Source organism: Vombatus ursinus, unplaced genomic scaffold, assembly GCF_900497805.2.
Source record: "Vombatus ursinus unplaced genomic scaffold, bare-nosed wombat genome assembly UNPS02000580.1, whole genome shotgun sequence".
NCBI classification, from domain to species: Eukaryota; Metazoa; Chordata; class Mammalia; order Diprotodontia; family Vombatidae; genus Vombatus; species Vombatus ursinus.
Window position 1 is genome coordinate 14949861 of NW_020940358.1, and position 133985 is coordinate 15083845.

The 133985-nt window shown below is 41.7% G+C and overlaps 1 protein-coding gene across 4 annotated transcripts; it reads left to right on the plus strand.

Annotated features, from left to right (window-relative positions):
* The first annotated feature begins 30309 nt into the window (after positions 1-30309).
* On the plus strand, positions 30310-120269 carry PMEPA1 (prostate transmembrane protein, androgen induced 1). Of its 4 annotated transcripts, none has more exons than XM_027848678.1 (4): positions 30310-31102; positions 109461-109615; positions 119467-119520; positions 119636-120269. In XM_027848678.1, exons 1-4 carry the CDS (start codon positions 31000-31002, stop codon positions 120182-120184), a joined length of 861 nt encoding a protein of 286 aa, XP_027704479.1. In that variant the 5' UTR covers positions 30310-30999; the 3' UTR covers positions 120185-120269. The 4 variants fall into 4 exon arrangements, with proteins under 4 accessions (XP_027704479.1, XP_027704485.1, XP_027704491.1 ...); XM_027848684.1 differs by having other exon boundaries at positions 30313-31102; positions 119639-120269; XM_027848690.1 differs by lacking the exon at positions 30310-31102 and adding an exon at positions 31407-31989.
* The last annotated feature ends 13716 nt before the right edge of the window (positions 120270-133985 follow it).

The following is a 133985-nucleotide window of genomic DNA, read 5'->3' on the forward strand; positions in this document are numbered from 1 at the left end:
CAGGAAATGGATACATTTATGGAGGGGCCAATAAAATCATGCCTGAATGAGGAGCCGAGGCTTATTTAAATCACACACACACACACACACACATACACACACACAGAGCAAATGGCAAACTAATTGAAAGTTCTCAAATTAATGCTAGTTGATTATAAAAACTTATACAATAATAACTTCCCATGGGACTGATCAGGATCAAAGGTGTAGAATCAAGGTCTTCTAATAAGAAGAAGAATTGACATTTAAAAAAAAATGTTTTTATTGATGTCTTTTTTTAACAACATGCTAGTTTTCTCTAGTGTCCTTCCCTTTGCCCCTCCCAGAAAGTCATCCCATAGAGCAAATAGTATTTTTGAAAGACAAAAAAAGAAAAAGATGAGGAAGAAATCAGTACAATAAATCAATACATTGAAAAAGTCAGAAAACATATCTAACGTACAACGTCTATAAACCTCTTCCCTCTAGGCAGGAGTGGGATGGGCGAGTCCTCTCATACTTTTCATTCCAGTCATGCTTAATCTTTACAACTTTGCTACATTTACTTTTAATTCATGTGCGTGACTGTTCTTTCAATTTTTATTGTTGTACCTATCGTTTTCTTGACATTTGTACAGTATTTTAAGGCCAACAGGAGGCTTTATATAAATTATTGTGTCTGATCCTCACAACAATCCTATGAGCAAGGTAGTAGAGGTATCATTACCTCCATTGGACATGTCTGTGCAGTTGTGTCCTCCAAGCTACTCTGCATTGTCCAGAAAGTATCTGGCTAAGCAATAACCTTGGAATAGCAGGAAAGTTACAGAATAATAGAATGTCAGAGCTGGAAGGAACTTCAGAATGTAGACCATTGGTTTAAAGGGGGCATTTTGTTCTTTAGAGTTGAAACCCAGCATAGAAACAGATGCAAAATGCAGTGAGTTTCTACTATGGTACCTAACCTGATCTCTCCTTGTACCCATAAAGGAAGATTATCTGGGGGCTATATTTTACTGAAGAAGAAATTAAGATCCAGAGAAGAGAAGTTATTTTTTCTAAAGTGATCCTTACAAGGTGCAGCACAGACAGGTCTAGAACCCAAGGCCCCAGATTAAACCACATATTAACCACATATTATTTCTGGAAGATTCCTCAGGACTCTGAGTTCACAAGGAGGGGAAGAAAGGGAGGAAAAGAATGGAAAGGGAAGGGGAGAGAAGGGAAAGGGAGGGGAGAGGTGCAAAGGAAAGGACAAGAGAGGAAGAAAGCCCATCCAAAAATATTTAAGGAAACTCAAAGATAGAGAATTACAGATTTGAAAATAAAATTACATTTGCTCTTAATGATAAAAATGTTTTTTTCTTTTGAAAAAGGAAATCAAAAGAAAATTCAAGAAAGTATTCACCCATATATTATTATATAAAGTTTGCTGTGCCCCACTATTAAGTAGATAGTAATAGCAGCTCACATTTATCTAGAGCTTATGTATTGCTATTACATTTGACAGACAGAGAAATGGAAAATCTGAAGTGATCTGACCACCATCAGTATCACATCCTGTCTGGGAGTGGGGAGGTAGAGAGAGAGAGAGAGAGAGAGAGAGAGAGAGAGAAGGAACAAAGGAATGAAGAAACAAAGGGATGAAGGATGGGAAAGAAAGGAGGGAGAGAGGAAGGATGGATGGATGGAAGGAAGGAAGGAAGGAAGGGGAAAATAAATGTGGACAAATCAACAGATGTTTCTTGACTCTAAGGCTAGTATTTTCACTAATCTGTGCTGCCTCTTAGAGTCAGTGTTGCTAATCAGTCAGTTTAAAAAGGCAGATGGCAAAAATGATGGAGATGTAGATCTGAAGCATGAGAGTTTCTTTTCTTCTGATAACACTTGAGACTCTAAGTTCCTGAACCCCAAGACCTAGTGTTTATATTTATCACCTCTCAAATGCTGCTTCGTATTGGACATCGAGGGAGATGAAGACAGGAAGAGAAGAATGTCTGTTTGTCTTTTTGTCCTATTTCTTCAACCAGACTTGGAGATTCTTGAGGACAGGGACCTCATGATACTTCTCTGTAGACCCTGTATCTAGGACAAGTCCTTGCCCAGACCACAAAGTAGGTGTTCAGTGTTTGCTGACCATGATAATGTTCATAGAATTATAGAACTAGAGGTAGAAAGGACCTTCAGACCATCCAGACCATGGCACGCTATGACTTAAGGGCCAGATCTGGCCAACTGCTGGCCCACTAGCTAAGAATGGTTTTTACAATTTTAAATAAAACAAAACTTTTAAAATGGAAAATTTTTCTTATCTTGCTAGCTTCACAAAAAGTGGTGGGAGTGGGGAGGTACCTGTAGTTTGCTGACCCCTGATTCTAATTCTACACTTTCTCAGCTGAGGAAACTGAGGCCCAGACACTTGGGCAGGGCCACATAGGTAGTAACAACAACAACAACAAACAACAAAAATTGAACTGAGGTCCTCTGAATCCAAATCCAGTGCTCACTGCCTCTTTCACCTTCTCCCTGAAAACTGATAGCTATGTGTGTCTGCTCTACCAACCCCAAGATTTTCTCTTAAACTATTTATAGCATGTCCAAAACCACATTCTGACCTCTCAAGGACCATGTTTCTCTTGACAAGTGCCATGAGGCGTATCTCTGCGTTAGCACTGGGATCCTAGCCAATTTTGGACTCAGTTATTTAATTGTTTTCCTAAGTTTCCTAGGCAAGTTCAGTAGCATATATTGTAATTCTTCACTGGCTTTCCTACATATTCTGATCACAGTTCTATTAAAAAAGCTTGTGAGTTCTTTTCCAGAGGTGAGTACATTTTTATGGAAAGTAGACTTTTGTGCATGTATGTATGTATGTGCACACATGCATTTGAGTGACAGTGGAATGGGGATATTTAATCTAGAGGAGAAGAGAGTTAGGAAGACCTGAAAAGTGTCTTCAAGCCCTTGAACCACTGTCTTGTAGAAGAACAATTAGACTTATTCTGCTGGGTCCCCAAAGACCAAACTAGGAGCAGTAGGTTGAAATTGTAGAGACAAATTCCAATTCAACAGAATGGAAAATCAGAGCTATCCCAAATAGAATAGGTTGTGTTTGGGACTCCCATGAGTCCCTTATGTCTGGAACTCTTCAATTCTTCAAGTCTGGATGACTTTTTGATGGGGAGGTAGAAGAAGGGCATATCTGTACAGGTGTGAGCTGAACTAGATACTCTCTCAAATACCTTTCAACACAGATTCTGAAATTTTTTGACTGTTCTTCCCAAAAGACTCAGAGGGATGGAGCAAGGAGGCATCTTTCCCCCCAAAAAAGAATAGTCCAACAGTTCCAAATTCCCCACACAAAGCTTCAGGCCTCATTGGAAGCAGGGAGAGCAGTGTTCCTATGACTGAAAGACAGTTGTGTTGATTTGTGGGGAACTAGCATACTTTCATTTGTCACCAATATGAATTATGACTGTCTTCCACAAAAGGACAGAACATCTGCGTCCCATCTCACTGGCAATGGTTTCACCATGAGATCCTTGGCTTCTGACCAAAACTGACTGGTTAGATTTCAGGGCTTAAAACAGACTCACAGAATATGAAAGCTAGAAGAGGTCTTTCCACTAGTCTGACTCCCTCATTTTACAAAAAAAAAAAAGGAAATTAAAGCGGAAGAAGGGGAAGGGTTTTACCCAAAAACATATAGCTAGATGGTTTACAGCTGGGAGTAGAACTCAAGTCTCCTGACTTCTGAGACCATTACCACAATGGGCATCGATCGTTACTGAGTTCTTTTCACCTCCTCTCTACCTATTCTCAAGTCTTTTATGAGTCGAATCCTCCTACTGTCTACATTTTCTCTTATCCAAGTGCAAAGAGAAAGAAGATCACATAAGCAATTTTAACACTTTTTTTAGGCTTTTGTCTAAAAAACATAATGTTGTTTCAACATCCATTAATTGTGAGATTGCAGGCAGATCATTTCTTCTCTCTAAGTCTCTGTTTCCTTGGCAGTAAAATGGAGATAATGACATTCTCACTACCTAAAATGAATGGAGTTCATGGGATCGTAGATTTGAAGCTGGAAGAGGTCTTCAAGGACATCTAGTCCAACCTCCTCATTTTACAGGTGAGGGAATTGAGGCCAAGATTAAGTTACTTGCCTAAGGTCACATGTGGTTGTAGAATTTGAAACCAACTTTTCTGACTCCAAATCCATTGTTCTTTCCACTGTACCTAGAGGTGTGCAGGTTAATGTTTAACAACCAGTTCTATGAGAGGAGCAATTTTAATACACTTTCACATTTAATCTGCATTATTAATATTTTCCTATAATTTTCTTAAGTCTAGATAATCAACAAAACAATATCTCAAGCCCTGATCTGTAACATTTGCTGATTTTCCAGGTGCAATGTTCACAATGAAATTTTACCAATCAGCTCTCTCTGGAGCTGGTATGAGCTGGCTCCAGCACATACCCTTCTGTACCATACTGACTCTATTGTTGTGAGGTAGGTAGTATATGTGTTATAGAAATGTTAGCTAATAGAATTTTAAGAAAGGCTTGTTTATTTCCTATTGCATTTGATATTGCTAGAAAGAGATCTCTATTGCTAGAAAGGTATTATGACGGAGTAGAAAGAGGACTAGTCAGAAGAATAGGGGGTCCAAGCCCAGCCCCGCTACTTGTTGGCCATAAGAGTCCTTGGCTTCCTTCAGGGCTAAACTCAGATGCTATTTGGGGGCCGGGATTTCCTTTTTGTCCTTGTGGTCCTAGTACCCAGCACAGTGCCTTGCAAAAAGGAGGTCCTTAATAATTATTTGTTGAATCAGATTACATTGGGTATGGCTTTCAGTAAAACACTTAACACTTAACCTCCTAACCACATCTGAAAGAGGCCTGTAAGTATTAATATCTGTCTTACCTATCACACAGGTTAGCTGTGGGTAATACAATAAGAAGATGCATGCTAAGCTCTTTGTAACCATAAAAGGCTGCACAATTTTCAGTTATTATATCTTAGGAAGGGAACCATAGGGATGCAAACACAGGGCAATGCCAAAGAGTTGACACCAGGAGAGAACATTCTTATTCAAGCATAAATACTTTCTGTAATAGCAATGGGAATGCTGGGGACAACCAGGCAGGAAATTGCTTTGTCTATAAATGTTCTCACGATATGCGTATGCTCTGGAGTCTAGGTCTCTTTTAAAGGCACTTGTGGGCTCTACTGGGAAAGCAGATTATTTTGCAAAACAGTTATCCCAGTGAGGGTGATTTCCAGGATCCAGAAAGTGAAACAGGAATACACATGGTACAATTGCAAGCACATACACAAACACATATATATATATATACACACATGTACTCACGTGTATGCAAGTATGCACAGCTAGGGATATCATGAATCTTGGTCTCTGGTTTCTTTCTCATGTTTTTGATCACTTCATTCTCTAAACCTGGAAGCAGGCTTTGGGTCAGCTTTCCCTTTTGGACCTACACAACTTGATGTCACATGTGGAGAGAGCAACCATTTCAAACTACGTGAGGATCACAGATTCCTGGACTTAGAGAATGTCAGAACAAGAAAAGACCTTAGAAAACAGGATGTCAGAGCTGGAAGGGAACATAAAACATCAGAGTTGGAACAAAACACAGAACAGAGCAGGGTGGGGCGCCATTCTGGTCCAATCCCATTTTTTAACCTTGGATTCGATTCAATTCAACAAGCAATTTTGAAACACCTACTATGTGCTAGGTGCTACAGGCAATCAGTAACCAATCAGCAAGCATTTATGAAGTGTCAACTATACCACAGGCACTGTGATAGGCTCTGGAGATGGAAAGAAAGAAAAAGAAACAGTCCCTGCTGTCAAGGAACAAGTCAAAAGTATTTATTAAGCACCTACTCTGTGCCAGGAGCTGTGCTGAGAGCTGTGAATTCAAAGAAATGCAGAAGACAGTCTCTGCTCTCAAGGAGCTTCAAGTCTAGTGGAGGAAATGACATGCAAACAATTATGTACAAACAAAATATACACAGAGTAAATTGGAAATAAGCAACAAAGGGGAGGCATTATCATTGAAAGGAATTAAGAAAGCCTTCTTAAAGAGGGTGGGACTTGAAGGAAACCAAGGTAGCCAAAGAAAATGCTCAGAATCAAGAAATGGAGAGTGCTGTCCCAGGAATAGCCAGGAGACCAATGTCACTGGATGACAGAGCATTGACAGGGGTGGGAAGGGGAGAGGTGGCTGGGGAAGGACAAAGAGGGGCTGGGGAGGGAGTAAGGTTTAAGAAGACTGGAAAGGTAGGAGGGGGCCAGGTTGAAAGGGGCTTTGAATGCCAAGCAGAGGATTTTCCATTTGATCCTGAAGTTTACTGAATAATAAACACGATGATGTGGGGTGACATGGTCAAGTCTGTACTTCAGGGAGATCAGTTTGACAGCTGAATGGAGAGAGTGGACTGGAGTGGAGAGAGACTTGAGGCAGGGAGACCAACCAGCCAGTATTGCAATAGTCGGGCCAGATGTGATAAGTACCTTGAACCAGAATGGTGACAGTATCAGAGAAGAGAACAGGGAATGAAATGTTGCAAAGGCAAAATTAAGACGTGCTAGAAAAGTAACATCAACAAGCCTTGCCAACAGATTGGATATTGGGTTTGGGGGGTGAGGGTGTGAGGAGTGAATGATGATACCTAAGTTATGAGCCTAGGTTACTAGGAAGATGTTGGTGCCCTCGGTAATATGAAAGATAGGATGCGGGGAGGGCTCATAGGAAAAGGTAATGAACTCCATTTTAGGTCATAGAATGAAATGAAGGTCAGAGAAGGAAAGGAGTTTATCCACTTTCACAGCGCAACATATATAGGCTTCCGTATCTCAACATCAACAATATGCCCAACATAGTATAGGGGAAAACCGATGGTGTTAAGAGTCGGGCGATCTGAATTCAATTAGCTGTTTGACCAAAGGCAAGTCGATTCACCTCTGAGCTTCAGTTCCCTCATTTGTAAAACGGGGCTAATGCTTACCTAGTTATTCTGAAGAACTGTTGCAAGAAAAATGCTTTGTAAGCTTGAGGGGTCAACAGACAAGGGAGCTAGAATATTTTCATTGTGGAACAGACTTAAGTGTCAGGCACAGGAATTTTAACTTTCTCCGAATAAGGATACGTCAGTAACAGGAAGTCACTGGAGAGATTCCAGATAGGAGAGTCTGATATCAGAAAGCAGTGATTAGGTAAATACACAAAATGGACTAGATAGGGGAAAGCCTGGAAACTAAGAGGCAGGTTAGGAAGCAATTTCAAAAATCCAGGCACGAAGTGCAAAGCATATTAGTAAGCAGCTAGCCTGTCTTGAAGACACCCCTTTTCCTGAATCCCAGAAACTTAGCCTGGCTACCCTGCCTGATTTTTTTTCGTTTTTTTTCTTTTCACACCTAGCACTGAGGTTTAAACTCATTACCAGCAGATGGCTAGACGTCCTCAGGGACCCACCCACAGATGTAATTGATTTGTCGTGTCCTCTGTGAACTGAATGACTTGTTTCTTACAGAGCTTTTAGAAATGTATTTTTATTATTGAGGAATGATGTGCTGGGGGATGGTGCCTGTTCCCCAATGTATACAAAGCAGTATATGCTGTATACACCCTGGATAGGTATCCCAATCACATTTTTAATTAAATGTTTAAAATGATACAAAGACCTTTTAAAAAAAAAAAGTGAAGGGGCCCAAATTAGATTTCTAATTGTTTTAACATTAAGATGTGGTACAGCCTGCACCAGGCATGTTGGTTACCTAGGAAACATTGGCCATGTATTAGCGGCACAAAATCTAAAATAAAAGATTTGCAAAAGTGAAGCCACAGGACTTAACTGATGCTGTAACTTATCATTATGAAAATGGGAGGCTCTGGAGAACAGGGAGATTTCTCTTGTCCCTTTTCCTGTCTTGTATTCTTTTTGCTAGCTTGCCAAATCTGATCATTTTACAAGTGGCCAATAGCATGTCACTTAAAAGGAATTAAAAGAGGACAGAGGGGATAAGCAGAGTCCTGGAGAGACCCCGTGAGCTTTGATATGTTTGCACCTAAATCTGCAGCCTCAGAGTCACCCTCTCCCTCACCTCCTACAGCCAGTCAGCCACCAAATCTTTTCCATTCTGCCTCCCCATCTCTCACTTCCATGCCCTCCTCTCCACTCATAAGGGGATCAGCCAAATTCAGGCCTTCAGAGCTTCTCACCTGGACTGCTGCCATAGCTTCCTAATTGGTCTTCCAGCCACCAGTTTCTGTCCTCTCCTGTCCGTTCTCTGCATAGCTGCCAAATGGACACTCCTAAAGCATAGATCTGACCATGTCACTCCCCAGCTCAAAGAAAGAAATGACAGTGGCTCCCTACTGTCTTGAGGATAGAATAAAAAAAATCTCCCATTTGTCATTAAAAGTCCTTCATAACCTGGCCCCAGCCTACCTTTGGAAGCTTAGTGTGCCTTATTCCCCTCCACTGCTGTCCACATCAGCCAAACTGGCCTATTTACTACTCACTATAGATTATATCTTTGCATTCCCAGAATTCCCTCCCTCTTCAGCTCTACCTCTTAGAATACCTCTCTTCCTTTAAACCCAGTTCCAGGGTCACCTATATGAGGTCCTTTATGATTTCCCTGCTTGTTAAGGCCTTCCTTCTCCACCTGCTCTAAATATCACTCTGTCTATAACTCTGTATTTACTTGGGTCTTTTTAGTTTAAAAAAAAAACAAAAACTGGCTCTTCCTAATCTGAAATGAGATGGCAGCCCAGGAGCTACTCACAGCCCAATCTCACTACTGATTAGTATGAACACTTCGACCCATTCTATTTCCAACCTGGGCTGGTTTGTCCCTCTGTGGGCAAGCTGGTACTCACTGCAGCTCAAAATTCCTGAACTGATGTGATCTACCAACTCAGCCTCCCCAGGACCCAAGATAACCCACATGCACCACCATACCCAACTTCTGTATTTGTTGTTGATCAGTTATTTCAGTTGGGTCTGACTCTTTGTAACCCCTTTTGGGGTTTTCTTGGCAAAGATACTGGAGTGGTTTGCCATTTCCTTCTCCAGTCCATTTTATAGATGAGGAAACTGAGGAAAATAGGGTTGAGTGACTTGCCCAGGGTCACACAGCTAGTAAGTGTCTAAGGCTAGATTTGAACTCAGAAAGATGAATCTTCCTTACTCCAGGCCCAGTGCTCTATCTACTGAGCCACCCATTTACTTCATATAAATGTTGTACTTACTTATCTAAAGACCTGCCCCTACAGTCAAATGGAAGATCCTTGAGGAAAGGAATTGTTTGGCAGGTTTTTTTCTTGGTATCCTTAGCAGAGGGCATGGCACATAGTAGGCATTTAATAAATGCTTGCTGAATGAATAAATGAATACAGATGCCCAATTCTCCAAAATAAGAAACCTTTATTGGGGGATTTAGGATACAACAGAGAGGCATTGTGGTAAAACGTAAAGCTTGCTGGACTTGGAGTCAGACTTGGATACTTGCTCTGCCATTTATTAACTGTGTTAAAAATCACTTTCCCTCTCTGGGCCTCAGTTTCGTCAGGGGTGAAATGAGGAGGTTGATTTAGGTGATCTCCCGGTTCTGACATTCTGTCATTATATTGGCATTCAATAAGCAATATGTTATGTATTTTCTCTAACTTTGTATCTCCTCCAGAGCCCTATAATAATAATGATAACTCACATTTGGCTAGCATTTTAAGGTCTGCAAAGTACTTTCCTCAGTGAGCATTTAGTAAATATCTATTGAATTAATTGACAGATAGGAATTGAGGCCTCAAGTCTAGTCCTGGTGATACCACTCAGTAGGTATGTAACTTTGGGCAAGTTCTTTAGTTGGTCTAGGGCTCAGTTTTCTCACATGTCAGGTGAGAACAGTAATAGCTCCTTATATTTATCCAGCTTTTACAACCTGAAAAATAGCTTCCCATATATCATTTACCACCCTGTGAGCTAGGTGGGGCAAAATTATTATCCCATCTTGATGATGAAGAAACTGAGCCTCAGAAAGGGGAAGTGACTGATCAATAGCCACACTGCACTGGAACATGTTTCTTCTGACCCCTTCTCCACTGAGTTTCCTTGCCAACCAACAACCCCTTAAGATATTCAGGTTTTACCATCTTCAAAGCACTTTATCAGACATTTCATTCAATCTCCACAAAACCCTCTTTAATATTAAATGATATCAGATATTATAAGGCACCTGGGATGATAAATAATAAATGTCAATAATTAATATCAATATTATCTGTCCTGCCAACTTCACAGAGTTGTTGGGAGAATGGAATGATGTAATGTATGTGACAGCACTTTGAAAAGCATGAAATGGTTGGACTTGGTCAGGAAGACATAGATTCAAATCCCCTTTGAGGTACTTTCCAGCTGTGTGACTCTGAGCAAGTGACTTCCCCTCTCTGGTCCTCTATTTTCTCATCTATAAAACAAGGGGATTGAATTCAATGGGCTCTAAGTTTCCTCTCATCTTGAAGTCTATGATCCTATGAAAAGAGGACAGTACCACCACATAACCAATTTCACCCCATCAAGGTATTTTATTTTATTTAGATGAGGCAATCAGGGTTAAGTGACTTGCCCAGGGTCACACAGCTAGTAAGCATCAAGCGTCTGAGGTCAGATTTGAACTCAGGTCCTCCTGACTCCAAGGCCAGAGCTCTATCCACTGCACCACCTAGTTGCCCCCCATCATGGTATTTTCATCTCCCAAGCTTCCTAGTATTTAGAGTTGGAACCTCCCATCAAGTCCAACCCCCTCGTTTTGTAGATTAAGAAGTTGAGGTCCAGAGAAAGCTAACGACTTGCCCCGGGTCACACAACAAGGAAGTACCAGAGCTGGAGATTAAACCCATACTTTCTGACTTCAAATCTAATGATCTCTCATCTAAGGCAAGGACATGGAGATAATAAGATGGGGAAATGGAATGAAAATCTTCAAATGCTGTGTCACTATAAGATAGTGTTGTTTATTTGAATTAAGACTGAGAAGCCACTAGAGAAGAAAGGCCAAGCCAGGCAGGGGAGGAGCCCTAAAGATGCGGTGAGGCCATAGAGGAGGCAGAAACTAATAAAGACAGAGTCTCAACCACTGACCTTGGCTTTCCTCATTATGTACCATAACTACTCCCCCCTCCTCTTCAACACTTCTAGAAAAGGGCACATTTCTTCTAAGTCTGAACAAATTTCAAAGAACCCCAAAAGCAACACAAGATGCAACGTATACACTAGGATTTAGGTCGTACTCCTTTAAAAGTCAAGGCTGTTTTCTAACAGAGGTCTAGCCCGATCTCCCCATCAACAGCAGCAGCTTCAGCAGCTAGTGGATCTCAGCAGCTCTTGCCTGCTTTAAACATGGACACGTCACCAAATGGGCAAGAGGGAAATGACTCTATAAACACGGAGTGTCAATGCTATGCTGCAGTCCCAGGAATGCATTCCAGACAGGGCACTTGGGGAGGAGGCAGGGATACATGGCAACTAACCATTTCCCAAATCCCAGATCTTCTTTGAAATGTGAAAGAGGTGAAATAATGGATTGGTAGAAGAGGCTCCAGCTCAGATCCTGCCAACAGAATTCTGACTGTCCTCTTTCCAGTTGTCTGGATGGAGTGACAAATGTGCATGCATGTGTATGTGTGTGTGTTTGTGTGTGTGTGTATACACATATACACTTACATACATACATACATACATACATACAAATATACATGTGTATTATGTACATAGTTGTCAAAATATTTTCTAAAATTCATGTACCTTTTCTGGTCTGTGTAAGAAGCCCGGTTTAGTGAGATTTGGAGTCAGAGCACTTAGGCTCAAATCCTTCCTCTGCCATTTGCTTTCATGTATTCTTGGAAAGTGACTGTCTCACAGCAGAACACAATGGTGGAGTACAGGCAGCAGCTTGGTTGAACTCTCCCAATATTCCCTTCCAAACAACTTTAAATAATGCCTTAAATCAAATTCTGGAGTGGCAGAGACAACAAATGGTAGGGGTAAGACAGTAGAGACAGTAAGGGGTTTGGACAACTGGTCAGAAAGAGATTGTAGGGAACCCTTTGGTGTCCCTGGGTGCAGGACCCTCTTGCATTGTCCATACTCAGTGCCAGGCCAAAGACGAGCACTAGCACTTGCAGCAACAGGATAGGAGAGGATCTGGTCACAGTTCCAGGCCAAGAAGAGCACTAACACTTGCAGCTACAGGGGAGCAAAGTCCCTGCCTGAGTAAAGACCTGACCACAGGCCAGGAGAGCAGTAACCACACCTCTCCTTGGATCATACCACTTTGGAAGTACCAAAAACTTGCAAACCTTCTGGACTAGCTCTAACAACAGCAGCACAAAAAACATGAAACTTGGGATAGAGTCCCCTCCACCCCAAGAGCATATTCCAACTTTAACATTAAGTTAAAAGTTAAGAAATAGGCTGGGAAAATGAGCAAACAACAACAAAAAAGAACCTGACCATAAAAATCTACTTTGGTGGAACAAAACACAAACTCAGAAGACATTGATGTAAAATCAGGTGCAAGCAAAGCCTCACAGGAAAAAAAAAGTATGAATTAGAATCCCTGGAAGAGTTCAAAAAGAATTTTAAAGATCAAATAAGAGAGAGGGGGGTGGGAAGGAGGGGGAGAGAGAGATGGGGGGAAGAGAAGGGGGGGAGAGAGAGAGAGAGAGAGAGAGAGAGAGAGGGGGAGAGAGAGAGAAGAGAGAATTGGGGAAAGAAATGAGAATGATGCAAGAAAATGATAAAAAGAGAATTAACAGCTTGGTAAAAGAGCCTCAAAAAATACTGAATAGCACCTTAAAAAAACAGAATTGGCCAAATGGTAAAAGAAACACAAAAATTCACTGAAGAGAAGAACTACTTAAAGAGAAGAACTGGTCAAATAAAAAAAAAGAGGTACAAAAACACACTAAAGGAACTAATTCCTTAAAAATTACAGTTGGTCAAATGGAAGCTAATCATTCTGAGATCTAAGACACAATAAAATAAAGTCAAAGGAATGAAAAGAATAAAATAAAATTTGAAATACCACATGAGAAGAACAACTGACCTAGAAAATAGGTTGAGGAGAGATAATTTAAGAATTACTAGACTACCTGAAAGCCATGATCAGAAAAGGAGACTAAACATCATATTTTAAGAAATTATGAAGGAAATTTACCCTTATATCCTAGAACAAGAGGGTAAAATAGAAATTGAAAGAATCTACCAATCACTTCCTGAAAGAGATCCCAAATAAAAACTCCCAGGAATTTTATAGGCAAATTCCAAAGCTCCCAGGTCAAGGAGAAAATACTGCAAACAGTCAGAAAGAAACAATTCAAATATCATGGAGCCACAGTCAGGATCACACAAGATTTAGCAGCTTCTACATTAAAGGAGCTGAGGGCTTAGAATATGATATTCCAGAAGGCAAAGGAGCTAGGAATGCAACCAAAAATAACATACCCAAGAAAGCTGAGTATAATCCTTCGGAGAAAAATGGAAATTTAATGAAATAGAGGACTCTCAAGCATTCCTGATGAAAAAGCAGCACCAGATAGAAAATCTGACATCCAAACACAAGATTCAAGGACAGTATAAAAAGGTAAATGTGAAAGAAAAATCATAAGGGATTTAATGTGTTTAAATATTTACATTCCTATATGGGAGGATGATACTTACTAACTCCTAAGAACTTTATCATTACTAGGGCAGTTAGAAGCAGCATAAATAGACAGAGGGCATGAGTGAGTTGACTATGATGAGATGATGTCCAAAAAAAGAATGAGAAAGAGGGGTGCACTGGGAGAAGGGAGAGGAAAAACGGGGGAAATTATCTCACATAAAAGAGGCATGTAAGGGATAGCTTTTACAATGGAGGGAAAAATGGGAAGGGTGGCAAGCAATGCTTAAACCTCACTCCCATTGGAATTCATTCAAAGAGGTAATGACATACACTCTCAGTTGGGTATAGAAATCTATCTTACTCAACAGGGAAATAGAAAGGGAAAGGGATAAAAGGGATGATAAAAGGGAGAGTGGATTAAGGAAGGCAGTGGTCAGAAGCAAAATGGACTTTTGAGAAGTAACAGGGGAGGAGAAAGAGATGGAAAGAAGGAGGAGAAGAAGAAGAAGAAACTGGAAAGAAATAGAATGAAAGGAAATACACAGTTAGTAATCATAACTATAAATGTGAATGGAATGTACTTCTCCACTCAGAACTGGATGAATCTAACCATAAAATAAGTAAGAAAGAAGTTAAGGAGATGAATAGAATTTGAGGAAAGTTAAATAGGATACACCTCTGCAGAAAACTGACTGAGAATTAAAAGGAGCATACCTTTTTCTCAGTTGTGCATGGCACCTTCACAAAAACTGACCATGTATTAGAGCATAAAAACCTCACAAACAAATGTAGAAAAGCAGAAATATTAAATGCATCCTTTCCAAACCATAATGCATAAAATTATATTCAATAAAAGATCATAGAAGCATAGATTAAAAACTAATTAGAAAATAAAATAATCTAATTTTAAAGAATGATTGGGTCAAAGAATAAATCATATAAATAATCAATAATTTCATCAAAGATAATAAGGAGACAATATATCAAAATTCATGGGATGCAGCCAAAGCAGTATTTAGGGGAAAATTTAAATCTCTAAACACCTACATTAATAAAGTAGAGAAAGGGAAGATCAATAAATTGGGCATGTAATTAAAAAAAACTAGAAAAGGAGCAAATTTAAGCTCCCCAATGAAACATCAAGATAGAAATTCTGAAAATCAAAGGATTAATAAAATTAAAAGTAAGAAAGTCATTGAACCAATAAATAAAAGTAGTAAATGGTTTTGTGACAAACAAAACAATAAAACAGATAAAACCATTGGTTAATTTAATTTAAAAAAGAAAGAAAATCAAATTACTAGTATCAAAAATGAAAAGAGTGAATGTACTACTAATGAAAATGAAATTAAAACAATTATTAAGAGCTATTTTCCTTAATTATATGCCAATAAATACAACAATCTAAGTATAATGGATAGTTATAAAAATATAAATTGACCAGATTAACAAAAGAGGAAATAGAATACTTAAATAACCGTAGCCTAGAAAAAGAAATTGAACAAGTCATCAATGAGATCCCTAAGAAAAAAATCCCCAGGACGAGATGGATTCACAAGTGAATTCTTCCATACATTTAAAGAGTAATTCATTCCAATACTATATAAACTACTTCAAAAAAGAGGCAAAGAAAAAGTCCTACCAAATTTCTTCTATAACACAAATAAATTGCTGATACCTAAAACATGGAGAGCAAAAACATAGAAAGAAAACTACAGACCAACTTCCCTAATGAACATTGATGTAAAAAAAATTAAATAAAATACTAACAAGGAGATTATAACAACATATCACAAAGATCATATACTATGACCATATGGAATTTATTCCAGGAGTGCAGGGTTGATTCAATACTAGGAAAATTAGCAGCATAATTGACGACATCAATAACAAGAACAAGAGAAATCATATACTTATCTCAATAAATGCAGAAAAAACTTTTGACAAATACAACACTTGTTCCTTTTAAAAACACTAGAAAGCATAGGAATAAATGGAGCTTTCCTTAAAAAATGATAAGTAGTATCTATCTAAAATCATCAGCAAGCATTAGCTATAATGGGGATAAATTAAAAGCCTTTCCAATAAGATCAGGGGTGAAGTAAGGATGTCCACTATCAGCATTATTATTTAATGCTTTGCTAGAAATGCCAGCTATAGCAATAAAACAAGAAAAGAAATTAAAGGAGTTAGAACAGGCAATGAGAAAACGAAACTACCATTCCTGGCAAATTATGATGGTATACTCAGATAATGCTAGAGAAAAAACTAACAATTAACATCTATTAACAACTTTAGCAAAGTTTTTAATGTAAAATAAAGCCACATAAATCATCAGTATTTCTATATATTGGTAACCAAGTCTAGCAGAAAGAGATAGAAAGAGAAATTCCATTTAAAATAACTACAGACAACATAAAACACTTGAGAGTCTACTTGCCAAGACAAACCGAGGAATGATATGAACACAATTACAAAACATTTTTCACACAAAGACAAATATAAACAACTGCAGAAATATTAATTGCTTTATGTAGGCTGAGCCAATATAATAAAAATGCCAACTCCACCTAAATTAATTTACTTATTCAGTGCCATACCAATCAAACTACCAAAAATTATTTTATAGAGCTAGAAAAAATAATAACCAAATTCATCTGGAAAAACAAAAGATCAAGAATATCAAGGTAATCAATGAAGAAAAATCAAAGAAGAATCAATGAAGGTAACCTAGCAGTACCAGATTTCAAACTGATTACTAAGTGGTAATCATCAAAACAACCTGGTACAGGCTAAGAAATACAGTGGTGGATCAGTGGAATAGATTAGGTACACAATACACGGAGTAAAGGACCATAGTATTCTAGTGTTTGATAAACCCAAAGTTCCAAGCTTTTCCCAAGTTCCAAGTCATTTCCCAGTTGATAAATGTTTAAAGGATATGAACAGGCAGTTTGCAGAAGAAGAAATCAAAGCTGCCATTAGTCACATTAAAAAATGGTCTAAATTACAATTGATTAGAGAAATGCAACTTAAAATAACTCTGAAGTACCACTTCAAACCCACCAGTTCAGCTCATATGACAAAAAAGGAAAATGACAAATGTTGAACTGATCCAAACATTCTGAAGAATTATTTAGAACTATGCCTAAAGGGCTATAAAACTGTGCATATCCTTTGATCTAGCAATACTACTACCAGGTCTGTATCCCAAAGAGATCAGAGAAAAGGAAAAAGGACTTATTTGTACAAAATTATTTATAACAGCTCTTTTTTTGGTGGCAAAGATTTGGAAATTGAAGGGATGTTCATCAATTGAGGAACAGTTGAACAAGCTGTCGTATATGATTGTGATAAAATGCTATTGTAATACAAAAAAATGACAAGCAGGATGGTTTCAGAAAAAACAGGGAAGACTTACATGAACTGATGCAAAGTGAAGTGAGCAGAATCAGGAGATCATTTTATACAGGAACAACAATATTATATAATGATCAACTGTGAATGACTTAGCTGATCCTAGATGATTCTGATGAATGTATAATGAAAAATGTTATCCACCTCCAGAGAAAGAACTAGTAGAGTCTGAGTGCAGATTGAAGCATCTTTTTTTCCACTTTTTCTATTTTTCTTGCTTTTTTATTTCTTTGCAAAATGGCTAAGATGAGAATGTGTTGCATGATTTAATTGATATTTAATTGATATCATGTTTCTTGTCTTCTCACTGCGTGGGGAGAGGCAGGGGGGAGGGAGAGAATTCAGAACAAAAAATTTTTTAAACAATGTTAAAAATAAATAAATGAATAATAAATCTGAGGCAGGGGAAGAATATGACTGTCTCTGTGGGGCTAAATTTCCTCATTTGTAAAACTAAGAGGTTGTTGAAGGAAGATGGTCTTTGTGGTCTCATTCTTAAATTTTATAATTCTAAGCACAGGATGGCTTCTGCTAAGTTTCTACCTAGCTGAATGAAATGTAGAGGGAGAAATGAGGTTTTTAATGAGGTAAAGAGGGTCTATTAACCCAACTCTTACCCATAAAATTCTAATTGGTCATCTCCCCAAACTGTCCAGATGGCTCTGTGGATTTTTGAGAATGAATTTCAATGGACCCTGGCCTTCTCTTTGCAGCATGAAGAGTGATCTTCTTTTCCCTGGATCAGCAGGTTGATGCCTTCCAACTTCTAGAATAGGTTTGGGGGGAAGAGAAAGTGGTCAGATGTGTTTATTAGCCAATTTCCTCACTACTGACATACTGTGGAAAAGAGGTAAAGTTTTAACTAGTTAAAAGTTCAATAGATGTCCACAGTGAGCTATGGTTCTTTAAGGAAAAAAAGAGAGAGAGAGAGAGCTAAGGGTAGTAAGTCTAATATCCCTCTCAGTTGTTTAAAAAACTCACATTCAACAGTGACAGGTTGGGTCCCCAGAGGGCAGCTGTTCCTTCTAGGTTATAGGGTACCTTGTGGATCTGTACTCCTAACACCATAATTTATAAACCTCCACTAGTGTGCTGCTCCTTTTTGGTTTATTTTACTGCTCAGAAGACACAATTAGTTCAAAGCAAAAGCATTTAATGAAATAACATTTTAAGAAAGGTAGCTATAGAATTTCTTCCCATAAGTCAGGGGCACACTCTACCACAAATACACCTAACATCAGTAGGAAGAGTAGACACACATCAGCACCACATATTAGTGATGATACGTAAAAGAAATGTGTGTGGCCAGTCCATACACCTGTAGGGAACACCTATTTCTCATACATACACGGAAACATAGTCCATGTCTCCAATGCTGCCAGGCTGCCCATGTCTTCTGCTCATGTCACTGTGCTGTTCTCACTAAGCTGGTGTCACCACATTACATCTTTGCTGCGACCTAGGGCTTTCTCTTGCTCTCTGTGTTGCATTCTTCTCACTGCTGCCACCTATTGAGCCCCAGTTGTAGTCTTCAGCTAAGGCGCTAACTCTTTGCCATGAAGGGTGAGTTGGCTCTTCCATCTCTATTTGTTGTAATTTATAGATCAGAAGCTAAGCTTTAATTCTTTATTGAGAAAGTTAGGCCTCCACACACTTAGTCATTGGACTAGGGTAAAACTTTAGCTGTGAGAGAGGTCTGTCAGAAACTAAGCTGTTTTGTAACACAGAGGTCAACCAGTTATTTCGTGTGCCTTTTGAACTAATTTCTTCTAGCATGATCCAAGACCCTGTCTCAAGGCTCTGTCTGACTCAGGGTTAGAAAGTCCTCTTCAACTTTAGGTAGTTCTGATTATCAATTTGTATTCCCTTTCCAATCTTTTATCAGGGATCTTTATTCCAAAACTCTTTAAATGATTGGTTATATGGATCCAAGGGACCATAACTTCCTTTTACCCTTGAAACTCCTCAGGACAGTTTGAGCTAAAATGAGAACTTAGGCATCCTGATTCCTACTTCCTGGATTTCTCCATTATAACTTTGGCCCGATCAGGTTTTTAAATCACTTCAGCCCTTGGCACAGTGCCTTACATTCAGCATATTATCAATATATGATTGTGTATGCACTGCTCAAAAATCTGTGCTTCCCAATGTCTACCCACCACTGAAGACCCTCACAATAAAACTCCAAACTGGAAATGGTATGTTACATTGAAAAAAAAAAAAAGCACTGTATTTGCTGTCAGAAGACTTGGGTTCAAATCCTGGCTCTGTTACCTACTAGTCATGTTACTCTGGACAGTCACTTCCTTTCAGTAGTCAGCAGGACTAAATGATCTCTGTGTTCTATGATTCTTGTATCACATTACTCTTCTCCAACCAAATTAGACAACTGATGAACCCTAGAACACATACTATGTTTTCTGCCACTTTCTGTGCTCTTACTCACGCTGTTCTCTAAGTTTGCAATGGTGTCTCTTTTCCAATCTCTGCCTGTTTCTGAAAGGCACAGTTCACAGAATCATATGTTCTTAGAGGTTCTCTAGTCTAATGTGATCACATGTAGGAATCCCCTCTACAGAATCTTTGATAAGTAGGGGATTTGAAGACCTCTAACACATGACCTGATAAGGTGGTCCATTCTACTTCAAGGCAACTTTATTTGTGAAAAAGTTTTTCCTTACATCAAGCTTCAATCTCCTTCTCTGTATAGCAGTCCTTGCAGTGTTAGCCCACCCCACTTACATTCTCTGTTTTGGTCTCCAGGTTCAAGATACTCTGGAATTTCCCTTGCCTAAAACAATAGTTCATGAGCCCCTATCAATCAGAGAATAAACATTTATTAAGTACCTGCTATGTGTCAGGCACAGGGCTAAGCAGTGGGGACACAAAAAGAGGTAAAAAACAGCCCTTGCCCTCAGGGAGCTCACAATCTAATGGGAGGGACAACTAGTAAACAAATGTGTGCAAACAAGCTATATGCAGAATAAATAGGAAATAATTAAAAGAGGGAAGGCATTAGAATTTAGAGGGAGTTGGGAAAGGCTTTCCTGTAGATAAGATTTTAGTTGGGACTTGAGGAAGCTGAGATGGGGAGATGAGGAAGGGTAATATTCCAGGCATAAGGGGGGACAGCCAGAGAAGATACCCTGAGCAGACAGATGTAATGCATTATTAATGGAACAGTCAAGAGGTCAGTGTTAAAGGATCAATAAGTATGTGTTTGGGAGTAAGGTGTGGGGTTAAGCAGACTGGAAAAGTAGGAGAGGAGTAGATTATGAAGGGCTTTGAATGCCAAACAAAGAATTTTGTATTTGAACCTGTTGGTGATAGAAAGTCATTGGAGTTTACTGAGTGGAGGGATGACATATGGTCAGACTTTCCCTTTGGGAAAATTATTTTGGTAGCAGAATGGAGGATGGATTGGAGTGAGAGCCAACCAACAGGCTATTTCAATAGTCTCATTAAATGTAATGTAATGAGGGCCACAATGTAATGAGGGCCTGCATCAGAGTGGTGGCCATGTCAGAGGAGAGAAGAGGGTATATTTGAGAGATTTTGCAAAGGTGAAATCGACAAGCTTTGGCCATAGACTGGATATGTGGGGTGAGAGATAGTAAGCCTAAGGAACTAGGGGAATGTCATTGCCTTCTACAGTAATAGAGAAGTTAAGAATAGGGGAAGGCTTAGGGGGAAAGATAACAAGGTCAATTTTGGACATGTTTGTCTCAGTCATAATTAGCTCAAAGCAAAGGCATTACTGAGATGGCATCTCAAGATAAATAGTGAAAAAACATCCCCCTCCCTCTATAAACACATTCTCTCAGAGTATACACACATGAGGGAGAAGGTAGGCACATTGAATATACCAATTGAGGGAGGCACACATGTAAGGAACATGGGTGAACACCAACTTATTCTTTCAGCACTACAGGGCATCAATATCCTTTCCTTTCTCACTGTATCTTCATGTTGGTCCCCAGTGTCTCTGCTGGGCAGATTACTCAGCTGGTCTCAGTAGTCTGTTCCTCTATACAGTTCAATCCTGACAGTCAGGTCTAGCTCTCTTCTGGACTACTGGAAATAACACTCCTAAAAGCTGTCTCCTGCCTCAACTCCCTACTAAAATGGTTATCCTACTGAGGGAGTAGCTCCACCAAAAAATGCCTTGGGGTGGGAGGAGTGATCAGAAGAAATAAGGCTTCCCCAGGCCACCCTCCAGTGTGGGTGGCTCCCTCTCAAGGGCTGGATTCTTCCATACCTCTTCTCACCCAATGGGGGTCAAGATCGGTAGGAATTTTCTGCTGCCTTCACTCCTACCTTAGAGAGCACATCTTGCTTTTAAAAAGGACTTTAAGGGCATAGCTGATCCTTGACCATCCAATGACTAGCTGCTTTCTAATTCTACCACAGAACTTTTCCCACAACTAATAAAGGGTAACAAGCCCTTCTTCACATTTCCTTTTGACCACCAACATTTTATTGCCTCAATTGCCTGCTCCTTATCTTCTATGATTACATCAACCTGATTAGAGAAGATAGGGTCAATTAATGGTGGGTGTCCTAAACAATTTGTGGGTGTCCTGATCAACCTCTTACCTTCTAATTCCTTCCAGTGTTCCTAGTTCTATTCTCTGGAGCTAAGCAGAAGAAATTTAATCCCTTTCCACCGGACAACTACTTTAAGATAGTATCATGATCTTTCACCCACAGATTAAAAGTTTAGAAGAAAAAGAGACTTTAGAGAGGAATAATAGCTTACATTTACATAGCTTTAAGGATTACAAACCACTTTACTGTACATTATCCTTTGATGTGATCCTTCGATGTGATCCTAATAACCTTATAAGGTTTTTAGTAGTGTTATTATCCCATTTGCAGATGAGGAAACTGAGGCTCCCAGAGGGTAACTGACTTGCCCATAGTCAGAGGTAAGATTTAAGCCCAGGTCTCTCTTGTCTTCAAATGAGTTCTTTCCACAAAACCACAATGCCATTTAGAGGTCGTTTAGTTTATCAGCTCATCCTACTGAGGGGGAAACAGGTCCAGGAAGTTTGAGTGACCTGCCCAAAGACACAAGTATTAAGTCACAAAGATGCAATTCAAGTACAGGTCTTTTCACTCTTGCATCCAGTCCTCTTTTACACTTCAGCAGACTACTTCTCTTATTCTTACTTAACACATTTTAATTTTTTGCTATTTGTGTGCCTGTCATCTCCTCTTCTAAAAGGCAAGCTTCTAGAATAGGGACTGTATCTTATTTATCTTCCTATCTCTCCTATTAGTATGCTCCGTACACAGTAGGTATTTTAATGTGTGTTGAAGGTCTGAATGAATGAATAGCGGGAATAAGGAGCGATGTGATTTCGGATGTGAAAGGTTTCTTAGGAACAGCCTCGGAGAAGCAGACGAGGGAGTGAGACAGTTCTCCCGGGGCAGCATCTGGACGCAGCAGGCCGGGCGGGCGCTGGGACTCTCGAGTGGCGCCAACGGAGCGTCCCCAAGCCGGACTGCAGAGGGTGCGCAGGGTCCCTCAACATCCAAGCTGAACCTGTCCCCCGGGCGGCCCGCCCCCCCCCCCCCGCGGGCCGGGGGCCCGGACGGACCGCCCCCCCCGCCCCCCCCCCCCCCCCCCCCCCCCCCCCGCAGAGCATCCGAGGATGCAGCGCCTGACTCGCGCGCTCGCTCGCCCAGACGCCGGCCCCGCCGCTCTGGATACAGCGGCCCCCAGCCCAGCTCCCCCTGCCATCTGTCTCAGCCCAGCTGGAGACGGCAACAAGGAGGTCTCTGTGCCTTTAACGCGTCTGGCGGCAGGCGGAGGAGACGCTGTTTGCGCCTGGGTGATAGCCCCGGGTCAGGCCGAGGTGAACCCCCTTCCTCCACGGCCCTAATTGCCCTGGTAATGAATTGTCTGAGGCTCCAGACAACAACGCCCGCCAGCTCCGCCCTCCCGCCACCACGTGGATTTAAAACCCACATGGAGCTCAGAACTCCTTCCCCCTCTGCTGCCATTGGCTTCCCCCACGGCCACTGATAACCAATCAAACTTGCTTCTTTCAGAATCTTAACTTAGGATTGGTCATTATGACTTGTCACTTAACGTTGTAGTAGCGGGGGAGGGGGTGATGCCTATGACGTAACAAGTGTCTGGCACGCCTCCCCTTCCAGTCGGGGTTGGAGGCGGGGGTTAGTCTAGACACATTTAAAGGGGCCGGTTTGATTTATTACTGAAGCTTAGCAGTGATGAAGCAGCAGCTTCAAGGACATGTTTTAAAATTCATTTCCATAGACTTTTAACTAGATGTGGCTGAATGCCATTATGCAGCAGTCGCTACTGCTGAGGGAGGAAAGAAATATCAGATATGGCATATTCAAGTCTCAGACACTCGGATGCAAGATAAAGAATCCATACTGTCCTGGTCTTGAAGAGATAGTATTGGGCCATTTCGGCGAGCGTAGGAAATAAGGGAATTTGCTGATAGCCAGAGACTCATAAGACGCCCTGCAATTCCACCTTCGTACAATGAGCTGTAGTCACTGAAACAGACTAGCTGTGTGGCCATAGGCACGTCACTTCCAACTCTGAACCCCGGTTTCCTCATTTCTAAATTGGGGTCAGTTAACACCTGCACAGGAAACAGCTTGACTTAGTAGATAGCTAGCCAGCCTTCCAAACCGGAAGACTTGCGTTCAAACCTGCCTTTGGCAAGTAAGTCACTGAAAACCTCTAAACCCGGGCTATTCAGCTACAAGACAAATAGTACGTGTGGACCAGCATGAGTACTGGGTGTTACTTGACTATGAGTACTCTTGCATCCATGAAATTATTGGTATGATTTCTTCCTCTGTACCCTCCCTACTCATCCCTCATATATAGATATAGATGTGTGTGCATGTGTATATATACACACATATATATATAGGTATACACATACACACACACATATATACACACACATATAATTCAGGGTCTCCTTTTGAGGAAAGCATTTTGGAAACCTTAAAAAAAATGTGAGCTATTTTTGAAATTATTAGTCCTCCACCATCCCATTCCAATTAATAAAGACTCAATATGCATGTAGCATAGTGAATAGATTATAAGAAGTACTAGGGAGTGAGAGACCTCTGATAAACTCCTTTATTCCAGTTTTTTGAATGGTAGTTTCGTCCAATGCTACAAGTAGCTTACTGTGTGACATTATGAAAGTCACTTCCCTAATCAGGGTCTCATTCTCCAGTGTGTGAAATGATGGGGTCCAACTGAATGATCTCTAAGTGCCCTTGCAGTTCTAACATTCTCCATTCTATGTTCTAAAGTCTTGTCTCATTCTAACATTCTGTGATTCTTACTCCAAGCAGGATTCATTTCATTCTTTTGTACTTATATCCCCAGTGCTTAGCATAATGCCTGGCACTTGTGGTCCAGTCATGTCTGACTCTTTGTGACCCCATGGGCTTTTCTTGGCAAGAATGCTGGAGTGGTTATTTCCTTCTCCAGTGTGCCCCCATTTTACAGATGAGGAACTGAGGGAAATGGGGTTAAGTGACTTCCCAAAGTCACATAGCTAACAAGTGTCTGAGGACAAATTTGAATTCGGATCTTCCTGATCTATCCACCATACCACCTAGCTGCCCCTTGGGACTTAGTGGGTGCTTATTCTAATCAATTAGATAAAAAGACAAACAAGATGAAATTATATTAAGCTATATACTCTTAGAGAAATAAATTCTGAAATCTACATGAAATAATTAATATTTATAGCCAAAACCTAGAAGATTAGAAGGACTATTGATACTGTCTGAACCAAAAGCCTCTGATTCTGTGGATGAGGAAACTAAGGTCCCCAAAGAGGAAGTAATACTTGATACAGGGCACACAGTGAGTTATTGGCAGTTGGCTCTAAATTAGAATTTATATCTCCTGACTCCTTGTTCAGGGCTCTTTGGGTCACAACTAATTTTTGTTGTTGTCAGTTATTTAACTAGAATCACTTCTCAAACATCAGTATTTTCCCACAAGGGAGTAGATAAAAATATGCAAACTTGTAAGAGCTTGCTTCTGAAAATACAACTTTTTTTTCCTTCCACCAGGCTTAGCAGTACTTTTTTGGGGGGGTGGAGAAAATAATGGGAGGTTATGGCGACTGCCATTAAAAAAAAAAAACAGTAGGCCTTCCCCTAGTATTTCAGACTACCACCATTCATCAAAGAATTCCATCCATATAGATGTCAGCCAGCCTTTCCCACAAGGCTCAGCACCCACTAGAAGAAATGATGATGCAGCCACTCAGCTGTAGCCAAAAGCCCCGTTGGCTTCCATCGCATTCAAAACTGGCTGTCAAAACCATGCTTGGCAACATGGATCCAAATCAGTTGTGCAGTTGGTAGCACAGTTTCCCTGTCAGTATGAACAGGGCCTTTTCTCTTTAAAATCACTTTGCTATAGATGATACCCACTGACAACACATACACAATTAGTGTTGAAGCTTAGTTTTCACCGTCAGGTTCTGAGAACCACTTGCTAACCAAGTTGTTGAGCTGGGACAGAAATGAGCTTCACGATTACGTCTGGCTGAAATCCTTTTGGGAAATATTCTCAAGTTCCATATCAAGGCCTCCATGAAAAAAAAACAAAACTATAGAATTTATCTTTGATCTGTGAATTATTCATTCACTCTTCAGAACAGTACTTCTTAGGATTGGAAATAATAAGGGGCTATTCCTAATTTAAAGGTAGAGGAAGGAACATTTGAACTCTAATTCTGCAGGGTCAGTATTGGTAGAAATGTTTAAATGTCTAGAAATAAATAGGATTTTAACTAATTCTTCTTGTTTTACTAATAACCCAGATCCTTTCTGAATGAAACAGGCTATATACAACTGTAAGATTACTTTATATTAAATACCTATCCTTTTTGAAGTTTCCCCATCTGGAAAATGATGACATCAAATCAAATGGCCTCTAAGGTTCCTTCCATCTCTAACAATCTATTATTCTATGTTCCAAGGTACCTTCCCTTGTGGCATTCTATGTTTTGTGTTCTAAGGTACCTTTCAGCTCTGGTATCCCATGTTCATGGTCTCTTCTAACTTTAAAATTCTGTGATTCTATACATTTGTTTTCCCCCAATACTTTTATTAACAAGTAAATGAGCAATTGTGAAGCTGAAAGTCTTCAGACGCCTGCACTTTCTATCAGTGATTAAAGACAATGAAGCTTTCATGTAAGCTTTAGGGTGCTGCAAAAACTAGAATGATTTTTCCCTACTAAGTCCATTAGTTGTTTTGGCATCATGTAGACTAGGCCACAGTCCCCATCTCAGTTTAGTCTATTCCCCAAATAGCTCACTGTGAATCAAAAGGAATTGGAGTTCCACTGATAAAGTACTAGCATTCCTAGCTTGCTCTATTGGAGCTGGGTATATGGGAGTTAGAACTCCCTAGCCAAGCAAGCTGTTTCCATATTAGGCAGAAGAGTCTCAGCTTTGGTTGCAGCTCTGTGTTCATGGAAGCATCTCCAAGAAACAAAGCCCTAATCTAGACCTTTAACTCTTAGCAAAAAGAAAAGACAGCGATACCTTCTTAGGAGACAGGAGGAAGCAAAAGAAGGGAAAGAGGAAAAGAAAGGAAGGGAGAGAGGAGAGAAGAAAGGAAAGGAAGAAATTGTTCTTGTTTGGAACACAACTCAAAAAACTAAAAGAGTTTTGTCTGTTTATGGATTGTTGGCATTTCAAAAAAATGGCAATACTTCAAAGATCAATTATTTCCTTAGTATAGTTCCTCCACCAATGTGAAGCCAACTCCTCCATGTTCAAGCCAATTCCTCATATTCAACCTGGCATAGTGGAAAGAGCTCCAGATTAAACTTCAGAAGACTTGGGTTTGAATCCCTGTTTTGACACTAAGTAGCTTCGTGATCTGGTTAACTCACTTTATGCCTGAGCCTCAGTTTCTTCATCTGTAAAATGTACTGCTCACCTCACAAGTTGCAAGAAAACACACAAGGGGCAATTGTAGAAATGTAAACACTGTAGAAATGTAAGCATTGTAGAAATACAAGTAACAGACCTTGGGCAATCCTCTGGTACTGAATTTCTTCAAGTTTAGCTTTTGTTGGTCTTCAGTAAAAATGACAAATAATCAAATGTGCCAATAAATGTTTAACAACCAGCTCTCTAAAAAACAAACAAGTATATACACAAGGCACATTTTTCAGTTTAATTTGCATTATAAACGTTTTCTCCCATTACTTTCTCCCATTACTGTTTCTTACAATCAGTAAATTAATAAACCAAGCCTTGATTTGCAGTGATTGCCAACTTCTGAGGTGCAAATCTCATATAATTTAACTATCAATTCTATAGGAACACGCTCCAGCACACCCCTGCAATATAAATCCATTTCTGAGTCAGTATTCCAAACCTTTCCCACTTGTCAGAAATTGTGCTCTTCTAGTGCTGCCTATGTCACCTCTATGCCAAAATGAGACTTCAAAGTAGGAATTTGGTGTAAGTGTATTGAGGTGTGTGTGTGTGTGTGTGTGTGTGTTGAACAGGATTAGGAATAACAATGCCCTAAGTGTAATAGGGTTATATGGAAAGGGGGAAGGGAATAATCATTTATATAGTGCCAACTTTGTGCCAGGCACTGTGCAAAGTGCTTTTTACAAATTTTATCTCATTTGATCCTTACAATAACCCAGGAAGTAGGTGCTATTAATATCCCCATTTTACAGTTGAGGAAACTGAAGCAAAGGCTCAGTGACTTGCCCTGCGTGTCTGAGACTGGATTTGAACTCAGGTGTTGACTCCAGGCCCAGCACTCTATCTACTGGGCCACCAGCTGCCTCCAACCTCACTTGTTTGTCATCCCTCAATTTGCTATTTGTCTTATTTTCATAATTAATCTTATCTCAAGCTCTTGAATAATATAAGAGCATGTTTATATACTTACTGTTAATTAATAAAAATTTTACATATTTCTAAATTAATCAACTAAGCTCAGAGCTTCTACTCCAGTTCATCAAGTTAATATTAATTTAATAAACTGGAAAAAACTTCTTTCCCAAGATTAGTTACTCAAACCCTGTATTTATTAAAATCTAATCTTTTCAGATTAGATATCAAAGTTGTTGCATATTTATCTTAACAATAAAATCAATAATAAAATTGATACAGATAATTCTTTACAATATTTTAGCTAGGAGAAAGATCACAGCAGTTATCACCTCAAGTCCTCACTGAACTGCAGGAGACTTGTTAACATCTGAGAACACACAGTTCTACACCATTTAGTTCACTTAAGATAACAAATAAGGTCTCATTGTCTCTCCTTTCTGTCTTCTCCAACCTATCTCCAGCCATGACTAAAAAATAATCACATCTTGTCTCAAGCCCTCACTCTTAATAGTCTCCCTCCAGAGTTACTCTTAATAAAATTTTCTTTATAATGTTTCTTCATAAAATAATAGTTGACAGTTCTAACAAGAAAGAAGTGTATCCTCACCTTCTTTCTGTTTTCCCCACAGTTTATCTCAGATCAAAGTTAAACTATCTCTCTCTCACACACACTCTCCCAGACTCCACAGGGAGAAGTATCTCATAGAATGACGGTTACAATTGTCATCTTCTTGGCCTCTCTCATCTTAAAGAAACAGCCATAGTTTCTATACATAAAACACATACAATTTGAATGTTCCTGGTATGCTGTCTTTGAATTAATCTACTTCAAGCTTCATATCTTTTGGGGTTCACTCATTTCATATCATGAGCCAAATTTAACCAGCTACCAAATTTAAATCCTTTTTAAAACAATGACTTTTTTTGGGGGGGAGTCTTTTTCTTCACTAAAATTAAGAGTGGTGTTATAATAAATTCAGAGTAATAAACTTTTACTTGATTAAAAAAATGAGCACAAAATGCACTGTCCCCCAATCTTTGCAGCATAAATTCCCACTTTTCTTCTTCTAAATGTCCATTTCCTATCTCCTTACTATTCCTCTCCCAAATAATCAACTCTCTGCCTCTCAACACACCAATCTACAGCGTTGATGTCTGTAGGGAGCTAACAAAACAATCAACTTCTGGAATCCATATTAGTTTCTGACCTTGCCTTGTCTCACAATTTTTTTAATTCCCTCTCTCTCTTCCTCTCTCTCTCTCTCTCTCTCTCTCTCTCTCTCTCTCTCTCTCTCTCTCTCTTCCTCTCTCTCTTTCTTTCTCTCCTCACAAGACTAAAGCTTTGGAATAAAACTTAAGTAGAAGGATCGAGGGGAGATCCAGGCCACAGTCTCCAAAACATATTTACATGCCAATACACTTCTGCAGGGTTTCTGCACCTCATAAAATTGCTTAAACCCATAAATAAAAATAATGCCTTCTAAAATGTGACTTCCTTGGGTTTCATTCCTTTTGTTCCTATAAAGAATAAGTGAAGGACAAAGTCCTCCTTTTACCTCACACTGACCTGGGGTCAGTCAGCCGGTGCCATAAACCATCAGCTAAAATTTATTTGAGTCTCACTGTCTGTTATATTTGAGGGAATGGCTAAAAAGCACCAGTTGACGGAGACAGGAGGTGCTTTTTCTATTTCAAATTGTTGCTTGGAATGCTGTGTGGGTGGGTGGGTGGGGGGCGGTATTCTGAGCTTTTCTCCGTGTTTCCCCTTCATGAAGTCCTACCTAGGACTCGAGACATATGCCCGCAGGGTAAGTGAGGAGCACTGCTTGTCCACTTCCCTTGCGCCCTCTAAGCTAGATCAGGATTTCGCAGATTCCCCCCGCCACACACTTACAGACACACAGAAACAGACACACACACACACACACACACACACACACACACACACACACACCACCTCAGCTTGCATCCTAGGGTTGTAGCCCATTGCGGAGGAAGTTTCCAAATATGATAAGCCTGAGGGGAATGAGCCAGGAATAAAAAAGCCTGCCATTGACAAAACCAACTCTCCTTTCCCCATTCTCCACCATCTTCGCCACCCCCTTCAAAAAGACAGGGACAGGGACGCTTGGGAGTTCCATAACTCAGAATGACATTCATTAAGCAACTACTACATAAGTTAATGAAGTCACCGCCACCGCCACCGCCACTGGATGTATTTTCCTCCTTCCGAGTCTGTGTGCACGTCTGTATCTCTCTGTGTCTCAAGTCTGCGGGTGGCGTGTGGTGGTAGCTTTGGTGCATTCGGGAATGCACTCTGTCCCTTTAAGAGTCAGTTTCACTCCCCCCATTCATCCCCCCCCCCCGCTTTCTCGCGCTGGGAGGGAGAAGGGAGGGGGTGCGGGGGAACCTCGGTAGGGATTGGTGCAGCCGCCAAGGCTAGAGGGGGGCTCCTCTCCTCCTTCCTAGACCTCCCCCCATCCCCCCACCCCCGTCAGTGCGGTGGAAAAGGGCAGTTCCGTCTAGCGCTGACGTCAGGCCGTCTGCCTGCCTCAGTCCCGTATCTCCATATGAAACCCAATCTCCTTGGACTTGAAGGAGGAGGCGGAGGAGGCGGAGTGGCTGGGGAAGCCGCCGCCGGGAGTCCGTCGCTCCGTCCGGCCAGCGCAGAAACAGAGTAGTAGCTAGGCGCTTTCCGCCGGCGCTGGGGCAAGAGAAACTTACCGAGAGGCTGGAGAGAAGGGGAGCCGGGGGGAGGGAAGAAAGAGCAGCGAGGTCCTCCCCCCTGTTTGACTGTGTCTTCCCCCCACCGTTTTTTGGGTTTGGTTTTGTTTTATAACTTAATTTTTCCAGAATTGTATTTTTTTTTTAAAGAGAGAAAAGCGCATTGCCTTCTCTACCCTCCCCGGGCTGGAGCAGCGGCAGCCGCAGGATCCTCCTTTATGTGGTGCCTCCCGGAGACCCCCTCGCTCTTCTCCAAGTCCCCCGTTTTCCTCTCCCTCCTTTTTAAATGTATAACTTAATGGGTCTCAACAGCACCGCGGCCGCCGGGCAGCCCAATGTGTCCTGCACATGCAACTGCAAAAGGTCTTTGTTCCAGAGCATGGAGATCAGTGAGTATCCTATCTCCCTTCGCTTCTCGCTCGGGTTCCCCTCGGTCCTGGCCCCCCAGCAGAGTCCCTGGCCCCTTTCCTGGGGGACCCCTTGTCTTGTAGCCTTTCTTCTGCTGCGCTCTCTCCGGCGTTCTCTCTTCTCCCCTTACTGCTTTTCTCTCGTCTCTCTTTCCTCACCTCTCCAATTTCCTCTCACCTCTTTTTCTTTGCTGTCTTTTCTCTCCTTCTCTTTTCTGCTCATCTCACTTTCTGCTCGCCTCATTCACTTCTCACCCTCACTCTCTTATCCTAACCTATCTTCTTACCTCTTCACACCTCCCGTTTCTTCTTACCTCACCTCTACTCTTCTCACCTTTCTTCTCCCTTAAGCTCTCAAACCGCAGTCCTCTTTCCTGTCACTCCAGAATCCTCTTTTCCACCGGAGGTGCGGGGTCTATCTGTCTGCCTGTCTGTCTGTCCGTCCTGTATGTCTGTGTCTGGGATGTTTTCTGAGCCTGAAAGTGCTTTCTGTTCCGGCTTCCCCGCCTGGCAGCTCCGGGTAGGGTCTCATGAGTCTGTGACTTTTGGAGAGGCGGAGGAAGAATGGCCACGGGGCAGGTGGTGTTGGGGTCCCCGCGGTCTAGTTGCTCTCCCTGGTGCTTCCTGTTTCCAGATCCTCTTCGGAACTGGGTGCCCTGGACAGGGCTCATCCTCTGCTACCTGAGTCACTCCCCATTCCTCCCAGTTCTTCAGCCCCGCGGGCAGTGTCTCCCGGGTCGGACCAAGCCGCTTCTCGTCCCCAGCGCTCCTTAAATTGTCACCTCTAGCCGGGCCCGGGAATGGGTACGGTGAGGGACTGGGATGTCCAGGCTTTGAAGGCTCTGGCCCCCGGAGGCCGCCGTGAGGAGGTAGGGAGGCTCGGCGGGAAGGCGCGCGCCGCCGCCGCCGCCGCAGGTCTCCAGCTGGCGCGATTCCCGGCTTTGTCCCCGCGGTCCCTGAGCGAACTCAGCGGGGTGTGAGGAGAGGAGGGAGTGGGGCGGCGATGGCCAGGCCCTAGAGCCAGTTAAAGCCCCTGCTCCTAGAGTGAGCAGTCGCCACGACCCCCTTCCCTAGCCCAAGAGCTCCCCTTTACAGGTATCGGACCCTGAGCCTAGGAGACTTTATGGATCAGCCTGGAGGAAGGTTTGTTTCATTGGGGAAAGTGCCCCTCTTCGCCAGTCCCCTGGGACTGTCTGGTTCGCTGCGGCTCCCTCCTGTCAACACCCTCCGCCCCCTTACTCCTGCCGCCTGGGTGAGGGGATGCCTTCTTCTGCAGCTGTGAGTGCCTGGGGAAGCGCTGTGTGTGTAGGGGGTGGGGGGGGGAATCAATGAAGTTTCCATTTTACTTCCCTAAGGGGCAATAATGATGGAGCAATTAAACGGCCTCCTTATCAACTTAGCTGGTAAAAATGTCCTTCCAGACAGACGTTTGAGAGAGAGAGAGAGAGAGACTGTGTGTGAGTGTGTGTGTGTGTGTGTGTGTGAAAGAGAGAGAGTGTGTGTGTGTGTGTGTGTGTGTGTGTGTTCCCTGCCGGTGCGCTTCTATAAATAGCCCAGGTCTGGGCAGATTGGCAATGTCTAGCCAGGACAATGGCTACATGAGCACAAGTTTAGGGCACCTTTTGTTGATGCTGGTAGTGCCCTTTTGGGGAAGGACAGGAGCCAAAGCTATTCTGTCTGCTTCATCTTGCGATTGAAATGTCAGAAAAGAACTCAAGACAATTGGAAAATACTCATCATACTGGGACTAAGAAGCCCTCCCCCTTCATGGGAACCCCTAGACATTCTAGCTGGTAATTTCTTTCCCCCTCCTCAGGTACTTATATTTTTATGAGTGCTTTATTTGTACAAAATTCCTGCGTAAAACACTGAAATACTTATGTGTATGTGAACACACAGGCACACACACATTTTTTTCTTTTCCTGAAGGTTAGTCAGGGATGATTACTTCACACAATCATTTTCATATTTGATTGTCCTAACAGTGGTAACTATCATTTTTATAGCACTTTAAGGTCATAGATTTAGAGCTGGGAGGGACCTTAGAGATCTTGAAATCCAACACCCTCATTTTGCAGATGAAGAAACTGAGGCACAGAGTGTTTAAAATGACTTGCTAAAAATCACACAAGATAGTAAATAGTAAAGCTAAGATTTGAACCCAGGTTTTCTGACAACACATATACCTCTTTTTCTACTAAGCTACTCTTTGCCTCAGAACAAAGCTGTGAGGTAGATAGGATTCATATTATCCCCATTTTAAAAGGCAGTTGGGAGAGATTGTGAATTGCTGAACCATATACTCCAAGCAGAACTCCTAACTTCAGGTCTGGTTCTTTCTTGTAATTGCTGCATCAGAATATCTTTCCAATCCCTTCATTTGCCTATCAGTGTACACTAATACAATTGTTGGTTTTGGTGATATGTTTTGGGTAAAGCTGGGGGAAGGAAGGTGGAAGTTTATCTAGACTGTGTGTCCCCACTTACTTAGGACAGGGACCTGTTTTGGTATACAGATCCAAGTGGTGCTTGCAGGGTCATGGGAGTACCACATTCATTAGCCAGGGCAACATGGTGTTGCTACATATTAGACAGAATACTTGGCCAAGATTGCAACCTCACCGTACAGTACTATGCAAAAGGTAAAAATAACAAGGGGCCCTGCCTTCCCAGACAGAAGAGAAAGCAGAGCTGCTGTCAAGAGAGGTTGGTTTGCTTTGGTTACGAGAGTCCAGACTTCCCACTCCATTCCCTCCAAATAATTAAAGTCCTTACTAAGGGCTCTGGGCAGAGTCCTTCCCTCCCTTGGCCTTTAATATTTTTTCAATGTCAGGGCAGTTGAAGTGGCAAAATTGCCCACTTAGTTCTCCAAAGGGCCTTTGTAAACTCCTGAGACATAATTAAATGCCTGTGAATATTATTAAAATATGTCCACATGTGTTTGGAAACAAAATCTTACCAATTTTAAAGGGCTAGCTACATTTTATTTCATTTTGCTGTAAAGCATTATGCTGGAGGGCCACCAAATTGCTGTTAGCTTTAAATGATACGTCAACTCTGTGATTCTGTGCTCCAGAGCTTTATCTTCTTCCTTTTCCTCTAATTCCCTTCAGGGTCTTGCATCTTACTTTTTTTTTTTTTAATTCATCATTTTTATTTCTGTCCCTTCCTCTCAACTAATCAGCCATAATGATGTTTTGGCTGACACGGAGACAGTCTTGTTAATTTAGTTGTCTGCCCTAACTGTCTGCTCTTCCAAATAAACTTCATTTCTCACTTCTGATGAAGTGAGGCTCTGGGGAGGCTGACCTACAAGGTTCATGGCTCACACTTTTGCCTGCCTTTTAGGTGTTCTAATTAGTTCCTACATTCAATATATTTTTTAAACACAGCCCTTAATTATTTGAGGAGAGAAAGCTGGAAAGACAAGGATAGATCTTGAAAATGTTTATCTGTTACCAATACTAATCAGATTTCCCTAAAAGGTTGTGTTGACATGAGTTAAGTCCAAATGCCCTGTGTTCAGGTCTGCCTTTATGCTGGGAGGAAAATTTGGAGGGTCCTAATGAAAATCTGTTTTCTGTAAGAACTTATCTCAGATGTGTTTTCAAATAATAGTTTACAGTTGATTTTAAGAACAAGGCCTTGAAAGGAGTCAGACTTGTAATTTTTATTTTTAGTTAACATTTACAAGTAAGGTAGTTGACAGTACGAACAAGCCATTTTATCTAGACTGTGTGGCTAGGTTCTTCCCCTCTCTGTGTATAAATTTCCTCATCTATAAAATAAAGGGATTGGGCTAGCTCTTCAATCAATCAACAATTTATTAAGCATCTACCAAATATCCAGCTTTGTGCTAAACCCTAGGTATACAAATGGAAAATGGTTCCTGCCCTCAAGGAGCTTAAATTCTACCCCTTAATACCCTATCTTTTAAAATTTCCTGCAGCCTTGTCTTTCTATGGTCATTCTATGTTTTCAGGTGCCTTCTCTCCTGGTGCGTTTATAGTCTACTTACAAGATGCTGCCCCCTTGGAATTAACACCATTAGAAGTTGCTGACTCATACACAATAGGGTCAGACCTTACTCCTAATTTGGGGATGAGCTCCTGGGTGCATACTGTCCTACTGGTACTATTGGCATGCTTCAGTTAGGATCCTAGAGTTACAGAATGTTAGAACCAGAAAGGATCTTGGAGATAATCAAATGAGGAAACTGAGTCTCAGACAAGTAAAGTGACTTCTCCAAAAAACAGAGAACCAAATCCACAAGTTCTCTTCCCTAAGGTTCATCCTGTAGTTCTTTGTACTGTGTTACCCTTCCATGACTTTGGAAAAATCCGGCTGGCCCTTTATGGGAAATACTAAAAAGCATATCATCCTAGATTTGAATATGTCCTTTGCAATATATGTAGATTTAGTCTGGCTACTGTTCAGACAAAAACTAAACTGGAGTGACCTGTTCATATAACTCCAGGGGGCCTGGGTAGGCCATTAGACTTCTTTGACTTTCACTAGCCAATAGGGGATGGTTGAGAGTCAGAAAATGCAGAATTTCATTTAAATAGTTTGCTACCCTGAAAACAGATTGCGATGGAACACATCTCTGTTTTGGGAAATGGGGGGTGGTCACTGGGATTAAAAGCTGCCAAGTGCTAACAGACTTCAGATCAAAGGACAGATGTTTAAACTGCCTACTTTTGAGGAAAGAACAGTTCTCCTGGCAAGTTTTTTGTTTTGTTTTGGATTTTTTGGGGGCTTTCTGATTGACTTCTTCTCACTGCCTTCTAGAAAAAGAACCCATTGGCTTCTTATTGAAGTTTCTGATCAGACAAATCCCAAGAAAAATCTTAGGGCTATGGATCCCAGGTACTATTTTGACACATACATCCATTTATTCAACAAGTATTTCTTGAGCACCTACTATGAGATTTGGTCACGTGGTTGGCACAGAACTCCTGTGAACGGAGCTCTTATTTGAATGTGGACTAGCTTTACAGCAGGGCAGCCGGGAGGCAGCTAGAGTGGAGTGGAGTGGAGGAATCTCTAAATTTGTAATCAGAAGGGGAATTTGAATCTTGGCTCTGTCACCTACTCAGCTGTGTGACCTTACACAGGTCACTTCACTTTGCATTTGAATTGCTATATAAATATCAGGTATATAAATCTGGTTCTTCAAAAAATCCTCTGCTGGCCAGAATCCTGCCGTTTTGGATTCTTTTTCCAAATTAGCACTGAATGATTTTATTGTCAGTGATTCAACTGGATCATAGTTCCATAGAATCATAAATTTGGAACTGGAAGGGACCTTAGAGGTCATCCGGTCTGAAACCTTCACCTTGGAAATGAAGAGATTGAGTCCTAGGAAGAGGTTGAATGACTTGTCTGGGGCTACACAGTAAATTAAGTAACAAAATCAGGATTCAAACTCAGGGCTTCTCACTACAAATTCAGTGGCAGAGCTGGGATTTGAACCCAGTCCCCTATCACCAATTTCAATACTTTTCCCACTGTACCCTACTTTTAACATTCTAATCTAGGGGTTGGCAAACTGTGGTCTGTGGAACAAATCCTGCCAGCCAATTGTAATTTGCTGACCCCCACAAATCAAACATTTCCTTTCTTGACAGTATAAAGGGTGTACAGTTTCTATTTTGCCATTAAAAATGTCTGGTTAGTTTCCTTTTATAAAACCTTCAGATTAAGTTACATCCTCCTACCCCAAGGGATGCATTACCAAGTATTTTTTTTGGGGGGGGGTCTCTTGATTGGATAGAGGAGAAAGAGAGAGACCTATTAAATGATTTGGGTTTATATCTTTTTTTAAAAAAAAGCTAGTAATTCAGGATTTGGGATTTAATTTGTTCAGTAATGGTGTTCATTAAAAGAGTACGGAGTATAATATCCAGTATTCACCACTGCAGAGTTGACCACAAGGGCTTTCTGCTACTTCAAATTCGCACACATAAAAATCAGCTCAGGCTTGAAAGGTTTGCCATATGCCTAGGTTGAGGAAACCCTGGCATTGATAAGAAAGGATCTGTGATTTTAAGTATTAAAGTAAAAAGAAAATCATGCCAATGAATTTCTCCCCCAACACACATGCTAATATAGTCTAAGGGGGAGTTAGGGTTGGCCCAGATATTTCAAGGCCATCTTGATTTCAAATGGCTTTCAGTTCTGGGCAAATAAGGCAACTGGTTTCTGTGAAGGAATTAGGCTTAAGGATCCAAAAGCAAATGCTGAATTATTCCAGGCTCAAGTCTGGCTTTCTCAGTGACTCAAGGGATGAATCTTCCTGTAGCCATACCAGTCTCTCCAGCCACCATTTCCCCCCCACCCCCACTGTCCTGGTTAAGCCAGTTAAAGGGTTCAGGGTAACAGGTCAGGGGTGAGCTCAATGTTTACTGAGTCTCTAAATAACTAATTATTCCTCTCAACAAACACAGTCATGCTACACCCTTCTCACTTTGGTGGCCAGCTTCCCAGTTCTCTGGAAATGGTTAAAACCTCTTTTTGATGAAGGGAAGAGAAGAAAAAAACCTCACAACAAATGGCTCCTGGGTGAGTTGTGTAAATTTATGCAATAGCCTTTCCAAATGAAAAAGAGTCTCGCTAAGTTGTTCCTGGAGTAAGGCTTCTCTAGTGCCAAAGCTGCTTTTTTTCGGGGGGGGGGGAGAAGGAGGGAGAGGGAGAGGGGACTGCTCTCCTCTCCAAGGCTCTGACTGTGGAAACTACCAGAGCCCAGATCCAGGGACAAGTCATCCACCAAAGGAAATACACAGTATTGGTTGGGTTTTTTTTTTTTTCAGTACAGCACCTGAAACATTTAGAGTTATCTATCCTGAATTCTTTTACTGATGGAAAACAAGCTATCCTATGTTCTTTTGCAGCTGAAGGAGGTTTTGGGGTTGTTGTTTTGTTTTGTTTTGCTTTTGTAAAGGTTACTGGTTTGCAACTCCCAGAGAACTACTCCGCTACTTGGGTGGTTTTTGTATAGAGAAGTTTTTCATTTCTGCCCATTTTCAAGTACAGTAGTGTTTAATCCTCAAAAAAAAAAAAAGTGGGGGGGGAGCTTACAGATGGCTCTGAGTCTAGGGTCATGCCAAAGAAAGAGAAGACATTCTTACAAATGAATTTCTCAGTTCCAGTCCCTTGCCAGCCTTTGGCTTTCCCTGTGCTGCACTCATGAGAAGAATGAGTCTGAATTGACAAGCCGCTTTTAGAGTTGTTGTCAAGTCAGTCAGTGTGCTCACAGGTGTGAATGATGATGACACCTTCCACCTGCTGGCAATTAGGATTGTGGGGGGTTTTCCCCAGTAGTTGAGATGGGCTACAGTGACTGATCTATTCTCTCACCTGGTTTCTCTTGTGACAAGCCACATATGTGAGTCTAGTGCCATACACATATCAGTCACTGCAGCTGCAGGTGATGAGTTATCAGAAGTACAAGATTTGGCCAGAGAAGGAGGCAAAGCTGCCTTTTTCCTATGGCGGACTGAGATCTTGGCTTTCTTAGTACCATGCTGTAACTATTCAGTTAACTGGCACAAACCAAAATATCCACACTCGAGAATGTGCTTGGCAAATGTTTTACTAAGTCCTTCAAGAGGATGTCAATGTTGTTGTTTCTAAGACTTTTCACTTAATTTGACTGTAATATTGTTGGGAACAAAGGTAGAATCACACAGGGATGAAGGACAGCCCCTGATCCTCAATTCATTCCAAAGGGTCAGGGACCGTATAAGTTGAGGGTCCTCCTATAGATGACTGGAGATAATGATAAGGAAAATGAGCAGGCATCCCATCTGACAATTATCTATGGCTTAAAAAGGAAGACCGCTTTCAAACCTCAAAGCCCAGGATTATAGGGAGCTGGCAGTATAGTGACCGATGTTTTGTTTTGTTTTGTTTTGTTTTTGACTGACGCGTGGCATAGGAGTCAGAAAGACCTAAGTTTAAATACTGTCTCTGGTACTTTTACTAGATGTGTGTCTCTGTGCCAAGTTATTTATCCTTGTTGTACCTCAGTTTCTTGATCAGTAAAAGAGAGCTAATGTATATTATTGGTAGCATCTCAAGTGTTGTAAGGTTATAGTGTAACATGGACATAAAGTGTTTTATAAGCAGTAATTCCCTATGTAGATGTCAACTATTATTATTAGCCTGCTTAGGCTCACTCTCTCCTATATACATTGTTACTGTGTATCTTGCTTTACTATATCTGAATCTGGAGGCATGGACTAAAACATTCCCTTGACATGCCAATGCCTGAAATGATTTTCAGTGCAAACCACTTGACGGCTTATAGCTAACTCTTCCCTTCAGTGAGGAGTTAAGGTGACATTAATAAGCAGATTTTTTGACACCTCGTTTCTTGTCAGCCTGTAGCATGGAGGTGTTTGTTACCAACCAGAATATGTCATTTAGGAAAAGTTACCATGGGTTATTGTGAACCCGATAGAATTAACTTGCCAACATGAGGTGATGCTGAAAGTTAACCCCCTGTGCATTTGAATGAAAGTTTTGGGGGTGTCCCTAGGCTCAGGTGGCTGAGCACATCCAGCTTTCCAGTCTCTCTGAAGGTATTCCTAGATGCTTCCTCATTTTCTCACCTTTAATCTTTTCTTTGCAAGGATCATTAGAAAGTAATTTAAGTTCTCCCCTAAAACCACCTGCTGGTTAGATCAAAGATTGCAGATTTATAGCTTTCAGGGAACAAATACAAAGATGATCTAGCCCAGGGTTGGGGAATCTATAATAAAGGCTTCTTTATTATAGATGGGGAAATTGAGGCCCAGAAAGGCATAGTATGTAGTGAAGCCGTTATTGGAACCTAAGTCCTCTGACTCCAAATCCAGCATTTGGTTAATTCCAATGCATGATTTGGAGGGAGGGAAGAGGAGAAAAAGTCCAACCGTTACTTGTCCTAGACATTAAAAAAAAATCATTTGAAGGATTTTCCACTCACTTGGCACTTGCCTTTTTCTGTGTATGGGTCTTGTTTTCACAATCAGTTTAAAATTTTCTTTGAGAAATTAGGGATTGATTTTGTAGGACTAGATAGTAAATTCCTTGGGGAGTTATAAGTTTGGGGCCTTACATACAGAAGGTACTCCATAAATACTTGACTGTTGACAGCCATGATTGAATTCGACTTTCACCTTGTTTGTAGATTTTGGTGTGTAAGGCATTTTAGAGATCCACTAGTGCAGGGGTGGGGAGCCTGCGGCCTCGAGGCCACATGCGGCCCTCTAGGTTATCAAGTGTGGCCCTTTGACTGAATCCAAACTTTAAAATGTTTGAAGGGTCACACTTGAGAATCTAGAGGGCCAGATGTGGCCTCGAGGCCGAAGGCTCCCCACCCCTGCACTAGTCCAAACTCTCTCCTTTTAGAGATAGGTAACTTGGACCCAGGGAAATGAAATTGCTTTGACCAAGATCACTCAGGTAACAAATAGGAGAATCAATATTGGAACTCTGTTCCTCTGACTCTGTCCCTTGTACTCTTCCCACAGAACCACACTGATTGTTCTGGTACAGCTTGGATCTGAATCTGTAGGTTCCTATATTTCTGACTGTGTAGAGGGAGATGTGAAAATAAAACTAATAACATTTTTCCTAAATTGCAACCCAACAATAAGTTGTTAGGCCCTGGTGCTTTGAGTGAGGTGTGGCGGATGGGGTGGAGATGAGTGTCTGTGTAGGGGACTGGAGTTTACTTGGTCCCGGTCCCAATTAAACATTCCTTATGAAATTAAGCACATTTCCTCCTTTCCCCAATGGTTATTGCACTTTTCCAAAATGGGTAAGTTTAGGTATTTGGGAAAAGTTAGCATTTATTTATGGCAGTCTGGGTAACAGAAATCAATAGAAAGTGGTCTTTCAGCAGGAAAGCTCTGTTCCTTTTGACACTACTAAGGGCTTCAGGTCTCTACATGTGCAACCACCCACCAATCCATTACAGCTAATTTCTTGGCACTGGACTTGCAAACGGTATTTATAGTGACAAGAAAACCTACCTCCCTGCAGGAAGCAACAGGATGTAGATTATATGACTCTAGGCTTTGACTTCACTGAATGAAAATTTTCCCGTGTGTACAGTTGTTCCTTTTAGAAATGACTTGGATGCATTCCTATTAATCTTCTCTTCTCTATCTAGGGCATAGCATATAGACTTGAAAAGGACACTTCAGCCTGTAATACCCTGAGGCTTTCAAGGAGTTAAAGTGTGGCACACGTATTTGAATGAATTTTAGCTTGTTTTCACAGTTACCAGACTAAAACCGACACATTTGAAGGGCCTGCAGACTTAAGAATGTATCAGTCTGTTCCTGTTCAGTGTCTCACTCCTTTCAAAGAATTGCAGATTTTTGTTTTTTTAGGAGGGGGCAGGGAGTGGTAAAGGCTGGGGGTGGGAGGAGGATAAATTGGTTTAGAATCTCACAAGCCTTTCAGATGAACTGCTGTAGATTTCAGACGTATTGGGTAATTCAAAGAGGAAGACTTTCTTTCCAGATATATTTCAGCAGCAACCATTTATCATTATTATATATCAGTGAGCTTGGGGAGCTACTTTTTGCTAAGAAAAAAGGCTTTAATTATTGGTAACAAGCACAATTCCCAGACAACTTTATGATCTGTTGTTTTGGTTTTTTTTTTTGCATTTTCTCTAGCAGAGTTTTTGTGGTATTTTTTGTTTCTTTTTTTTTAATCCCCTCAAGCCAGCATTGCGCTAATTCCCTTCTCCTTAAAGAACCTTTACCCTTATCTAGATGAAACCCAGAAAAGTCTTTCCTTTGCCCCACTACACTGGATATACTTTGGACAAATTGTCAGATGCCACAAAGTCAAGAATGGCCACCTTGGACATAGTAATCAGGCAGGGTAAACATTTTTTCCAAGCAGGTTCCATTTCTACCACCCTCAATTTCCTTTAGGTCTTAGACAAATTGTATTATGAAATGTCTCCGACTCACATCCTTCCTGATTTCTCTTGTAGCCCCTTCTGGCTGGGATTGAAATTAGTCTCTCTACTTCTATTAGCACATTCCTACAATAGCAAAAGGAGATTTTGTTAGTGATATTAATGACAATTTCCTAAGATTGGGGGTGAAAATTTTCCTTCCCTCCCTTGATGACTTCCATAATTTTCCTAAGATGCCACTTACCAGCATCACTCAGACAACCATTTTTAGATACTGTTTTTATCTATGACATTTTTTTTACCATGCCCTGAATTTATCAGGGAAAAGATAAAAGGTTATCTTATAAACTGAATAACATAAGACCTGTTCAGTTTTTTGTCCCCTGATAATAGGGCTACCCAAGCCACTGAGGAATTTTGCTTCATCTCTGAAGAGTAGAAATAACAATATTGTATGTATATAAATGGAATTTATTTTTCATTAAAAAAAAAGCACCATGACCCTACAAGGGTTTTTTTGTTGTAGTATTTTTTGTTGTTGAAGCTAAATTTAATCATCAAGGACATTATTAGAAAGTTTGCATCTTTTTTGATTGATGATATTTCTTTGCTCATTGGCACAGAATTTTCAAGTAGATGTGTATACATGGCAAGAAGAGATCTTTTACTAGCATAATCCCAACCCTCCCAAATGCATCTTCAAAACTTAAAGCCAATATAACCAGTGTCTATGCAAAGCCACAAAACCACTACGAAAAGTGATAACTTCAGTCAAAGGTCTGGGTGTAGCCTGGGCCCTCCCTGAGCATGCACTGACTGAAGCTTTACCAGTTCATCATAGTTCATGGAGGGACCTTTCTCCCTCTCCTTGCTTGGGAGCTCCCTTGAGACAAGACTCTGTCTGTATCAATATGTGGTGATGTGGCAGTTCAGACAGGTGTGCCAGCTTTGGAGTCAGCCTTAAACCCATGAACCTTCTCCCGCCTTGGCATCCAACAAGCTTCTTGAATTGACTCTTCAAGGGGGAGTCTTTGCAGGTGAGGACAATTATGGTAGTGTTTTTGTTTGGACTTTTTTTTCTTTATATCTCATTTTGTCAAACCAATCTGCCCTTTAGGCAGAAGAATTTTTCAGCCCAAATGATCTAGAAAATGGCTTGCCCATGTTGATTAAATTCCCAGGTGTGTTGCATAATCCTCCCTCCCCATCACCCGGCCTGTGGAAACACAGCCCAAATCTTCGAGGTGAACTCTGGCTTTACACCCCACCTCCACCCCCAAGTGCTTTTGGTGCAATAAGGTTTCAGCTGACAGGGATCAGGTACAATAGAAACCGTTCCTGACATCAACTCTTTGAGGGCCATATGCTCTCAGAGGGCCCCACCTGAGTCAGGTGGCACGCATTCAAAATGGATTTGCCTAGGCTAGGAGGGGTAAGAGCTAGACTTATTGGCCTAATTTGGAGGACACGGTTTTTCTTTAGATTCTCTACCTTCAGAGCCCACACCACTTTTGAGTTTGCATAAATTTTTATAGAATATAAAGCATTTGATCTCAAATATATCTACTAGAAGGAAGTTAAAAGGCTGTGTGAAACTTTTTGTTTGATATGCATCATAATCCCCTGAACAGAGGGAAATCTTTCTTTGTTACTGTTCTGCTACAGAACCAGTTATTTCTTTCTTGGTTTCAAGTTGTTGGGTCGGGGGCGGGGAGGGGGGGGTGATGGAGGAAATGTGCTGGGTGATTCAATAAGAATTTGTTACTACTTAGACATCGCCTAACACTGGGTGAATATTTATTCACCATTTTCATAGAACACACAAGTACACACCTCATTAACAAAGTCTATCCTGTGCAATTGAGGCCTTGGAAAATAAAGCCTCAAAAACTATATTTTCCAAAGATGGAGAAAATGAAATGATCCATCACTGGAAGGAATCTTGTGCCTCATTTTTTTTTTTTTTTTTGCTCTCATTTTCTTCTTGCCAGCCGATCTGTTGTAGCAGGTTCGTTACTCTATCGCCTAAAACAATTTAGTCAGTAATAATTCTGTAAACCGATGAATCAACTTTGCGCAAACACCCTGAGTAATTTCTTTGTTCTTTTCTTTTTCACTTTGTAATTGGTGTCTGTAGAAGCCCGGAAGGTTTGGTCTTATGGAAAGCATGATTCATTTATTGGTGTCTGTGCTGCCTAGTTATCATTCAGGAGTTCCAGAGTGCCTCGGCAAGCCAAGGGTGATTCATACATGGCTAAGCATACGAGCAAATGGGGTCACGGCCATCTGCAGAAACTTTTCTAATCTATTTATGGTATGGGAGAAAAAAGTGGGTGTATTAAGGATGATGGAATAGGTGTCAATTACATTGGTGCATAGAAACGATTAAGTAACACTAACCATCACTTAAAAACCGCTTTCTGTCCACTGCTGGCAATCTTTCCAATAGATCATAGCTAAATGTGCTCGTATCTGTTTAGTGTATCAGCCCTGTGTGTTTATGGATGGCGGTTTCTTCAGCGGACAGACCGGGGAACTTGACATCCCCACAAGACCTAGAGGTGAGCATAAAGTTGCCTTTGCCAGTCAGACCTGCAGACTGAGAAAAGCAAGAGCCTCCCTTTGTTATTGTTGCTTTGCTTTAACATATCAAATATATCTCTGGAGAATACTTGAGGAAAACAGTTGGAGTAAGGTTTGCAAGACTTTCAGGCCCAGGCATTTGTCTCCAAGAAAAACTCCTCATTTTCCACCCATTTCACTAACAATGGCAATTATTAGCTATTTGCATAGTACTGCAAAGCAGTATAAACTCACATAGTGGTGCCAATTTAATTTAATTGTAGTAGTCAGTTTCTGCTCTGGATGAAATGGCTGCTGACTTCCTAGGCTTTGGAGGGATAAAAGTCGATTTCCAGAGATGGTAATGATGTATGAGGATGAGGATGAACAAGATGATGAAGATTGATGATAATGATAACTCACATTTCTCTGACACTTTAAAGTTTACAAAGCACTTTCCTAAAAACAATTCTGTAGGGTAGAAATTGCAACTGTCATTATACTCATTTCTCAGAAATGGACACTGATAAGAGGTGGGATGATCACATAAGATCACATAAGCTAGGTGGCACAATGGATAGAGTGCTGGGTCTGGAGTCAGGAAGACTCATCTTCCTGAGTTCTACTCTGGCCTCAGATACTTACTAGCTTTATGGCCCTGGGCAAATCACTTAGCTCTGTTTGCCTCAGTTTCCTCATCTGTAAAATGAGCTGGAGAAGGAAATGGCAAACCACTCCAACATCTTTGCCAAGAAAACCCCAAATGGGGTCATGAAGAGTTGGACATGACTGAAAAACAGCATAATAAGTACTCATAAAGATAGAATTCTTTTTTTGTTTTGTTTTTAGTGAGGCAATTGGGGTTAAGTGACTTGCCCAGAGTCACACAACTAGTGAGTGTTTTGTGTCTGAGGCCGGATTTAAACTCAGGTCCTCCTGATTTCAGGGCCAGTGTTCTATCCAATGCTCTGCCTAGCTGCTCTTAAAGACAGAATTTTTGAATGTAGATCTCCTGACTCCAAGTCCAGTGTTCTTTATGGTACCTGCAACATTCAGTCACCTTTCAGATGACCACCTAACATAGCACTTAGTGCCATGCGGGGCACATTGTAGGTGCTTAATAAATGTTTATTGACTGACTGACATAGGCTGTTTCTCTTTCATTACAATGTAAGTTCTTTAAGGGTAGGGACTGTTTAATTTCTGATTGTATACCAGTGTGTGTCATAGAGTGGGTCATATAGTAGGTGCTTAATAATTGTTTGTTAAAATAAATTGAACCAAATTAAGGAATGCCATATATCTAATGATATTTTTGCTACAGTCACCTTCCCTGTAGTTTCACTTAATCTAATATTAAAATCATTCTATTCTCTAAGTACAGTGTGAGTGGGTAGTAGCAGAGAAGCTTATTAGGGAGGGATAATTTGCAGTAATCCAATCATTTAAGAAGAATTCAACTAGGATTGAGTGGTTTCTTACTCATTTCCCTATGTCAGGCAAGAAAATTCCATAGAGAGTAAGTAGCAGAGTCAGAATTTGAACCCAGGTCCTCCAACTCCAAATCTAATATTCCGTCTACAGTATTATATGACCCTTTGGTGCTTTGGGAGTTCCGTATTTTAACTAGACAGACAGCTTCCATCCATGCAGGTTCATTTGGTTGGATTCCACAGAAGGAAGGTATACCTAACTGCAGCTTGTCATCCCATGCCTTCTTTCCCCTACCCCTAGTGTAGACAGTGTGGATGGATCAGCATTAGGCAAACACACTATCAGAGTGCTTTCCCTGGAGGGGGTAGGCAAGAGTTACCCCTTCAAGGACAAAAGACAGCAACTCCTCCCCTAGAAGTGTGCCACTATGAATGATAGAAACTTAGAATACAGAATATAGACCTGGAAGGGACCTTGGTTTAGTTCAAGGGTTCTTAACCTGAAGTCTGTGAACTTAAAAAAAAAATTAGTTTGATATCTGTGTTTCAATATAATTGACCTTCTTTGTAATCATATGTGTTTTATTTTATGCATTTTGAAACACTATTCTGAAAAGACATCTGTAGGCTTCACCAGCCTGCCAAAAAGGGTCCCTGACACAAAATAAGAGTTCATTAGAATCCCTGATCTAGTCCAATTGCTTTGTTTTACAGATGGGGAAACAGAATGAAGTCTAGAGAGATGAAGTGATTTGCCCAAGGTCACACCACTAATAAGTAGCAGAGGACATGGGATTTGAACCCATATTTTCTATCTCCAGATATCGGTGGTCTTTTCATTGTCCTACACTGTTCATCTTTGGAGGTGGGAGGAGGGCCCCTGTCGACAGGCTGGTAGCCTGCTCCCCCCAGCCCTCTGTCTGCTAACTCATCATCAATCCCACTTTATGTCAGATTTAGCAAAACCAAACCAGGTTTGGTTCAGAACCTGACAAGTTCTAATTCAATCTAGGAACTGTTAGTGTGAAAAGCATTACTTAGAATGTTTGCTAAAGCAAGACCCTCTGAAATAATAGTATAATAGAGCTGGCTCTCTTTCAGAGATTTGGAAAGCTCCTTGATAGAGTCCGTATTTTTTCTTATAGCATAGCTTTATTTTGCATAGTTCTTTTATTCTATAATTTTCAGCCTTGTATAATGGAAAAGGAACTCCATCTGGAATGAGAGGACCTGAACTAAATTCTCCCTTCCTCTTATTACCACCTATGGGATCTTGGGCAAGTCCTTTACCCCTCTAGGTCTCAGTTTGCTCATCTGTAAAATGGGAAAATTGGACTAGATTATTTGTAAGATGCCTTGTGAGTCTGTCATGTGATCCTTTCTTAATTATTTTCTATTTTATTTTTTTTTGCCGGGTAATGGGGTTAAGTGACTTGCCCAGGGTCACACAACTAGTAAGTATCAAGTGTCTAAGGTCACATTTGAACTCAGGTCCTCCTGACTCGAAGGCCAATGTTCTATCCACTGCACCACCTAGCTGCCCCCATGTGATCCTTTCTTGAAATGACACCCAGGGCCAGGCAAGAAAGCCTGCCAACTCCTTTCCCCTTCAAGTACCTCCAGGAAGTCTTGACTGGTGCCTGACATTTTTGCCATGATGGGCCTCATCCCTTCAGCTTAAAAGGGTAAATATCCCTGGAAAGACTACCTCTTTGGGCTGTCAGTCCATAGTTCTAGTGAGTTTGAAATTCTTTTCTGAAATCAGGATCTGGTGGGGGGGGAGAGGACATTAGGGTACTGGGTTTGGCAGGAAAAGGAGACAGTTGGAGGAAGCTAAGTATCAAAATCAAGTCCAATTCTGTCTCTTCCCACTTTTGCCTCAGGCTGGCCCTGCTGACCTTCCCAACCCCTTACTTTTTTGCCAAGTTTGGGTGCACCAACTCTAGACCCCAGAGTCCAAGTAACAGAATCCAGTCATTTGGTTAACTTTCTGGTTTCTGCTAATTCATCTGATGCCTTTGACCTTTATAGAGGCAGTGTGACCTGTTGAAAAGAGTCCTGAAATCAGAGTTGGAAGACCCAAATTCAAATTGCAGCTCTCTATTGCACTCACTAGCCGTGCAGCCTTGAACAAGTCACCCTCAGAGCCACCTCATTTTCCTCATCTGATGAAATGGTGATGACAGTGCTTGTCATATCTACCTCCTAGTGTCCCTAGAATTAAACATCATGTAAAGCCTCAAAGCACTTGGTAAACATAATTAATTCAGCTTAAAGCTAAAAGAAATTTCTGAATGAGGGCCACCATGTTTCAAAAGTCTGGGGAGGAAAAAAAAAACACATACAGTAGTTACAATCCTCCTAGCAGGATTTCAGATGCAGTGATGGCCAAGTCACAGGGAAGGAGGGATTTTACAACATCACGGTGTTCTAGTGTCAGTTATTAGGAAAGAGAAAAATAGGGGGGCAGTCAAGCACTGTGCATGAAGTAATTCTATTAAGGGGGCCAGGGGAGCAGAACTGTAAGGGTTAGAGGAAGGTTGAGCTAGATAATCTATAAGGAAAACTGAACATAAAGTTAATGTTAGAACTAGGAGGAACTTTAGAACATAGAACATAGAGTGTCAGACCTGGAAGGAACCTTAGAACATAAACATTGAATGTCAGAGCTGAGAAGGACCTTAGAAATCTTTTAGGCTTTTCTTTTCATCATCCATGTGTGAGAAAATGGAAGCCCAGAGAGCGGAAATCAGTAGATTAAGGTTGCTCAGCTAATTAATGCTGCCGTAAATAAAACCCTGGACTCTTGATTCTTCATTCATGGTTGTTTCTCCGTGAAGGATTTTTGGCTGTCCTGAGAGACAGCTAGGTGGATCAGTTGGATGCGGAGTTAGGAAGAGTTGAGTTTGAATTCTCTTCCGAGATATTGACTAGCTGTGTGACTCTGGGCAAGTCCCTTAACCTCTCATAGTCTCAGTTTCCTCATTTGTAAAATGTGGATGACAAAAGAACCCAGGGATAATAGCACTCATCTCTCAGAGTTGTGAGGATCAAATGAGATGATTATTGTAAAGGGCTAAGCACATAGTAGGTGCTTAATAAATACTTAATTCCATCCCTTTGTTCCCCTTCTTCAGAGGGAATTTTGAGCCACAAGTCAAGAAATGAAGCAGACAAGTTGATAGCACTTACATTCCTTCCTGGGCTCTACTTCTGCCAGTTTTACAGGTCAAAGGTTTACACCAAGGCCGGTCTTTGTTGCTTATTGAGGCAATTAGTCCGATAAGTCACACCACCTAGATTTCCTTTGTGTCACAGGTGAAAGCTGTCTGGGGACAAACTGAAAGGGATCACTGCCTCTGTTCCTTACCTCACTTTGCAGGTGTTGACAGGGGCTGTGTTTTCATTGTATTACCACCACAGATTTATTAGAAGTAAATATTTGTTAAATGCCTACTATGTGCCAGTCACTGGGCTAAGGCAAAAGTCAGTTCCTGCCCTGAAGGAGCTCACAATCTAGTAGCCTCTGCCCCCAAAACACGATTGGTTGAGTTCATTCACATACAATCAGAGAACCATTTGTCCCCTTGTAAAAGATTCTTTCCCCTATCTCTCTCCTCCTTTTCACTAGTGAGGATAATCTGAGAAAGGTGAAGTGATTTTTTTCAGATCATGGAGCTACTCCACAGCAGAGCAGGGATTTGAACCTGTGTCCTCTAACTCCATATCCAACCCTATGCTACCTCTGGTGTGGTCCAGGAGGCAGCTGTAAACTGACTTTATGACACAGCCTCACATTATGGCCCAGCCCCTTGGGTGTTCTCTATGCCAGAGACATCCAGCAGCTCATAGCACAGCAGTTGTGCCACAGCCCGAAGCATGAGACTTCTGCCAGGGACTTACAAGCCACAGGGGAGCAGAGATAGAGTCACAGGGAAAGCCACCCAGGTAACCAGACTCCCCAGAGCTTCATGGCTATGTGGCTGACTTGCTCTCCCTCCCGTGAGGACATTAGCTCTCACAGTATGAGAACCAACTTGGGAAAGACAAATCCAGAAGCCTGTATTTTCTCAGCTTTTGTCCGCTACCTACAGGCAGCCTCAGAGAGGGTACCCTTGCTGGGGTTAGGGACATTGTCAGAAGCTCTTGGCTTCTTCTCTGCTAGAAAGTCAATGCACCAAGAAAAGAAATAACAATAAAATAAAAAGAATACTTAATTTGTCAGACCCTGATTCTTAGTCATTTAGTCAGCAGGCATTTATTAAGCACCTACTATATGCTAGGCATTGTTGGTAGGTAAGTGCTTAGCCAAGTGCAAGTCTCTTGAAATGAATATACTTTCTGCCCAGTAACAGTAAACTGCAATCAAAGCACTACCCTTTTGTGAGGCAGGCATATTCATTTCACCTAGGCTGGCCATCAACTTGTCCATTTTCCTTTTTATTTCATCTTGTAGTGAGCAGGGAACTTATTTTTCAAAGTGATGTGTTTGCTGAAATAACTTTGGCATTGGGGGATCTGAGTTACAGACAAACATTCTCAATTGGCTGTATTCATTAAGAGTGTACCCACATACTGATGCTGGTCTGCCAAACCCAGTGGGACAAAGCCTTTTTCAGAATGATGAGGAGCAAAGCTTCCTGGGTTCTAGGAAGGTCTTACTGCCCTCTTCCCTCTGTTTGAGGCTCCCTCACCCAATCCCTCCCAGGAGTTCTCCAGGATGTCCAACGTTAAAATAGCCAGTTATTTCTCACCCTGTGCTGTCTTCTGATCAGACCCTAATTCAGGTGGGGTCCTCTCTTTTTGTCAACCCATCTGAACTTGCCACTACACTTGAGTTTTTATGTCTCAGAATCTTAAATTGGACAGGCTCTTGGTAAAACAATGATATTGAGGAAGTTTTTCTCAGTGCCTTTCCCTCTACCCTCATTTCCTTTTCAGTATCTTCTACCGGGGTGGTGAACCTGTTGCTTGGAGGCTACATATGGCCTTCTAGGTCCTTGGGTGCAGCCTTTTGACTGAGAGCATTTGTTCTGTGAAGTTTGGATTCAGTCAAAGGGCCGAACTTGAGGACCGAGGGGACCACATGTGACCTCTAGACTGCAGGTTCCCCACCCCTGGTGTAGTTGATACCTATTCGAAAAGCCAGACTTGCTCTTAAACTAGTGGTCATATTTGTGCCAAAGTTACTTAACTTTTCCTAAAGTCAAACACAGCTCCAAGCCTATATGCCCTGCCTTCAACTCAGGGCTCAGAAGTGGCTATGAATCAGGCTATGAAGCTGCTGAACCTACCACAGTGCCAACACATGCCCATATTACTTAGTCCCCCTTCTGACGCTGCAGCCACACATTCCAGATTAGCCAGATCCCAATCTTCTGAGATATTTCAGAGCTCACCTAGGAACCTACTCATGCTCCACCCTATTGGGGTTCGCTGTACATTTCACCCTGGTGTGCATTCTTTTTTTTCACAGACGATGAAGATGCGGGTGATCCCAGACAGGTATGAATAATGTCTGAAGGAGTTAGTCATTCAGGCACAGTTAGCTCAATGTTGCACATTCCTTGTGATCAGGATCCCACGCGAAAATATTCCCTTAATTTTAAAATATTCAAAATCCATTAAAGATCTGCCACTAAGAGACTCTAGCTTTTGACTCCTGGTAAACTGTATAGTTGTCCCTAACACATACATGCACACTCATGAATACACACCCTGACACATTGAGAGGCACACTGGTCTTAAAAAAAAAAGTACAAATGGCTTTGGTTCTAATATTGTCTCTTTTTCTAGGACCTCCCCTTTCTGGGCTTCAGCTTCCTTCCTTCCTTCCTTCCTTCCTTCCTTCCTTCCTTCCTTCTTTCTCTCATTCAATCAACAAACATTGCTAAGGCCTTTGTGCAGACCACTGACTACTAGGTTCTAGGAGAGATACGGAATTGAGATGAGACACCATCTTTGCCCTCATATAACTCATGGTCTAATGTGAGGATAACGTACAAGCATAGATAACTATAATTTGATTCAGTAGACATTTATTAAATATCTACAGTGTGTGGTGGTAAATGTTGAACAACTAGCTCTTACAAAATGTACCCACAAGACACTTTTCAGTTTAATCTGTATTATTAACATTTTCTCCATCACTTTCTTAAGTTTAGTGTCCCAGGGGTGGGGAACCTGAGGCCTCGAGGTCATTTGTGACTCTCTAGGTCCTCAAGCGCAGCCCTTTGACTGAATCTAAACTTCACAGAACAAAGATTCAGTCAAAGGGCCTCACTTGAGGATGTAGAGGGCCATCAGTGGTCTCGAGGCCGCAGGTTACCCACCCCTTGTTTAGACTATCAATAATATAATAAATCAAGGCCAGATTTGCAGATGCTGATTTCTGAGGTGTAAATGCTCACACTGGAAATTTAACAATCAGCTCTCATGAACTCCAGGACATCCACCTTATGTAGTAGGCAGTAGAGATATGAAATGAAATGATCCCCTGTCCTCAAGGAGCTCACATTCTACTGAATATAACACATACTGTTACATAAGTGCTTCAGAGGGTTGTGAAACCAAAGTTCTTTACCCAGAAAATGAAGACGTTGGGCCAGATCAGAGGTTCTTTACCTTTTTTCTGTTATGGAACCCTTTTGCCCTCTTGGCCCCCTTCTCAGAATACTGTTAGTAAATGCATAAAATAAAATACATAGAATTACAAAGGAAACCAATTATATTAAAATACAGGTATCAAAATATTTTTTTTTTAACTCACAGGTTTGCCCAGGTTCAGAATCCCTTAACTAGAGTCCCTTGTGGCTTTGATAAATTGTCATTCTTGGATTCCTTTGTAACACATTCCTATCTATATGGGAACATGGGCCCACATTATCACCAAATCTTGATAAACTATTCTTGTGGTCACTACCCCCCATTTAATCTTTGATTTCTTTTAACTTGTTTATTTCTTTTTCTACTCGGATCCTAAATAGGCAGGGCTGCAGTATCTTTTTTCTGTGTGTGTGCTTTAATAAATAATTACAGATCCTGTCCCTCATGCCGAGTTCAAGGAAGTATTTAGCAGTTTGTGCTTCTCAGATCGCCCAGGCTTTTTAGGTCAGGGTGAGCACTGTGCTAATGAGGTCGAGGTCTTGAGCTTGTGCCTCATCTGGGACACAGAAAAGAGAAAAAGGAAGCCCTTTTCCACAGATTTGTACCCTGGGCTAATTGTCTGATGCTTCCATTCTGCTTTTCACGGCTAGGACTAGCCAAGAGTGTGGATGGCTTGGTGCAATCTTGCCCCACTCCCTGAAGAAAACACTGCTCCTATTGTTGGGGGGATCAGTAGGATCTTCACCTAAATTGAGCTAATTTTTTTAAAACTTCAAGATTTAAATATTCAACCCTCACATCAAACAGTTGGTTTGATAACAGTAGTTACTCAGATTTCTATAAGCACTTTAAGGTTTACCAAATGATTCCCTCTCAAGAGCCCTGTCCAGTCAAATCAACAAGCATTTATTAAGCACCATTGTAATCTAGACTCTGTGCTAAGCACTAGGAATCCTGTGAGGTAGATATTGCAAGTATTATAATCCCTATTTTACTTTTGAAGAAACTGAGGCTTATGAGGGTTAATTAAGGTTTGTTCAAAGTCACATCACTAGCAAATGTCAGAGTGGAAATTAAATCCCTGACTCCAAGTCCAGTGTTCTGTATTGAATGTGACTCTGGACAAATCACTTGGACCTTTTTGAGTCTTCATGTCACATATCTCCTCCCCTCACCTAACCTTCTTCCCAATATTCTTTCCCCCCCAATATTCTTAAAGAGAAAGCACTTCATAAGCCTGAAGGTACCATAGAAATGGGTGCTCTTTTTCCTCTGATTGAGATGGATCTTTAGTAAGCAATAGCAACTTTCTAGCTCTATAAAGACAAGGACAATTAGGAAATTCAACAGACACAGCCGTCTGTGCCTGGGAAACTCCAGATTTGGGGTTTCTGCCATTCTCCAGGCTGCCTCTGTGCTCCCTTATCCTACCCAGGGACTCATAGTGGCCAGTGCTCCCTATTATTTGGCGATTGCTAGGAAAAGTAGAAGAGGAGTCATTGGGCATACATTCGGCATGGCCAATCAGGCATGCTGGCTGGCGGGGCTTTGGATAGAGCCACGTTTATTTCTGCTATTTTTAAACCAGTTCTTGTTGGAGACAGGGGGGGAAAAGAAAAGAAAAAGCTTTTTTTTCTCTCTGAAGACTCTGTAATTATGGCTGAGAATGAAAGCTCTTTAACGATGTTAAATTTCTGGCAAGTGGAAGAGAAATGAGCACTGAGAAAATGAGGGGAATGTGGGACAATGGGAAGAAGAGGTCACATTGAGATCAAGGCATGTACAAAAGCACTGGGGTGCTCTCAGGACCCCAGGCCCATTGGACTATGCGGGCATTTTGGTCACAAGTGAATTGGGATCTGCTGGAGAGGGAAGAAACCTAACTGTCAGCCTCCTACTAACCTTTTTGCTGATGAGGCAAGTAAGAGCAAAACTGCTTTCTATTAAGTCTTAATGTCATTCTCTGTCTCTGTCTTCTCACTTCTCTGTCTCTGACTCACATTCTCTTTCACAGTCACTCCCATACTTCTGTGTTTTTCTCTGATTCTGCATGGGCACTGGTCTCTGACTTTATTGGTCTCCTGTGTCTCTTATTCTCTCTGTCTCTGACTCTCTGTCTCTCTCTTTTGAATTCTTGCATTTTGTCTTGCTTTCGGATTCTGTCTCTTTCCTTCTCCATCTCTCTTCCTCTCTCTCTCTTGCTGTCTTTCCCCCTCCCACCCCCTATCTTTTCCCCCCTTTTCTTGTCTTTGTCTATCTCTGCATCTCCCTCTTATTTCTTTCTACTTTTCTCCCTCCCTCTCTCTTCCTCTCCAAATTTCTCTCTCTCTCTCTCTCTCTCTCTCTCTCTCTCTGTGTCTTTTTCCCTTTCTTTCTCTGTCTGTCTCTGTGTCTCTGTGTTTTTCTGTCTCTATCTCTGTCCTCATTCTCTATCTCTCTCTGTGTCTCTGTCTCTTTCCTTTTTTGTCTCAGTCTGTTTCTGTCTCTCTGTGTCTGTCTTTCTGTCTCTATCTCTGTGTTTCTGTCCCTGGTCTCTCTCTCTCACTCTCTCTCTCTCTCTCTCTCTCTCTCTCTCTCTCTCTCTCTCTCTCTCTCTCCCCTCCCTTTTTGCCTCTGTCTCTATCTCTCTATTTGTCTTTCTATATCTCTCTCTCCTCAGCCTTTCTCTACCTAGCCTATCTCTACCTACTTACTTCTTCATTCCAACCCTCCACCCCCCATATATGTGTTTCTTCTCTGACTAGCTGTCTAGGAATTTTTATGGCTAGCACAGACTCCCTTCAAGACCAATGAGAATGCTAAAGATTCTAAATGTGGGAGTAGTGAGGTACACCTTAGAGGATACCAATGATGGCCCACAGGCAGAAACACCGTGGAAGCATGGGTTTGCTGCTCACAGGACCAGAGGAGGCAGATTTCAGTTCATCATACATAGGGAAAGATCTATTAACTATCGGAGGTAACCAACAATGGTAAAAGGGTTGCCCCACCCTGAGGTAGTGAAGCCTTTGTCACTGGAAATGTTCACTTTTCATGTCATAACTTCACCTAATCAATTTTGTTTCTTAAAATTTTATTGCTAGCCTTCATTCCAAATATACCTGTCTTTCCTCCCCTACCAATTGAGCCATGCTTCATAACAAAGAATGCAAATGGAAAAGAAAAAACCCCCAGCAATTTAGCAAAATCAGCTGACACATCAATGTGTCTGATACCTGAAGTTCCTCCATCTCAGCAAAAGAAAGGAGGGAGGTATATTTTCTCAATTCTGCTCTAGGGCCAAACTTGGTTATTATTATTATTCAGAGTTCTCTTTCCTTTTTCTCTTCAAGTTCTTTCCATTTGCATTTTTCCCCGATTCTGCTTGCTTCACTTTGCATCAGTTCACATGTGTCATCTCACACTTCTCTATAGTCAACATTTCTTATACCTCAGTAAAACATGGCATATACCACAGTTTGTTTAGCCATTCTCCATTTAATAGACATCTGCTTTGTTTCCACTTCTTTTCCACTAGTCAGTTTTATCTTAGTTTATTCCATTCCATTCATTCAAGTGAAACGTTAATCTAGCATACCTTCCCTCACACTCCAGTCTAGTAACTGGGAGTTCACTAATAGTTACATGCCTGCCCATTCTATGATTTTTGGACAACTCTAATTGTTAGAAAGTCCTTCACTGTATGCAGCTGAAATCTTCCACCTCCAGGATGGTGCTGAAGCAGAGCTGATGGTTAAATTTTCAGTGTAAACATTTGCCCCTCAGAAATACGCAAACACTACAAATCAGGGCTTGTAAGTGCTTTGTTGAATATTTAGACTTAAGAAAGTGATGGAGAAAATAGTAATGATGCCAATAAAATTTTAAAGTATGCTTTAGGTACATTTTTTATTTCTTCTAGAGAACCAGTTGTTAAACAATTACCATCATGCTCCTGCTTCTATTGATTGATCCTACTTTTGTACCCTGGAAGTCACACAGAATAAGTAATCATTCCTCCTCTGACGATATCTCTTCCTTGCTCCTAAAATCTTCCGTATCTCCCATAGCTAACAAACCCATTAGCCTGGCATTCTTAAATACTTCCTCAATCAGACTCCCACCTCCCTTTCCAGCCTTATTTCCCACTATTCCCCTTCATAAGCTCTATATTCCAGCCAAATTGGGCTTACTGGCTATTCCCTGACCTCCACTTTCCATCCTGTGTTTCTGTACATTTGGATAAACTGTCCCTCATTCTTGGAACACACTCACCTCATCTCTGTCTTGTAAAATTCTTGAGTATCTTCAAGGCCCAGCTTAATTACTGTCTCTTTTGGGGAACCTTTTCTGATCCTCCTATTAATTAGTGCTTCTTTTTCGGTTTTCCTTATAATATACTTAATTGTATACATGCCATATACACCCAGTAGAATATTAAGTCCTTGAGGGCAGTGACCTTTGTTTAATATATATCCCCAACACAGACCACAATGCCTTGCACATAGCAATATCTTAATAAACACTTGTTGAATTCAATCTTCCACAGATAGCTGAAGAATCTGATATTACCCTCAAAGTTTTTTTTTTTACTTAAAAAAATAACCCTAATTTTAGCAGCCAATTTAGCATCCAAGGCTAGATTTTTTTTTCAAGTGTTCAAGCAGAGCACATGTTTAGGAATTCTTTTACTCGGTGACTGATTTGGTTCTCAGACATTGATCATGTTAAGATGGGGCTACAGTATAGATTCCCAGCCCCTGAAGGTCATGGACCCTTTTTTTCTCTGTCCTTTGATACTCCCCCAGTCACAGCCTGGTACAGAATCAACATAAACCATCCCACAGTGTTTGAAAGAAAGAGTAAGTGAATTAATATAAGAAGGAAGGAAGAAATTTCCAGACAAATGCTATTTCAGCAAAATTTAAAAGGGAACTGATCTGTAAAAATGATGATAATTCATATCACATTGCTATAGCTCTTTAAGGTTTACAAGGCATTTTTCTCCCTACAACCCTGTGATAGGTAGATAGTATATTATTCTTTTTATAGATGAGGAAAATAAGATTCATTGAAGGTTAAGTGACTTACTCAAGGTCATATTAGCAAGGACCAACGGAGTGCACCATATTGTTCCCTAATCTGACTGATAGGTACACCATCTTATTCTCTGGGGTTCACTTTGATTTTCCCTGATCCAACTAGTAATGATATTAAGCTTATTCCCTGTTCCTAGTAGGAATGCGATTTGCTTCATTTATGGCTCCAGTCCTGAATTGTGTCCTCAATCTTTAGCCCCTTTTTTTAAGCTTGCCCTGCAGAATGTGTAGTTTCTACTTACTTGCTATAAATAAGTTTCAGCTTCCAATATGCCTACATTTGATGCATATTCCAGGATGATATTATTGGAACTTTCTCAAATGATGGAATGAGCCCCCTAAATACTTTCCTTTGAGAGGAAAACACCCAACACTTGAGGCCACCACCAACAGTCCAAACAGGACCTCTGCACAGACAGTAAAAGTTCAGTTGTAAAGAAATTATATCGTAGACCACAGAGCACTACAGAAGTGGTAGCTTTTTATTTAAAGAAGAATGTTTGAGACTTTTCATGACCCCATTTGGGGTTTTCTTAGTGAAGATACTGGAGTAGTTTGTCATTTCCTTCTCTAGCTCATTCTACAGATGAAGAAACTGAGGCAAACAGGCTTCAAAAACTTGCCACAGTTAGTATCTGAGATCAAATTTGAACTCAGGTCTTCCTGATTACAGTGTCAGCACTCTATCCGCTGAGCAACCTAGTTGCCCAAATTGAAAAGGAATAAGGGAAGGTAAGATTAGAGATAGTACAGATAAAGTTAGATTCTACTCCCTAAAGACTGCCCAATGATGTGTGTGATATGTGTGTGTGTGTGTGTGTGTGTATGTGTGTGAAGTTGCTACTTGCCTGGGTATTGTATCTCTTTGTGTAAAATCTGCCTTTGTTCTTGCTACAATTTAATATTAAGGGAGCATCAGCAGTGGGTGGGATTCTAATGAAATTCAATTAGACGAAATCACCTCTATAATGACTTTTAGGTAACATGGTCACTCCTGGCTTATAGAGCTCTCATAGGATTATGGGTGTAGAGTGGGAAAGGATTTCAAAGGCCCCTCCTTGATTCCAGATCCGACATTTTCCCCACTGTACCATGCAACTCTGATGTACTTATTGGTCAGTTCCCTTTTTCCCCCAACTCCCAAATTTGCCAACTCCCAGATAAGACATACATTTTAATTATAACTGTCAGATTAATCCAAAGGAGAGCCCCTAATGAGGTAGGAAGTGAGGAAGGTACCAGGCCAAGGGATATATTTAGGAGCAGGCAACCCTTCTTGCAGCAACCTCCAAATCATGCCACAAAGGCAGCTCCACCTGTGTGCAGGGTTTGCGGGCAGCATGCCATGCTCTGTTTGTAGCCAATCTCTTCATCATTGGAGTGCCAGGCATATTTCCCCACGAGCTCCTGAAGCTCAGCTTGTCTGTTGTAACATGAGGGATGCTGACTCCATGTTGGAGCTCTGTGAATTGGGGGTGTTTGTGAAACTGAGGTCATTTTCAGGGCTCCCCCATTCGCTCCCTCCCCACATGGGCCGAGTTTTCACCTCGAGTGACTTCAAAATGTTATGGGATTCTCTGGATGAAAGGCCTGCCCCAGCTCTATTCAAGACACATTCATTAATGGTATGAATTTTTAAATGATATTTAATCACAGAAACACAGGTGATCAGGAGACAGATTTGACTCTTTTCTTCAACTCATTTCTCTCATAAGAAGAAAACAGCACAATTCATTGCTTCATTAAACCTGCCTCCTTTTCAAAGCAGCTTGGCACGGTGGAAAGCCTGCTAGGCTAGAAGTCATGAGACCTGGGGTCTGTTCCTAGCCCAGTCCCTAACTCGATGTTTGACTTTGGGAAGTTCCTTTATTCTCACTAAGCCTCAATTTCCTCTTCTGTATAATGGGAAGGTTGAACTACACCATTTCTCACATCCCTTCTAGATCAGACACTTGAGCATTCTAATGATTTCCCTACTTCAAGATTTGTTTGGCATCATTGCTGGAATTGTTTCTGCAAAACAGAGCACCTTAAAAGTAATACTGGAGAAGTGATCCTTGGTAGCAATGTGCTGGGACAACAACTTGAGTTTCTATATAGCTTTGAGGTTTACCAAGTGCTTTTCTTAACATTAACCCTGCAACGATTAGTGTGCCTATTTCACAGATGAAGAAACTGATGCTCACAGAGATGAAGTAACTTACATAGAGTCATGTAGTTAGTAAGTGACAAAGCCACGGCTTCTTCCAAGCCCAAGGTTCTGCGCACTGTACCACACTTCTGCCTCTGTCCTCTCATCTTTATCTAGGAAGGAAAAAGTCCCTGTCTCTGTCTTCTTTATGATATCCTAAAAGCAATTTTCAAAACTGTACTTGGGAGCATGTTGAATGCATTGATAAAGCCTCCAAAAGATCCACCCTCTTGTATGTTCTCACATACTTCTTACTCACCTGCCCTGAGAGGGTAATTCTGCCCTTAATGAACCACACCCTTGGAGAGAAATAGGATACATATTTGATCTCACCGTTTCGTGCTATGCCTAACTGGGAAGCCCTTTGGACAGCTGCCTGCACAGATTATGCACAAAGCAGTGTGATCTCCTCAATCTGGTTCTTAGCCTTCTATCAGGTCTTTAACATCAGAAGACCTGGGTTCAAATTTTGACTCTCACTCTCATTAACAATGTGACCCTGGGAAAATAACTTAATTTCTCAACCTCCATTTCCTCAATCTCTAACTCACAGTATTATTGTGAGAAAAGTGCTTTGTAAACCATAAAATCAGTTAGTCGGTAATCATTTATTAAGTACCTACTGTGTGCCAAGCACTGTTTTAAGTGCTGGGGCAAAAAACAGTCCTTCCGCTCAAAGAGCTCACAGTCTAATGGAGGAGACAACAAGAAAACAAATATATACAAACAAACTGTAAACAGGATAAATAGGAAATAATCAACAGAAGGAAGGAACTAGAATTAAGAAGGGCTTGGAAAGACTTGTAGAAGGTAGGATTTTAGCTGGGATTTGAAGGAAGCCAGCGAAGCCAGGAGGCAAGGAACAGGAGGAAAGGCATTCCAAGCATGGGGGACAGCCAATGGAAATGCCCATAATTGAGAGATGGAATGTTGTTGGAACAGCAAGGAGACAGGGGTTGGTGGAGGTGTGGGTGAGGGTGGTAATAAGGTGTAAGAAGACTTGGAAAGATGGGGGTGGGATGTGAAGGACTTTAAAAGCCAAATGGGGGATTTTGTATATGATCCTGTGGGTGATAGGGAGCCACTGGAGTTTATTGAGAATGGAAGTGACGTGTAAATGTGAGTTCCTATCATCATCATAATCATCATCATAATCATCATCATCAGTGGGTTTTTTTGGCCATAATAAAACAGTAGAGATTCCAGCACACTATGAGAAAGATCTTTCTATCACTTAGTTATTGAAAAATAGAATGGATTGCCTTGTGAGATAATGAGTTCTCTATCCCTAAAAATGTTCAAGCAGGGGCAGAATAACCATTTGTCAGGCATGCTATAGATAAGATTCCTATATTGTATGAGATGTCAGACTAGAGCCCTTTTATACATCCTTCCATCTCTTGTTGTTAAGTCATTTTTCAGTCATGTCTGACTCTTTGTGACCCCATTTGGGGTTTTCTTGGCAGATACTGAAGTGGTTTGTTATTTCATTTTCCAGCTTATTTTGTGGATGAGGAATTGAGGCAAACGAGGTTAAGTCACTTGCCCAGGGTCACATAGCTAGAAAGTGTTGGAGGATGGATTTGAACTCATGGAGATGAATCTTTCTGGTTTTAAGCCCAGTGCTCTATCCACTGAACCACCTAGGTGCCCCTTCCATCTCTAAGATGCTAAATATTAAGAAACTATCATGCTTTGAAATTGTGGTATAGTCAGAGACTCAAAGAATTGTTGAGTTGGAATGAGCACTCTTTTGGATTGAGGAATACATCCTAAAAAAATCTCAGTGAACACTGTGGTACTTGTTTTTAATGTGGGTAAAAGACCTATCTGTGTTGGAGTGGGGAGAAAGAGTCTTCTGAATACCCAGGAGAGCGAAGTTCAAACCTGGGGAAGAACCTGGGATGTTGTCAACAATGAGTCGTTCTACTAAGAGGGCAGACACATGTGGTTCTTTCATTTTGTAACACTCATACTTTTTTTTTCCTCCTGTGGTTTAGAAAATGCACTTCATCTCCTCCCTGGCTTCCTCCTTGGTCCACTCCCTTCCTCTTCCTAGGGGTATGTTTATAAGGCTTCCAGCTTTTCTGTTGGCAAAACTAGATGAAACTAGGGGCTCATGAAAATTCTCTCCTTTCTTTCATTGGTTCCTTGCTTCAGGGAGGACTTTGTAGTTCACCTTTCTTTCTTGAGGTAGAGTAAATGCTGATATCATTAAAATGGTTTCTTTTTTGGAGTTCAGACTTGCAGGCAAAAGGCACCTCCTTGTTCAGATTTCCCCATGTATTTAAATAGGTTTTGTCTGATGTTAGAGAATGGGGGTGGAGGGTGCAGGAAGAGACTGTATTTGAGAGCAGAAAAAAAAGAAGAGACTTGACTTCTGGGAGATTTAAAAACTTCGTCCTGACAGACAGAAATCCCCCTATCAGAAGCTATCCCTTGGGGCCTTTGTGCCCAGGCCCCTATCTGCCATACCAGCTTGTGCCCATGTGTTATGGAAATTGTGGCTCCTGAGATTATTTTATCCTCTGGCTTCTGTTGGGTTGCTATTTCCTTTCTGACCCCTTTCTCTTCTCTCCTCTGGAGATCAGCTTCTGGATGAGAATGCTAAGTTTCCTTAACTCTGCAGAAGGACCTGAGGGTCATCCCCCTATGGCTAGATTGGGTGGAGGAGTTGAGTGGTGACAGTCCAGTACCCACTTCTCAGGCAATGAAATTAAGTAGATAGGGGGTTGGGGAGGTAGGAAGAAGTGGGAGAGGGGAAGAAATATGAGCTATCCTTTCTTTATAGACTCAGACTCACCAATGTGAATGCATGCTCTTTGACCCTTTTTTCCCCCCTCCCATTAAGAGTGTCATGGGTTGAATAGAACCACCCACACCTCCTGCACAGTCTTCCTTGAAATCATTGGTTTATATCTACCAGAAGTTAGGGGTATAATCCATTTCCAGACAACGGAATTTTTCTTTGTAAATGTTATTGACCCATAGGAGGGCTCAAACCCCTTACCTTATCCTTAACTCTACTCTGGGCCTATTAGGTCAGGCTTACTCTCATTGGCACCAACAAAATCCACCAAAACATAGAACCATAGAATGCTAGATGCATTCTTAGACATCATCTTGTCCAATCTTCTTATTTTACAGAGCAGAGAATTGAGATCCAGAGAAGCCCCACTGACTTGCCCAAGGTCACCCAGCTCTATATTAGCAGCAGATCTAATAACGGAATTCAGGTCTTGGGTTCCTTATACAGTGTACTTTTTTTTTCACTGTTCCATGATGATTGTCTTTGAGGGGTAGCCTTTTAATGTACCAGATTTAAGCAGGGGTCAGGGAAAATCTTTGGTGTCTAGTTAGATCTTATTTCAATACCTTCTCCCCTGCTAGGCACCTCTCCCATGTCTTAAGGCCACCCACACTCCCACACATACTAGGGGTACCAAAACTTTCAATGTGCATCCAAATCCTTCAGGCAGAGCATCAGGCTTTATAGAGTTAATCCTCACTTCAGATACAGAGATGGGACTTCCCAACTTTGGCACCAGCCCAGGTCCTACCCCTGGCTGCATGACTGGGTTCTGGCCTGCATCTCTGGTCTGGTTGCAGGCTCTGGCAGCACCTGCCCCAGCCGGGAGGATGAACTTAGCCAGTGACAGACAGCTTTTGTCATCCTCTAGAGATCTGCCCTCCCCCTCTGCCTCTTAGCAATGCTGGTGCAGACAGCAAAGAGGGGAGGGGAGGGAAAGGGGGAGGGAACAAGGACAGAGCAGACTGAGACCAACCCAGCAGCCTTTCTTACTTTGCCAAAATATTGGGCTTGCTGGGCGGCTCCTCCCAGCACGCACCCTGGCCTCTCCCCTTGTTGCCAGCCGACCCTCACAGCTCAGCGACACAATGCATGTCTTCTCACGTTCAGACTGAAGGTCTAGACACTTTTTCTACCTTTTGTTCACCAGGGTCATAGGTTGGGAAGTGTTCCCAGACTGTGGGGTTTTTGCTTGAGTAAGGAAGGACTTTCCAGAAAGGCGGGGGAGAGGGGGGTTGGAGCGGGGGGGGGGGGGGAAGGTGTCTTTTCTTTGGAAAAGGAGAGGGGCACTCCCCACATAGTAACCCCACTATTTAAACATGCTTGGATTTAGCACTGCCGACTGAGGAAGCTCTCAAACAGTGCTGTGCCTTTGAAACACACTCAAGTTGACTCCCACTCCGGTTCTTACATGCACAGATGCTCAGCTGACACCATCTAAATAAAACCCTGGCAGCCCATGCCAATAAGTCTAGAGCCGACTGCCAAGAAGAGGCCAAGACCAAGCTACCAGACCAAACCCAGCCAGGTCTGAGCAGAGGCCTGGTGTGTATAAAGCTACCACTGACACACTTCTCCCTCCTAGGCTTCGCCTTCACACAAGAGACTCACAATATTTAGGAGCAAAGAAAAGGGCCCTAGCTGAGTGGAAATGTTCTTAGCAGATGGAAAAGGAATAAATTCCCTGCTCTCAAACAGAGTTTTAACTACAGATTTTTGTGACAGAGAGCAGTTTGTAGAATGCAATAGGAACAAAAGACACTGGCAGTCAACTGGAATATCTCCTCTCTTATCCTTTCTGCAGGCACTTAGCTCCAAACTCCAGCACCAGACACTTACTTTCAATGGCTTTAAAACACTGTCATTTAGCATGGGCACTGAGTTTTGGTCTTTTAATAGATCTTGAGAGTCATTACTTTCATAAGCTAACTTGAAAGTACGTTTGTTATCGCTTTTTGACAAGAAAACCTCCAAGTCTTTGGAATAAAACAACAAGCCAGCCGAACAAACAAAGAACAACCCAAACCCACCACCACACTTAATTCTGAACTTTTCGAATATGCCAGGCTGAAAAGTGTACCCGGGAGGGCAAGAAGCAGTTGTAAAACTGCAACTGAACATTATAAATAGAAATACCCGTCTCAGGTATTTGCACACATAGCTCAAGCAATCAGAGCTCTAGCCTTTGCCAGAAGGAAGGGAAGGAAGTCTGAGGAATCCTGTCCACTAGTGAAAAGAGCACTAGATCGGAGAGTCAGCAGACCCAGATTCAAGTTTGGGTTCTGTGATTCACTGGGTGACCAAGGGTGAACCATTTCCCCAATTAGGCTCCAGTTTCCTCACTGAAATAATGAGGGAGTTGGAGTAAAGCATCTCCAACATCCCTTTCAGTTCTCACCTTCTCAGTTAGTCAATAAGCATTTATTAAGTGACTGCTGTGTGCCAGGTACTGTGTTAAGGGCAGGGGGTACAAAAAAAGGTAAAAGACTGTCCTTGCCCTCTAGAAGCTCACAGTCTCAAGGGGGAGAAAAGATGTAAACTACTATGTACAGACAAGTCATAAGCAGGATAAACTGTAATTAATCAACAGAGGGGAGGCACTAGAATTAAGAGGGACTGGGAGAGATTTCCTTTAGAAGGTGGGAGGAAGCCAGGAGGCAGAGACAAGGGAGGAGAGTGTTCTAGGCATGGGGAACAGCTAGTCAGAATGTCCTGAGTCTATGGTCTAAGTACCCTTCTAGCGCTAACCTTGAATGCCGTAGGGTCTCTTCCTGTTCTGATCGTCTGTGTTCGAAGGGCCTTTCCAACCCTGACATTCCATGGTGTAAGTAATATCGCTTCCACTTTTAAAATTCAACAACTTTGTGGCCTCAGAGGCTGTTGTCAGTTACTTGCAGAGCTATAGTTGGAAGCAGGCCTGGTGTTTAATAAAGAAGGGGAGTTGTTTTGAACCTGCTGGTCTATGATTGGTGAGTCCTCCAATAGGAGGAGAGTGAAGGATCTGCCTGGAATCAGACTACAAGCCCACTTCCTCCACTTGCTGGTGATACCCAAAATGTTAGATTTGGCAAGTAAATGCCACAGTTCTTCATGGAGATGTGTCCAGAGCGCAAAAGTTTCATACCTGTGTCAAATGGCTAATTTTAAAATTTCCAACCTAGACTGACTACTCTGGCCTCCGTAGCTCAATTTTAACGTTAAATATTTCTCCCCAATTTTTAAAAACATGAAATATCTCCATGTTCCAGCCGCTTTGATGTTGGCATTTTCACACCACATTTCAGCCACTGAAATCTTTAGACACAGGTCATCTCCTCCTCCTTGGGCCCAAAAACCTAAAATTAATGTTGCAGAAAATAAGGCTGAAGTGACTCTTGCTTTCCCCCTCACCCCGGCCTGTGATTGTTACTACAGCAACATCACTTTAGGTCTGGGGCATACATACACCCAGCTGGTTTCCTTTGTGGGAAGGGCTTGGCAAAAAGAGTAGGAGCTCATTGGCAGACTCCCACAGAAATGGTGATACTTTCTATATTGAATCAAGCAGCTGTCTTTTTAAAAACTAAATCTTGGGGCTAAGCCCTGGCCCCCATCAAGCTAGGACATCCCCTTACTATGGCCATCCACAATAACTCCATTATGATCAACCTAGGTACCTTGTAGGATATATAAAGTTTTATCCCTGATTTGGAGGTTCTTCCAAAGACATCCTCTATCAATACAGTATTTCAGGTTTTAGAATCTTAGACTCTCAGGGTTGGAAGGGACCATAGAAAACATCTAATCCAACCCCCTAACCTCTACAGAAAATCCCTCTAAAGTATCCCTAACATGTGGTCCTCCAGTCTCTGCCTGTGGTGACCATGCTCTCATTACCTAGTCAAGCAACCCTCCATTGTGGGACAGCTATGATTATTAGTGAGTTTTTATATTGAGGCAAAAATCTAATGATATATTAGAGTCTGTTGTTGGTCCTAATTCTACACTGTGAGGTCAAGAAGACCAAGGCATATCATTCTTCCAAGTAACAGGTCGTAAGCTATCTGAAGACAATGATCATATATCCCTTAAATTTCATTTCCAACCTTAACACACATACCCCTCACCCCAGTCCTTCCACGTGGAAGAACCAGATATGGTTTAGAGTTTCTGCCAACTTGTCAATGTGATTCTTAAAATGTGACACCTAGAACTGAGCAAAATATTGCAAATGTGATCTGACTAGCACAGATTACAGTGGGACAATCACTTTTCCCATTTTGGGTATTCATGCTTCTATTAATGCAACCCAAAGTTGAAACAAACCATTGTTAGCATTGGGGCTTTCTCTGAAGTCCACTTATCCATGTTCTTATAGTACGGTACTTCACAAATATTCACTGAATAAATGAACAAATGAATATCCATCCTGGCCCATTTCCAGAGTTTTCTGGTGGCTCTGGCCAGATTATCTTTGGAGTATTGTGAACCAGTTCTGGGTATCTCCTTTTATTAAGTACAGAGACAGACTGGAGCATGGCCAGAAGGGGATGACCTCTGGATGGAGTGGGGAACAGGGGAAGACTCAGAAATCATAACATACCAGGGTCAGTTGAAAATGATGTTTACTTTGCAGAAGGGAAGACTCAGGTAGCTGTAGGACATGGTGGCTGAAGCATTTTAAGAGTTGTTCTGTAGAAGTGGACGGAAGGCAGACCTGGGACCAGTTGAGATAAGCCATGAAGAGGCAGATTTCTGTTTAGTGTAAGAAAAAAGTATCTAGCCAGGGAAAATGAAATGGGTTGCCTCAATGGGTAGTGATTCACAATCACTGGTCTTCAAATAAAATCTGAGAGATTATTTAATTGAGAACATGTAAATCAGCGTTTAGTCAGGGTTGATTAGATGACTTATGAGTTATTTTTCATTTCTGGGATTCCTTGATTATGTGGTTCTTTTCTGTGTTCTCCTACCCCACTGCACTGTAGGCTGCTTGAAAAATGTTTGGTATATTGTTCAATTTGTTCCCTCTGCAGGGCTGAGTGGGTGGGATGCAAAGAACCATAAGAGATAGGTCTCTGTTCTCAAGGAGTTTACAGTTTAATGTATGTAAACCTTAAAGATGATCTAAATGCCAGCTATCATCATTGTAGTCTTCATCATCATCATCATCATTATTATCAGTAGAGTTCTCATCTTATTTGATGGATTTTGAATAGAAATGATCCTGGGATAAGCTGCTGTTTCTACTATTGTTCTTTTAGGATTAATATTCATTGGTCATGGATAGATAAAATGACTGCTTTCTGTCATTGCATTAAAAATGTTGGGATGGTAGCTCATCTTCTGTAGGTCCACTAGAAGTATTATTATTAGACATTTGGTCTAGATCTGTGGTTTCATCTTTTTAGAGACCTTCAGTAGCAACTTTTCTGCCACTGATGGTCTTAATGAGTTGCCTATGGCACTGAAAAGTTAAGGGAATTGTCAGGAGTCACATGGCCAGTATATGTCAGAGGCAAGACTTGATTCCTAAGCAAGTGCCTTATCCAAGATCCAAGACCCATGCTGCCCCTCTTATTATTAGACATATACATATGACAAGGAAACGAACATCACAAAGTAATAAATACAGGCCTGTTAGTATTTAGAGGAAGGAAACCTCATTTCTGACTGGAATAGTCAATGGAGGCTCCCTGGAGGACATGGGACTGAAACAGGACCTTGGAGGGACTTGGATGTAGTGGATGGAGAGCTAGCCTCCAAATTAGGAAGGACAGGGTTCAAATCCTTCCTCTGAGACATATTGCTCTGGGAAATTCTCCTCTGTATTCTCCAGTTGCAAAGAAGATGTTGACTTGCATTAGTAGAGAGAATTTTCTTACCCGGGAGTTCCCTATACCAGTGAAATCACAGTCCAGTACCTGTTCCTTAAAGGATGGAAAGAATAGGAGTTGACTTCCTCAAGGGTGAGGACAATAGAATCAAAAAATTATAAGTGGAAGGGAACTTAGAAGACACCTAGTCTAGCCCCCCCCCAATGGTATCTGCAGAGATGGTATCTGGGTGGAGGTGGGATGAGGGGTGATATGGGCATTGGTTAGTAGATTGTGAGTAGCATTGTCTAGATTTCCCTGTTGCTTCTCTGATATTTTGTGACTGTTATTACATTTGGGCCATTTGCTCAATCATCCATTTACTCCAAAGAGCCCATCACTTGTTTTCTGAAAAGGACTCAGGGACCTTGAATTGGGTTTGCCAGAGCAAATAGGTATTGGCTCATTACAACTTGACTGAAAAGTCTGTGGCCTGCTGCTCTTGTAGCCAGAGAATATATCCTAAATTAAAGTCTTTATAAAAGGAGAAACTCATCCAACTCTCCATTTTTTTATTGCCCATTTTAGTAATTTCTTCCAAATAACCTATACATCTGTGTCACTGCAATTAAAACAGAAATTCTGTCTAATGAACGGTTGTAGCCCCTGGGTGATGGGAACATGAACAGTGAAGCTGGGCACAGCGTTATTAAAATAATCATGAAAAAATGAGGAGAGAAACAAAATAAAAAGGTAGGCTGGTGTAATCGGAAGTGTAGACAGTCCTAGGAACTGTAGATCAATGTCCTTTTTTGCCACTAGGAAATGAGCAATTTGAGACATCAGTTGAATTGGTAGTATTTATGATGTATATTTGGATAGCTGATATTAAGGTCATCTCAATAAACATTAACTCTTTCTTTACTGAGTGCTTACTACTTGCTTTGGGTATACAAAAATGGAAAAACAACTCAGTACCTGCCCTCAAGAAGCTGACACTAATAAATATAAAAGCTTACCTAGAGCCATAGTAAAAGCAGAGGTGTAAGAAAGAGGCCTTAGAAATAATGTAGTTCAATTTCCCTCAGTTTATATATGAGGGAACCTGAAGCCCCAGAGATTGGGGGAAGGAGGGGAAGGGAGAGGAGCAAATTGGTGGTAGACCTAAGCATTAGAGCTAGAACCTGGCTTTTCTACTTTCATTGTGATGGTACATTTTCCACAGAAGTATGTCTTGGCTTGATGCCTTGAGTTTCTGTGGTTTAAAATGGGGAGGGGAGAGTGAATCCACAGCCCTTTAATTTGTGTGACCTAAATTTCCTTCATTTGCATCAGATCCTCTGTTAAGTCCTCAAGTTTGAGGAGGCAAGATCCTATCGCTCACATCCACTTTATAAATATTTCAGCTCCTTTAAAACACTTGATCAGGCTATAAAGGGGGAAATCTGTTTCTAGTATTAGTTGTGCTTTGAAGCCACCTTGTGAATGTCCCAGAGAAACACCCTTTGTTATCCAGTCTGGTCTAGACGGTGGCTGATGTATTTCAACTTTCATTTCACTGCAGGAGAAAGATCTTATTATCCAGGTCAAGCCTGGTAAGGAAAAAAAAAGTTAGAGGTGACACTCAATTTCATTTAGCTTTATCCTTCAGGGACTTGTGAGAATATGATGTGAAGCCCCCTTCCTTTTTGGCCTTAGCCCTTTCAAGTGGGCTTTCAAAACAACAGCAACAACAACAAAAATGGCCATCCTGAGACCTCTAAGCCTAGGTCCTGAAACCTTGAGGGTTCTTAGGCAGGTGTTAGGAAAATGTGTGCTGAGCTTTGCTGGACAGAGATCTGCATTTGAAGCCGTTCTTCCCCACCCCACCCCACCTTTTTTTTTTCTTTTTTAAATAGCAACCAGGAACGAAGGCCAATCAGAATGATTACCTATTTTATATTTCTCTCAAACAGCTCTCCCCTATTTCCCCCTCCCCCATACCTCCCTCTTCCTTGTGAATCAAGAACCAGACCTATAACTTATCATTTTCATTTAACTCCATCTGACAAATCGTTTTAGACTGAGAAAGCAATACTGCATCTTTAAATGGGCACTTTGTCAGTGCGTCTCTGGGCGCTGTAAAAGTCCTTTGTTATCTCTGTCTAGACAGGACGCTGGCGGAATATTTGGTATGTAGAAGGGAGAGATTTGACAAGGTTGAATTCATTTACCAGCTTTGTAAAAAAAAAAAAAAGCGGGGGGGGGCATTTTCTCCTGAACTGTCTTCTCCTCTCTCCCTGGACCATCCCCCTAGTTCTTGGAGAGCAAGCTGGTACCGTGTTTTAAGCTGCTTATGTGGGGGAAAGGGGAGACAGGAGCTTATTGCGGCTCGAAGTTCTTTGCTCCTTTTACGACTGTCTAGACATCCTGCAGATGCATGTTTGTGGTGAAATGACTTTTCCCTCTAGTTATAGGAGAGTAAATGGAATGGTTTCAGTCTCACAGCCTCCCTTCACCCCCTCCATTGATCCGACTGTGCCCTCCAAACGTCCCTTCATATATGTATATATATATGTATGTATGTATGTATGTATGTATATAGGTGTGTAGCTTGTTTGTTGTTGTTGTCTTTGTGTTTGTAGCACATTTGCCTGTCTGCTGATTTTATCTTACACACACAAAGTTCTTCATTGGGGGTTTCTCTAACCCTCCTTTTTTGTTGGGGGATGGGGGAAGCAACGGGGGAGCGTGATTCCCTTCCCCACCCCCTCCAATTCATATTGTGATAAGAATAAACTAATACGACACCTTAGGTTGGGTTTAAGAATGAAAATATCATCCTGATTTGAATGGGTCCGGGGATTTTTAGTTATGCGAATTAGATGCATTAATTAACCCCGTTGCCATAGCTACTGGGTGATTGTTAAACAGAGTGAAAAGGGGACAAGCTGTGTTTGTGGATAATCTCCCCAGGCCCTCTCTCCATCCCACACACGCATACCCCCTTTCCAACCCCCTTGGGAGGTGAACTGTGAAGTCAAATAGTTCCCTGCCCCACTCTCAAAGCCCTAAAAATGACCCTCTGCCGCAGTCTCAGCCTTCCAGGGTTTGGTAGACTCTGCTGCAGTGAGACTGGGGAGGGGGAGGGGGGGAGGAGTATTCAGCCCCTAAAACCACTGTGAATTTAGGAAAATGATTTTGCAAATAAGCCGTGGTTGTAACGTTTCTTCAAAGCCAGTGCGAGCAGTGAAGAGCTCTCTTCTAGGGAGGATAGGATCTAAACAGAAAGGGACCTTGCCTGGCCCTCCCCCTGCTCCCCCTGCCTCCGTCTCTACCCTTTACACCACCCCAACCTCCGTTTAAAACTATTGTCACTGCTGTTGACCTTACTGAAAAGTCATAAATTTTCAACCCCAGCACAGTCATCAATCTGCCTTCTGGTTTTTACGTGCTGGGGGTGAGAGACCAGGGGAGGGGTGGAGGAGGGACGCACCCTCGGGTTGGAGGGAAAAAGGGGGAAGCAAGGGGCCCACAGCAGATGTCTCTTGGGGTTTCTAAAATGCTTCCTATATCTTATTGTGCCAAGGAAGATGAGACTAAATATAAATCTACTTTCCTTTTTTTCCCCCTAAGTAATTTGAAATTTCCCCGACTGCAGGAGTATAGAAAAGGAAATGGATATAGCAGAAAGCACCAGGTTTCCTGTGCAGATTCCTCCGCCACGCCACCCCCCCACCCCCACTCCCACCCCCGCCAAATCTACATGCAAGAGTTGACCTGTTAAACTGCTACTTCCAATTGTAATGGAAATATATTTTATTACCAGTGTTTTAAAAGCTATTCGGACAGTATGGGTTACTGGGATTGAAAGCAATTTAAGGATGTTTGGAATTGTTAAGATTGCCTCCAGGTTTACAGACCTGTTTTCATTTTTTATGTCAAGATAATAATACTAGCTTTTCTTTCTCTAACACTTAGAGCTTACAACATGCTTTACTTAAAAGCAGTCTTGGTAGGTATGTGATTAGCCCCATTTTTTTTTTTAGATGAGGAGAGGTTCAGGGAGGTAATGAACAGGTCATATACAGAATTGGCAGAAATGATCTTTGAACAAACTAGGTCTTATGAGAAGTTGTAATTCTCTGAGTTTGTGGTAAGTGTGAGGGGAGGGGCTAGGGTAATTTATGTTGTGATATTTAAGGTTAATTGATTTTAATTGATTTTTTTTCTTTGAAATAACTGTGAGCCATTCATTATAAGGAGAGGTACCAAATAGTATAGGAGATGGAATAATCAGCAACTGCTCATAGTTTTAGTACAGTTTTTGGGATGGGTATAAAAGGATTAATGTGTCTAACAAAATGAGTAGACATCAGCAGAGGATTGATCAAAAACAACAATAAATGTCTTATTCAGAGGACAGAAACTTTGCAAAGTTTCCAAATATGTGGTCCCCAGAAATATGTGTATCTCGTCTGTAGTACTGCATTGCAAGCTTGTGAAGCTGTGATATGTTTTAAGATGAATCCTTGATGGACTATTAAACATTGGATTTTCAAGCTGACAGATATGTCTGCCTGGTAATTGGCTCTGAACTGAAGTAATTAAAAGAAAATAATTACATTAATACGGTCTCCAGACCAGTGTGCACAGAGGTGGTTTCAGTACCTTTTTTGCCTTTTCCTCAGAAAATGGAAATTTTTAGCACATCAAGACATCATCTTCAGCCGAAGTTTTTGCATTACTTGTAATTGATCAGACATTTCCTGTTATTTTTTTATATTTCTCAGTAGCAGCAGGAGCCTTTTTTTTTTCTTTTGGTTCCCTGTAATGTGAACAGTCTTTACTTACATAGGGGGATCTGAGCTTTCCAAATTCTACTTAAGGAGCTTCACAGTACAAACGCTTCTAGTCAGGCAGCTGAGAGATGAGGCTGAAAAGCAGTCTTAGGAAACTTCAGATCTTGGCTGCCTTGGGGTTTTTTTTTCTTTTTTTTTCCCTGAGAAGTTGGAGAAGCTGGAATTTGAAGAAGTTTGCTTTTCAGTGCTGCCTTATTTAGGAGGCAAAAAGCTGATCATTTGTCAGGCAAAGCAGATGTGGGCAGCAACAACATCTATTTTCATAATTCGAAACAAATTTGGTTAGTGCTTTCTTTTCAGCGGGGCCTGTTCATGCAGAAAGTAAACTCCAAAACAGCATTTAGCAAAAAATATTTATAGCTCCTCAGTAGAACATGTTTTCTTCTCTCATGAGTTGGTTTCTGCTGGTGGAAAAGGCTCTGAATACAGATGCTTTGTTTATGGAGAGTTGTTGGAGGCTAGACTGGACTGTTTTAAAAATAGAAACGGAAAAAGGCTTTGTGGCCCAACAAAGCCTTTGCCCCATTATCTGGGCAGGAAAAGCAGATGTTTTTCACCTTCCTGGTTGTGGATTGTACAGAGTCCTTGGGGAACTCCCTCAAGAAGTGATGTATTTGCTTAATTCCATTCAATTGAATGAACATTTATTAAGTGCCTATTGTGAGCAGAACACTGGGCCAGGTGCTGGGGTGCACTGTAAAGATGAATAAAACCCAGTCTTTGTTTTTAGGGACCTTGCAGTCTAGTTAGGGAGAATAAGACACGTACTGTACTTGCCCTGTTAGTGCCAATATACTGGTTAGATCAGACTCAGGATTTGGGGGAGGTATGGGAGAAGAGGGAAGGCACATCCATTCATGTCATCATTTATTCAGCATGCAGTCAGAAGTGGGAATCTTGTGTCCTTTCTTTTTATCTAAATGTAGAAGAATGTGAATGAGACTGAGGAAAGCTAAACAGGTTGTGCTTTGTTGTTGAATTGTCCATGTCCCCATTTAGGGTTTTCTTGGCAAGGATACTGGAATGGTTTGCCATTTCCTTCTCCAGTTCATTTTGCAGATGAGGAAACTGAGGCATAGTTAAGTGACTTGCCCAGTGTCACCCAGCTAGTAAAGGTCTGAGGCCAGATTTGAACTCAGGAAGATGAGACTTCCTGACTCTAGTTCCAACACTCTGTGCACTATGGCGCCACCTAGCTGCTCCTACCTGATCACCAAGCCTCTTAGATGGAATCATAGGATCACAGATTTAGACCTGGAAGGGACCTTTATCTGTCTAGTCCAACTACCTCCTTTTACATATGAGGAAAGTGAGGCCAAGAGAGGTTAAGTAATTTTTACAAGAGCTGAGATTTGAACTCGGGTCTTTTGATTCCAAATTCAGCTCTCCGTCCACTCTGAATATCTCCAAGAATACCGAAAAGGACCTTGAAAAGAAACAAAAGACAAAACAAACCATACCTAGCCAAAAGAAACCTGGGAATTCATCTAAGTTAGCCAAACCCCATCATGATGATTGAGAGATAGAAGATCCTTCAGACATGAAGTACTCCAATTCCTGCTTTTATAGGATTAACTAAAACCTCAGCAACTGAGCAAGAATTCAAACCCAGGGCAACCTACTCCAGAGCCAGTGTTCTTTCTACCCTGCAGCCTTGTTAAGGTCTCACTTCTGGGTGTACAGGACAGCCCAGGAGCCTCTCACCAGACTGAGAACTCACATGTCCTGACTTCCAATCCAGCCTCGCTTTAGAAACAAGGAGGTGCATGAAACAGCGAGGTAAAGGGATTCACCCAGAGTTACCCAGCCACTCATTGTCAGGGTGAACAGTCTCATCCCTTAGCAGCTCTTCTTTGCAGGGTTCTCCAAAAACAGATTTGGGGGCTGATGGAACTTACATTTTCCAACCAAGAGGTAGAGATGCAGAGGTACAACATTCCAAGCATGGGAGACAGGCAGTGAAAATTCCTGAAGCCTAGAGAGAGTCAAGGAACAGTAAGGAGGCCAGAGCTTAGCCCAGTACAGCATACAGTAGATGCTTAATAAATGATTGTGGAATGAATGTTTAAGTGCTCTGCCAGGCTCTGGTGCTAGATTAGGCATTTTTCCTGAAAGTTATAGATAAATTATATTTTCCCCTTGGTCTCCATTAGGACTTTAGAGTTTTTGGTTGAGTCAGACAGCATGGTGCAATGGGAGGAATACTGAATTTAGAGTTGAGGACTTGGCTTATCTACTTCCTGTGGTCTCCAGCAAATCATTTAGCCCCTCAGGGCTTCAGTTTCCTCATCTATAAAATAAGAGTTGAACCAGACAGACTGACCAGGATCTCTTCCAGTTCTAGACCTGTAGTGTTAAGGTTTTTCATTCCTGATTGATCTTTCATTGAAAATTACCTCTCCTAGAACTTTACATTTTTCTCCCTTTTCCCCAAGAAATGATCTGTAAGCAGATGCTTAGATGCATTTAACATAATCTTTTCCTGGTTAGACCTAGAGTGGCCCTTAGAGAGCAGGACTAAGAGGACCTGGGTTCAAATCCTGGCGTTCCTACTTATTACCTATGTGACCTGGGGCAAATCATTTAAGTCAGCCCCAGTTTCTTTAAATATAAAATGAGAGAGTTGGACTATAATGACCTCTGAAGTCCCTTCAGGCTCTAAATATAGAATCCTATAAACTCTTCTAAAGTATTGCTTTTACAAAAGAGGAAACTGAGGCCCAGGGAGGGAGATTTACTTGCCTAGAACCACAGTTAGATAAGGATAGAGCTGAGACTCGAACCCAGGTCTCTGACTCCTAGTCCAAGAAACAAGGAAGTGCATGATACAACTAAAGAATCATTTTTAGAAAGGAAGAATTTCTTTATTTGAATTATCACCCCATAATTTATTTGCTTGTATCTATCAGATTTTCTAGATAGGGTCTTATTTGTCAGTAATTCCCTGAGGGCTGGGAATGTCTTTTGTGTATTCCCAGCATTTAGCACAGTGCCTGGCACATAGTAGGTGCTTAACAAAAGTTTATGGATTGATTGATTGGTTAGGGTATAGGAAAAGCAGTGGCCATGGAAATGGGAAATAGAGATTTGAAATATGTCCCAACTCAGACATTTAGTAGCTCTGTGCTATGAAAAATGTGAGATACTTAATAAATGCTTGTTGATTGACTGTGACCACGAGCAAGTCATTTCATTTCCTAATCTGTAAAATGGTGCTACTAATATTTACACTGCTTGCCTTATAGAGTTGTTGTCAGAAAAGCACTCTGGAAACTTAAAATACTGCGTCCCCACATTTTGTCTCTGGATTTCGAACCTAACAGGAATATCATCTATAGTAGCATAGTGCTGGCACATTCTAAGTACCTAATAAGTGATCTTTCATTCCTGCCTCCACTCTGTGCACAGCATTGAATGCCTGGCTGCAATGGACTCCTTCCCCGATCCCAAGGTTGGCACTTAAACAAACTGTTTTACTGTTTTCAGGTGATTTGGGGGTCAGTAATTGTTTTTCAAATCTCATTGCTATAGTTCACTCACTGCTATCAGGGCCACTGCAGCAGCCTTGCCTTGTTTAGAGGGTTTGTTCTGTTGAGAATATGGTGAGAGATTTTTTTTTTAATTATTATTCTCTTTCTCTCCACTGACTTCCCTCTTTTGGCCGGAGGACTTTGTCTGATGTGACAGGTTGATTGGTCGGTTGTCTGGACTGTTGACACCTGAGGGTTGGACTTGTCGTGTTTCATAGTAACCAACAGAGAAAAAGACCACTTGGCTGACAGACCTGTGACCCACCCAAATTGATGCATGAGAGAGATGTGGAAGAGGGAGGGGGTACACAGTACAAGGCTGTATGCATGGGCATTCAAGGCCAAATTTCATTTCAATTAGCATCCTCAAAATCATGTCTGGGCCAAAGCAGATATGTCCTGGGGGTCCAGCCTTGCGCTCAGCTTTGTGAGGGATCCAGAGGAAGTCTTAGCATAGTATTTTGTCTTTAACTCAAAAGGATCTTATAGTTCATCCAGTCCCAGGACTTTTAACTTGGAATCTGTGAACTGTGGTTCTAAAAAAAATTTTGATAATTGTCTTTCAATATAATTAGCTTCTTTTTGTAATCCTATGTATTTTGTTTTACGCATTTAAAAGCCCATAAATTTCACCAAGCTTCTACAGGGGTTTCTTTTTTTTCTCCAGAATAATGTTTTTATTTTTTTTTCCATTTTTTAAATATTTTTATTTAAAGTTTTGAGTTTCATATTCTATCCTTCTCTCCATCCCTCCCTTCCCCTCTTCCTGAGATAGTAAGCATTCAGTTATGGGTTGTACAATTGCAATTATGTAAAACATTCTCGAATAAAAGAAAAAAATGAAAGTGAAAAATAGCATGCTTCAGTCTGTGTTCAATCAATATCAGTTCTTTCTCTGGAGGCAGATAGTATGCTTTATCATTAGTCTTTTGGGATTGTCTTAGATCATTATATTGCTGAGAATAGCTAAGTCATTCACAGTTCTTCATCAAACAATGTTGCTGTTACTGTGTACAATGTTCTTCTGGTTCTGTTCACTTCATTATGCATCAGTTCATGTAAGTCTTTTCTGGTTTTTCTGAAATCATCCTGCTTGTCATTTCTTATAGCACAATAATATTCCATTACAATCATATACCACAGCTTGTTTAGCCATTGTCCAATTGATGGGCATCCTTTCGATTTCCAATTATTAGCCACCCCAAAAAGAGCTGCTATAAATATTTTTGTACAAATAGGTCCTTTTCCCCTTTTTTGGATGTCTTTGTGCTATAGACCTAGAAATAGTATTGCTGGATCAAAGGGTATGCACAGTTTTATAGCCATTTGGGCATAGTTCCAAATTACTCTCCAGAATGGTTGGATCAGTTCACAACTCCACCAACATTGCATTAGTGTCCCAGTTTTCCCACGTCCTCTCCAACATCCAACATTTTCCTTTTTTGTCATATTAGCTACAGGGGTTTCAGTTTTGCCACTCATTTTCTGGGTCACCTTGAGTAGATCGCTTACCTTTTCTGGGCCTTCTCGGAGTTTCCTTGTCTGTACAATGAGGGGTTGAACTAGATGCTAGGTTTTGAACTCATTTTTTGGCATGGAGCCCTGCTCTAATTCAACAGACTCAGGTCAAGAGAGAGAAAGTGATTACCCAAGGTCACCCAGAAAGTGAATGTGAAATTGAGACTACCTTAGAACCCAGGTCACCTGCCTCTTATGTCCAGTGCTGTTTCCACTATGTCAAGAGATCTGGCACAGTCCATGCCATGCCCTCCAAGGACTAACAGTCCTTGCCTTGCTGGCTAATTAAGACCAAGACTTATGAAGCTGTTAGAGACTATTCTGGTGCTAAACTGTAATCTTAACTAGAAGTATGATAGGAATTTGGGGAAAAGGGGGATTGCTGTGGGCTGACTAGGTTAAGGATCACTTCCAAGGGGAGGTGAGATTTGTATTGAACCTGCCTATTCCACGCAGCTGTGACAAATGGCTGCTTGGAAAGCTGGGTTAATGGATCTCTAAGGGAAGGTGAGGGAAGACAATTTGGGGGGCCTTATGTGATGTGATGTAAATGTATATGTATACACACACACACATTCCCCCTTCATTCAATATTCCCTATACCACATGAGCTACTAAAGGTGAGCTGAGTAGGAGGAGGCCCAGAAATATGACTGCTTCATATTGGTCTATATGGTGTATTTCCCCCAGGCAGTCAGTAAGCAAAGACATTTATTAAGTGCTTACTGTGTGCCAATCACTATGTTAAGCACTAGGGATAAAGAGTTTTCTCACCTCTACTTACACTTTCCATTGAAGGAACTTAGTCATAATGAAAACAATTCCATGTCAGCAGCATCTTTTATTCATCTTTGTCTCTGTACCCTAATTTTTTTTGGGTAGGTTCAAAGATGTGTGATTCAGGGTAAATGCTGGAAGAGGAGCCAGGCTCCTCTTTAGTGCTCATGGTCCAGTTGAGAAGAGCCCCCAAAGTTTCCAGAATCATCTTGATCATGCTGATTGGCTCTTATATCTTCCTTTCAAAAAGGGACATTAAAAGGCCTATGTTATTATAGTACATGTGGAGGTGTCTCCTCAGATCTTGTGGCCATTCATTCAGTGGCTATTTATTAGGCACCTACTGGATGCAAGGTGCTGCTAGGCACTGAAGGAATATAATAAGTTGAATATAATATAATAATATCATATAATGAGTTGAGAAAATAAACTACCTTTGTCTTCAAGAAACTTACACTCTAATAGAAGGATCAGAAATCAGTACAGGTAACTCTGACACACAGTAATATATGATAATATTGTATATTATATCTTGCAATTAATAATTACTTAGAGTGTTGGGAAGCAAAGTATTAAAGGAAACCAAGGATAAAGGTTGTTGGCTAGGAAAAATCCAAATTTTCTGGAGGAGATAGAGAAAGTAGCATTTGAATTGGTCCTCAAAGGATAAGTGAAGTAGGGAAGGGAGAATATTCCAAGCATAGTGAACATCTGGAAGATGGGCAAAGAAATGGGAGAGCATAGTATAGATGATTTTGTGGGGATACAGAGCAGTCCAATTTATTTGGAGCACAGACTGTATAAAGGAAAGTAATGTGAGATAAGACTAGAAAGCTTGGGTTGAGGGCCTTGAATGCCATGGAAAGGAGTCTGAACATTAGTAAGCAGGTAGTAGGGAACCACCGAGGATTTTTGAGAAGAATTACACTACCAGGGCTATACAAAAGAAAGAATATTCTCTTAGCAATGTGAAGGATTGATAGAAGGAAGAGAGTAGAGGCGGGAATGTCCTACTACCATTGTCCAAGTAGATGGTAAGAAGGGCCTGTATTATGGGAGTAGAGAGGAGGGGATGGATGGGAGGAATATCATAAAGGAAGACTCACCAGGACTTGTCTGCACATACTAGCATTGCACAACCACAATGTTTACCTCTCTGAATTATTTCAAGTTTCAGTACTTCTGTGATCACAGGATTTAGAGCTGGAAAGGATCTTCAAGAGCAATAAATCTAACCCCTTAATTTTGTAGACAAAAAAAAAAGAGAAGGGAAGTGATTTGCACAGTCACATAGGTGGCAGAGCAGATATTTTGACATCCAATCTATTATATTTTTCACTAGGCTATGTCACCTCCCAACTTGTTACTTGACTGATTATAAGGACAGAAAACCAGAGTTTGAGTGCTTATATGGTAACTTACTAAGTGTATGACTTGGGGCAATTCTCTCATCTCTAAAATGAGGGGAATGAAGTTAGGGGATGTCTAAGGTCCCTTCCAGCTCCTGTATGAAGACCTAGAAGGCTCTTAAGATTTGTTCTAATTCTGTGATCATAGAAGCATAGATTTGCAGTGAGAAGGGACCTTAGAAATGATCTATTCCATTCTTCTCATTTTGGAGATGAGAGAACTGAGAGGGTTGAAGATTTGTCCAAGGTCGCATAGCTCATATGTAATAGAGCTGGGATTCAAACCCAAGTTTTTCAACTCCAAATCCTGCAGTTTTTGCACCAGACCATGCTGTGTCCATTAGTTGTAGTAGGCTCAGAGATGCCTGTGTTGCCACTAATCAATTAGAAAACCAGCCATTTTTTATTCAGACAGTCAATAAACATTTATTAAGCACTTGCTACGTGGTAGGTACTTTGCTAAACATTAATAAGAAAGGAACGGAGGAAAGAAAGGAAGAAAGAAAGAAAGAAAAAGAAGGAAATAAAGAAGGAAGGAAAGAAGGAAAAGAAAGAAAAAGAAGAAAAGAAATGACAGTTTTTGAGCTTACAATCTAATGTAGAAAGACAACACATAAAAGGAAACTAAGAAGGGTTGTGTGGGGGGGTGGTTAGAGGTGACCAACCATGGAGGCATGATAGTAGAGTCCTGAGGAATGTAATTGTGTGGGAAATGAAGAGAATTGTCCCCCAAAGGAGCTCAGGGTTTTGTTAGACTCTTCACAATTTTCCCAAATCTAGTGTATGAACACCTGCTTCAGTATCTCCACCCTGTGGAGGGGCAGAATTTGCTATCACCAAAGGCCTGCTGGGGGTGTGAGACTAAATCTAACTCATGTATGATCCTGACAGATGATATTTGACTTAAAGGAGTCTTGAGGCTCTATGAAGAGAGCTATATGCTGTTCAAAGATATCCCTGAAGTACTCCGGCTCTTTACGTGACTTAGAATTGCCACTTCAAATGGAGTTTGGAAGTTGTCTAATCAGGTTCTTTGAACACTCCCGTTTTGTACAGCTGTCCTCAGGAAGGCAGATGGTTTTCTTTGAGGGGGTGGTAGGATGATGATGGGGAGGTGGGGAAGGGAGGAAATGTAGTGGAGTCCATTTCAAATATATTTGATTATTGTTATTCTTTTCTTTTCTTTTCTTTCTTTTTTTTTTTTTTAGTGAGGCAATTGGGGTTAAGTGACTTGCCCAGAGTCACACAGCTAGTGAGTGTTATGTGTCTGAGGCTGGATTTGAACTCAGGTCCTCCTGACTCCGGGGCTGATGCTCTATCCACTGTGCCATATTGTTATTCTTTTCAAAAGGAAAGCTTAGAATTTCATTGCCCAAACCCTAAATCGTGCACAGAGTGAGCTGCTATGAAAGATGAAAGATGGCAGCGGAGAGAGTGACTAATATTTTTTGGCTGTAATTGATAGCCAGACGGTAGATGCAAAGAGAGTAAGGGAAAGAGAGAGAAGGGAAATGACTTTCTCCTTCTCTCTCTTCTTCTTTTCCTTGTGCCATGAAGCCACACTAAGGAATCTTCCCTAGGAAAAACCTTATCTTGGATGAGCCCCAAGTAGGGTGGCATTTCTGGAAGCAGTGAGGATTATCTCAGGAGGAAAAGGAGTAAAACAATGGCCTACCTCCTCAGCTTCTTTACACATGCACTTTTCTTCCCTTCTCATATTGTTTCCTTTTTGCCTCTGTTTCTCTCTTTGTTTCTGCCTCAAAGTACTCCCACCCCAATCTTTGTTTCTTTTTTTAAAAATGTCTGTTTCTTTTCCAACTTCACCACTACCCCCAGGGTAACACTGCACCAACTCGGAGGGATAGGTTTAGTGGTGAGGGAAGAAACACCACAGGAGAGTGACTATAACCTTGGATGCAGCTGAAACGGACTCCCTTCTAGCAATTCAATTCCCCTAAGCATCAGCAACTTTTAAACAGAAGAGACCAGGAACAGCACTCAAAGTCAGGGACTGAGACAAATGAACTGAATCATTTGGGAGCTGGAGAAACTATGAAGAAAGTGGCTTTGCAGACATTCTCAGTCTTTAATAGCAGTCCACACCAAGAAGTCATTTTATCTATATCTATATCTATATCCATATTTGTATCTATATCTATATTCATATAGCGTGTTGTTTTGGGCTTGAACCAGAAAATGTGGTTCTAATCATTGTCTTTTTGTGTGTTCTGATATGTCACTTTACCTCTACCAGACTTAGTTTCTCATCTGTAAAATGGGGACAGCAATGTTTGCCCTACCTACCTCATGGATCAGATGGGGAAAAGGGCATGAAGTGTCTTGAAATGTATAGAACATTCTAAAGACAAAATGACTGAGGCCACAAGGGTATAGCGAAAGGCATGTGGGAATCAAAATCAAGGGACTTAGATCCAAATCGTATCTGTGATCTTCAATACTTGCTTGACTATAGCCAGGTCCCAGTTAGTACAAATAATGAATTCTGCAAACTGGTTGCATGCATACATGCATTCAAATTTGTATTATTTGAAGTTATAATTATATGAAATATAGTAATGAGTTCCAGCCCAATGGAAATATGCAGTGCAAATTCTAATAATGCAACCTCTGAGAGAGGAAATTCATTATTTGCACTAACCAGTACTTAATTGTTGTTGTTTGTCCTTCTTTCTTGAAGAGGACCAATGACATCAGGAAGGTAATGTCTTGACTTGCAAGTGAATTGGATTTAAGTGAGGCGGTGCTGTGCAAAGTCACCAGCCTCACTTTTTCCTCCGGAGCCATTTGAGTCCAGTGACAAGATCCAGATCAGAATGACTGGAGATGGCCCTGGATGCAGTGGGAGACCTTGGCCTTTTTAAGCTAAGGTCTTTCCCAGGTCTCAGTTTGACTGAGGCAATGCCCATTTAGTGATTAAAGCTAGGTAAGAAATGAGGCAAAGACTGGCCTTTTTTACCTAGACAAAAAAAAAAAAAAAAAACAATCTGGAAGGGGAAGACCCTTAGGGTTTCTGGTCAACTGAGTTGTATAGGCAAATCAGCTAACTTCTCTGAGCCTTAGTTTCTTACCTGCAATATGGAGATAATACATATAATACCTACTTCACGTATTTTAAGGATCAAATACAATAATACATGTGAAAGACTTTGTAAACTTCAAAGTGCCATGTAGGTATCGGCTACTGTTTTATTAAAAGTCTAATACTTGGAGGTGCTGGGAAATACTTCTTTAGAACAGGGGAGGCCCTTTGGCTTAAGGGATTCTCTCACTTCCTGTCAAGGACCTCTTTCCTCTCTTGGGGAAGTTAACCAAGCATGAGTTCTGGACCCTTTGAACCAAGGAGAACTGAAGAGTCACAGAACTGTTCTCTCCCCAGACTTCTTACTACCATAGCTTGTTGGCTCATGGAGAGCTCTTGCTACCCCCTTATTCTCAAGAGATGTATGTTATATGCAAGAACTTCTTTGTTAGTTTTTGTTTTGTTTTGCTTTATTTTTTCCTGAGTCTCTCTGTGTAATGGTCCACTGCAGGATGTCCCAGGAAAGGCAAGCCCCTTCTTCAATTTAGTTGTTGCTATTTAGTCATGTCTGATTCTTCATGGCCCCATTTGCAGTTTTCTTGGCAGAGATACTAGAATGGTTTGCCATTTCCTTCTCCAGCTCATTTTACATATAAGGAAACTGAGGCAAACAGGGTTAAGTGACTTACCCAGGGTCACACAGTTAGGAAGTGTCTGAGGCCAGATTTGAACTCAGGAAGATGAGTCTTCCTGACTCCAGGTCCTGCACTCTACCCATTGCAGCACCTAGCTGCCCTCAATATGAGAATGTTTACTAATAAAAGCAAAGTTAATAGGAGCAAAGGAATGTGGTAGGAATTGAGACCCTCTGAATCTCACTTTTTCTTTGGGTCTCAGAATTTAAACTTAAGATATTAGAACCTCTGCTGGTGTTCATACTCTTCATTCTTTTGGTTTTGTCTCCTGCACACTTCACCCTCTATATATAATATTCTTGCTTCTCCCTATTCCTTCCAGGTCCTAAGAAGCAGGAAGCAATGTAAGCTATACTTCATGACCTCAAGTGACAGGGAGCTCATTACCTCTTTTTCATCTCTTCATTCCTCTCTGGCTTCTTCACTTTTATGGCTATCCTCTCAATCATGGGATCATAGATTCAGGGCTGGCTTTAGAAGGTCATGGAGTCCAACCACTTCATCTTACAGATGAAGAGAGTCTGGGAGAGTACCCAAAGAATGCCCCTCCTCAGTGTCCATGGTCACACAGATAATAAATACGTGAGGTAGGATTTAAATCCTGGTCTTTCTAAGTCTAAGTTCGGTTTCTGATCCACTACACCATGCTGCCTCTCAGGCTCCTTTGCTCCATCAGCTTCTCTCCATTTCCATCAACCTCACCAAGTCACTACACCCATTACCTACAAAGTCGAAGGCAGGCTCTTGTCGTATAAAAGCACAAGTCACACCAATGATTTTATGTGTGTAAGTATTTTTATATGTTGCTCAAGCATAATTTGAGCTCTTTCTCAAGCTCCATACAGTGTTACCTCTCAGATTTTTTTTGGGGGGGGGGCACATCTGCTTCTGCAAATCTGTGTGCTGATTTTCTTTTTCCCAGATGTGATAAGCCACACTTTTCCCAACCAAATCTTATTTTTCATTTCCTATGTAGATACTTAACTTATTGATCTTTTTTTCATTCTATTTTTAAACTTTGCCCACCTACTCTTTCTCTCTCCCTGATCCCCCCAATCCTTCTTCTCGCCATGCCATTTGGTATCATGAAAATTAAATTTACCATCTTAGTGCCTCCTATTCTGGATTATTAATAAATGTGTGACCCAGGGTCTATTTCCAGTTCCCATGGCCTTCCCATTGGCTCCACCAACCCCCTCCCCCAACTCCACTCAGACACAACTTAATCTGCCAGCAAGGCAAACAACCCTGAGATTGGGGTTGGGGGTGGCCTATGTTTATCTAATAAATGGGTCATTTTTTAGCAATTGCTTAGGACTTATCAGGATTATATCTGTGTGATTATGAGCCCATCATACTCATCTCTTGTCCCGTTCCACCTTTGAGAGGCAATCTAAGGCTTACCCCCCCCCCATTTTGATGTTCTTCGTATATCAGAGCCTTAGCTGTTTAGGGGGTTGGTCTTCACTAATCTGTGTCTGAACGGGTTGGCACTCCCTGTGTTGTCCATGAAGTGCCAATGGACACGAAAAGCAATGATCCAACAATCACCATTTCCATCTTTGTCCAAAGACCAAACTATAGGCTCATCCCATCAGAATTTGGCTTTCTCATTAACCCTTTAGGAGTGCATGCAATTCCGTCTCTTCTTTGCCAAATGTGGGGTTTTTACCCCACGATACCTAAAGAAGATGCTGTTCCAACAGACAAATAATATGAAAGCTCCAAACTAGAACTAGGGATACGCAAAGGAGGTAGATATTAGGGCACAGAATTTGGGATGGAGCAGGGTGTAATAATGGAAAATTTAAGTATAACTTTAAAAAAAAAACCTCACTCATGGGCTAGGGAGAAGCTATTTTGGGAGGTAGCTAAATCTCTTGGAATCTGATAATTTCATTTATACAGAGATACCATGCTATAGTAGATAGAGGGCTAGATGTAGAGTCATCAGGACCTGGGTTCAGATTCTGCCTCTGACATTTACTAGTTGTATGAGCTCAGGTAAATCACTTAACCTATCTAAGCCTCAGTGTCTCTTCCTGTAAAAGAGGAGGATTGGATTCTGACTTCTAAGGTCCTCTCTAGCTTTATCTAAATCTATGACCCTATGATCATTTATTCAGAAACTTATATTAAGCCCCTACTTTTGCTAGTCCCCAGAGGAGACCTAAAGTTGTGATAAGGCACAGTCTCTGCCTGAGTTTATAATCTAGTTGGGTGATAAGATGCAAACAGATAATTAAAATATATCATGTTCCCTAAGTCTATTAGAAAAGTGCCAAATGATGTGTGAGGTATTATAAGTAGGGTGATCACCAACTATGGGAGGCTTCCTAGAGGAAGTGGAAGACATAATGTTTAGATTGGATATTCAAAGGATGGATGGCTAAGAATTCAACAAGAGAAGAGGGAAAGGGATGATATTCCAGGGATAGGGAACACTATGAGGTGGGAAAACCACAGGGGATATTTGGGTGAAAGAAAGTAGTCCATAAGATAATATATTTAGAGCTGAAATGGATCTTAGAGGACCTCTAGCCCAACCCCCAGCTTTACAAATGAGGAAACTGAGTCACTGAGGGGTTAGATGACCTGTCCAAAATCCCTCAGGAAGCAAATGGCAGTGTTGGGATTTGAACTCATGATCTCTGATTCCAAATCTATTGTTCTTTCTACTTTACCATGAGGATGCTGGTACATATATATGTATATATATTTGTGTGTATATATATGTATATGTACACATATATCTATATGTGTGTGTGTGTGTGTGTATGATATAATATAATGCACAGAGAGGGAAAATGTAACATAAGACTGGAAATGTACATAGTGCCAAATTATAGAGGCCCTCAAACTGCACAAAAAAGAGTCTGAATTTTACTTGGGAGAGAATAGGGAATCACTGAATTTGGTAGGGAGTCAGGCAGAGGGGCATGAACAAATCTGTGGATAAGAGAGATTATCCTGGCAGTGGTGTGAAGGAGAAATGGGAGTCAGCCACAGAGAAGCAGCCAGAAGTTAGCACTCATGACCAGCTTAGAGTCGAGAAGTTCTTCAAGACAATAGTAGTAATGATATCATCCTTAGGAGGCCACCTGAGCTTCCCCTTTGCCATGACTAAACATCTTCTGCCTCTTAGCCTTTTTGTGGGGCCCAATTTTGGAGACAAATGCAAATGTGTCACTTGTTCTTCATTCTGAATTGTCCTTCTTCAGAGAGATTACAAAACAAACTCACAGCAAGAAATATCTAATATACATAACAATCCTGTTCTTCAGGATTTCATCCAAAGTCATATGTAAACCTGATTATCGCCTGCGCCTTGAACAAAACCACTTCTGCGTGACACAGATTCATTCAGATACACGGTTGCCAGAGCCTGGATCTTAAGCAAATTGAGTGCTCCTTAGAAATGGGAGAGCCCCTCCTGTCTGACTTTCTTTCCCATACAGCTGTTCCCTTTAGTGGTCAGCTCTCCTTGGTAAGAGGCTTGACTGAGCCAGGGATTAGAGGAAGCAGAAAAAGAATGAGAAGGATCAATATGGGATTAGAAATTATGGTTGCAGATAGAGGCTCAGGGGTTGGTTTGCTTGTTTGTTTGCTCTTGAGTCTAATTATAAGAAGAATTATTAAGTATCCAGGTGTTAGAACAGGCATTCAGAAAGACTGTGATGGCTATTAAGACTGAGTACAGATGAACTCTAAGTGAAATCTATGTCCTGGTAACCTAGGCAATAGGATTAGATCTGTGTTTCCCTCAATCTGCAACTGATTGATCTCAGGGAGTTGATTAGAAACACTGAGAGGTTAAGGGATTTGCCAAAGATTGCACAAGCCAGTATGTACCTGAGGCAGGACTTGAACTCAGGTCTTCCTGGTTTTTAAGTCAGCTTTATCCTGTATGCCACAATGCCTCTCAAACTAGAGAATGCAAAACATAAAATAAATAAATATACTACGTTTTTAAAAGGTAGCTTGCAAAAAAACAAAAATAAATAAATAAAAAGTAAAATGTAGCTTGCCTAGGATTTTAAAATACCTGGAAACTAAAAGTTAGGTTTACAAACAAGAGAAAATATATGTTTTAAAAAAAAAAGACATCAGAGTTCCACAGAAGGTTTCCCTAAATTTATTCTGATGTATAGAATCTTGTAGTTAGAAGGAATTTAAGTGGATATGTAGTCCCTCCTATATCTGAACAGGAAATTTCCCTTACAACATTTATTCTTTCAGCAAGAAGCATGTATTAAGTACCTATAATGTGCCACGCACTGTGTTAGGCAACATAGATACAAAGACAAAAAAAAAAAAAACAAACTAATACCTGCTCTCAAGGAGCTTGAGTTCTATTAGGAGAAAACAACACGTACATGAAAAATCCAGTACAAAATATATCCTGGGGGAATTACTAGTACCTGGAAAGATCAAGATAGGCTTTTTGTTGGAGATGGCACCTGAGTAGAAATTAGAAGGAAGCTAGGGATTCCATGCATGGGAGGCAGCCCTGAAAAATAATTATCTAGCATTTGTTACTACTGTAACAAATTTCACTATTATTTCACTACTGTTTGAGACCAACCATCACACTATTTCAACAACTCTAATTCTTGGTAAGTTTTTTTTTTCTTGTTTTGAGCCAAAATCTGTTCTTCTACAGCTTTTTCCCATTGATCCTAGTTCTGACCTCAGGGGGTGGGAGGGGTGAACAGAACAAGTCTAATCCTTTTTCCATGTGAGAGCCCTTCAAATACTACCCCAAATGCTACGATTTTATGATACTGTGGTCCTGCTTGAAGACAACAGTCACGCTTGGCCCACCTGACTTTTCTTGTCTCCAGGGTAAACATTCTTAGTCCCTTCCTCCATCTTTGTATGACACGTTTTCCAGTTCCCTTTGCCATCCTGGTTGCCTCCTCTAGACTCCCACCAGCTTGCTGATGTCTTTCCTAAAATGTGGAATCCAGAACCAAACACAGTGCTTCAGGTCGGTTCCAACTAGGGCAGAATACAGTGGAATCCTCACTTCCCTCATTACTGATAATCTGCATCTGTGAAGTTAGCCCAAGATCCTGGTAGCCTTTTGGGCTCCCATATGACAGTGACGCCTCTTAATTATGGAGCTTGCAGTCACCAGAGGTCTTTTTCACAGGCCTGGGGCTGATGAATGGGTGTCTGCACCTTAATCGTCAGGACAATTCCACTGACATTTTTAGAGGATTCAGAACTCTGTGTACAAATCTTGCTTCACTTATCATCAAAGAGTGAACTTCCTGTTATTCATGACATCCTAGCATTCAAGCTCATTGTTCCTTTTAGTGGTAACGTTAGTGCAGTAGACAGAGCACTGAACTGGAAGTCAGGAGACCCCCCTCAATCATAAACCAGCAGTGTGACTTTGGGCATGTCCCTTCAACAGTAAATTTGGCAAAAAATATGCATGACCATGCCAACTATGGCCAAAGAAAGTAACTGCAGATTTCTAGGGATATGAAAGTGAAAAATAATAGCCCTCAGAGATGGTATAATATATTGCTTTCCCTTTCTGAACCTCAGTTTCATTCATTCATTTTTTCAATAAATATTTATTAAGTCCTTACTATATGCCAAGCACTGTTAAGTACAGGGTATATAAGAAGAGACAAAAGACAGTCCTGCTCTCAAGAAGCTTACAATCTAATGTTTCCTTCTCTGAAATCTGAGCAAGTCTAAGGTCCCTTCCAACTCTGGCAGTCTATGTTCTACAGCAGAATGGAGTGGTATTTACTAAACTCTGATGCTATATAGGCATGGTATATTTAGCCTGTGAATATACTGATGTGGCTTCATAGCGGTGAATAGTTTCCATTTAACTAATTTCTATTTCTTTTCTGTGTCTGCAAATTAAAAATAAAAAGTATTTATTGAGCAACCACATGCTGAACATTATATTTTGGGAATATCAAAGAAGCAGAATCTCAGATTTGGAAGGGACCTCAAAGATTCATGGGAGTTAATCCATATTTAAATCACATCTACAGTAGCTCTGACAAATGGTCACCTAGCGTTTACTTGAAGACCTCTGGTGATGGGAAGCCCACTATCTAACCAGGCAGCTCATTCCACTGTTGGTTAGCTCCAATTGTTAGGAATTTGTTTCCCTTACATTGAACCAAATTTTGCCTTTTGGCAACATCTATCCATCTGCTCCTAGTTCTTTCCAGTAGGGCTAAACAAAGCAAGTTTGCTGTCATCCATATGAGTAGTCCTTCAGGCACTTGAAGACAACTATAATGTCCTTCTTTAGTTTTCCCTTCTTAAGGCTAAAATATTTCTAATTCCTTCAGCCAACCATCATATGACATGCTTTCCAGTACTCTTGGCATCCTGGCTGACCTCTTATAGATGCTATCCAGCTTGCCAGTGTTCCTCCCAATATATGCCACTGATTCCTGCCCTCTAAGAGCTTACCTTCTAGCTAGAGAGCTAAGACACAATCAATGAAAAGTTAAACAGTAATTCACATGTTAAATCAACAGGACTATAATACAAGAGAGGCTAAGACAGTTCCTATAGTTACAATCCAAATTTCTGTGTAGACAGTCAACCCGGTAAAAAAAAAATCAAAGAGAGGAAAAGATCACCATGACCTGGGGTATTCTAGTAATGGCAATTATTTTTCTGGAAATAGTCTGTATCTCACTCTTGGGACTTGTAGGTCTTTTAAAAATGGACAAGATTTAGGGAGAACAGGGAGAGAAGAGACAATAGGGCCCCTTCTACATAGGAAAAATGGTTCCAGTAAATGTACAAAGTGGGAAAGGAACGGATTTTGTTCAAGACAGAACTTGACCAATCCTTGAGTGAAATGTATAGGGGAGTGCAGTAGGAGCTAGAGCTAGGAAGGGCATTTAGGGCCCTATTAGAGAGGACTTTGTCATAGAATTCTAGAATATCAGAGTTGGAAGGGACATTGGAAATATCTTGTCCATTCTGCATCTAAATAGGAGTTCCTTACTCACATTCATCCAGCCTCTGATTAATTCTGCTCAGTTATTGGACAAGCTTTCATTAAGTGCCTACTGTGTGCCGCTCTAGAGATTTCTCTTTGAATACTGGCTCAGCACTAAAGTTGGGTGATGCTGGGCAAATCACTTCACTTATTGGAAACTCTCATGATCTGCCTTACAGAAGATCACATAGCTTTACACAGTCCTGGGAAAATGTGAGCTATTAAGATTGAATATGATATAGTTAAATCATTGTTAAATGAATGAGTGAGTATGTCATGAGATGAGTGGATTAGATTCAAATCCCAGCTCTCCCACTTCTAGCTGTGTGTAGGCAAGTCATATTCCTTCTTTAGGCCTCAGTTTCCCTACTTTAAAAAAAGAGTTAGAGTGGATGATTTCTAAGGTCCCTCCTAACTCTAAATCCCATAGTCTTTTGAATGATGATCAGCTAATGAGTTTTTAGAAAATTCAAATATATTCCTAGTCAAGTAATAGGCATTTGATAAATACTGAATTGAATTGAATTGACAACTCTAGAGAATCATCTAAATGCTGCCTGTATGTGTGTGTGTGTGTGTGTGTGTGTGTGTCTATCAATCATCCTCCCCACCTTCGCAGATTTCTCAGTGTCTTAGAAATATAACCTTGCACTATTTCTCCAAGATAGATCCAATTCTGTTCTGTCTCAAGAAATATCACCTCTTAAAAATTCTTTTACATAAAGACATGTCACTCAGCTATTGGGGAAGAGAGTACAAAGCCACCTTCTATATAGACCAAAAAAGGAGGGCACGTTAACACTGACTTTTTAAAGTCAAATTTACAATACTGTGTTAGTGTAAAGCAAAATCAAAGCCCTACACTTAGCTTGCCTATTACTTTCCTCAATTAACAAAATGCATTCTTTTCGATAATTTTCTGTGACTGGTCTAGCTGCCCATTGACCACAAGCTAGCTGATTTCATACAGAGAATTTACTTCATTCTGCCAATAGCTATTGAGTGGAGATTGATATTTTGCCGACAGTGTGTATTTAAAGATGTTCACTGCTGGTGACAGAGGGAAGAAAAAAATATGCCAAAAGACCATTAGTCCTCTCCATTTGGATAATAGTGGGAAAGATGAAGACCCCTTCTTTGTCTTTCCTTATTGAAAGAGCATTTAATCATTAAAATCTAGCCCAATTATGCCATCCCCAGGAGTTTGTATATTTCAACAACCTTTTCCCTGCAAGAGCTATCCAACTGTATTTTTACTTACTAGTGGAAGACTGGGCTGCTTTAGAATCATGTAAGTCCATCCTGGAGATGGTTGCGCCAGGAGAGCTTAAAATCCTAGGCTGTATAGTGGAGACCTTGTTTTGTGCATTCCCAAAAATGGGACATTCCAAATGTAGAGAAACATTGTGTGATATGCTAGTGAACCCCTTATGTTTCTGAATGGCTTTCACATCCATTATCTCTTTGTTCAGTCAATCAGTCATTATCAAGCACTCATTATGTGCCAGGCACTGTGCTAATTGCTAAGGATACAAAGAGGCAAAAGATAAGCCCTCAGGGAGCTCATACATACAGAATAATAGGAAATCATTAAGGGGGGGAATAGCAGTATTATTATTTCCAGTTTATTAATAAGGAAATTGAGTATCAGAAAGGCAGGTTGCCTAGTGGGAAAGAGCATTGAACTTGCTAGGTTCCTGACTTCAAATCCCAGCTCTGTTACTTATTAGTTATGTCACCTTGGGCAAGTCATTGCACTTACTTGGGCATGCATTTTCTCAACTGTAAAATGAGATGACGGGGTTCAGTGATCAATAAAGCCTTTTCCAGCTCTAACATTCTATGATATTATATATCACACCTAACGAAGGTCAGAGTGAGATAGGTAAAAAAAAGGAACTGATCCCAGGTCTTCTTTCTCTCAATTCAGTGTTTTGCCCGCTATACCACACTGCTTCATATGAAAAGCTTATGATAAAGGGTCTTCAATTCAAATATTGGGAAGACCACAGACTCAGAACACTTCTAAAATAAGGTGTATATAAGTAACTCTTCATCTCATTAGAAGTGTGATTCCCCCCTACCTCCACAGGATATAGCGCTAGAAGGAATGATGGAGAATATCATCTATCCCAATTCCCATCCAGAGAGGTTCAGGGACTTGCCCTAGGTCATACAGGTAGTAAGGGACAAGGCTTGAATTCAGTTCTTCTAAGTCTAAATCCAGCACTCTTTGTAGGATACCAGTAGATTGGTATATTGGAACACTCCAGTCAAAACCATCTCTGTATTTCCAGTTGGGACTAATGACAGCAGAATCAAATCTAATGACGTCATTATCTCTTTGAGTGATCTGCTTGCCATTGTCATTTTCTTCTCTTGTATCATTGTAATTTCATTCTATGTCATGACTGAAGATAGTGGATAGTTGAAGATAACAGAACAGCCCGGCCCCTGGGCTTCTGGATGCTACCAAAAGTTGAAAAAAGGAAAGATGGGTGGGAAGAAGAGGTATGAAAAATGCAGCCATGGCAATAAACAAACTCTGAGCCCTTTGGATGGTTTAAGCTCTCCTTGTGACCTGAAAAGTGATTCCATGAGCCCTACCTTGAAAGCTCTCCCTGCAGTTCAGTACTTGCTTCAGAATGAGGTCAGAGCAGAGAAAAGAGTAGATGTATTTCATACACCTTTCCAGGTGTAAATCTCAGGACAGTGGTGGTCTTGCTCTAACCAGTAGTTGTGCTTACTATCCCAGTATCCTCTGTACAATACAGAGGTCCAGAAGGTGAAGAACCTCCTGAAACATATACTATAGAAATCATGGTATAACGGCATAGTATAAAAGTTTTGCTAATTCATTAAGAAATAATCAGAGAGATCTCTTAGATTCCGTGATTACAAGATTAAATGATTTTTAAGATGCCTTTCTGTTACCAATGTTCATTTCAACTAAACTCTAAATCTATAGCTTCTTCCTTCCTTCCTTCCCTCCCTAATCTTTGAGGTCCCCATGACTCCAGAATCTTAACTATGGGGCCTGATCTGCATGTACAAAGGGGTCAAGATGGTAGACAACGAACTAAAGTCCCAAATGGAGACCCCTTCATTTGATAACTACTAAAGAGTAAAGGTTGGGGAGCTCTCCTTTCTGCAGTTTTCCTCCAGCTCCTAGGTTTTCTAGCTGAATGATTTCTCAGGCCGAAAAGCTTGTAGCATCTGTTTGAAGTGGGTAATGCCCTCAGAGGGAAGCTGTCAAGGGTTTGCTTACAACCCTTCCCCCTCCCAACAATTTCCCTTCTCCCCTTCCCCCTCAAAAAAACCCAAGCCTGGAGGAACATACATACCAACTTCTTAGCCAGGCAAGTTTTTACAAAAGGAAATAAATGCTGCAAAGGCAGAGCATTTGAAATTGCTGTAGGAGCGATCAAGAAGTTATTCCTTTAATGTCTGGTTCAATTTGATTTAAAATTCTAAAGAGCCAGGTTCTCATTCAAATGAGGGGCCTAGCTAGCTCGGCTGCTTTCCCCAATCCAGATAAATGAAATGGCAAGCAAGTTGAAAGTCACTCACAAGGGGCCTGGCTAGTTGGAATGACAATGAGTCCTCCCCCTGCCTTGTCACATCCCAACAGCAGCTAACAAGATTAGATTTTCATAAATTTCAGACAGTTCCAATTCCTAATACCTTAGTGGGCAGCCAGAGGTCCAGACAAGGCTAAATGCGTGCGTGTTGCTTGTTAACCAGAAAGGACTTGCTTTGCTCCTCTCTGGCTCCTTCTAATTTCCATTAAGGGAGGCCAGTTTTGCAGTTGCTCTGTGGGATGAAGGAGACACAAAAGGAATTGGGAGGGAAATCCTGGGGCCCCTCGGGCCTTGATCGGTTTACAAGAGCCAGGTGGCAGTGGCTGACCTAGCTGCACTTTTGGCATGACTCGAAAAATAAAATTACATGTGAAAAAGAATAGCCCATTGGTGACTCCTTGGTTCTTACCCAGGTTGGTAATCAGGAATTGCCTTCAATTCATTTTTCATCACAGGCCATTCCTAACCATCTGTTTTCCTTGCGTTTAAGGATTTAGAGCTGGTTGTTGTTTAGTTATTTCAGTCGTATCTGACTCTCTGTGACCCCATTTTGAGGTTTTCTTGACAAAGATACTGGAATGATTCGCTATTTCCTTCTCCACCTTGTTTTACAAATGAGGAAACTGAGGCACACAGGGTGAAGTGACTTTCCCAGAGTCACACAGCTAGGACATGTCTGACACCAGATTTAAACTCATGCAGATGATTCTTCCTGATTCCAAGCCCAGTGCTCTATCTACTGAAAAGAACATTAAAGAATATTTAAGCCACTGTACCCCTTACCCAAACCCCCTGCCCACCTTGTTTTACAGATATGAAAATTGTAAGTGAAGAAGTGACTCACTTTGCATTTGTAGGGTGAGCATGTATTCCAGGCAAAAGCAAGTGGCCTGTGGGAAGGCTTGGAAAATCTCTGATTGAACCTAACTCTCATTGTGTTTCAGCATTAAACCCTTCCTCGATCCACAAAGAATTCAAAATTAGTCCAGTCACTGAAAGGGCATTTCAGGTAGTTTTGAGTCGTAATGCTAGCAGACATAATAGATATCCTCTCATACAACCTGCTCATTTTACAGATGAGGAAACTGAGGCTCAGAGAAGTTAAGATGACCTGCCCAAGGTTACACATATAGTAAGGGGTAGAGTTAAGGACTAGAGCTAGGTAAAGCTAGGTAGAACTCAGACCATCCCTCCAAATCCAGCCCCCTTTCCATAGCACCGATTCATTAGATAACAAGTGCAGTGGGCAGTCTTTGGCAAGTCTGTTCAAAATGCATCCTGGGAATGAACAGTAAGATTAATATACGTCTGGAACTGTTTATTTCAGGAGAAAAATGCAAAGGTAGGGGTGGGGGAGGCTGTATTAGACTACCCAAATGTGACATATGAACCTGCTAATTTGAAATTATTCATGAGTAAAAATGATGCTAAATTAAATTAGTGTGACCTTACTTTCTATTTGGAAAAAGGAGCTTGGCCACCTCATAAAAGCCAAATTCCTTAGGGGGAAATTGAATGAGGATTTTTTTTCCTTCCTGCCCGCTGCTTACTACCCAATTTAAAAGTGACAAGTATCTGAAGCCAAATACCCAAATGTGAAAGTGAAATTTCCTTTTCCAGAAGACTACTGTTTGCACAGATGGGCCTTGGGACCAAGAACTCCAGAGTTTGCACTGTCGGCTGGTGGATATTGTTGTGATTTGGACACACTTGCCTGGCCCAGTGCATACCATTTCCCTCAAAACAAGGGCCAGCAACAAGATTGTAGGGAAGCTTATTTCCAGGAAAGCATTTGCCATTCTTATTTCATAGCTTAGTTCAGCTGCAGTGTTTCTCATGCACATTAATCTAGGTTTTCTTTTTAGAGAATTCATAGAAAGATGTGGAGAAGAATCACACAGAATAAGAGGAAGAGATGGGTAGTGATCTAGACGAGCAGAGGGATTGTCCACGTCATTGAAATCACAGATTACTGAAGCATAGAATAGTAACAGTAATAGCTGACTTTTATTTAACACTTTTGAGTTTTGCAAAATGCTTTACATACATGATTTCATCTGATCCTTACAAGAACTCTTGGGGGTTCTACAGGTATTATTATTCCTGTCTTAAAGACTCAAAAATGGGATGAAGGCGTTTGCCCAATTTCACACAAGTATTAAGCATTCAGGCCAGAATTTGAATCGAGCTGTCTTCTGACTCCAAGTTCCATTACACTGTCTCCTACATATTAGTTTGGAGGGGATGGGGGTACTTGTGCTCAAGAATGGCCCTCTCTGAAAGACAGGAAACTTAACCAATTGGACCAAATCTTCCAGTATGCCTCTCCAGTCACCTTTGGGCCAATAAAGTTGGCTTTGTAATTCTTGGATGAATATTTTTTCTTCTTCATCATTTTCCTTCTAACCACAAGCAGTGATAAAGGTTCTTGGACAGAAAGGAATCTCATTAGAACCAATGGTAAAGTAGGTGCAGAAGTACTAGAGTCATGTCCCTCCCTTTCTTTATCCCTGCCCAAGCTTTCTTGCATGGTTCATTCTGTCCATATCCATATCCACCTGTCCTTCTGGCCTTCTATTGTACATAGTCTAGTCCTTAATCCTAAACTGTCTTCTATTGTTCTGAATTTCACTTGTAATTATTTTGCCTCCTCCAACTAAAGACTAAGCAAATGGAGGGCTCGGAGCTATCGTATCTTGTATTTCTCCTGCTGTACCTATCACAGGTCAGTGATACATAAGTGTCCCTAAATACTTCAAATGACCCTAGCATGTTAGAGCTACAAGGAACCTTAGAGACCATCTAACCCAAACTGAGGAAATCAGGGTCCAATGCTTTCTTGGATACTGTCCCTTCTCTGTGTAGTTAGTTCATTATTCCAGAGGACTGACCTTTTTCCAAACTTAGTATATGTTACTTAATAACACCTTGAGGATGAGACAGAGTCAGGGTTTGGAGGTGCCATGCACGCAGTAGGTATTTAATAAATGCTTTCTTAACTAGATTGGACTAGGAATTTGAGTGCATGTGTTTTAGAAAAGACATTATTATAAGAACCAGAGATCCCTGCGCCATGTTTTAAAGAGCTGTTCATTGCATCTGCCAAAATGGAATCATTGAGTAATTTGGGCATCTTGACAAGGGCAGACTAATTAGAACTGGAATGTACTTCATCAGTGCACTAGTCAGCCCGTGCCAAGTGTTAGTTACAGAATAAACACTTAACTGTTTATGCTCAATAGCTTTTGGGGAGGGGGGAGGGGTCAGGGGAGACAAGGGGGAAGACTATAGAGAAAGTTCAATGCAACCATGGAAAGTAAATCCAGACTGCATTGTAAAATAGGGGCTGGGGTCTCACCCTGCCTCCAGCAGAGTAAGTTTTGCTGTGGCTAAGCCTCCGATGCTGTAATTCCCTCCTGGGCCAATGCCATCAAACCGGGAGAAGTAGGACAACCTTTAACATTACCCACGCGTGCGGCAAATGTCACAGTAGCATCTGGGGATCCTATGTGACCTGTTCGCAATGTCAGGCCATTGAAGGGGATTTCTTTTAGATTACAGACAATAAGGGGTAATGGAATTAGAGACAAAGGTTTTGGGGGGACAATTATGTCAGAAATCACATGGGGGTTGAAGGACTCAGAGAGTCCTGGAATGTTGGAACAAGGAGAGGCATCCAAACCTAAAACAGAGATTGCTAGATCTGGCAAAGACCTTAAAAGGAGCATGTAGTCTCACCCTCTAATTTTACAGAGGAGGAGAATGAGTCCAAGAAAGGGAAAGAGATTTGCCCAAGGTCACCCAGCTAGGTAAGCAGAGCTAAGACCTAGAACCCAGGGCTCTTGGTTTCAACCACACCATGCTGTGTGTTGGGAGAGCCTGGCAAAAAGCTTCCAACAGCTTTTGGGAAAGAATTGGGACTAATTTACTTAGTAAATTACTTACTAATTTACCCTTCCTTCTCTCCTCCTGCCTGCCTCCCCTAATCTGAATTTCTCAGGGTGGTTTCTTAATGGGGTCAGTTTCCCAGCGAATAAGATATATGATAATATCCTTTATCATAATAATAGCTCACATTTATGTTCTGTGATGCGTTACATTCATTTCCCTTTTACCATCATCTAGCTCCCATTCATATCCCAGCTTTGCTATTTCCTAGCTTTGTGACTTTGGGCGAGTCACTTAACCTCTTTGAGATGCCCTTTCCTCATCTGCAAAATGAGGGGGATGAACTACATGGCCTCAAAAGGCCTTGGCAGCTTCAAATCTTATGGTCCATGATAGACCAGTGCCTCTGTCTGTCCATCTCCCCTCCCCTAGCTTCTCTTTCCCCCCCTCCCCCCCCACCCCACTCACACACGCCCACTGAAATCCAGTCATCCTTGCCCAGTATAAAAGGATAGAGAGCCAGTGCCTCCCAGTGCACACAGCTAGCTGGAAATTCAACTAGCAAAATCCATCTCTTCCTGTGTTCTTGGCTCTCCTCCCTAGCCTCCATTCCTGGCCTCATCCCTCATCCCCCAGCTTCTCCCCCCTACACGCACACCCCAGTCCAAGGTTGAGGCCTGCGATGTCCGTGAGGGGACTGCCAAATGCCCAGTCTGCCCAAACTCCGCCCCATAACCTCAGCTGCCTAGCTGGTAGCCTGGCCCAAACAAGCCATCTAGGGAAGCAGTCAAGTGTGGTCCAGCTTCTGCTACCTTTAACCTTCCCAGCCTGGGGAAAAGGAGAAAAACAGACCCACCCACCCACCCACCTCACTCCCAGGCCTTAGCAATGGGTTCAAAGCTCGTCCTTTTGGTCACCACAGCAAAAACTTTCCACAAAGAGCCTTGAGTCTTAAATGGAATGGAGACACACACACACACACACACACACACACACACACACACGCACCCCCATTTAAATAAGGGCCAAGGCCTCTGAATGTCTGAGGGCCTGCCTCTGTCCATCCTTATTGAGGTGAAAAGTGCACCTCGCCCACTATTCCCTCTACCTCCCACTCCCTTTTTTTCCAAGTCAGTTTAAAAGCCCCTGTTTAGGGAGGGCACCCCCCTCCCAAACCCTCCCCTGAGACAGTCTGAGACACAGGCTGTGGGTGTTAGGAACAATATACATACTGTATGACACCCACTGAATGGAGTGTATTATTTGAGATGTTGAAAGAACCATCCGGGGGCCAGAAATGAGCCCCCCACCTTGCTGTTGCTGGGCAAATTTAGTGTGTCTGATTCTATGCCTATGAAAGAGTTCTAGCTTTAGAAATTTAACTTACTCTCCCCCATCCCAATTCCAGTACCCCCAGTTCTGGGACCCTATGGGCCCCTATTAAATAAGGACAGAGGGACTGGCAGGATCTGGTTTGTGACCTAGATCTCAGGTCCTTGCAAGAGCAAACTCTTGATATCCCTGGCATATGCTTTTGCCAGAACTGTTTCCCAGGTAATTTCAAAAGAAAATAAATAGTGTTTTAGAGTGGGGTGGAGTTGTTCCCTTGGAGGCCTTTTTATAGAGTCCTCCCTGAATAATCATAACAGGAACATTAATGCAATTAATCATTTCTAAGCCCTTCTATCCCTGATTAAACTAACCCCACTCCCAAGGGGGAAGGATTTGTTGAATAGGGAGGAAACTTGGGGTTTAGTTTAGAGCCCGAGGTCCCAGGATCAAGAAGGAAAGGAGGTATGAAGGACCCAGACCCTACTTTCTTCCATTCAATTCTACAAATCTTTCTGAGCACCTCCTGCTGAGCACAATGCAGTGAAAAGAACTTTTGTCTCAGTTTAGCAGAGGTCCATCTAGAGGGCCTCTCTAGTTCTTACAAGCTGTATCACCTTGGGAAAGTCACTTGAACTTTTTTTTTTCTTTTGGTTAGGCAATGGGGTTAAGTGACTTGCCCACCAGTTCTCTATCCACTGTGACACCTAGCTGCCCCCACTTGAACTTTTGAAGCCTCAATTTTCTCATCTATAAAATGAAGAAAAAACCCGTAGCTCATGCCTCATAGGTTTGTAAGGGTCAGATGAAATAAGGTATGTAAAGCATCGCATGAACCTTAAAGCACAGTATGTCAGCTATCATAATTATTATTATTAAGCAAAGGGTCAGGATGGTTTAATGGGGAGAGATGATCAGATTGAGAATCAGGAGATGTAGCTTCTAGTCCTGGCTCTGCCATTAGCTCCCAGCATGATTTTCCTGCACCTACAGTGCAGGATCATGGGATTTAGAACTAGAAAAAGCCTTAAGGATCATCTAGGGTCACCCTTCAGTCTTACAGAGGAAGAAGTAGCTTGTCCAGAGTCACACAGGTAATATTTCCAACCCATGACTCAGGATTTCAACTCTTTCAAACCTCAATTTTCTCCACTATGAAATGTGGTGGTTGAATGAAATTATTTCTAAAGCCCCAGCCAGCTCTAATACTCTGTAACTAAGAGATCCAAGGCATGCAGTAGAAATATTAGACATGATTCCTGACCTCAAGGAGCTTATAGTCTCTTTTGGGAGACATCACTAATACCAATAGAATGGTAAAAGACAAGATATTAGAAAGGCTGAAATGGAACATATTTGAGTGCCAAATACTCAACTGTTGCCATATGGGTTGTTGGGATGGACTTCCTTCGATGGCTTTACTGGAAAAATTGGGGAAAGACCCCAAAAGGAGTGCAGTAACTAAACGTTTCTGTGCCTAGAGGTATTTCAATGATGTGAAATGTCCCCTCTATTCAATGGAGGTCAATTAATTAATTATTCTTAGTAGAGAAGTAGCATGACATAGGGATAGAGAGCTGACCTGAGAGCCATGATGACCTAGGTCAGATCTTGCCTCTAATCCTTACTGATCGTGTGACCCCCACACAAGTCATGACCTCTCAGTGCAATAGGCAGCTCTTTAAGACTAGAATTTGCAGAAAAGGTGCCAACCTGATTCATAGAAGGAGTTGCCTCAGCTGGGAGTGTCCTATACCTATGAAATCACAAGTATGGTCCCTAACCCTCACTGGGTTTTAAGATCAATTGTTTCTATGCCACTGGAGAACAAAAATGTTATCAGTGTCCTGACTAAGTGTTAGCAAGCACCGTGAGTTACCTTGCCACCGTATGGCTGTACCCAAGTATATTCTAGGCCCAAATTAGCAACAATTACATATTGCTGTCAAGTGGAGTAGTGGATAGAGCACTGAGGTTGGAGTCAGGAAGACCTAAATTCAAATTCTGCTTCAGACATTAGCTGTGTCACCCCGGGTAAGTGAAAAATCTCTGTTTACCTCAGTTTTCTCATCTGTAAAATGAGGATGAAAACAGCACAACAACCTACGATTGTTGTGAAGATCAAATGAAATCATAATAATTGTAAAGTGCTTACATGGTGCCTGAAAGGACTCTGTGAATTTCAGCAATTTTTTGCCCTACATATAAGGAAATGGATGATTGACCACTTGGCATGCTACTTCAGAAAGGTTGCCCATCCTCTGTCTAGAGAATAAATAGTGGGGGTTCCTGAGTCTTGGACCTCATTTCAATGCTGAAGAAAATCTTTTCATCTGTGAACAAAGGAAAATGCTGCCTGCCTCACAGGATGATTGTTTGGGGGTGGGGGTGGGTGGGGGAAAAACACACAAGACCATTAATACTTATACATAGATGGGACTATCATTAACATTGTTATATTGAACCAGCACTTTGTTTCTATTAAAAAAAATTAGGGCAAGAGTTTCATTGTAGAGAAATTGTAGGGATTCAGGTGAGACACTCCAAAGAACTTCCTAAATAATAAGGTTCTAATACCTAGAATATATTACTTTAGGAAGGATATAGCATCTGTGGAGGAGGTTTGAGTAAGTAGAAATGGAAAGGGGCCTCCCACTCACATATCTTCTGTTCTATCCCCTTTATTTTACAGATGAGAAAACAGAGGTCTAAGGAAGGGAAAGGACTTGTCCAAAGTGTTGTTTTGTTTAATAAAAGCCTAGCCAACTATCTCTTGGGCATAGTTGGAGGGCTTTCTTGCTTAGGAATCATGAGCTGGATGAGATGACCTCTCAAGGTCCTTTTCAGTTTTTGATGGTCTCATTTTTCTTGTATCTGGTGCAGGGCAAGTTCTCACCTGAAAACTTCCTATTCCTCATTGGGCTTCTGTATCTTGGGAGGGTGAGGAGCTGAGTCAACAGAGCTGAGACTTGAACTTGTGACACTGAGGAGTCTCAAAGCCCCACGCCTCCCAGTCCCTTTAAGCAGCATCTAAGCCGGAGAGCCTGACCAGACATTCTCCTTCCTTCCTTGGCTGGGTTGAGGGAGAGAACAAGGTGGGCTCATTGTTCTGCCCGATCTGTTAGATAGCTTTTCCTTCTTTTTTGATACATTGGCTCTGAAGAATGGGGCTTTAGGGACCTTGACGTTTCCCCTTTGGGTCTTTGCAGGGTGGTGGCTGTTTAGCAGAATTAACTCCAAGGTAACTGGCAGGAACTGCCATCCCATCTTATGCATTTACTGGCACTTAACAACTACCAGCTGTCAGGAGATCTCGCAGTTGAAAACTCGCCTTAGTCAGCAAAAACTGTCCCATCTCATGCAGGATCAAAATAACATTCTTTCTTTTTTCCCCCCCTGGATATTTTTTTTAATGGAAATTGCAACATCTGCGTTATTCGAGAAGTCGGCCTCTCTGAGCGTGGTTTCTGTGGCCTCCTCACTGGAAAGCAGGTTACTGATAAATCACCAACCTGCCGTGAGTGTGTGTGTGTGTGTGTATTTCCCCCCCCTTTTTTTTTCTCTTGGAAGGCTCCCAATTCATGTGAGTCCCTTTTGGCTGAATGGAGCACCACAAACACCACCAGAGCTCCTTCCCCCCGTCAGCCCTTCCCCCTTTGCTTCCACCAATATCTCCTCTCACACACAAAGGAATTGTTTCCTTTCTCCCCACTCCCCCTCCTTCCTCAGTCCTACTCAGACAGGTGAGAGCCTTCTGCCTCCTCACAGAAAAATTACACAGCATTTTCTTGGCCAGCTGACAGGAAGCTGAAGCATAAGGGTGGCTTCCAGCCTCTTCCTGAATGCTGAAGACATCCTTGGGCCTGGAGAACATGCGGAAATATTTATTGAACTATGATGTGCCATCTCCAGTGTGAAATTCCATTCATCTCCTGCCAGCTGTGGTCAGAGCTGGGCAATAAGAGACGGAACACATTTCCTTGGAGTTTAGTTCACATTTCTTACAAGCCTTCGTATAATTTGTTTTTTGACACCAACCTAAAGTTAATTGGGTTGATTTTCCCTCTTTTTTTCAATTACCTGATATTTTTTGCCCCGTTAAGTAATGTCTGTGGTTCCAGAAGCCTGGTCAGTTTATTAAATGATGCTGTGTGAATTTTGGGTGTCTGAGACTGAGCCTAGGATTTCTTAAAGAAAGTTCTTTCAATTTATTGAGGGCTAACAAAGTGCCAGGCTCTGCTAGGCTCTGGGGTAGATGAAAGAATTATAGTTTTAAAGCTGGAAGGGAACTGAGATCATCAGAGAAGATGGACAATTGAACACTGGCTGGGTAGGATATAAAGCATGGCCTAGTCCAAGTCTGGTTAGATACAGTAAGCTATGTGAATTTATGCTTACTCACCAGTCAAGACAGCTTAGCCCTCAAGACTGGCCTTTGCCTCTCCTCTACCCTTGTCCTTACTGTGTTATAGGGCAGCGAGTGAGCACAAATTTATGGAGCTCACTATATCTACCCAGCCCCAGACAAGGCCATACTTTACATGCCACCCAAGAATCAACTTCTGCCATCTTTTTGCCATCTGTTCTGCTGAAACGTATACCTCTTCCTTCTTCTTCCACTTCTGGCTTTGACAACAGTAATTGAGTCAATACTACCATAGCTTTTGGAAAGGGCACCCTATGACTTCCAGACCAAAACACCCTTCCACCATGTATTTCTTACCTCTACTAGAAAATAAGGTCCTTGAAGATAGGAACAACTATCTTGCTTTTCCATTTGTACACTCAGCATGTAGCACATTGCTTTGAATATTGTTTAATAAATGCTTTTCAGTCATCTAGTCCAACCCCCTAATTTTACAGATGAGGAAATCAAGACTCAAAGAGGCAAAATAACTTGCCTAAGGCCATGGACATAATAAGTCATAGAGCTATGTTTGAACCCAGGTCTTCTGACTCCAGACCCAGCAGTTTTTTTTTTTTTACTAATGCCCACTGGTCAGTGTTCTAAACTCTGAATTTATGCAGAACAAATCTAATCCCTCTTGCACATGACATAGCCCTTCATATGTTTGGAGACACCTAACCTCATTTCCTTTATTCATTTCCTTCTATTAACAGGTTTCCTGGATTGATAGGTCAGGGGTATGCTTGAGCCATAGTATAACTAAATTTCAACAAAATCTTTGACTTAAGTCTCTCAAGGTATTCAGTCAGGTAAGATAGAGAGGTGTGGGTTTACTGGTATGCTAGTAAATGTTTAACAACCAGCTTTTTGGGAGAAAAAAATTTGTGTACAACCCACTTTTCTGGAAACAATCTCTTCAGTTCTGTTTTTTTTTCCAAAAATGTTTCAAAGGTTTCTTTATTATTGAACATCCCTCTTTTTTTTTCCATTTATGATTAAGCTTAGATTTGCAGGGTTGGTCACCCTGGGCTGTATCCTGTGCTCCATTGCTCTTTGGAACACATTATTCTATTCTTTTTTGCAATTTTTGGTTCAGGTTTTTCCAGTTCAGATTTTGTAGGGGGGTCTTTAACCTTCTTTTGGATTCTGGGGTTACTAGACCATGGAGATAGCTGAGATTGCTTTATCCTTGGTATATATTATCTGTTTTGAAGAGGTTTTCATGGTCATAGGGATTAGAGAAAAGGTCTAGTCTTCCATATTGTTGCTAATATGACCCAGAAGTCTGCATGACCCACTTTTAAGTTTAATCTGCATTATTAACATTTTTGTCATCACTTTCTGAAGTCTAAATAATCAATAAAACAATAAATTAAGACTTGATTTGTAGCATTTGTCCTTTCTAAGATATAAATGTTCACCCTGAAATTTTGAAAATTTAACAATCAGCCCTTATGAACTAGTTGGAGGTGGCTCCAGCACACCCTTGTGTGGGCTATATAATAATACAGATAGATGATTTCAAAACTATCTGAGCAACTAATTCCAAAGGGTACTGATTAAAGGATCAGTAATGACCTTGGTGGGGGCAGGTAGGTGGCAGAGTGGATAGAGTGCTGGGCTTAGAGTCAGAAGGACCTGAATTCAAATGTGACTTCAGACACTTAATTAGCTGTGTGACCCTGGGCAAGTCACTTAACCCTGTTTGCCTCAGTTTCCTCATCTGTAAAATGAACTAGAGAAGTAAATGGTAAACCATTCCAGCATCTTAGCCAAGAAAACTCCCAATGGCATCATGAAGAGTCTGACATGACTGAAATGACTGAACAGCAATTGTCCTTGGTAGGAGATCTCCAATGGAGTGCCCCAGGGATCTCTGCATGGCTCTATTTCATTTAACATTTTTATCAATGATTTAGATAAAAGGTATGTGTATCAAATTGGCAGATTTGGATGGGGTAGCCAAATTCATTGGATGGCAGAACAGATATCTAATAAGCTTCTACAGGCTAGAATTATGGTCACATTTAAAATTAAATTTAATAAGAATAAATGGCAAATTGGGGAAGGGGTGGCTAAACAGCACTTCATGTGACCTTGAGGTATCTGTAGAGTACAAGGTCAAGGTCAATATGAATTTTTAAAAATATGGCATGGCACCCAAACATGCTAATGCAGTCCAAACATGGGCTACATTAACAGAGCCATAGTGTCCAGAATGAAGGAGGTAACAGTCTCACTGTGGTGCTTTCTATAGACCCTGTATGTAGTATTACATCTTCATCACATTTTAGAAAGGACCTTGACCAGCTAAAAAGCTGCCCTATGGAGAAAGGCAACTATAGTGGTGAAGGAACTTCAAATGTTGCCATAGGAAGACTGGTTGAAGGAAATGGGGATGTTAAGATGTCCATTTGAATGGCTGTCATCTGGAAGAGGGATTTGATTTGTTTTCTTTGGCATCAAAGGACACAGCTAGGAACAATGTGGGGAAGTTGCAGAGAGACAGATTTTGGCTCAATGTAAGGAAAAACAAATTCCTAACAATTAGAACTGTCCAAATGTGAAGTGGGCTGCCTTTAGAAGTGGTATGATTTTCGTCTGGGAGGATGGGTCAAGTCAAGGCTAGATGACTGCTTCTTGGGTATTCTGTAGAGGGACAGGTACAGGCCAGGCCAAATGATCTTTGAGGTCCCTTCCAATTCTAAGACTCTGTGACTGTAATTCAAAGACAAGTCTGAGGCTCCAGATAGAGGAAGGACTCTGCCCTTACTTCCCAACAAATATTTATCGATTACTCACGGAATGAGCAGAAGAAACATAGTGTAGTGTAATCAAAAGACCACTATGAGAATCAGAAGATCTGGGAATAGGTAGGTGGTCTAGTGGCTAAGAGGGTTAGACCTAGAGTCAGGTGGGCCCCAGTTCAAATCCTACCTCAGACACTTACTAGCCATGGGGCCCTGGGTAAATAATTTAACTTCTCTCATCTATAAAATGGGAATAATAAAAGTGCCTACTTCTCAGAGTTATTGTGAATCAAATGATCTAACATATATACAGCACTTTGCAAATCTTAAAGTGTGCTATATAAGTGTTGGTTGATAGTGATGATAATGTCTCCCTGAGCCTTCTTTTCACTGAACTAAACAAATTTATTTCCTTCATCTGACCCTCTCATGGCATTTAATGATATGTTTAGGGGTCATCTCACCAACCTGTTTGCCTTCCTCTGCATATACTCATTCTTGTCAGTTTCCCTCCTAGCATGTGATGCTCTGTAATGGGTATCATACTCCAGATTAGCTTGACAGTTGCATTATGATTCCTGCCCCTAGGGAGCTTCCATTCTGACTGGAGAGATGATATAAGAATTTGAGAAATGAGGGATCCCTGTGGGCAGGGATAAAGGCCTCATAGAAAGGGCTTGGGGTGTGATTTGAAGGACAGTTTTATCTCAATAACCATTTGTTGAATTAAATTGATTAAGGGAGTTTGCACAGAGAAAAGTGGTCCCATCATATGCCTGTGAGTCAGTGGCCCCATTATTTCTCTAGTTAGATGATATCCAGACCATCTCATTTCCTCTCCCCTTCCAGACCCCATCATTTCAGGCCAAGGGTATAAGGCTTATCCCCTCATAGCCTCTTTCCTTTTCTCTGACTCTTCTGATTAAGGCAGGTTTGCCTGGGTAGCAGCCAGGAAATAGTCTTCTCTTCTCCCATTTGAATCACTGCCTGTTCCCTAGTAACTCTTCACCCCACCCACCCAGCTGGGTCCATTTAAAATGGTGCTGACTCATCCCTCTTTCAATTTTCTTTTTTAAAGGGTCCTGGGTCTTAGAAAAATAACACCATAAAAATGTAATTATGAACATACATATACACATGTACCTATGAGGCCAACAGACTCCATCTCTTACCATCCTAACTGCAGAAATTAAAAATGCCCCATCTATCCTGATGTTACTCAAGAGAAGATAAAATCCCTGAAGAGGAAATGACTTTAGAACGTCAGCTAGATTAGTCCCTGCCTCCATCTCCGGACACCTGAACCATCCCAAACAGAATGATATACCATTAACTCATATTGAGTTTGCAGTTCACTAATACCTCCTAGATCTTTTCCAGATAACTAGCCATAGCTTGTTGTACACTACATCACGGCCTACCTTGCTGACCCCAGTTCCATGCGTGCATCTCACCAATCTGACTTTGCTTATTTGTAACAGAAATAATGATACTTGAAATACCCTCCTCCTTAAATAAGATAAAGTGTAAAGCATTTTGTATCCAATGAAACATTATGGAAACAGGAGGATATTTGTGTCATATCATATCATTTCTGGATTCCAGAGCATAAGAACATAGACTGAGTTGGAAGGACTTTAGAGATCATTTAGCCTACTTTGTGGATGAGGAAACTGAGTTCTAGAAGGGTAAAGAGGGTTGTCCAAAGTCCCACAAGGTAGCTTTTGGTAGATATGGGTACTGAACCCAGGTCCTCTGACTCAAAAATCAGCCCTCTTTCAACTTCACTCTGTGTTATTATTGTTGTTTTCACCGGTGTAATGGTATTAGTTGGCTGAATAGTTTTCTCATTCTTTCTCATTCTCATTTCTCATTCTCATTCTCAAAGAACAAGTCGGAAAACATTTATTGAGTACCTGTGTTGTCAGAGATTATAAAGAAAGGCAAGACCTAGTCCAATACCTGTCTCCTTTCCCTCCCCTAAGAATTAAAGGGGTACCTTTTCAGTCATTTAGGCCAAATGTCTTCATTTTACAGATTGAAACACGGGGGAGTAGAGTGGCAATGTCAAGATTCAAACCTAGGACCTCTCATTTCCACTCTAATATGTTTTCCACTGTGTTTCAAGCCATCTTTTGTGTCCCCAAGTCTCAGTCCCTCTTTGTTTCTGTCTTGACAGCGGAATTGGAGTTCGTGCAGATAATCATCATTGTGGTGGTTATGATGGTAATGGTGGTGGTGATTACGTGCCTGTTGAATCACTACAAGCTCTCTGCCCGCTCCTTCATCCACCGGCACAGCCAAGGGCGGAGAAGAGAAGAGAACCTCTCTTCGGTAAGCAATTCTCTTTGTCCATCTCTGCCCCAACCCTCAGCTGTTGGGACTATGGGGACAAGTCACTTTCTCTCTCTGGGCCTCATGTAAAATGGGACAATCTACCCATTCCACAAGGTGGACCCAATGAGATAACAGAAAAGAAAACATTGAAAGGAATGAAAGGATGTCCAGATGTAAGGGATTTTTACAGAATATTTTTATGCCTCCTCTGCACTTTCTTAAAATGTCTGCCAGACTAATATGGACTCAAGCAAGGCAGGATGGATCAGTTTACATCTAGTGCTAGAAATCTACCCTCTACCAGGTTGGATGGGATGCCTTTAGCTTCTTCAGAAAGCACTCCCTCCAGGGCAGGATGGGATGCCCTTAGCTCATTTGAAAAGCAAACACAATTATCCCATGCCCTTTATCCTTTGCCCCACCTACCTGTTGGCACTTGGTGGGGAGCAGGGAGTCTGGAAAGAAAAGAGGGTGTGACCAGACTATTCCTAGACCTTTTCCCTCCTAAGTCTCTGCGATCTATAATTTAATAATTTAAGGCAGGAACCGCCGTATAATGTGCCTAATTGAAATTATGGAGGAGAAGTGAGAAGGGATGTAGGTCCTCGGGGCAGGAGCCATGTCCTTGTCTGAGCGGAGCACCTTACTGAAGCATACGCTGCTGGGTGTTCAGCAGCTAATCATACAGGAGCCCAGCTGGAATTACCAAAATTGACACCAGACCATTTAGTCAGTCAGTCAAGAACTGGCCGAATGACATAGTAGAAGGAACGTGGGTCTTGGAATGAGGAGAGAATCTCAGCTCTGACATTTACTCCCTTTGTGACCTTAGGCAAAGTGCTTAATTTCTCTCAACCTCAGTTTCTTTATCTGTAAAATGAAGATAATAATGCTTATATTACTCTCTTCTCAAGACTGTGTGAGGAAAGCATTTTGTAAACCTTAAGGCATCATATAATTATGAGTTATGATTATTCAATAAGTTGAGCACTTGCTGGTTGAAAAGCAGTGACTGGGGACAAGGGGAGGTACAAAATTAGATGGGACACAGCCCTTGATTCATGTTGCTTAGCGTACAATAAGGCAGAACTTTAGCCCCCTGCCCTCTCCCAAACACACACACACACACACACACACACACACACACACACACACACAGAGCAGGCAAGAGTTGCAGAGGAAAGAGCAGGCTTCATGTTACCTTTCTGTAAAGGACCCTTAGGTTGAGTGACCTCACAAGTGTCTGAATTGAATCCTTCAAGGAAGGCCCCTTCCCAGAGAGATCTACACAACCTGGGGCCCCAGGCAGAAGACTTGGTGGCAATGGGTATAAGGTTCATTTGGCAAAGGGTACTGAGCAAACAGGCTTTCTCCTGGCAGGTTGGGGCACCTCCAGCCTCCCAGACGCTGGAGGCTACTACATCAGCACTGAGGGGCCAGACATAGGCGGGCAGGGAGGAAGGTGCCCTCGTTGAAAATGGCAGTAGTCAGCATCTAGTCAGAAAAGCAAAAGACACTTTGAAATCACTGGCTCCGTCATTCTGCTGGAATTCACAATCAGCTTTCGTGCTACTAAAGAAAAAGCCACGTTTTGCTGTGAGGTCCCTGAGTTTTGGGTAGTTATTTCTTTGCTTTTACTTCCCACAAAGTGGTGATTCTTCCAGGAGAAGGTGTGACTGGCATACTTTGTTATGTAACCTGAGTCCCCTGACCAAAATGAAGCTCATTTTCTTTAATGTTATGCCTTATCTCATTCTGGCGGGGGTGGGGGAGGGAAAGGGAAGACCCACTCTCCCCTAGAGAAACCAATAGTCATTTTCATAGTATCCCTCCCATTTAATGGATGGAAAAAATGAGACACACAGAGAGCAAAGGATCTGGCCATGGGTTACCACATGGGGAAAGAAGACTTGCAGAAACTCAGTCTGGCTCCTGCCTGCCACCAGGAGAGAAATCCAAAGTATCTCCTCCCCATGATTTGGCAGAGTTCAGAAGTGGAAAGATAAGGGAGCAAGCTGGAAGTAGGTTGGTGGGGTGAGAAGAGCACTAGGAGGCAGTGGTAGAGATACAAAACATGGAAGAGAAAAGCGTTGATAAAACATTTTTAAAAATACACACAGAAGGAAACAGAAAGTTCAGAAAGAGACACAACCAGGACAGTTTTGTTAACTACCTTGTTAAATTTAATATGCACTTTAAAAAGCGAACTGTTTAAATAGTTCACTACTTCACTTGCAGGCCTCCTACTTGTTATACTCTGTGAATCTAAATGTTATATTGATGATTTTTCAGTTTATCATAAAAAAATACGTTAAAAAAAGAATCAAGGAACAGTAGATCAGGAGTCAGAGGAACTGGGTCTAATTCTGACTGGGTTATTTTCTAGCTAAGTATGACCTTGAGTAAATGCCTTCTTCTCTCTTGGTCTCAGTTTCCTCATCTGCAGAATGCCTGGGTTGTGCTATGATTTCTGAGGTTCCCCTTCCAGCTCCCTTTATGATCCCATGACTAGGCCATGAGGGGCATCCTTCTCCTGTGGTTTCTACTTTCCCTCCTTCATTATCATTATTATTATAATAAGTCAGTTTAGGAGTCCCTTGACCAAGGTTCCTGCCAAAGCTAAGCCAGCCCCTGGCCCTTGGGGAAGGCCATCATTGTGTAAACACAAAGCCTCATTAAATCAGACGTCTCTGGCAGGAGGGCAGAGAAGGGGGGAGGATAGAAGGTGTGTCTTCCCAAGAGTGGGTAGCCACCAGAAAGTACGCCGGATGAGCAGACTAAGGCCCTCACACACCCCAGTGACCTCCCAGAGTGGTACAGAAGCACATTCCATAAACAGAGCTGCCTTGTCTGGCCATGGAGGAGCTACCCAGTTACTGTCCTGTCTCTTAATGAATTCCAGTGACCAAATCCCTATTTCTAGTTCTGCCATCCCTCCCAGACCACAGTCCTATACCTCCTCCTGCCTAGTGGATATCTCTGCTTGGATGTCCTGCCTTATTCTCAAACTGCAGGATCCACCAAACTGAATTCAACATCTTCTTTGTAGTTCATGGCCACCTAGGAGGCCTTCGAATCTAGCCCCCTCATTTGGTAGATGAGAAAACTGAAGCCCACCGAGGTTAAAAGGTCTTACCCTGGGGAATACAGGTGGTGAGTGTCCAGTGACAGTAGAACCAAGATTCGCTGAGTCTGGAGCCAGTTGTATCATATTGCCTCTCCCTTACATTGCCAGCTTCAAGCCAGCTTCATAACCCTGGAATTATCTTTTATCCTTCATATCCAGTCAGTTACCAGGTCCTCCTGTCAGTTCCTCTTCAAGTTGTCTCTCATGTCTGCTTCCTTGTCTTTGTTCCTGGTTACCTCCTGAGCTAGCCTTGATCCTCATTACCTCACCTCATTCCTTGGAGTACTGGACTGCTATTACCCCAGCCCAGACCCCAAACCCTGAAGGTATTTTTCATCTTCATCTCATCAAGTCACCAGGTGCTGTCCATTCCCCTCCAAAGTACTTGTCACGTCCTCCTCTTTCTCCTCCTCTTCGATTCCTACTCTAACTGCCCTTGTCTTCTGCAAGAGTTTTCTGCCTCTTCTCCATGCTTCCTTCTCTAAGCAGTCTTGTACACACTGCCAGAATCATCTTCTACTGTCTTCCCTCTGTTATTTCCAATTTTTCCTATATATAGTTTATTTGTATGTATTTCTTTGCTTGTTGGCTCCCCACTTAGATTGTGTGCTCCCTGAGGGCAGGGACTGTCCTTGTCCTTTTTGTATCGCTAGAGCTTAGCACTATGCCTGGCATATACTAGACAGTTCATAGAAATGTATTGACTGATTCAAATGGCTCACCTCCTAACCTATTTATAATCTCAGCTACATAATTGAACTCCTAATTATACATTGTTTTATATGGTTCATTATTGTTTCCTGTGTGTATATCTTATTATGTCAATTAGACTGTGAACTCCTTGAAGGCTCTTTATACTTATTCAGTTATCCCCCACAACTTTGACCACAGGATTGGGTATGTAGAATCATAGATTTAGAGCTAGAAGAGACCTTAGAAGCCATTGACACCAATTCCTTCATTTTACAGATAAGGAAACTGAGGCATGGTGAAGTTAAGTCATAATCACATAGCTAGTAAATATTTTAGGTGAGATTTAAACCTTGTTCTTCTTGACTTAGAGCCCAGACCTCTAACCACTACGCCTACACTGCCTTAACATGACAAATGCTAAATAAAGACTTGTTGCTTGATTTTAAGCCAGAGACTGGGTCTTCAAGTGAGGAGACAAAATACAACCTACAAAGGATCACAGGATTTTAAAGTTAAATTGGACCTTAGAGACCATTTAGTCTAATGCCCCATTTTATAGAGGGGGAGATTAAGGCCCAGAGAGGTTTAAATGATTTGTTCAAGGTCACACAGCTAGTGAGTGATAGAACCAGCATTCAGACCCATCCTTTTTGACTCCATGTCCAGCAAGAAACAGTCAATGAATGACACAAAGAAACAGTAGATTAAATGGAAAATGAACACTGTAGGTGGGTGATTGGTGTAGGCTCAGGAGTAGGGGGAAGGCTTCATAAAGGAGATGAGACTTGAGTTGAGTTTTCATTTGTTTTTTGGTTTTTTTTTTAGGCAATTGAGGTTAAGTGACTTGCCCAGGGTCACGTAGCCAGTAAGTGTCAAATGTCTGGTCTGAGGCCGGATTTGAACTCAGATCCTCCTGACTTCAGGGCCAGTGCTCTATCCACTGTGCCACCTAGCTGCCCCTTGAGTTGAGTTTTTCAAAGAAGACTCAGAGGAGCTGAGGAGGAGAGAGGGGCATCTATTTTCATGGGCTTGAGCAAAGGTCCAGGTTGGGAATTCACAAGGCCCATGTGGGACAGGGAGAGGGCCAGTCAGGTTGGCACAGCTTGGGGATATTCTGCCAGGAAGTCCCCTGTTAGTTTTGGTGCTATTGCTGGGGCTCTGAGTTTTGCTTTCATGAAACAATTTAGCCAAATCATTCCTATTTTCAATTCCCTCTCCTTATGCAACCTTTAATTATTTTTCCAAATGTTTATGCATCTTGAATAATGATAGCCACCTCATCAGTGGTTCCCTCGGAATACTCTGTGTTTTTGATGAGACCTATGTGGTCGGGCAAAAGCTGCCTTCTGACTCCAAGCGTAACTTGCTCCCTCCTATCAGTGGATATTGGGAATCTGGGGCCTACAGGTTAACATCTAGCCTCTGACATAGCAGGCTTTTAGTCAGAAGCCAGAACCAGGGAGCACAGTCTTAAACCAAGGCAGCTGTCACCATCGTTGCCTATCTCTGAAATCATTTAGCCTTCTATGCTCACATTTTTCCCACTTTCCAGATAGGAAGTCTGAGACTGTGAAGAGTGGAGTGTTCTCCCCACATCCCTCCCCAGGCAGACAGGAAAGTCAGGACAGAACAGGATAATATCCACCATGGAAGAACCAGTTAAATTCAATTCAACAAACATTTATATTAAGTACTTTGTTTACTCTATGCTAGGGACTGCGCTAGGCACTAGAGATGGACATAAAGACAAAAATGAAATTGTCCCTGTCCTCAAGGAGCTGACATCCTTCTGGACTGTACCACTACAGCAGGGTCTGAAGGAGCTCAGATCATCCCAACTTCCCTCCTCCTCTCTTAAAAATGTGAGAAAAGTTCTTGACTACTTGGAGCCCCTTATTGAATGCCAGGCTACATGAGATGGAAAGTTGCAGAGACCATCTAGTTCAAACCCCCACCCCCCCTCCCACACACACATACTGAGGTCTAGTGACTTTCCTGAGGTCACACACAGGATTCAAACCCAGACCATCTGGCTTTTATTTCTATGACATAGTGTAGTGCTTTTTTCCTATTACATACCAACCATCATCACTTTTTGATCATCACAACCCTGTAGAAGCAGAGGAGATATAATCAGTTCCATCTTAGAGATGAGGAAGCTAAGGACTGGCAAAGTTAAGTGATGTATGTGTAACTTAGGTCAACAAATCCCTGGAAGGTATCGCCTGACTCTCAGTTCAATACTTTACAATATACCATGATCAGGATTTTGCCCAGTGTTAAGATGAACCCCAAAGGCTGCTAGGTGGAACAGTGGATAGAGCACTGAGCTTGGAATCAGGAAGACTCACCTTCATGAGTTCAAATCCAGCTTCAGACATTTCCTAGCTGTGTGACTTTGGGCAAGTCACTTAACCCTGTTTGCCTCAGTTCCTCATCTGTAAAAGGAGCTGGAGAAGGAAATGGCAAACTTCTCCAGTATTTTGCCAAGAAAACCCCAAATAGGGTCATGAAGGGTCAGATATGACTGAAAAATGACTAAATCCCAACAAGAGGAATCCCTCCCTCAAGTTAGCTTGGGATTATGAAATCTAGAGCTGGAAAGGGTCTTAGAGATCAACTCTCTAATTATTCAGGAAAGACCAAAACCCAGAAAGTTAAGTGTCTGGTCTTAAGTCACACAGAGACAGTGTAGCAGAGTTAGAATTTGAACCCAGAGCTTCTGATTCCAAATTCCAGTGCTCTTACCACTACCTATGCATTCCCAGTGGTGACCATTGGAAGGTGAGGAATGAATGGACTCTTCTCCATATTCTAGAGTGTCCTCAGAAAGCTGAATTCCTAGCAATCTCTCAGGATCGTCTACACAGAAATCACACAGGATGCTGTGGGAGGGAAGAACACCCCCTTTTCTCCCCTCCTTTAGCTGGGATCAAGCTGAGGTCAGGAACTACTGATTTCCTGCTTTCCTTCCACCTCAATGTCTGTGAGACCTGTTGCCAGGGGCTGTAGCACACAGCACGTAGGCCCAGCCAAAAGGCTACTCATTGCTGACCCATGTCATAGATAAACTCTGTGCATCCCTTAGAAAAGGAGCAGTGAGTAGCCCAGCTTTCTGCAGCAGAGCCTGCATTTAGTTCAAAGCCTAGACTGCCCCAAGTTAGTTCATGAGACTTGAAAGTCCTCTCTAGTGGGTCAGCAGGGAATGACAGCTGTTGACTATCTGGACTATCTTTGACCAGTTTCCTAGGTGTCTCAGTCCTCTGCTTTCTGGTCTTCTGGCCTTCACAAGAGCCCCTGGGGCCAATGGGGGACTAAAGTCAGTTTTTCTATATTCTGATCCTCTCCTTCAAGCAGCGTGTTAACCCTTGATTCTGGGCAAGTCATTCATCTTCTGGTTTTTGTTGTTATTTTGTTTTTGTCAAATGTTATTAAGTGTAGACATTGGGAGTACAGTGAAACATGTGTTATGTGTAGATTTTAAAAAGAGCAAGCCACATTGTCCTCACTGTCAAGTATGTCAGATTTGGCATGCATGATGGAGATTAATGAAATATCACGAGAGTAATAAGGTTCCTGAAAAGCTTCTACAGTTTGGAAGAGGGTCTTATCATTTGAAAAGCAAAACTATTCACATTTAGTGAACTTGCATGTTCACTGGAGGTACCATATTTTAATTTTAAACAAATAACAGTGATTTCACTTGGAAATTTTTTTCCCTCGGGTACATTTACATCTCTGTTTTTCAATTATTTTTACCAAAGTAAAATTGTATGATTCTTTGAAATAGCATTGTTTATTGCTGATTTAGTGATTTGTAAAGAGGAGTTGGTAACATATGTTCTACTTTCCTAATAGAACTTATGTGGACCAAAAGAAATAGTGCACGGAAAGCAGTTTGTAGCTTATTAAGCACTGTGCAAATGTGAATTGTAAGGTGTTGTTCAGTCATTTCAGCCGTGTCTCACTCTTCAGGACCCCATTTGGGGTTTTCTTGGCAAAGATACTGGAGTAGTTTGCAGTTTCCTTCTCCAGCTCATTTTACAGATGGGGAAACTGAGGCAAACAGAGTTAAGTGATTTGCCCAGGGTCACACAGCTAGTAAGTGTCTGAGGCCAGATTGGAACTCAGGAAGATGAGTCTTCCCGACTCTAGGTCCAGCCCTCTAAAGGGATTATTTCCCTGGCACCCAGACAATTTTCCTATTCCTCCAAAAGTCCATGGAGCTAGAGAGGCCCTTAGAGATCATCTAGTCCCAACTTTTTCACTTCACAATTGTGGAAACTGAGGCTCAGAACATTTAAGTGACTGCCCAAAGGCCAGTCAGGGAGTAAGTAGCAGAGTTAGGATTCGTACCTAGATCTCCTGAAGTAAAAGCAGTAATTTTTCCAATGCACCACACTGCTCATCCCCTGAGAACTCCATGGGGACACAATAGCCTTTCTTTGTTGGCATCTACACCCTTATCAAGAGGCAGCTAGGCAGCACAGTGGATAGAGCTCTGGACCTGGAGTCAGGAAGACCTAAGTTCAAATCTGGCTTCCAGACACTTATTAGCTATGTGACTCTGGACAAGTCATTTAACTTCTGTTTGCTGTAGTTTCCTCATCCGTAAAATGAGTTGGAGAAGGAAATGGCAAACTACTCCAGTACCTTTGTCAAGAAAACCCTATGGACAGTATCATCAAAGAGTCATCAAGAATCAGATGTGACTAAAAAACAACAACAACATGCCTATGTTGCTTTCCAGGCTGAGAATGTTTGCAACCAGTTAGAGTGACTCAATTATATGCATTATGAATTCTTGATTTTAAGACCTGACTCCTGGGGAGGGGGAAAGGAAGGGGCACAGGGAGATGTCTAGGTGATATAACACCAAAAAATATTAACAAAATCTATTTAAAATTATGTGTATTATAGAGGATAGGGTGAGGGAAGGAGAAGGAAGTAGTGACACAAATCATACCTCGTTCCTCCTTCCCAATAACAAATGATCCAAAATCCATTTCTGTTTGGCTTAGGATGCCTTGCATTATTGGGTTTGGGGGAAGGAAGCACAATGGAGTTGCACCGACATTAAAATGAGTTTGTGTTCTGTGTAGAAAGACCAGTAGAAGGTAGTGACTTAATAGAAAGACTAGGGATGGGCATTTGGGGAAGAAGAAGGTTTAAAATTTGCTTTAGTTAAGCTAGAGTAGAAAAAAAACATACTGCTAATAGAGAATTGGCTAAGGTCTTGCTGCTTATTAATTAATAGAAGGGGGCTGGTCCCCCCAGGGAATTGGTAGAAATGTGAGGTCTCAGCAGGAAAGAACACCACCCTCTTAGGCCAGAGAGGCCTGGCTGGGTGGGCCTGCCTCTGGCAGCCATGGGGCCCTACTGAAATCTGGTTTGGAATGTCTCAACCTTGCTTGGCTGTGATGAGTGAGAGTGGTTTGTGTGGTTTGGACACTCCACAGGGTGTGCTGGGGCTATCTCCTCTGTAAACCAGGCAGCTGCTCTCCTCACTCTACCCCCTCCTCCAAAAGCCTCACCATACTATGTTTGATGGTTAATAGGGAGGGTATTCTGGGGACCACTTGCCTAGTTCTCGGACTTTGGGGGATGGTATAAGGATCTACTCTGTAAGGTATCCTGGAGATCCCCATATAATTCAGCCCTGGTTACTTTATGAATCATTCAGTAAAGAGATTGTAAGAATTGAGAAGCTCTTTAATACAGATTATAGACCATCACAGCTGGAAGGAACCTTGATCAGAATCCCCTCTCTAAGTCCTCAGAACCTGTGAATGAACTTCTTTTAGGGTTGTCAGGGACCTTAAAGCTTATTCACATCAACCCTCTCATTTTCTAGATGAGGAAACTGAGGCCTAGAGAATGAAAGTGATTTCTTGAAGGTTGTACAGCTAGTTGAGGGGACCCAGCAAAATTTCTGATTCTTTGCTATTCCAGACTAATGAGGAATAGCAGAAATGAACCACCAACCCCCATTAGTGATTTATCTTTCTTTTTGTTTCCCTCTGTTTAGGAAGGAAGTCTGTGGCCTTCAGAAAGCACAGTGTCAGGCAGTGGCCTCACAGAGGTAAGAACAGAACCAGCATACTCAACCCCCTGTCCCATACCCCTTTCCTTTCCTTAGTCCTCAACGAGCTCAACCTTCTTCTGCTAGCCCTACTAACTGCCTTGTTTCCCTTCAGCAGCAGATCTACGCACCACCACGCTCAGCAGACCGCCTGACGGTGCCATCCTTCCTTCAGAGGGACCGATTCAACCGCTTTCAGCCCACCTACCCTTATTTGCAGCATGAGATAGACCTCCCACCCACCATCTCCCTCTCTGATGGAGAAGAGCCACCCCCCTACCAGGGCCCATGCACACTTCAGCTCCGGGACCCAGAGCAGCAGATGGAACTCAACCGTGAGTCTGTCCGAGCCCCACCTAACAGAACCATCTTTGATAGTGACTTAATAGACAATTCCATGTATGGGGGGCCCTGCCCTCCAAGCAGTAACTCTGGTATCAGCGCCACATGTTACGGGAGCAACGGGAGGATGGAAGGACCACCACCGACGTACAATGAAGTGATCGGGCACTATCCTGGGTCAACATTTTACCAACACCAGCAGAACAATGGGACGCCCTCCTTACTGGAGAACAATAGACTTCACCAGTCACAAATCAGTAGCCTCGAGAGCACAATTGCATGGAACAAAGATAAAGAGAAGCAAAAAGGACACCCCTTTTAAAATCCAAGAGAAGGAAACACACAAACACACATACATACACAGAAAAAAAGTAAATTAAACACTCTGCACTTCTTAAAAGAAAAAGCAAGAGATGGACAGGGGGTGGGGGTGGGGTGGGGATGAGAATGGGAGGAGATGGGGGAAGTAAGAGCAAAAATCAACCCGTCTCCACCTCTCTGTGTATAAATATTTACTTGTTATGTCTGGTCTGAATGCTCAAGCCAAGAAAGCTTGCAAAAACGTTTCTTTGTTAGCTGTGTCTTGAAGTCAAAAGAAAAAAAAATTGACAGTAGTCTTTGTTTTTGTTTCTAGTTGAGCTGTGTGCGTGAATGCTTTTTTTTGTTTATGATGATTTCACTTAACTTTAAAGACATATTTGCACAAAAACATTTGTTTAAAGATCTGCAATATATATATATAAATATATATAAAATATGAGAAACTGTATGTGCGGCGGCAGGAGTATTTTTGTATTAGAAGAGGCCTATTAAAAAAAGTTTTGTTGTTTTCTGACTAGAAGAAAAATGGCAATTTTTTTGAGTGCCAACTCAAAAAAAGTGTGTATTAATTACATTGTAAAAAAACCTACAAAGCAGGGGTTTAGAGTTATTTATATAAATGTTGAAATTTTGCACTATTTTTTAATATAAATATGTCAGTGCTTGTGTTTATGGCAGCCTCTGTCACATCTACCACAGACTGTAGGGGATAAATGTTCAACGGAATCTAATTAGTCGAAGGGGTAGAATATCCAAACTTTGAAAAACAACATCCCTCTATAAGAGCACAGTCGAAGAGACTGCATTCCAGGCAAAACAGTCATTTCCAAGGTCCCCACGCATGGGCCTAGGATGTCCCAACCTAGTAAGGCGTACTTTAGTGATAGACAATTACTATTCTCTACATTCCGTACTGAGCACGGAAATTCTCCTCTGGGCCAGTTCTGATCATTGGAGTAAACAAAATTCAAATGCTTCTAAATTACCAAGGAAACCCAGAAAGTTAAGAAGTCCAAATTACCTGTTGTGAGCTATACCTTTTTCCATGATAACAATAAACTTCTGTTACTGAAGGAATCTAGTCCTCCCCCCCTTTTTTTTCTTCTTAAATCAGATTGATGAAGGTCCCCATTGAGAACTTTGCAAAAAGTCCATGGGAGTCAATTGTGATATAGCTAGTCTGCCTTTGAGAGTTTCAGTGTTTCTTTGAAGACTCAAATGACGGTCTTTGTCATTGTGCAAAATGTCTTCAGAGTGATTCAGTGAATTCCAAAACTTTCATGAAGGGTTAGTGCAGTCAAAATGTTTGGGAGCTAATTGCATCCCTGTGAATGGATTCTAGCTTATGCAACAAACAAATAAAAAAAAAAAGACCACAGATGGGAAAAATAAAAGAACCTAGGTTGGCTCCTGTGATGTGTTTAAGGCTTAAAAAATAAAAAATAAATAAAAAGTCATGCTCGATGCTTAAGAAGCAAAACTCTTTACCTCTTCTGAGATGTTTTCACTAGGCAGCATCATCCCTCACTCCCCTGACCCTCCACCCCAACAATCGTTTTGATGTGTTTATTTATCTGTGTTACATACGCATTTTTGTCTTACTATGCTATTGTTTACATTTTTATATTGTGTTGATTACTTCAGATAGATGTGATACCCTTGCGGTGTACTTGTATGTCAGAGAGAGAGCGAGTGGGAGCCAGAGGGAAAGAGAATGTTCGAGGAAGAGAGACCAGGAAATGGGAAGGGAGGAGTCCAGCTCCTTGTTGTCTGATGGGTAGGTGTAACCAAGCTTGCCACACTTTCTTGACCGCTGAGGATTGGACTTCCCAGAAGTGGGAGGTAGTGTTAGCTGGGTGAACCCCAAGGCTGAAGAGTTCTATTTCCATGGAGGTGTGTTTCATTTTTCTGCTAACTAGTAGAATAACATAAATGAAAGATATAAAAGGCAATAACTATTGTTTTTAAGCAACTTTTTTCTATTACTTGAAAAACTTGAGAACAGTTTTGAAGTTCTGACCATTTGAACAATATTTATATATACACACATATATATATATTTTAAGAAGATGACGAATAGACAAACTTGAAGTTTCACCACTTGGCTCGTTTGCCTGGCAATACTTTACCTTCACAATATTTGAATCTGCTCCTCTATGATGTCTTCAAATCCCCAGGACTTTAGTCCCATCACCTAAATTCTGCTTCCCTCCCTGCTTCCCTCTCTCTCTCTTTCTCTCTCTCAAAAAAAAATCACGTAGAGAAACCAATCCAATTTGTTCTGAAAGGTACACAGACGCATTTGTAGAAGTTTTAAAAATGTATCTTTCCTTTTATGTGACATGTCTATCTAGTGCCTTATTAAAGAAACAGTAACCCTCTCTTGCAAAGGGGGGGTAAGGAAGTAAAACTCCTGTTACAAGCACCAAAGGGAACTGGCGTTTGTTCTCCTCAATGACAAGGGCTACTGCTTCTTTAAAACCATCCCCTTCACCCACTAGCCCCTGTGCGATATGCCTGGCCCTGTAAGATGCACCCTTCTGTCATCCACATTCTCGGGCTGTTGGTCAGGTGCTGTGCTGCTGAAGAGCCACAGTGGACATTGCCTACATGACACCAACCAAAAAGACTGACATAGATTCACTGCCCTCTTGAGCTGGCATGCTTGAGTAATGGGGTTTCATTCTGCAGTCAAAGTAGTTTCTTTGCCATGAAATAAAAAGAAAGAAAAACGATTGTCTTTGCACGTTGGTGGCAGAAGTAGGTGTCACATTCTGAGTTGAAGCATCCACTTGGCCTTGGCCTGGTTGGACGGGGCCACTCCTATGAGCAAAGAGTGGGGGGAAATGTGAACAGGAAAGCAAGCTGATCTACAGGGAGGACACTGACCAAAAACCAGCACCTGTGTTTAGAATCACCCCAGGAAGCTGGCTTCAAGGCCGTTCTCCATCTGCCCACCCAGTGCCCTTCCGACAAAGCTCTGGTCAGGAAGCAGGGCTTGTGAAATTACAGAGGAAAAGGTTCTATCTTTTTTTTTTCCAGTTGAACTGAAGACAGATGCCATCCAACTGCTGCTGGTACTTACTCTTGGCCTTGGTAAACAGCAGGGCAGCCATGCGTGGGGCACATGAAATCAAAATGCTAATAGCCAATATCACAATATCCCCAGGATAGTGCTTTGCCCACAAATCACAGTGTGTCATAGCTCTTGTTTCCTTTAGCATGTCTCCATAGAGCACTCCCCCTTCCCACCCCATCCCCTACCCCCAACAGAGGACAGGGAACATCCCTGTCTTGGATCTTGGGCCCCCTTTCTTCGGAGGCAGATATTTCCAGACAGTTCTCAGCAGGCTCTCCCCCTCATCCAACAGTTGGCTAGAGAAAGATACACTAGCTTTAAGTAAGGTGAAAATGGGGAGGGGTCTTCTCTCTTAGACCAAATAGGGATGATGGCGTCACCCAAGCCTAGTGGTGTTGAAGGTGAATGTGACTCTTTGATGAAGGAGGACAGTCTGGGTCATTCCCTTGGGTGTAGAGACTGGTGAAATCCAGCTGCTCCTTGAGGAGTTCAAGGGCAGGTAGACATTTTCCTAACCTAGTGAACTGCTTCCTTCCAAGTCCATCATTGTGTTTAAGTGGAAGGAAGGGTAATGAGTGGTTTTCCTCAGCAAATCCCTTTTATGTGTTGGATGGACATATTGAAATTGCACTAATCAACGATATTTTTTTTAAATGCCCACCATTTCCACAAAGGGTTGAAATTGACAGAATCCAGATGTGCAGCATAAACCGTGTGCTAGGCAAAAACTGAATTCATTTCTACTCCCTGTGAATTCTATATTTCGGAGATTTTTATACGTGCAGCTCAGATATAAAAATTTTAAAAAACCAAACCAAACCATGTTTTCCAGAAACCGCGCTTCAGACTTTGCTGTACTATAGAGCTCAGAAGGACGACAGTACAGTCCTCATTTGCCTGCCTTATAATCACATTTCACTGTATTAATATTTTCTGAAACTTCCAATTATGTTGCTTCAGCTGTAGGCAGACCTGTATCCTGAGTTCTGTTCAAGATAAACTTCTGTAAACTATTGGCAGCACATTCAATGCAGTACCTAATCTATATTTTGCTGTTTTAGTATAAATATGTACTCTGATGCCAATTTACAAAAATCTGTTGTAAACGCTTATTGTGTAACAGTAATCAATAGCAGCAGTGGTGACATTCAAAAACACTGCACTACTTATACAATAAATTTTACAATTCTTTGGAGTGATGCTCTTCTTTTGGCTCGGCTACTCAGACTCATTGATGTAAAATTAATTCAGGTGGGGGACGAGAGATTAGGTTCACAAGAGGCTCTGGGATGCCTTTGTTGATTCAGTGCGACTTGGGCCAGGTGCCCAACCTCTCTATGCTTCTTGTTGATAGCACTTAATTAGGGCCCAGCAGAGACCAGAAGACCAGGTGAAAAACATTCTGAGCAACTGAGCTGGCTAGAGAATGTAGAGGTGAAGGTAGCTGAGATTTTGAAGGGTGAGGATGGGTAAGTTACTGGTTGCAGGCAGATAATTAGATTGGTCATAAAACTTGCCTTTAGGTTAAAGATTCTTAACCTTGTGTGTGTCATGGACTGCTATGGCAGTCTGATGAAGCCTTTAAACCTATTATCAGAATAAGGTCTTTAAATGTGTAAAATAAGATGCAGACAATTATCAAAGAAACCAATTATATTGAAGCATAGTAATATTTAAAGTTCCAAGTTTATGAATCCCTGAAACCTATGCAAAAACCTCTTGGGGGTCTTGGGCCCCTAGGTTAAGAACAGGTTATCCTATTCTAGGTAAACTGAGTTGTTTGAAGAGTGAGTATTCAAGCCCAGGAAGGGACTAGCTCAGGAAGGAAAGAGGTAGCCACACGGGACAATCTCTCTTTGTACCCCAAGCAGCCATAGGAGGAAGTATTGTATCTGTATTTCACATTCCTGGCCTGGGCATCCCATGTGCCATAGCAACTCTTGGAACTGTCGCCAGGGGCAGGTGTTTATTTTCCAGTACAGGCAAATATGTGATAATAAAGGTATGAGAGGCTGCCCTGGCCATATTTCTTATATGCTAACTTTTTTTTCTGAGACTCCACCCTGATATTCAAAGAGCATGTCTCAGAGACTCATATAATAATCAGTTCTTTACCTCGCTTACTCATCTATGCAAATGGGACAAATGATAGCTACCTTTGTGAACTGAGTTCTTAGTAAGGCCTGTGAGTCAAGCTCCGTAGTAGCCAGAATCAGAACCCCATATTGTTCATTTCAAACAGCTTTCCTGAATTTGCAGAAGGAATCCTTTTTCTCAGCTGTGACTTATTATTTCCATTTCCTGCCCTTCTCAGATGGGATAACATGACAAGCCAAAGTATACAACCAGAGGGGAGGTGGTTTCAGAAGAAAATGGACCATATTCCACTCCAGGCATTTTTACTTGAAGGGTTTCCATGTTGCCTGATGCTATTGGGAGGGGTGGTATTTTATTTTATTTTATTTTAGAAGGAAGAATTCCCTTGATTTCTGCCTTAGGGCCTAATAATGGGTCCCACTCCCTGGTCCTATAGAGTCAGGAGTTGCTGGCTCATAATCCACCACCACTGGTAAAGATGCACCACTTAGCTGCCTATCCTAGGCACGTAGGGCTCAGACCAAAAGAATCTCACAGGCATGGTCAGGACTTCTGACACTGGCCCAATTTCTGGTATTTTAAAACTCCTCGCTTTGCAATTTGACTTAATTTTGGCCTTTCTTGAGTTTCAAAAAGGACTTAATTGCATGGGGTGACTCAGATTCCGAACAGTTTTCCTAGGCAGAGAGGCCTATTTGTTCTAAGATTCCTTGGCGTTTGAGGCCTTTCAAAATTTGGCCCCAGCTGATCTAGTAAACCTTATTTCTCACTGCTTCCATGGAAACATGTTCCTTTTGGGGCAAGTTATCCTTTTAAGACCACCCCCCTCAAATGCCATTCTTTTTGATGTCTTCCTTTCTCTTTTCTTCCTATATTCCTTCTCTCTTTCTTTTCTCCCTTTCCACTATTTCTGGGGGCAGGAATGCTCTCCCCTGGAGTCTTGCTCTCTGCCTAGTTCCTTCAGCTGGCCAGCCTGCTGGTGACAATCCTTTTCATAAGCCCTTCAAAGAAATTGCTTAACCCTGACTCCTAACCTGGGGGGACTTGAAAAACTGACACAGTTAAGTGGCTCTTTTAATAATTTGTTTTTCCTTAAGCTCTTGTAGTTGCCATAGGTGAGGTTGGTTGAGTTGATTGGGGGATTCTTTGACAATTGTCCAAAAGCCTCTCCTTTTTTGAAGATGGGAAAATGGGACAATGGAAGAGAAAGATGAGGTCATCTATCACACCCTACTACCTGTCATCAGTCATCTTTCCTCTCCAGATGGACTAAGTTCAACTGGAACACTCAGGAGTCAACTCCCCATCAATGGAGGTCTTCCATTTGAGGCTAAATAACCACTTGCTGGGGATATTGTAGAGAGAGGTCTTTTCTACTCAGGAACAACATAACCTACGTAATCTCTGAGGTCTGTTCAAGACCTAAGGCTCTGTAATCCTGTGGCTGGCTCCAGAAAGAACGGTTTCTTCAATGCTCCATCCCCGTACTCTGGTGTGTTTGTGTCTGGTCTCTGAACCAGAAGAGGCCACAACCAACACAGACAGCCATAAATGCCCTATCCACACTATAACCAAGTCAAAAGAGAATCAAACCCCAGGAGTTCCAACATTTCAGGTGCCATCACTCATTGAGCCTCTCAGCTCACTTCCCTCTCAGCCTACGTTCTCTTGTCACACTCTCAGGAGCCTCCAGCTTTAACAGGCCACTCCAGCAAATCCCCTTATTGAAATTGTCCCTTTCACATACAGCAATGCTTCCCCATGGAGCTCCTCCTCTGCCACACTAGCATCAGGAGAGTCCTCAACAAGACATCCATTTGTGGGTAAGACGACCAAAGAGAGATCTGCCCTAAGTGGAATGTGCTGCCCCAGAGGTGCTAGGTTCCACCTCAGACTTTAAACAGAGGCCAGACAACTACTTGCTGTATATACTTTTTTTTTTTTTGTGAGGCAATCAGGGTTAAGGGTCACACAGCTGGTAAGTGTCAGGTGTCTGAGGCCAGATTTGAACTCAGGTCCTCCTGACTCCAAGGCCGCAGCTCTATTCACTGTGCCACATAGATGCCCCTGCTGTATATACCTTATATTATTTTACAAAGCATAGTTTGGACCAGAGAGCATATTAAGCAACAACAAATTGCCAATTACCATAGTTTTGAAAACATAGCTTTATGCTGACTTTCTTATACCCTCATGTGCTGGCTTCCCATCTCAGGCATTAACAGAAGACACTTCCCAGAGAAGCTTCCTCGAGTCCCAAGCACTGGGATTTGCCAACAAAGGAAGTGTTTGTTTTATAAGCATCTTGGAAGGAGTCTGAGCTCCCTCCCAACTCGATAATTCTGAGATTCTAAAACCAAACTAACCCTGTTGTCTTTTTCTAGCTCTTGATATTTGTCAGGGAAAATGAACAAGCTACAATGAATCCAAAGGAGGTCCTTGGCCCAGAATTTTCCTGCACCCACTGTTTATCACATTCTACTTAGTAGCATATTTATATCTGTAAACGTCTACCCCTCCCCTACTAGATGAGTAGGTCTTGGAGGTTAGGGACCTGATACCTCCCTTACAGCAGGGAGTCCTTTTGCATAGAAGGCGCTAAACAAATGTTTGTTAGGGATAAGGGCTAACCCTGAGATTTTATTGATATAGAGAACTCCCGGAAGATGAAACTCCCTCTACCAATACAGGTTGACACCTCTGCAACTGAGTGCTTGCCCAGGGTTATGCAGCCAATATGTGTCAATGATGGGATTTGAACCAAGGTTTTCCTGCCCCTGGCAGTGGCGCAGTGGATGGATGGGCCCAGAGTCAGGAAAACTCATCTTTGTGAGTTTAAATCTGGCCTTAGCCACTTCCTAGCTGTGTGACCCTGAGCAGGTCACTTAACCCAGTTTGCCTCAGTTTCCTCCTCTATAAAATGAGTTGGAGAAGGAAATGCAAACTGCTTCAGCATCTTTGCCCAAATAGGGTCATGAAAAATTGAACAGGGCTGAAAAATGACTGAAATTCCTGACTCTAAAGCCAGCTCTCTATATGCCAAAACACATTTCCAAAATGTTTATTGAATGAATTAAAAAGGCTAATGATTCTTTGTTGGTTATTTCATTCCAGATATTATGACAGTAACCCATCACCAGATATACAAATGTCCTTTGGTTGTGACCTTATGATACATATAATACTGCCTTACAAAAAGTAGTGATCAACTGAATCAGAAATCATAGCTACTTCTCCAGTTAATTATTCATTCTTTCTATAAAGGGAGACATCACCGTGTAGCAAAAAGCTGGCCTGGAAGACCTTGGTTCAAATTTTGCCTCTGACACATCTTGGATCCATTCAACTCAATAAACATTTATTAAGTGTCCGCAACGTGCCAGGCACTGCGATAAGTGCTGGGGACACAAAAGGAGGCAAGAGACAGTCTTTGCCCTCAAGGAGCTTACAATCTAATGGGGTTGGGGAAGAAGGGGAACAATATGCAAACAAATATAAGCTATATAGAGGATAAATAGGAAATAATTAAAAGAGGGAAATCACTGTGGTAAGTGTTGGAGATACAGATAGAGGCAAAAGATAGTCCCTGTCCTCAAGGAGCTTACAGTCTAATAGATGAAACAACATGCAAAATATGTGTGTGTGTGTGTGTGTGTGTGTGTGTGTGTGTCTGTATACATCAAACCATATACAAGATGAATGGGAAATGAAAGAGGGAAAGCACTAGAATTAAGAGGAGTTGGGGAAGGCTTCCTGTTATTTTGTGATCATTGTTCAGTCATTTCAATCATATCAGATTCTTTGTGACCCCATTGGGGGTTTTCTTGGCAAAGATACTAGAGTAGTTTGCCACTTCCTTCTCCAGCTCATTGTACATATGAGGAACTGAGGCAAACTGGGTTAAGTGACCTGCCCAGGGTCACACAGTTAGTAAGTGACTGAGGTCAGATTTGAACTCAAGAAGATGAGTCTTCCTGACTCCAGGCCTGGTGGTCTATCCAATGGGCCACCTAGCTGCCCTGGGAAGATTTTAGCTGGAACTTAAAGGGACCCAGAGAGGTCAGTAGTTAGAGAGAAGGAGAGAAAATATTCCAGGCATTGAGGACAGCCAGAGAAAATGCCCAAGGCCAAGCAAGAGATAGAGTGTCTTGGTCCGTGAACAGTCAGGAGATCAGTCTCACTGGATTGAAGAGTACGTGTTGGGGAGTAAGGTATAAGAAGACTGGAAAGGTAGAAGGGGACTAAGTTATGAAGGGTTTTGACTGCCAAACAGAGCATTTTATATTTGATCCTGGAGGCAATAGGGAGCCACTGGACTTTATTGAGTAAGTGGGTGACGTGACCCCGGGCAAGTCACTTAACCTGTTAGGGGTCTGGAGACCTCTCTAAGACTAGAAAGTACAGTGGAGGGGCCATCCTTCATTGGTAGAGGGGCTCTCCTCACCTGGGAGTTCTCTATACCAGTGCCATCACAGGTCCAGTCCTTATTACTTCTCTCTATCTACAACAGTTAGAATAAACACTAACAATCAGGAACCACTGATTGGTGTAGGTTTGCAAACAGAACTATATAATAATTTCCTCACACCCCCATGAGTTGGCTCCCCATCCCAGTTTTTAAGGGAAGATACACCTCCCAGGGATGATTTCCTGGTTCCCAGGCGGGCACTGGGACTTGCCAACAAATGGGCTGTCTGTTCTGTAAGCATCTTGGAAGGAAATCCACCTTGCCAGGGAAGTGATACATTGCTTGAAATTACCAGGAAGAAAACAAATTACTCTGGATCTCTAAATTGGGGAACTAGGTCATCCCAGCAGGCTCTACTAACCTAGGACAAATGAGGCTGAAGCAGCCAGAGCTCTGCTGAGGAGCAGGGCCGAACCCGCAGGCCATCATGTATCCATCAGGAGGACACACCACACCAGGCATAGCTTTTCTCACTCCCTTCCCCCTCCCCTCAATCTGTTATATTAGGTCATACGCTCTAAAGCCAAAGAGTCTTCTGCAGCCACAGAGATCATCCAGTCCAACTCCTCATTTTACAAATGAGGAAACTGAGGCCCTAGGAGGTTGTGATTTGCCCATGGTCACATAGATAGTAAGTGTCAGAGGCTAAATTTGAATCCAGATCCTCTGATTCCAGAGACAGTATTCTTACTGTACCACTGGATTTCTGCTAGAACCCTTCGGATGGCCCTGAGGAGTAGGGGAGGAGAAAGGGAAGTCAAGAACCAGAAATATTCATCACTCACATTTTTATAGCACTTTAGAGTTTTTAAAGTACCTTTCTCATCACAACCTGGAGAGTTATGGAATGCATTATTAACAGGCCTGTTAAGTGATACAATGGGTAGAGTACTGAGCCTGGAGAACCAAGCTTAGAAAAACCTGAGTTCAAATACTGTTTCATGCACTTATTAATGGTGTGACCCTGGGCAAATCACTTAACCAGCCTCAGTTTCCTCATCTGTAAAATGAGCCTGACAACAATAGCCTCTACCTCCAAAGGTTATTGTGAGAATAAAATCAGTTAACTTATGTAAAGTAGTTAGCAAAATTTGAAAGCACTATATAGAAGCCAGCTATTCTTCTTCTTGTCATTTTACAAATGAAGAAACTGAGGCGCAGAGAGATTAAAGTGGTTTGCCCATCTTCCCAAAGCTAGTAAAAAGAGCCAGACCTCCTAACTCCAAGTCTAACATTATTGCTACTTTATTTACCATACTGCCAGAAATCCACCATGGTACTGTCTCAGCATGGGTTGCTTCTGTTTGTTTGTTTTTAAGGTTCAGAATACCAAAGCCTAATACAAGGAAACACAGAGCTCATAAAACAGTAAAGCAAACCAGCTTTATTGAGGGGGCATACTTACAATAAGGTAGTCAGGAAGGATAGAAACAGATTAGGTTTGCTGGGACTCTCGGCAGAATTGGGCACCCCACACCAGGTAAGTCTGGTGGGTTTTTATAAGGTTCTTATGTGGGTCTTGAGCAGGACCAAGTATTAGGAAAAGGTTTCTCTGCCCTGGAGACTGGTATCGATCCAGAGGAGAGCAGAGTAGTCGGGACACAAAAAACTCCTGGAGAATTGGCTGCTAGTTACTCCAACTACCCTGCAGAAAGGGGGCTTTTGGACTTTAGTGCTGGTCTTAATTTGACAAAGTAACTCAGGGGTTTGGAGCTTCCTCCCCCTACCCTCACCCCCAACTACTACATTTTTGTGGAGTGGGTTTGCTACTAAGGCCTTTACAGGTACCAAACAGATCTCACAGCTCAGGATACCTGGGCAGTAGCAGTGTCTCATGGCCTCCTCAGAGGCCACCATTAGAGTTGAGATGATGAGAAACAATATCAGCACAGAAATTGCTCTCACCCAACTAGACAAATCAAGTAGGGCTAATCTTGCCCTTTTCTTTATGTCAAGCTGTCCTTTGAGGACTTTCCCTCTAGCCAACCCTACCCTCCTCCTCCACGTAGGTTGCCTTCGATATTCATTGTGACCTGGTCTTGGGGTCATAGGATGAAGTGACCTCAATCCCCTTTTTTCCATTTTACTGATGAGGAAATCAAGACCCAAAGTTAAATCACTTGCCCCTAGTCAGACTACAGTATGTGACAGAACCAACTTTCAAGCCCCAGATTGACAGTCTTTCCCACTGCACCAGGCTTCCAACCTATTTTGAACAGAGAAATGGGGTTTGATTCTCAGCTCTGTCACTTAGTAGTAGTGTAGCCATTTGCAAATGACTTAACCTTAACAGTACTCCAGGTATTTGTACTTAACAGTACTTAACAATTCTCAAGTCTTTAAAGTTTGGAACAATAATTGATCTGCCTTAGCACAAGGCTTAAACCTTCTGGGACTAAGTTTTCTCAAACTCCCAGTCCAGTGCCCTTTTGACTTATACCACTACAGTCTCTAGACACTGATGTTTTGGCTTTAAAAGATTTCGGTCAGCAATGAATAGTAGATGACCTACCTTGGTAGGTGCAGCAGTGGATAGGGCAGGGAGTTAGGAAGACCTGAATTCAAATGCCGACTCAGATACTCACTAGCTATGTGATGCTGGGTGAGTCACTTATCCTTTCTAAGACTCGTTTTCCTTGACTGAAAAGCAGAGGGTTGGACTTGAAGGCTTCTAAGGCCCCTTTGAGATCTAAATCTAAGATTTTATAACTTTAAGTTGCAGTCTGAGCTCTGTCATTTACTAGCTGTGTGTGACCTTGGGCAATTATTATTATTAATTGATTCCCTTTCAGAGACTCATCTGGGGGATAATAATGCCATTACTCCCTCACCATTTTGTTGTAAGGCTCAGAGAAGAGATTGTGGTCAAAGGACTTTGAAAAACTTAAAGCACTTTAATATGGGAGCTACTTTTGTTATTACTTGCTGCTCCGCAATCAAAAACCACAGCCCCAGAGCCAGGCCTCTTTCCTGGGTCTCTTAGGCACCAAGCGCAAAGCTGGCAAAATTTATTTATTTAGCAAAACTGGTAGAAATAACTTCCTCCCATGCTGAGTTCTGTCTACCAAGTTTCCACCTGCAGTGAATATTCACAACCTACAGTTAGAAAGCTAGAAACAGGATTTGTAATTGAGCTGTTCTCCTTCTTCTTTGTAAAGGAAGGACCCTACCGGGCAGGCTCCAGTTAATGATTTACCATGATGAAAGAATGATTTGCAAATGTTGATATAGATTTTCATTTTTTAAAGGGAAGAGTAAAGATAGAAACATTTTTTGTTTCTGGAAAAGACTCCAAGGTATTAGAGACCCCATGCATAAGAAAAGTTACAGCGCAAGCTTTCTTTTCAGTCGTCCTAGCTGACTACCTCCACCTCCCTTTCTATTGTAAGTCTCCAGACTGTAAATTCTATGGCCCACATTTTCTTCTTCCTTGCAGGCAAGGACTGTTTTACTTGGTCTTTAGACCTCTGGCACTTAGCACAGTGCCTGGCGTACAGTAGGCACTTTTAATAAACGTTTGCTTATTGATTGATTTATTCTTCATATCCCATAACACTTAGAAGAGGGACCATAGGACCAAATATTTCTTAAAATCCAAGGAAGAGGAATGACACAGCCACTAAAGTGATTTTCCTTAAGCAGGTCTGAGCAAGTCATCTCCCTACTCGGTAAACTGCAGTGGGTGGCTCCCTATTGCTTCTAAAATAAAGCGTCAAGTCTTCCATGTGGCTTTTGAAGACCTTTGTAGTCTAGCACCAACCTACCCTTCCAGCTTCATTATACATCACTCCCTTTCACTAACTTTATGGTCCAGTCAAACTGACTTTCTTGCTGTTCCTCAAGTATGACTCTCCAACTCCCATCTCTATGCCTTTGAACTGTATGGCAAGTGGGATATTTTAGTATTCCCGGTGCTTTATGGTCTGGAAGTCCTTTCTTTAATCCATAGCCAGCATTCTTCTCTAGTACAGTAGGGGTCATGTTCTTTGAAGCTATCTCTTATTTGGGGGGGACTATCTTTCCAAAACCATTTATCCCCAGTGGGTTACTACACTGATATGCTGTCTCCTACTAGTCCAATCTCTCATACACCATCTGGATATACTGTCTACTATTGGTCTGGTCTATATGGTCAATAAGACATGAGAAGATGAGAGG

What these genes read in the sequence shown, in the direction of transcription:
- PMEPA1 (XM_027848678.1), top strand. Translation starts at nt 31,000, where the DNA reads ATGTATAACTTAATGGGTCTCAACAGCACCGCGGCCGCCGGGCAGCCC. An exon ending in GAGAAGAGAACCTCTCTTCG is followed by an intron (nt 109,616 to 119,466) that starts GTAAGCAATTCT and finishes CCCTCTGTTTAG; the next exon opens with GAAGGAAGTCTGTGGCCTTC. An exon ending in CAGGCAGTGGCCTCACAGAG is followed by an intron (nt 119,521 to 119,635) that starts GTAAGAACAGAA and finishes GTTTCCCTTCAG; the next exon opens with CAGCAGATCTACGCACCACC.